Genomic DNA, 139,516 nt, shown 5'->3' with positions numbered 1-139,516 from the left:
TGGTCACTGAGAGGTCAAGGAGCCCACATCCATCACCCCCAGAAAAGAGAAGAGCATCTCAACGCCCTGGCTCCTCCCCTTCCTGTGCCTGTGAAGCGATGGCGGCCTTGTTTCAGATAAGGGCCGATCCATTGGTCTGATTTGTGGCTCGAGGAGCAATTTCAATACCCGTCTTTGCCCTGATAGATGAGGGCCCTGTTTGTTAAAGGGCCAATTTGCCACAGGGGCAATAGGGATGGAATTGCAGCGGTCGCCTTTATTTGGTCCGCTCCTCAATCCACAGGAAAACAAGTCTGGGTGAAGATGAAACAAAGGCAATCCATGCCGACATGGTAAAATGGAAGTTTCGATTGCAAGACAAAGACTTTGATCAACTTATGGCCTTTTTCCCCTCCCAAGCTTTTTTACTTCAACATGTGAAAATCAAGGGAATATATTATGTTGCTGTAGTCGTGGACTGGTATCTTTATTTTTACATTTTCGAAATTCCAGTTGATACAAGAGTTCTGTATCATTATAATTTGGTTTTATATAATTATCATCAAGCCATACGACACAGCTCTACAATTATATAATAACAGCATCTAACAATAAGATCATTATAAACCCTCTTGAAAGATCATCAACCCCACAATTTCTCTCTCTCCCTCCTTCCCTCTCTCCCTCCCTCCCTCTCCCCCCCCCTCTCTCTCTCTCTCTCTCTCCATCTTTCCCTCCCCCTCTCCCTCCCTCTCTCCCCCTCTCTCTTCCTCTCCCTCCCTCCCTCCCTCCCTCCCACCCTCCCTCCCTCCCTCCCTCCCTCCCTCCCTCCCTCCCTCCCTCCCTCCCTCCCTCCCTCCCTCCCTCCCTCCCTCCCTCTCTCCCCCTCTCCCTCTCTCTCTCTCCCCTTCACCTCCCTCCCTCCCTCCCTCCCTCTCTCTCTCTCTCCCCTCTTCCTCTCCCCCTCTCTCTCCCTTCCTCTCTGAGTGTACATGTGTGCATGCGCAAATTTGCCTTGTTGCCTCGGTTCACAAAAAACACATAATCTTTTTTAATGTCCAATGACTTCAAACCTCTGGTATTGGAGCATCAGGTTGCTCTGATGCGACTGACGCACGTGGGTGTTATGGATCAACCACCTTTTAATTCGTATTAAAGAAGGCCCTCTGAGACTAAACCTTTGTGCATTTGAAAACCGTTCATGTTAGTCATATGTATGTACACCATGTCTAGGGGGTCTCTCTTCTATGTGTCTTTCATTGCTGATTCAAGCGCTGCCTCACGTAAAAGCAATTAGCATTTATCTTCACATCCAGAGAAGGCTATTTGGTTTCCAGGCTCTCAGAAATGGAGATGGGGTTGAGGGGATAGGTGGGTCTTTGTCTGTCCTCTCTGTCGCTTAGGAACATGGTTTGAATTAGTATATTAACACAGAACGCCAAGCGAGAGGCGTACAAAGGACAACAGCAGTGATAACCTTCTTGGTTTACTTAACGAATGCTGTATGAATGATCATGTCATTAAAAACAAGGCCTGCATGTTTTGACTATCTGCGATGTTCTGCCGACATTATCTTGGTTCAGGAGTTTCAACTTTCAGACTGATGAAAGACTGGATGTGTGCTGTCTGTAAATGAGTGTTGTCATGGCAAATGTCATAGCACAGCTCTTAACTCACATATCCATGACTTCATCGGATACTGTATAAAACTAATAAAGTACCGATAAATTATGCTGAGAAATACCCTGTCCAGGTCAAAAATATTCTCCAAGGAAAATCTGCTCACTTCAAGTGCTATTGAAAATGTTGCATGCTTGTTTTTTGGTAATCAGGAAATATAAATGAATGGTTTCTAGAGTACAGAGTGACATCTTGTGGATTGAATGGCAAATGCACTTACTGTGCCATTAACGTATTCAATTCCCTTCATTGATCCTGAAGGAACATCATGAATTATCTGGAATGATTAGATTGCCTCTTGACATTACAACAGCCAATCAAGACTTGAATCTCTTTGTTTGGCCCTCGCACAACACCACATCATTGGTCGCCTGCACATAATAGTTCAAAGTTCAAAGTTCAAACGAGCCCTACGCTTGTGAAATCGGATCGTTTGACAAGCAGTGCCAACCTGTGTGTGTGATGAAATCGTTTCACTAGCCTGAACTCACCCGACTCCGGAACGTTCCTTGCAAGCAATCACACACAGAACAACCAGCCAGGAGCCGAGCGAATGAATTGACCTTTGAAATGAACTGAAACTGCCATATTCTCAAGAGCTTGCACACAGCGCCTGAAAGCATCAGCATATAAAACAGTTAACAGGAAAACAAACGGGTGCGGGTTTATAGGTCATTTATGTCACTGATAAAGTGTGCTGACTAGCATGCTTTTTCAAATGAACTCATGCTGCAGGTCATTACAGAAAGTAAACATTATTTGGCGAACTAAATGTTTAAATTATGTCCTAAAATACTTGATCTTAAAAAGCAATTGGAGTAGTTCTTGTCTATGCCGTTTTGAATTCAAATGTGTCGACAGTAGGTTCAAACTTCCAAGATCAGCCTCAAACCTTGCATGGGTTCAACAAGCACAAAGCTGTCTTTTGATTAAGTCTCTGGATCATATTGATGTGGACAGGCAAATCATCTAGCCTGTCTCTAGAGTAGATTGGTGTTTTTACACATCAAAGCATTTGACATCTGTTGACAGAAACTGATCAACAAGTCGAATCAGTACCTTGAGAACCTTATCTTGTATCTTTGAACTTTGCCTCCTCACCCTGCTCAGCCAGATGTGTTGTCACCCACACACCCTCCCGGCGAAACGAGAGCCGTGATTGGTCGGGGCGGCATCACACCCCCTTTCCTTCCCCTCCGCCTGTGCTCCCTCCTCTCTGTTAACTGTGAAGACGCTCTCAGCTCCGGTAAACCTGTCTCACCTGACTGCAGGAGGAAGCCGTCGCCATGTCTGATCGTTCTGCCTTCGACACCAACGTGGTGACCCTCACCCGCTTCGTGCTGGAGGAGGGGAGGAAAGCCAAGGGGACCGGGGAGCTGACCACTCTGCTCAACTCCATCTGCACTGCCGTCAAAGCCATCTCCACAGCTGTCCGGAAGGCCGGGTTAGCTAACCTGTGAGTTCCATGGCGGTCCCCCTAGCAAACAGGTTCATTGAACAGGAACAATGGGCCTTTGTGTTTGGCTGTAGTGTGCGGGAAATTGACAGTGAGACTTCTTCCTTGTGTCGTTTTAATCTCAATCTGATTCTGAACAGAGTGCCTGATTTTCGGGCACATTGTCTTAAGGCACTGTTTTTGCGCAAGCTTTTGCAGTGCACTTTCACGTACCTTTGGTGGATGATTCACAAAAAGGTAGAGAAAGTTTCTACGAGGCCGTGTTCCATGTCAGAGAGATCAAATATTGACTTGGTCCTAAAATCGTCTTAATCACTAATCCTGTCCTACAACTGTCAAACTGAACCCAGATCAATGTAGACATAACCTCATTCCATTTTCTCAGGGCAGGTAAAAAGGATATATGTCTGCTTGTTTTCTTCTCAAATCAAAAAGGAATAACCAAGCAATGTTTTATTAAACACTCGATTAGGGGTGAAAAAAACAATATTGTCAGGGATTAACAATTTTTTTATAACTGATAATCATATCTAATGTTGTTATCAGCCCATTCCAAATGTATGGAATTATTATGCCTGATTTATGATAATAGGCAGCTGCTACTCTGCAGACCAGATTAAATTCATGATGACACTTTGAACAGCCCTGTTTCCTGTTTACTGGCCCAAAACACAGCAACACAAAAATAGACTTGTTTCAGCCCAATTACAGCTATGGAGAAAAGAGTCTGAATTCTGCCATGAACCTATTTCTTTCCACCTGTTTACTAGTTTGTCTTCCACCCCTCATGTGCTGTACAGATATGGCATAGCTGGGAACATCAACGTGACAGGTGACCAGGTGAAGAAGCTGGATGTGCTCTCCAACGATCTGGTCATCAACATGATCAAGTCTTCATTCACCTCCTGCGTCTTGGTGTCAGAGGAGAACGAGAAGGCCATCATCGTCGAGCCCGAGAAACAGGTTTGTGTCCGTGAGTTTGTGCGTGCATGTGTGTTTGACGATATTCATATGAAGCTGGAGTCATTGTGTTTCTCTCTTTTGACAGGGTAAATATATTGTGTGTTTTGACCCCCTGGATGGCTCATCTAATATTGACTGTCTAGTATCAATCGGCACCATTTTTGCCGTCTACAAAAAGGTTGGTGTCCTGAAATCCTCTCTCACTTTTCACTTACCTAAACAGAGAGTAGCCTCTCCCAAAGCTGTGTCCAATAGACTGACCGAGGTGACGTTTTTTTAATATAAAACTCTTTTGGTACAATCACTGTTGACAGTAAGTCTTATTTATCTCTCAGACAACAGATGGCGATCCTGAGGAGAAGGATGCTTTGCAGTCTGGGAGAAACATAGTTGCAGCTGGTTATGCACTCTATGGCAGCGCCACTATGGTGGTGCTGTCTACAGGGCAAGGGGTCAACTGCTTCATGCTTGACCCAGTAGGTCCCTGAAAAAACACACACACACACACACACACTTTCTCTCTTTCGCCATGAACAAAACATAGTGGCGTGCTTCATTGGATCTCCTTGCCTCCTCAGTCCATCGGAGAGTTCATCCTGGTGGAGAAGGATGTGAAAATCAAGAGAAAGGGGAAGATCTACAGCCTGAACGAGGGCTACGCCCAGCACTTCTACCCCGACGTCACAGAGTACCTGAAGAAGAAGAAATACCCGGAGGTAGGGAGCCTCCAGCATCCAGACCACCATCGTAGGTTCGAACTTTGAAATCGTCTGTCGATGAACTCTCTGACCTTCTCCCCTCCCGCCCCTCGTCTCCAGGATGGCAGCGCCCCCTATGGCGGGCGATATGTGGGCTCCATGGTAGCCGATGTTCACCGCACCCTTGTCTACGGCGGAATCTTTTTATATCCTGCAAACGTCAAAAGCCCCAAGGGAAAGGTGAGTGAAGGAGAGTTGTTTTGTGCGTGAAATGGACTGTAAACGTTCCATAGAAGTTAACCTGTGACTTTAGGGTAGATTGCTACATTTACATGTATTCATTTAACAGACGCTTTTATCCAAAGCGACTTCCAAGAGAGAGCTTTACAAAGTGCATAGGTCACTGATAATAACAACAAGATAGCCCCAAAAACATTGCGGGTAGCCAAAACATGAAGCACATATTGTGAACAACCAAAATGAGTGCCAAAGGGAAGAACCATAAGAGCATGTAGTTAAACAAGTTACAAATAAACAACATGAATCGCTATAAGTACAAGTGTACCTGTAGAAAAGCAAGCAACAGTAAAAAAAAATATTTCACAGCGAGTACAACTATTTAAATCAGTTACCACTAACCAACAAGAGCAACAAGTCTCTAAGCAAGAGTCATTGTGATCCTTGAGGAAACTAACATTGGGATCAGCAAACCATTCCTAAGTACTGTTGTACTCCCGGAGCAAGTGCGTCTTGAGCCTTTATTGCTGCAGCCGTCCACAGTCTCTCTGTCTAGGGAGTCAGGTGGCTTAGTGGTTAGGGAACCGGGCTAGTAATCTGAAGATTGCCAGATTGTTTCCCGGCCGTGCCAAATGATGTTGTATCCTTGGGCAAGGCATTTCACCCTACTTGCCTCGGGGGAATGTCCCTGTACTTACTGTAAGTCGCTCTGGATAAGAGTGTCTGCTAAATGTCAAAGTGTCTAGATTACATCCTCTGATTTGTTTTTAAGATACCCCCTGCAGACTAGAACCCATCTTCGTCAGAGAGGAATAATATGTTTCACGTGGTACTATCTGACCCTCCATGTCTTCCCCCCGTAGCTGAGGCTGCTGTACGAGTGCAACCCCATGGCGTTCATCGTGGAGCAGGCAGGCGGCCTCGCTACCACGGGCACCATGAATGTCCTGGACATCCAGCCCGACAACATCCACCAGAGGGTGCCAGTGGTTCTGGGTTCCCCTGACGACGTCAACGAGTACCTCGCCGTGTTCAAGAAGCACAACAAGTGAGCCGCGGACCGAGGCCGAGCTAGGCGTCATCTCCAGGTCTGGGTAGGATGTGCTGGGGGAAAAAGGGATTTCACGTGAAGGATGATTCAGTTTTGTTTTTCGAAAAACGTTCTCTGAGGTCTGGTCTCCTGACCTGACTTAGTACAAAGACATCGCAGGAGGTGAGGAGTCAGACAAATCGAATCTCTTTTCAGTCGTCAGCACTGATCTGACAACACAGGATTTGTGAAGGATGGAAAAACAGCGGACTGAATGATATAATACGTAACAATGTAGTTGCATAAGTTGTTACGGACCATTTGCACAAATGAAATTTAGGAATGTTTTGAATAAATGAAACTCATCACAGAGACTTGTGTTGGTGTGTATTTATGGGGAGCACCTGTTTGTGTTGTTGATGGAAAGTTTAATTACGGTTAGTACTACATACCACCACCTGGGGGTGCACTTATCCTTTCAAACCCTATTAGTTCCCATTCTCCATGTTCTATGGTTCAAAGATGACCGAGGCAAATCGCTAAGAGAATATTTAAGCTGTCTTGAACCAAAACTGGAAGTCATCATGACATGCACATGATGTACATTTTCCCAAACAAACACACACACACACACACACACACTGAGTCTGCAGCTTGCTTCATGCTCCATCAACTGAGCAGCGTCATGAGGCTCACGGTGCAAGAATCCACCGCCTGGTTCTTGGATTGAGTAACGTCGAAAAGTTGAACCGAAACGCTGGAAACATTCAGTCAGCAGCACGCAAAGCACATGTTGGGATCTCGATGAGTCAAACAATATCTACGAAGTAGCAAAACTGGGCACGCCCGGTCAGCAGAAATACTATGACCGGTAAGACATTAATTATAGATAGGGGAATATGCCATGTACTCAATAGGCTACGTTGTTGTTGGACTGCTGAGTTATCAGAAGCATGACCCTGAGAAGGAGGACACTTTGGTCCAAAAAGGAAGACAAAGGGTCCAAAAGGAGGACAATCCCAAAACGTTGTTGACCGGGGGATGGGGGACATCAGTATGAAATTAAGACAATAACAATTAGTCATTTTAGTAAGTCAACATTTGTCATTTGAATATAAATTCAATACTTCAATACACGTGCACTGATTTTCTGTTGTCTTTGGTGAGACAAGTTTAGTCAAAAGATAAATGTGAAAATAAGGACGTAAGACCATTCCCCAAACTATTTCAATTGTAATAGAAATTAAAAATGCAAAATTGTGCACAGATTTTCTGCTGTCTCTGGTATGCATGGTCTTCCAACAGATGTTTAGTTTGTTTATTCAAAACAGAAAAGAAGACAATAACATTACTCATTAACATACAGGGGGGAAGGCCCAGTGTCTGTGTCTCTGCTGAGAAGGGGTGTGGGGCCACTTAAGCCTTGGCTGCTTCCCTGCTGGTCCTCTTAACAGTGATTCATCTAGCATCTATTGATTCCTGCAAGGACCACACCAAACAAGACACCCAACAAAAACAAGACATTAAAATGTATCAACCCACACTTCCCACTTTACATTTAGTCATTTAGCAGACGCTCTTATCCAGAGCGACTTACAGTAAGTACAGGGACATTCCCCCAGAGGCAAGTAGGGCAAAGTGCCTTGCCCAAAGACACAACGTCATCTGCCATGGCCAGGAATCAATCCAGCAAGAAATCCATAACAACTCACCAAATATGTTGTAGTTTATGTTTCAGACTCCTCTTAGCTGCTTCCATGAGTTTCCTACTAGACAGGAACCTATGGTACATCTCTGTGCATCCCTCTGAAAGGTTGATACAGACCTGTCAGTCCTACAGTTACAATGCTTACTTGAATGTAGACAGCTGTTGACAAAAAAAATGATATGATAACTATTTAAACTTTGTCAGTTGCGTCGCAACTGGTGGGAGGATAAGGAAAGGGAATATTGTTGCCATCCAAATAGCAGTCTGCTGTTTTCCCCAAAGCCATTTCCTTCTGCATGACTAATCAATGTGCCATACACTGTATCAAAACCAGATCACGCCAGTTCTCGCATTAGAATCAGAATCTGTTTTATTCGCCATTTAAGTTCACACAAACATTTACTGTGGCAGGAAGGTGCATACTATAAACATATACAGATCTTAAATACAAAAGCAGAATGTACAAGTCTAACTAATATTCCAAAGTATCATTCCAACCACCCAAGCACATGACAGACACATGTAATATTAGATATTATGTGATAACCATTCATTCCTGTCTGCTTTGTTATATCTTACAGGAGTGCCCGTGAGGTACGCCTGTATTGTTTCTTTAGCATGCCATATCTTGTATTTATTCGATCTAGATTCCTGAGAAGTCTGGGAAAAAAACGGACTCGTGAGCTGTTAAGCTGAGTCATTTGTGTTGTGAGAGGAATGATCAAGTGACTCGTTGAATAGGAAACAGCTGTGACTTCCTCCAACCATACAGACGGTCTACCTTTGGAGGTAGAGGAGAGAGACAGAGGGAGAAGGATGTTTGCGTGCGTGAGAAAGACGAGACAAAGACAGGGTCAGCTGGGAGTGTGTTCAAGAACGAGATTAACCGCTTCATCCATTGAAGACCAAGGTTTGAAGCGTTTAGCCAGTGAGAGCTCTGTAGTATGAATGTAGGCCATAGGTTTCAAATTACAGCTGCTGAGCTGGCCTACAGCCATACATGAGCTCCCTTTGGAGCTGTTGTGAAACACCACAGAGTACACAGTGACGCCGCAAAACAACACCAGACACTTCTCCTTGTGACGGGGTAGCACAGTCTGTTCTTGTTGTTGTGTCGGGGTGAGCTGTGGCATTGGTTAACCAGTAACTGGGCACTCCACAACTTTTATCTGGGCCTTGAAGGGAGAGGCTGAACTTATCTTCCCTCACGCAAATACACAACGCCTTGTAGGAGTACGCAAACGTCTGCACTTGCAATATGTATTGGCCAAATGGAGATTTGTGTACTGACTAAATATGTACACAGTTCTTAAACCACAATCATTGTACAGTATGTAATCAACATCAGAAAGTCACACAGAGGAAATGTGTATTGTACAACATTTATTTCGCTCATGTGCCAGTTAATATGGTTTAACAGAACATGTCAAGCAGACAAGACTGGGAATGTGCACCACAGAGGTCCAACGGGTTTCGATCAATTAACGTGAAAAGAAAAAAAAACAGTATATTTACAATTTTCATACACAAGTAAAATCAAGTATAAAACAAACAGTTGAATTGGATAAACATTCTAAAATTATGTTTCATTCCCAACTGTTTATGTCTCTCCTACCCTTTAGCAACATTAAGGCAGCTCTGTGTTCAGTGCCCCCTTCTTTAAAAATGCCTAACTAACAACACACCCAAAGCATGTTGACAACGGACCCCACTCTACACAAGAGGGTAGCTGGCAGCTGTAGCGATTCCACAGTGGTTCTTTCTGTCCTTTGCCATCAAGATGTAACCTTTGTCTCCCCACTTCTCACTCCAGCTGTGAACATAACGAAAGTCAACATTAGTCGATTAAAAAAAAAAGTAAAGGAAGTTCAATTACCAGTCAGCAAAAACATCTTAGCAATGCCTGCCAAGAAGGGGTCAGTTTGTTAAACACAAATGCGTACCTGTTCTTCACAATCCAGTACTTCTTCCCATCCACGTCCTCTCCCTCGAACCCATATCCAACGGCAAGTACTCCATGATCCAGCTCTTCGCTGCTGCACTCCTTCTCATAGTAGATGCCTGCAGGGAGAACAAAACACGCTCCTAAGTATGCCGTTCTCATGATATAGTTCAGTTTGGAAGCATGTCTGAAGCATGCGACATGGATCCCCTCAGCCTTAGAGAAGCTCATGACGGCTCACCAGACTGGTAGAACTGGAAGGACTCGTGGCCAGCGTCGATGGCGACAGAGACGGGACCCACGGAGGCGATGGCCTTCATCAGAGCGCGTTCCTTTCCGCTGGGGATGTCCATGAAGCCTGTGTCGTTGGCAGCGCTGAACTCAGCCTTGTAGTTGCAGGGTTGATCATCCTGCAGGAACATTACATTGATCAGACATTTGAGATTAAGGGGAGGGGGGGGGGGTCTGAAGTTTTTTGGATTACTTTGAGGCAATCTTGCTCATGGAATACTGCCATGTGCCAGGTCTTTAATACAACAAAGGGGAGTACAACTAGCGAGGAGACTCGATCCATGTTTATTGTGTTTTTTTTTTTTGTTTAGTTTTTTAACGACACCAACACGTTAAAACCTTCAACCGTGAACCAGAAAGTGGGTCCTCACCGTGCCCAAATATGGGTAGGCTTCCTCTGAGTCCAGACCGTTGTTGTCCTGGATGTACTGGAAGGCCTGGTCCATCAGCCCACCATTGCAGCCCTCGTTTCCCTCGGGCCGCGAGCAGTCCACCAGGTTCTGCTCGCTCAGAGACACCAGCTTCTGGGTCTTCCTGAACATCTGACCCTCCATGGCGCCGGTGGTGCTGAAGGCCCAGCAAGACCCGCACTGGCCCTGGAAGGATGGCATAGAAAGTCCTGTTTTTAAAAACATGTGGTTATGCATGTGTTGCTTTATGGCTTTGACTGATACTCTGACTGTACAGCACTTGGTCAACAGTTGCGTTTTTGAACATGCTCTATGAAATACAACTCTACTCCAGAGACAGGTTACCAACGCGAACAACATCAACAGCATTATAACCAGCCAGTCGGCCTGCTTTCCGAAGCGGTTTGTGGTCAAGATAAACATGTCTGAACTACTGAAAGTACGGTCTGCAGTTCTCACCTGGTCTTTGACAGGAGTCACATAACCCTCCTCTCTCCAGTCCACCTGCTTGGGGGCTTCCATGTTGTTGGGTTCCAAGAACAGAGAGCCCTTGAACTTCCTCTGCTGCAGTTTATAGCCATTCATCACCTGCCTGAACTCCTCATTGGTCTGCAAAGACAATCATCACGCAAACTAAGGTTTCTGTACCATCTTAAGCATACGCAGTCATCACCACGTGAACATGTTAAGAGACAGTTTCGGTTCTCTTCTCAGTGCAAACCTTTTTTTAAACTGGAACCAGAAATTTGTGATTTCAACACCTGAACCTGTGACAGGTGCACCTGGTCCTAGATGTCTTACCATGTCTCCAAAATGATTCATGCCGAGACGGTAGGAGTGCTTCCCAAGGGAGTGCTCCAAGTTGTGCATCTCGATCTTCTTCAAGTTCTTCTCCCACACCATCCTCCTCCAGCCTTCTTCCTTCTAGATGGAGAGAAAGGTAGTCAGGAAGATCTGCCTGAATAACTACCAGTAGCAATGCTTGAATCAGTCTAGCATTATGTAGGTTACCACGTTAATTTATAAACTTTACTAATGTATTTGCGGTCAAAGCCCAACGATAGGTCAGCCATGAATTCATAACTGTTTTAATCGGTCAGTGACATCAACACCCACCTCGTGTTGGTAGCTTTTGCTGTGCCAGCTCTTCCATAAGTCCCAGTGTTCATCAAACTGTGCGTCGAACCTAGGCGCGGCTAAAGCGGCTCCAATGCAGAGCACCAACACTACCAAGTACAGATTCATGGCCGAACAGCTGGGGAAAAAGATACAGAAACCCTTCCTTCAGAGTGTGCACACGTTATATATAGACTGAAATGCTATCGACATCTGAACCCGCCCTCGCTCGCCAAAAACAACAACATTAAGATACAGTTAGGCCTACTCTTGTTTGGATCAACTGTTTGCATTCCTCAAGCGTCTTTTTCGAAATAAATAAGTATATGGGAGTGAAACTGTGCAAACTGCCACAATTTGTGCTTGTTTCAGCGATATGGTTTTACTAGTTGAGCCCAATCGTGATACGCAGGCCTAACCATAAAGCAGCCAAGTCATTCCGAGAACACGGAGGAAAAGCACAGGAATTCGAATCTTTGGAAGAGAATGCGTTTTCCTAAAATGTCTACGTAGAAGGGGTCATAAATTGAGCTAGTACACAAATGACTGAAAAAGTGTTTTTTTTTTTTTTTTTTTTTTTTACACGAAGAAAAACAATGCTGGACAGAATGTTCCTCACGGGAGAAACAAAACAAAGGAATCATAGCGACGAGGAAAACAGTAGAAGAAAATCCAACCCTACTGTTCATGCAGGAACCTAATTCTTTACTTGTAATTATAAACAAAAGTAACTTTCATCTATAACTGAAGTTAATGAAAAAGTATTATTTGTTGAATAGGCTAAATCTAGCGCGGCCTATGCGACAAAGCGTAGATAACCCCGATAAAGCACTATAAAGCATTACAATGTACAGAACCAAACTTACAATTAAAGAAGAATACAAATGTACTTACAGTTACGCCAAAAAGCGTGAAGACTTTTAAAGTGTTTTCCAAATGTAATGTTAAAGCGCCTCCCTTGCTTTATATTGCCAGCTACCGTACTTATTCTGCGAGGGCATAGAATCTGCGAGTGGTGATTGGCTAACAGGAGACTATATCACGTAGTCCCGCCCCGTGTAAACATCAGAGCATGTGACTCCAACGTGATCATTTCAACTTCAGATGGCTTGATGTAACTTGTACGGGAATTACTGACGCGGAAACAAAGCAACCCCACGCAGACTTTTTGCTTGCTTATCAGAAACAAAAATAGTAATTTAAACTAAATTACGAAACACTAGCACTATAGAAAACGAAAATGTGCATAGACTAGCCTACAGCCTGAAACGCAAAAGACCTAGGCTACTGAACATACACTTTTAAGATGTAAATAACCTTGCATATAAACAATGCATTTGTACTCACCAGGCAATGGAATGATGACCCTTGAGTAAATCAATTAGCCTATACATAATGCAGCTGTTTTTTGTATAATTATATCCCTCACTGACCTAATTATCTAAATGAATAGCAATTTTGTAATATGCTAACTATGCCTATCACCAACAATTGTAGGCTACTTCTAGAGGTATTGAGGATATTGACTTATCATAATTTCGAAACTAATCATGTCAACTCCTGTAGCAAAGAGTTTTGTGTCAGCGCTTAACATGCATCTTCAAACTTCCCTTTATTTTATCCTATAGATTATCAGTCAGGTTTAGAAGCCAATTTACGCCAGTAATAACAACAACTGACAAATTAAGTCATAATTATGAGATACTAAATCGAAATTATGATGAGATAACAGTGCGCGTACGCCAAAGCCATAGAAAAATATCGCTCTTGTGTCCACTACAGTGGAGCGGAACGGGCGTTCCTGTTTAGAACAAAGTTTCATAGTGTAACGAGCCTGAATTTAAACATTACATTAAAATAATAATGCATGGTGCAGGGTTGCTGATGTTACCAGTGTCCCTGGTGTGTTTTTACACTTTTAAATTCACTACTTGACTGTTCTGTGCCACTGCTAGCTCGCTATGTAGCCCAGCCGCCACACGACTGGTTGAGTGACCAGTGGCGTAACATGTAGTCTACTGTAATCTTGCACTTATAAATATTGTGTATTTTTACACAAATGTTGTGTAAAAGTAGTATTTTCATCTATATTGTGAGTACATGAACCAAAGTTTGCACGCGTGGCCATGACTAGGCCTAATACAGTAGGCCTAACATGACCACAGTGACCTTAGAAGCGACAACCTCCGAGCGTGGTGAACTTTGGGAAGGTAAGCAGTGCAGGGCGTTAAAAAACGGAAATAGGCTTCTAGGGTCTAAGGCAATTTATTGGTAGCCTATTTTATTCCCAGTTTAGGTTATGCATAGGCCTACTATCCATAGTCTGACAATACATAGACCAGATTACACTATTGTAATGCTGTCAGTGTTCCCCCTGTCCCAGGCAATTACTCATAGGCATATAGCCTACAAATCGCCTTAGACATCGTACAGAGCTTTCTTACTTGTGGCTTGTTCTAAAATCAACAAAGTGTGTGCTTTTTCATTCATATACAACGCCACACATAGCATACACGCTGCATATTTGGCGTAAAAATTGAACAATTACACTTGTAGCCTATTGAAATTATGCATGGATTGTCTGTCTTGAAGAATGGCCTAAAAGTAGGCTGTATCATACTTTTTGTTAATGAAGCATTCAGACAAAATGTATCAACAACCTGCATTTACTTTGAAGAGGAGAAGTTCTGATTTCACAACACGCCCATAGATTACAGAAATTGAGTCAATGCTGCTTCTGGTCTTAAAGCTAACAGACAACCTTGTCTACAATGACGTAGGCTACGAGTCACCGGTCACATCGACCTAAAACACTTGTCAGGGACGTTTTTGTTGACAAGAGTGATTGCTTAAAAAACAAAAAAAATAGCAAGCTCAGCCTATTGTATTTTAAATGCAATCTTATTATTTATTAACTAGTAGGCATTTTTTACTCAACATTTGGCCTTTTATGTTGTTTGATATTTCTTTCATTCGATGAAAAACTACCGATTTTGCCCAGAAATTAGGCTAACTGAATTGTATAACCTTAACAATCGTTTTGTGTCAGCATTTGCATGGCCTATGAAAAATAATTGCATTCTATTTTAATCATGAAAAATCAAGCCCTCATGTTAGGATTACAATGCGATTTGTTTTGAAAAGGGCTAAAGTCCAAGTGACCACTCGATTAGCATATGCAACAGCTTTTCACGTGGTCCTCGAAAACATTTGATCAATACAATAATGACAACAAGTAGGCTAATGGTGAGTTTCTATTAGATAAATAGTAAGGAAGACAGATACGATGAAATTGATTGGGGCCTCGTGTCAAAGATTAAGCTAATCATGCAAATATTTTTCAAACACAAAATAGATGCGATAAAGAGTTTTTCCAATGACGTACGTCCCACCTAGCAGTAAGCATTTCTGGACGATAGCAGGTTACACTTCTGTGATTATGTAAATACAATTATAAACCTATAGCCTACGTTTCAAACTCCCTGGCCAAAACGAACACGACCATGCCAAATTTTATCAGTGAAACAAATCAGAATCAGGTTTATTTGCCAACGTTTACACAAACAATGAATTTACAGTAGCAGGAAGCTGCATAAGATAAATGCAAACTTCCCAGCACAGGTGACGAACACCATGCGAACTAAATGCGTTATTACAACATTTTAAAAGATCGCTCCCTATTTTATACCAACGCTGTCTGACCAAACCCTGATAAATGCCTCCATCTGTCAGGAATCTTGGGTACAGCAATTATTTTCTCTTTTTGACTTGGATATTCATTCTCCAGCAGATGGCGGCATAGGATAGTCAGAGACGAACTGAGACCCAACACTCGTTATTGTTACGGATGACAGTAGGCCTAAAGTGTTTTCACAAATAATTATTCGAGTGGATACAAATAGCCTGTACAACTGAATGACTAACCAATCCTAAGTTCGTGTCCTTGCCTGGCCTCTTGGTAGAGATGGTGTGATAAATGGCCATAAAACATGGCCAAATTATGTTACTCTAACTTGATGACAGTTCTCTGTAACGTCTGAATTTCACGACTTCCCACTCTCTTGTCATTTCAAATTAACACAAGCAGAAACACTACCATAGACGTACGCATCAATTACAAACATGAAACTGAGAGTCTCCAGACTATTGATACAGCTCTGAAACTAGATAGCCTAACAACACAACGTCATTGCTTTGGGAAGGGAGCTAAATTAATGAGAAAAACGCATGCTTTTGGGTATCCTACCAGAGGAACGCTATGTGTGCACGCTATCTAACACAAAGGTCTCCAAAGGTCTCTTGTTGCCTTTTTTCGAATTTTACCAAATGTGTAGATTAATCAGACAGTCCTATCTTCATCATAGTGTATGAATGAAATCAGCCATTAAATCAGAATGCATAACCCATAGCTGGTCACGTCTGTTCACCCATTGTCATATTTCACGTTCAAAACAGAAGTTCCATAGGTGTTGAAGGCCTTCGCTACGCAGGAACGATAAGCTACACGGAGAGAATGGCCTCTGTTGTTTCATTGTTTGTTTTGCCTAATGTCCGATAATCAGCACAACACAGAGAATCTCAGCCTGAAAGGACATGCGCTCAGTATTGAGAGGGTTCTCTGTTCGTCTGGTCATCTGTTCACGCTCACTGGCCTCGCCTTCATCCCCTGCCAGACGGTTCGCTCTCTTCCCACCCGACTGATGTCTCCAGCTTCGGCAGCTCGCCATAGCAGGCCTTGTGTAGCTGAGCCAGAAATGTTTTAGCATAGCCACGGCACTAATGGGCCATAAAGACTCTCGCAGGGGAAAAAAAAGAGTCACTAATGCTAGTTCAACGGGCGCATTCAATGGCAGTTTATTTGGGTAAGCAATCATTATGGTCCTCAAAAACAACAGACCCTTTTTAAGCCAGTGCACTTATGTCGCTTAAGGGTGGAGTGCAACTGGGTACCAGCCGAGAGGAACAATGCAAGTGTAAACCGATCTGGATTCACAGCCTGATATGAGCATTTGTGTGAGTGTGTGTGTGTGTGTGTGCGCGCGTGCATGATCGATGGCTGTTATTATGACGTCATATGAGTTCAGTACAGTGGAAACTTGGCATAACATGATGAAAGTTCCTCTGAGAACATATTGGAGTTTTTATTGCTTCTTTTATTTTTGTCTTGGCCATTGATAAAAGTCCCTTGATGTCAGATTTTGGTATGTGATTCATATGAAACTAGAATGATGTGGATTAACAGCAGATGCCTGTGTGCAGACTGTAAGCTAGCAAGGCCGTTCCAACACTGTAGTCCTTTGTGTGGAGAGAAAATGGCAATATCATCCAAAGCAGCCACGTTGACTGAATTAAAATGTCTTACAGTAAATCAAACATCTCTATATTCCTGTAATTTGATTCCAAACCTGCTGTGAAATATGTGAAATAAATGGTTGCTGCATGAACTATAAACACACACACACATTTGTTTATTTCTATTCTGTTCAGAGTGATTACAGGTTACAGAGTCAATATTTAGATTTTGTGGGTAAAACTCAGCTTAGCTTGTATATTTTTCCTCTGCTACTGTGTGTGTGCATGTATGTGTGAGTGTGTGTTTGAGTGTGTGTTTGAGTGTGTGTTTTTGTGCGAAAGCGGGATGCTGGGTCTCGTCAGTGGGCTGTCAGAGGTAAACCTCACGAACCAGCTAACACCTTTAGCCTTATCATCTGTTTGAAGACATGCATGCATGCATTCAATTCTACACACAAATGCGGCGCTGAAGACTATAGCTATTGGCTTGTTTGTTTTAACTCCCCAGGGGTGGTCTTCTGTCCCCCCCCCCCCCCCACATGTTAACACATCCCCCTCTGATGGGATAGGTGTTACCAGGTGGTCTTGTGTCCCAGTGTAAACAGCTGAGATGAGACAGTGTCTCTTGTCACTTCTGCTGTAAACACACTGGAAAGAGGGGGGGGCTGGGATGGGGGGCTGGTTTGGAGGAGCATGACACTGGCTTTTTAATCTTCGCATTTATTTGTCCCGTCCCAGATCACCGAACATGATTTCGATACGCCGTCATTTCCTTTGTCTTTGTATAGAGTCGATCCCATTCAGTTGAATGAGATTGAAAGCGATTCTGGAAGGAAAGCGACTGTGGTTGGATGTTTCTGGACATATGATTTGAGTTACCGACGTTGCTTTAGTATGAGTGAGTGAGTCAGAACCCTTTCTGACCAATCAGGTAACTTTTATACGTTGTGAGCGCCTGAGCCTTAGGGCACAGCCTGCACAAAACATGTTTACACTTATAGCTTCTCTGCAGGGTTAGATGCAGATTTTTTTTTTTTTTTTACCTTTGAGCTTGCCTTCTAGACTGTGACCTGGTCCGAGGTTTTCAGCTCGCCTGGAGGAAGTGGGAGTTTTCAAGAGGTGCGACGTTGGCTGGCTCGACAGTCTACATGTGTGTGTTATCTAGATGTATTCTCCATTTTCTCATAGCTGTGGGAATATATGTTACATCTTACTCTCTTACTTGGCAGTCTGGCTGGTGATTAAATGAAGTTCAATCGTGCTTTGTTTGCCAGGAAAAACAGAGAAATGGCAGATTGAGGTTGTATCTCAAGGGAGAGAAACAACAGACATGGCTAGAACGAAAGTTTTCCTGACCCTGGAAAAGTATTTTTTCCACCCATCATTTAACTGTCCACATACCAAATAAAACTCACTGCGTGAATATGTATTTATTTATGTGCGGTTCATGAAAACAATCGTTTTCCAAAATGTGCGTCCATCAGTATGTTCAGATTTTCACTTCACACACGCGCGGCTGGATGACGTCACCGTGACGAGTTCCGATTGTGGGTGTTCCACACTGAGCTGCACCCAGTGTTCATCTAGGGGACCGCAGGGAACAGGGCGATCCACCTCTGTCCAGGTTGTGTTCCACTCTGAAACAAACCCTCCGGTCTCAGCCAGGGATGCTATTGCTACGGCCACGGCTTCCTACGTGACCAAAGTCTCCCCTCGTCCCCCCCCGCCCCTACTCCTGGGAGAAGGGGGTATTGAGGGCGTGGGGGGGGCATGGGGGAGGGAGGGAGGGGACGGGATGGGACAATAGGTCATTCACACACGGTTCAGCTCTGTCAATGCCGATTGGCCGCAGAGGAGGTGGTTGCCTGCGTGGGAACATCCCCTCCCATGATTACCGGGTCCACAAGAGACAAGCCAAGGCCCTCATTGACGTCTGTTAAGAGAGAGAGAGAGACAGAGAGAGAGAGAGAGAGAGAGAGAGACAGAGAGAGAGATAGAGAGAGAGAGAGAGAGAGAGACAGAGAGAGAGACAGAGAGAGAGACAGAGAGAGAGAGGGAGAGACAGAGTGAGTGACAGAGAGAGAGAGACAGAGAGGGAGAGAGAGAGAGCGACAGAGAGAGGGAGAGACAGAGAGAGAGAGACAGAGAGGGAGAAAGAGAGAGAGACAGAGAGAGAGAGAGAGAGAGAGAGCGACAGAGAGAGAGAGAGAGAGAGACAGAGAGAGAGAGAGAGAGAGAGAGAGAGAGAAAGAGAGAAATGACAACAACAACACAATCTGCTGCAGGGCGTCGAGCACGTTCTCGCGGAGGTTCTCTCCGTATGAGGGATGAGCCGTCATGCGTTCACCCTTTCTGCTCTGCTGCTTGCTGAGAGGGTGCTACTGTACAGGCTTGTCAGAAAACCAAATGCAGCTATCAGACGCCCTGATGAAGCAGTGGGCCGCGTTTGTGTTGCTGCTTTCTCAATACTTTTATCGGAGGTGTTGTGCTTTTGTGGGTGACCAGATCCCTTAACATGTGGAGAGAACTTTACCATCCATCTCTGCGACAGTAAACGAAGACGGCTGACCTGGATGATCTTTTATTTGTGTTAATGGCCTCCTCTTTTCTCATCTCCTCTCCCCTCCTCTCCTCTCTTCTACTTCATCCTTTTACTAGTGACAGTAAGCAGAGCAGGAGGATCTGGAGAGGGGTAGCTAGCTGTGTTTAAGCCAAACATAAACCCAGCATCACAGACCACCCTGACTGGAGTTAAACACGAATCCAGATTCCCTTCAAAACCTCCTCCATCCCCTGATGGCCTGATGGAGTGTGACTGAGCTAAGACAGCGACCTGAGATGTCGTAGAAGCAAATCATTGGTTCGTGCTTGCGGGCACAAAGAGATGCACTGTGCTCTCCAACATGAATATACCCCCGTCTCCTAAGGCCCTTTATTCCCTCATTCAGGAAGTGACACAACGGTGTATTTAAGAGCAATCGCCTCATTGCCTCAGTCAGCATTTCATTTCTCCACACCCAGCTTTTTAAATTCATACTGACATCTCAATGGGTCACTTAAATTAGTCCCAGCATGCTTTGCTCTTTAATAACCTTCCCTCAACACTCCGATTACCTCAATCAGGAAACTTTTTGGCTTTTCAGGGGAAAACCCTAGCCCTGTAAATCAAAGCTGTGGAATGAAACAAATGTGCCCATTTGGAAGCCAATTTGAATCTAGAAGTCAGAACAGCCGTCTAAGGGGCATGGGGTAACCAGTTAAAAATGTCTAAAGAGCTTTTGCAAGCGCGATGTTTTGTCCAAAGTTGTGGCGGTAACTAAGCAACACCGACGGCCGCTGCCTCAAGAACAATCTAAATGTTCCTCTCGTTTACCTTTGACAGCAGTGATCTCTCAGGAGATCTCCATCTGTCCTTAACATCTGATGTTTGTCGTCTCCTCAGGAAAATTAGGAATGAACTGCCATGGACGATGACCAGGTGTTTAGAAGCAGAAGTCCAACCCAATGCATGTTGATGGCACACTGAATCTACTGTAACGTATCGCCGGCGCAACATTTTCTTTGTACTTGGTGAGGATGAAAGAGTTTCTGATCCGATCTAGAATCCTCCCTTCTTCTACTCGGAGTGATGTCGCAGTGATGTTGCAAACACGTAAAAGTGATTACTTTGCACAATGGGATTTATTGAGAGGCACCTTTCTGATTATGAGTGAGGTAATCCCCGAGCATAACAGTCTCGGCATGAATCAATGTTTAACACTTGGCGCACATTCGTCGTATCCATCAGTGAATCCCTGCCTTAACTGCTGCAGTGCCACTACCCCCACCCCCCCCCCCCCACACACACACACCTCCACATCCCCTGCAGCCCACCCCCTCAGCCACACACACCTCCACATCCCCTGCAGCCCACCCCCTCAGCCACACACACCTCCACATCCCCTGCAGCCCACCCCCTCAGCCACACACACCTCCACATCCCCTGCAGCCCACCCCCTCAGCCACACACACCTCCACATCCCCTGCAGCCCACCCCCTCAGCCACACACACCTCCACATCCCCTGCAGCCCACCCCCTCAGCCACACACACACACCTCCACATCCCCTGCAGCCCACCCCCTCAGCCACACACACCTCCACATCCCCTGCAGCCCACCCCCTCAGCCACACACACCTCCACATCCCCTGCAGCCCACCCCCTCAGCCACACACACCTCCACATCCCCTGCAGCCCACCCCCTCAGCCACACATACACCCACACACACTTCGTAGAAACAGCAGAGCGGGGGATGTAGCCCTCCTCCTTCAGACCACCCCTGTGGCTGCGAGCTGTGATCATCAAACACCCGGTGAGCAGGAGAGATCAGAACTACCCAGGGGAGCTTCAACAGGTTCTCAACACGAGATTCCTGACTGCTGCGGCAAAGGATGATTTTTGGACGTGTTTGTTTTTTTGTTGGGGGGGGGGGGGGGTCATTTCTTTTGGTTGTAAAAACGCCATTGTGGTGCCCTCGCAAAGGGAGGAACCCGAGACGGTGAACTTCAGGATGGTCCTGAGTTATTATATGGAGTCGAGAGAGAAAGAGAGAGAGAGAAAGAGAGAGAGAAAGAGAGAGAGAGATGACTGGTGGTGGACCACCATTGCTGCCGTTTCTCGAGGAGGGGGGAGTGTTTACACTAGAAGTGTGTGTGTGGTAACTGTCTCCGCAGACCGGCTCGTCGGGAATACACAGTTTTCTGAGTAGTGTGTGAGTGTTTTTCCTTGCCCGTTGAAGGCCCATTACTAGTGGGTCGCATACATCCCTGAGTAAAACATCGTTCTAAACAAAGACGCGTTATATCCAGGCAGGCAGTACTGTGTAATTAGTTCAAACGGTTGGTGACTTCACTGCCAACGCAATTTCTTCCACTGCATGGGACTGTGTGGGCTTCTGGTGTGAAGCACACAGTGTGTAGCATCCTCACACCTGAACTGTTGACAGTTCAGCATGAGATAACAGTCCAGACAATTCTGACACTCAAAGTCAAACGAACCAGGCCACCCTTATGACCTGCAAGAATAACAGGGTATACAGACTGAGTGTCAACAACAGAATCGACACTGTACATAAGGCCACTTGACTGGGACTCCAAGTGGAGAGGAGAGACACACACCAAAAAACGGCATATATCAGCACAAACCCATTTCCTGTCCCGTCTGGACTGAAGTAGGGCTGTCGCTCGCCAGCGCTCGCAGGCTTTATTATTTGGGGAACAACGCTCTGTGTTATTCCGAGTGCGTTGTCGTCAGTGCCTCTCCCGGCGCTTGCGATTACTCAGGCGGATGTCAGGAAAGGCCTGGGTCACATCTCATTTTCGCTGTCTCTTGAAACAACGGCTACGCCTTAAAGACCCGGCTTAGCATGAGGCCCGGCTTGGCAGCCCGCCAGGCCCTGAGGAGACTGCTCCAACCGGGGGATTGAGTTACAGAACGCACCCTGGAAATGAGCTCCCATCCCTCCAGCGTCCTGCTCCCACTCTCTCGCTCTCTCTCTCTCTCTCTCTCTCTCTCTCTCGCTCTCTCTCTTTACCCGGTCCTCTGGGTACTGGCTAATCAAGAGTTTTTGTGTGTGTGTGTGTTATTGTGAGGGCAGGATGATTGGAGGGGATTGGTCAAATGCATGTGTGCAGAGTTCCTCGGCCATGCTCTTGAGAAAAGAATTTTCGCAAACATAAATTAATAAATCAAAAAAGACGAAGAAGGTTTCTGTGGCAATATACTGTAAGATAAATACGTGCAGCTGTGTCAAAGATTAGATGAAGTAAATCGTCCAAATAGCCTTAAGGTTGCCGGATGTCGATGAACAGCTGTACAATAAGACCAATTAAAAGGATTGTCGTGACTATGAATGGACTTCACTTCCTGTCCGTGTAAGTTTGTGTGCTTTTCCCAGCTTCTCCCAGACATTTCAGAACACATCCCATACCATGGTTCAAATCCATAGCGGAGTATGTGGCTTTGACATCCAAAACCATTTCCTTTGGCAGCATCCATGGCGATCCCCAACTCTAAACTCTGTGGTTAGCATAAACAGTCATTACACTCTCATCTAAAGAGCCAGCGGGCCACACTGAAAATGAATGTGTGTGATCAGGACGGCTGTATTTACGCTCATTGAGAATACAGTAGTCCTGATCAAAGCCCTAGTGCTATTACAAATGACTCCTGTGATGTCAGAGAGTTTTCAGTCTGCTTTTCTTGAAATCCCCTTTCAGCTTGCCGGCATTTTACAATGGCCAACCCTCAAGTTTTTGGGGGACATTGAAGCCAGGTATTGTCCTCTGTGACAGTCACAGTCATTCAATGCACAAGATTTCTCCCTCTCATTCTCTCTTGGCTCAGATCGGATCTTGGAGGTACTAGGCTGTGATTTGCTCCCCTTCTCGTTGCCCTCTGTGACCTTGGTCGGAGGAACAATATCTTCCTTGTGCTTGCCTCCTGTTGGACTGTCAGTCCCTGGGCAGGTATTTCCTTACGCTGAGATACACGGTCACAATGGAAGGGAGAGAGGGAAGGTCACGTTTCTCGCTAATATCTAAACCCTTTGCTGTCTCCTTGTTCTTCCCTTGAAAAAGATACTTCTCTGAGAGACATATAAGACCACTCAGTGACATGTCCAAAGGGCATAATGAATTTTGAGTAGTTCTTCTTTGGTTGGGGCTATAATTTTTCTTTTTTATGCTGACCGTGGGTTGACGAGGGAGAGGGTCAAATCAAAGATGAGTTGGTTTTTGGCTTTCTTTTCAAACATGCTTATGTTCCTACTGTTCCTTTAAAACAGAGTTGGTCCAACTTGCCGTCAGGTTTTTCCAGCCCGCTTTCCCCTGCTCCTCCAGTCAACTCTCCCCTGCCTCCTCCACCTCCCTCCTCTCCTGCCTCCTCCACCCCTCTCCCCTGCCTCCTCCACCTCCCTCCTCTCCTGTCTCCTCCACCCCTCTCCCCTGCCTCCTCCACCTCCCTCCTCTCCTGCCTCCTCCACCTCCCTCCTCTCCTGTCTCCTCCACCCCTCTCCCCTGCCTCCTCCACCTACCTCCTCTCCTGCCTCCTCCACCTCCCTCCTCTCCTGTCTCCTCCACCCCTCTCCCCTGCCTCCTCCACCTCCCTCCTCCCCTGTCTCCTTCAGCCCTCTCTCGCCTGTCACCTCCAAGGGTAATAGCATTAGCAGGACTTGGCGAGTCGCTCGTTCTGGAAAGAAACTCCTCTCTCCAACCTGTTCCACAGCCCCCAGGCTTCTCTGAAAAGTCGGGCCCAAATTCCAGTGTGAGCCTACCAGTCAAGGCCAAGAACTATCATTCTTGCTTTTCCAAAAGGTATCCTGCTGAATTAAGTGTTTGGGGAACTAAAGGGACATTCGATTTCTGGTATGTTCTACAGAAAGACAGAAAGTTATATGCTGTGAAAGTTCAGAATCTCATCCAATTTTGAGGACACACATTTTCGTTTGGGCTAAACATGTTAGTAACCGGTTGAACTTCAGAAATGTTCTGTAAAAAGCAACTCCCTGATTCCCCCTCCCCCTTTTGATTAGAAAATGCAGACAGGCCTGTGGTAACTAAGGCAACAGCTCTCCCAGCATAAGCTGCGGCTTGTCGTGTTGACGCTTCTGGCTAAAGACGGGATTGGAGATGACCGATGCTTGAACTTGTGGCTCCTCTGTGCAATGCGAGTTCAAAGTGAGATTCCTCTTGGTGCTTCCTTTCCCCAGAGGAGTGCATTCTATCTGGGAGCATGTGGTGCCGCCCCCAGAAAATCTCCCAAGCGATAAGACCTGAAGGGCCTGCTGGAATCCAGAAGGTAATGGTAGACACGCCATGGACACTGTCCAGAACTTGCTATCTGGTGGAGCGGCCCATGCCTTTAACCCAACCTTGAGCCAGGAGAAGAGTTGTAATTCTCTCAGACTCTCGAGGCTCATTCCGTTTCTCTTTCTCTCTCTCTCTCTCTCTCTCTCTCTCTCTCTCTCTCTCTCTCTCTCTCTCTGTCTCTCTCTCTCTCTTTCTCTCTCTCTCTCTCTCTCTCTCTCTCTCTCTCTCTCTCTCTTTAGTAGGCATGTCTTTTTATTAATTAGGAGACAGGGTACAATGTATTTGCTCATGTGTTTGATGTTATCTGTTTAGATTCTACTTCTGTTGAAGGGGAAAGCATATCGGCAAGATGTTTTTCTTAAGTGGTTTCCAATAGCAACAAGAAGATAAATAGAAGCCCGGGAAGAAAACATTTGGCAACTTTAATATTGGTCCTCCTCTCCCCCACCCCACTCCCCTCTCCCCGCTCTCTCTCTCTCTCTGTCTCTCTCTCTGTCTCTCTCTCTCTATCTGGGGGTGGAGGCACTTGAATGCAAAGTTCAGTGAATTATTCTGGCACAGCGGCTTGTGTGTAATGACTTCTGACAGCAGTGGAGACACACTGAAGAGCATGTCTGTCTTTGCATGAGTATTTGTGCGTCTATTCTTGAGAACCACATTCCAATTCTGGAACCATTATTATATGTGAGTCGCCACGAGCAACCGCATGTACAGGAGGCTGAACTGAAGAAACTTAAACTAGAAACAAATGCAAGAAACCAAACTTTACCAGTGGAGCCAAAACCTGGCTCATATTATCTTCAGTCTCCTAGGTATACCCCCTTAAAGGAACCTGAAAATAGAGTTAGGAAAGCAGTAAAGAATGTCAGTGAAGTATTAGAGTAATTTGGGGGCTCTAGTAAGGGGAAGAGCAGCTGCCTGCTCAATCACACAGACATACTGGCTGGAGAGAATCTGGCCCTTGTTCCTGTCTGGCTGCAGGCCAACACTGATGGGATTTCTTTTTCCTTTTTTTTTTTCTTTCTTTCTTCTTCTTCTTTTTTTCTTCTCCTCTGCTCTGCAATGTATTAAGTTTTTCTTTTCCGAAATGAAAAATGCACGGAAGAAAACAGGTTACCTTTTATTTGTCGAAATCATTTACAACAACATGGAAGCAATTCGGTTTGGGGACTTCACTGTGTGTGCTGTGTTGTGGCTTTCTGTATTATATCGTATTTGCACACCCTGAAAACTTTACCTCGACACTTGCAAACAATTTGCGCGGGGGGGGGGGGGCTCAACAATCTTGTGTACTTTCACAGGGAAACATTAAATGTAGTACATGTGCCAAAGGAATTCAGTAATAGTATCATTTGGTAGGAAGTAGTCTTGCTCAGATTTGCCGGATAACACAAGAAGGCGCTCGATAACACAGAGCAGGCTGTGTAACCAGAGGGCTTCATACCCCAGTCATGAACTAGCCCAGTCCCAGCAAGTCCACAACGTAACACCAAGAAACAAGTCTTTGTTGTCTAAGGCACAGGAAACACTGGGCTCACAAGTGGCATTTCTAGACGATCTCGGCTTCACCTTAACCAGTGTTGGGGTTAGGAATACCGTTGCCGTTTAAGCTATTACCAGGATGGTCAGGGTAGACAGGCTGGGCCACTGTGATATCTCTTTCCTGGTGTCTGGTTGACACAGGACACCCTTGAGTGATTCGCCAGTTGGAGGATGTCACGTGTTTCAGATGACCTCCACTTTGATGTGGTTGTAAACCGAGCCTCCAGAGGACCTATTGCCGTGGTATGCCAGCTGGGCTGATATGGGGGTAATTTGTGGAGAGTGTGGAGGGGTGGAGGGGTGGAGGGGTGCGGGTGGGGGCGGGGGCGGGGGTGGGGGAGTTGGCTGGAGTCGAGAGGGTGGGATGTCTTTTACACCGGGCTTGAATCCTCTCTAATCTCTCTAATTGGGATAGGGGGTCCCAGGGACCCCCCCACCCCCCACCCCCACCCCCCGACAGCTGCCAGATCTTCGTGACCCCGAGGGGAGCGAAGTGACAGGGTCAGAGGAGCATGGCTATCAGAATGACTGACTGAGTATCTCCCTCTGCTGCCTGCTAGCCTCCAGGCCCCCTCTCAAAGCCTGCATGGGCTTGCTGGTGATGACTACTGAGGGAGGACCAGGGCACCCAGATCTTCTCCTGCGCTCCGACTGAGAAACCCCGCCTCTTCGGCCCGACATTCCTCTGCATCTGTGTGTGTGTGGGTGTTGTGTCATGCCATTAAAACCTGTTGCTTGTTTTCACACTCCGGACGTGTGACGATTTCTTGTTGTTGTTGTTGTTGTTGTTGTTGTGTGTGTGTCAATAGGAGACGCTGTAACCAAAAGGCAGAGTGATTGTGTCCCAAGGAGCTAGCACTATGTTGATTACCCCCGCACAGCTGAGTAGACCATACAAGGCAACTGAGGTGTTTTACGGGGCTTGGAGTTTGGAGGATAATAGCTCCTGGACCTACGAGCTGTCATGTCTTTATTGGCATGTGCATGTGTGGCTGGTGGTATTCACGCGTGTGCAGTTACATCGCAAGGCCCTCAAGGCTTGTGTAAATACTAACTTGTGTTTCATGGTGGAAGGGGTGAGACAGGGAGAGAGCATGTGTTGGAACAGCTGTCATTTTCTCTCCCAATGAGATGTCCGACCCCTCCAGTGTTATCTGAGTAAGCTTCACCACCTTCAGAAAATGACAAACCAATTGAACGTGATTACGAGTCAATATCTAATGTTTCTTATACGTTTAAAGTTTATCTATATAAATGATAGAGAGAGTTTTGTGCAGTATTCTACATGTCTTAGTCAAAAAAAAATATTACAGGTTACAGATATGTATTTTAATCAATTTAATTATTTGTTGGGTCATTGCATGAACCACTGGTAAGTTAAATCTTCATGACAAGGGATAAAAATTGATCGGTTTGCATTAAAACGTATGCAGATGAATACTCTTCATTCATTGGTCACGTTTCCATCTTTGCGTCACTGCCCCTGAACGACGTAGAGAATCATAACATGACCATTAGGGCACGATAGCACAAGTCTAGTGATGCGATTGCGAGGGAATGCACTCAGAGGACGTGAGAATCTTCCCTTTTGAAAAAGCACGCCTATCGCATTCCAACTTTTAGTTCTTTCAAGTCAGAAGCTCTGAATTTGAATTCTTCAGGAAGGAATTGCAGCGCGTGGAGTTAACGTTAACTTTCTTTAACTTTAAAGGACACGGTGTTGTTCAAAATCCGTACTACTTCGGAAAGGGCATGCGATGGTTTGTGGGAATTTCCTATTAAAACCGTGAGAACATGCATTGTTTCATATGGAGATCCGCAACAGTGTATAAAATCTTTGTGGAAAGAATGCAAAGACCAGCAACCACATTTCCTTGATTTGTGGTGTTTTCACTACGGTCATCCTAAAGGAATTCCGGGTGTGCTTTTCTAAACCTTAACACTTGGACAAGATCTTGAATCTGAGGCAGTGGATACGGATTTTTTGGACTCTGATTCAATGAAGTAACTGAAATCCCTATGCTGAAGTGTGGTGACTTTTATCCGTCTCTTTCGAAATGGCGAGTTTGGCCGGGTTTAAAAAGTGGACAAGGAAATTTGTTTTGTTTCTGTACTCCGTGTCGATCATTTTCAGCGGCCTCAGTGTCGGGTCCCCTACCCATAGTCGTCGGCTGGTCTGTTGGCAAGCCATAATGAAATGCCATGGAGAGCCGGAGTGTCATTACGCGTACGACCAATACGTTTATGCATGCGCTCCAATTATTAACGGGAATCGGAAGAAATGTCCCAGTCACTGTATATCATCCCTCATCCAGCTTAATTTAACCGAAAGTGGACCCACATTGGAGGATTGTGATTGCGCTTCGGATCTGGTCTGTAGGAACACCAAACGTGCCATAGAACCATGCCTGCCCCGGACCAGTAGCATGGGCTGCACCGAAGCACGGCGACAGTGCGAGAGAGATTCTCAGTGCAGCTCGGCAATGCAGGACTACTTATTCCATTGCCGCAAACTTTTTGGAGGTGAAAGATGTTCTGATGAGTGTAGAAGAGTTATAGCCAATATGCGCTCCATACCAAAAGCACAACAGTTAGACACTTGCATATGTGACGGTACAGAGAGAACAATATGCGAGTATGTAAAAGTAAGTATGAAAAACTTTTGCTTTGATGCAGATGAAAGGTATGCAGGTAGTGGATATTCAGACTCCGAGGAGGATTTCGAGTACACTGATGAACCGGAGGACTATCCGTATGAGGAGAACTCGAGTAACTCTTTCGCTTGTCAGAGTGCAATTACCGCTGTGGCTACCATTTTGGTTTTACCCCATTTTATCTAATGGACTTCTTACATTGTTGCAGAGATTTTCAAAACAGTTCGGCCTCTCGAGTTTGTCACAGTCAAATGAATAGCATCGTAAACGTTTTACGGATACTTTTATTAGAAACACACCTGCTTTAGGCTGCTTCCAGACCTGGCACATAGTGTCATATCAGGAGCCTGCTATGTAGATACGTGGGCCTATTTGGTTAACTAGGTCCAATGAGCTGAGCTGTAAGAGTCAACCATTTTTATTAGACACATTGTAACCCAGTAGTGTATATGGTGTCACACAACTATAAGAGCTCCATTTCTATTTTCTCTGATCACGCACATACAATAGTTACGTTATAGTCATTTTGTGGAACACAGAAAAAAATATTGTGTTGTAGTTTCAGTCAAATCTCAAATTCATATTTCACAATAGTGTCAAAATGAAAAAGTAAAGATTATTTTTATATGTAAAATGTGTAAAGGTAAATTGTACAGTATATTGTATGATATAAATTTGTTTGCAGAGCTATTTGTCTATAAATGCTAAGATATTTGCACTGTATTGAAATGTCGAAGCTTCACTTTGATTTGATTGCATTATGTGCCCACAGTGGGAAGAAATATATCTTTCTTAAAGTGCCGTTGACTCCTGATATTTGTCTAAGTTTACCTTCTGTGGCCAGATCCGCAATTGGCAGTTTCAGTACTGCGGTTGTCTTTCGACAGCTGCACCACGACATTCCCACCAACCCTCTCATTAAAAACCAAAGTTGATTTGAGCTACTGAATGTTGTCTAAATCCCAGTACAAATAATGAGAGTGAAAAGAAAAAAAGGTCCGACTTGGATCGATACACTTGACCCTGTAAACATCAATGTTTGCAGAAGGCATAAACTGTTAATGCTTAAAAGTCTGTTAAAACACCAGAGAGAGTGAGACTTTTCCCTGGGGGATAGCTGAACAAATGGAGCTAAGAAGGGCCTGACTAGTTTATTTATCTTCACCCCATGTGTTTGTTAGAACTCTTCACACAGACACACAGAGGGGGAGGGGGGGGGGAGCTGTATTCGGGTGAATGGAGACTTAAGTAGCCATTACAAGTACTCCAAATGCTGTGTATATTAGCCCACATTGCTAAGCCTAAGATGTTTACTTTTACTTTTCAAACTTCATAAAAAAAAAAAATGTGACCGAGCTAATTGTGGGGATTGTTACATCCGCCACAAACATGGGTGTGGCAGTCAATATAAGTATTCTCTCTTTACACTTTTAATAAAGAGAGGAAGTTCTCTCCTTTACTTTTCATAAGAGGACTTGAAACCAATGATGGCAGCCATGTTGTTTTTCTAGAGGGAGACAAGGGCCCTACTGCCTGCTGAATGGTGGAGAAGTCGAGTGGCACTTCTGTCATGGAAATGTAAAACACACAATGTTGGAGCAGCACAATGTGCTGGCACTTCATTCACTCTGCTTCTCTTGACACCTTTGGGGACGCAGTGGGGGTGAAGGGCTAGTCATTTACCACTGAACAGCGGGAGTGCAACAGAAAGCCCCCTTTTTCTCTACTTTGCCGTTCCAAGTACGAAATAGCTCTGTACTCCATGCTGGTAAAGAATTTGATATGGCTCTGCATGTGAACTCTTTATGAAGCGGTGTATATACCATTTGTACATTTGGCATCTTTTTGTTGAATACTTTATAAACATTTTGTTTATTTACCAAACTTAATTTGGGCATTCTTTTGATTGATTCTAAGTTGAGGAACTCTGACAGTTGCTAAATAAGTATGTCGTAAACACAAACTGGGCAGCAATTATTTTTTATTCTTGTGAAAGAGACTAACGTCATAACTACTTAATTCTATAGTAACAATACATGGTTCTGTAGCTAAACAACAAAATATTTTCAGCACTTTGGGTTGTTAAGACATTTAAATTGACTGTCCTAAAAGAACCCAGTGATATATAGTGTTCCAACGGCTTCCTGTGTTTCTGAAACGAAAAAATATGCAAACCTTGGAAGCTCTTTTAGCTTGTCAAACTGATGTGGCGAATGCATTTATGGGCCTTTGTTATAAGCCACAATAGAGGGTACTGCCGCTTTAAGAAATGAGGCCTCTGCTCAGACCATTAATAATTGTAATGCCTCTTTATTATTGCTTGGGATAATGAAGGAATGAAAGTCATACGGGGCCCCCAAAACCATACTTTCCCCAGAAATGTTTTCAATTAACTTTTGGCACCAGTGGCAAATAGGCAAGTTGTTTTTTCCCATGCTGAAACAGGATAGAGTCAATAGGGGCTTTCGCTGCAGGGACCAGAACTTCATTAAAATAGCCTCATCATAACTCACAGGCCTTCCCCTCCTTCCCCCCTCACCCCCTTCACACACACACATGCATGCACACACAAACCACTCCTATATTATCTGAGTAAGTTGAAGCGGAGGCTGACCACTAGACTTACTTTATGTGAAGTTAGCATTCAGTGAATAGAGTGTTACTCACTGCTGTCGAGATGTTTTTTTTTTCAAGCTGAAAGCTTTGACCACATCTTCTACGTCGACAGACAATATTTTTGTCCCATTGTGTAATGAAGATAAGTTGGTGACAGTTTGGTTTAGTGCAAGTTTGGCATGCAAATAGAGGTTATAAAACTGCATTGGCTTCACATGCCTCCTGTTATAAAAGTACATTCCTCAGTGTTCCTCTGACAAAAGATTTGTCTACATTTTGAGATAAGAGTTTGGGTTGCCTTCTCCCTTCTTGACTAACGGTGGTCACTAATGCATGTAGGTGACTCCCTTTCTCTTCTAAGCCCCAGTCCCACTTCCCAGAAAGGTTTTTCAAATTCCAAACTGCCACATTGATTCTGTCACGTCAAGCCTTCTCCTGAGATCAGCCAGCCTTACAGCCTCCCAATCCAGATCGCTTTCCTCCCCGTGCCTCCAAGGAACCATGTGAGATGGAGAAAAAGACACGGGGGAAGAAAACGCGCTTGGATTTCCCAGTCGCAAACCTTTAGCCTGTTTTCAAATCGTAATGAAAGCTAAGTTCACTCTCTCTTCAGGTGTGTTTGCTCATGAGTGAAAGTACTACTTTACTCTGGTACGTTTTCACCGGCAACCTGCTGTCCATCAACTATACCAATAGACTTGAGTCTCTCAGAATTCGACCGAAGAATAAACAAACTCACCCACAAAATGGTTGAGTGGTCAGTAAACCTCAGCGACTAAATCAGATAGGTGTGTGTGTGTGTTTATGTATGTTTTTGTGTGTGTGTGTGAAAGAGAGAGAGGGGAAGGGAGGGGGATCAGTTCCCCCCGGGGCTTCTGGAAAGGTGAGAGGGGGTCGTAGCGGGGGAGGGGTTGATTTATCATGGTTAAGGGCCTTGGGGGAAGGGTTTGGGGATAGGGGTCGGGAGGGGGAGGGGGGTAGAATGTTGTTCAGTTCAGTCCTCCCTGAGTGATGAGGCAGACGCAGAGCACCCCAGCCAATCAGATAACTACTCCCTATCTGGGAAGGCTGGATGGGAGCCCAGCTGTGGGCGGCTCTGATTGGCTCCTGCCGTTCCCTACAGCCGCCCAGCCGAAGGGGACTGGAAGGGGGAGGGGGGGGGGGGTAACTTTTGAAAGGAGTGAGGGAAGCGTAGGTTTGGAGAAGAGGAGAAGGAGGAAGAAAACACAAAACATTGCTGACACGGAGCATAACTTCATTTCCACGGTGCTGGGACAGCTGTGTGGAGTAATCTGCCGTAGCAGCCCTGGAAAACATCAATGGCTTCCCTGACCCCAGGGGGGGGGGGCACTCCAACTGTGTCCAGCCGTTTAGAAGAGTGAGGGGGCTCCTTTCACACCATTGAGGGACTTGTCTTAAAGAAATATCCCCCTTACCTCTCCTCCACCGATACTACAGGCTGTGTGTTTAGGTCCAATGAGACAACAATGGCTCACTTTCTGAGAGCAAACGAAAGAATGAGTGGCCCTTTCTACTTAATCAGTGAGCTGCAATGGTAGAGTGGGTTCAATAGAAGATATAATACTCAAATACCAGATTCAAATAAGGTTAGAAACTTTGAATTTGGTTCTGGACAATCTGCAATAATATATATTGAATATATTATTCCTATAAAAACTTGTTCAGTGTTGTTTCTGTTTGAAAATGTTTTAAATGTGTGCCTTCTGTTACGTAGGCAATGAAACTTAATTCTGGAAACTTCCGAGCACCTTTTTGAACGGTTCACATGTATTTATCTAAAAGATCCTTCACATCCAGGAAAAAATCTGAAAAACACTCGGAAAAAAACCTTGCAAAATCCTCAAACCCTTTCCTCACTTTCAGTTGAACATCTCAAAGACAAACAGTTCTGTCCTCTGCCACCCTCAAACGAAAGATAAACAACACAAGTAAACAGAGAACCAGGCAGTCTATTGACGGCGAGAGGTTCATTATTTTGAGCTAACCGTTTTGTTGTAAGGTGAAGCGAGAACAAAACATTTTAGCCTAAGATAATGGGGTGGAGGCTGAAGCGCGGGCCAGAGTGAAAGGCCTCTCCCTGGAGCTCAATAGAGACCCAAAGCTTTACTTCATTATCCTGACATCCTGAAGGCTAGAGGCCACCACCCCTAGCGGCTGGCTCTTAGGTATTCATCCATCACACATTCCTCCCCCCCCTCCAATCTTGCTCTCGGCTCTCTGCGCCCTCTCTCAGAGGGGGAAAAACGGGGGTGTGGGGGGATGTTGGTCTGCCGTCCAGGGGTAGAGAAAAGCAGAAAATGTCAGCGTGTCAGAAGGGGAGCGCATCGCGACCGAGAGTCCGTGCAGGCTTTTCCCTGAGCGTGCGTGGTCTTGGTCGTTTTCGAACTGCGTCGACGCTCACGGCGGTTACGAGATGTGTGTGCAAACGCATCTCCGCACACGTGCGCGCGTGCATACAGTGCACGTACACTTGGGACTGTTTTTACGAGCTTCGTCCAGGCACAGATCAAACATGCAGTGTTGATGGTAAATGACTAAATGAACCTACTTTAAATCTAAGCGCAAACACGCAAATCAAAGCCAGCTGAGCTGAGCAAACATCAGTTCTTCCACAACTCTTCCCCCCTTTGTCAGTGCAGGTTTCAGGGTATTAGCCCTGTGGTAACAGATTAAAACGGGGAACTGTAGTACTTCAGACACAAGTTTGTCTGAACAGAGTCAGATAAACGTACAGGGGTTTTTTAAACTCTTGGATCTACACATATACAAACTCCAGACTGTGTCAAATGATCTGACGAACATTACACAAGACATGAGCAAAATGTTACCCAAGCCTGATTTTCCATGAAGAGAAAAAAGTCTGGTTGAACTCTATCCAGTGAAGAGTTCTAAGATATCTTCTTTAAATTTTTCTTTTACTTGATCACCGCAGATAAAGCCAAGCTGTATGTCACCTCCAAATCTTATAACACCTACACTTTCTCCTCAAACTCTCTACATTCTCTCTTTCACACACATGCACGCACACGCACACACACACAAGCACGCACTCTTTTCCTCCACCACCATCATTCTGTCTCTGCCTATTGTGTCAGGTCTTCCTCTATCCAGCCCTCAAGACAAGCTTCAGCTCATCTGGTTCTTATTTTCCTGTGTAGATTGCAGGAATGTGTCCGTGTTTCAAAGATGAGTTATTAGCCCGTCAGTGCAAACTTTACCCAACACTGCTTTAGGTGGACTGGAGAGTGGATGGACTGACAATGAAAGGAGGCAAATACTTTTTTATTAAGACTGTATAGTTCATTATCTTATACAGTGACACATCTTGACGGATACAGATTCTCCACTACAGGTAAGGGACTTGACCCCGTTGAAAAGTACTGGTTCATCTGTGTGGCTCTTTCATACTTTTTCAGTTGAATGAAAAGTTCCGACTTCCAAATCACTTCATTTTACCACAGCAATGATATTTTAGCCACAGTCCCTCCAAAAAGCACACCATTTTGATGTATGGAATGTTAAGTTGTTTCAGGAAATGTAACGCTTTACGCGTGTCCAAAGTCCAAAAAGTGAAATCTCAAACCGTGTCGTGTTTGTGTGTACTCAGGTTTAGCAGTAATCTTCAGAACTTGGACTTCCCAGGCAGGTGGCGCCAGAGAGTTTGCCTGTCTTGCAGAGGCGGGTCCTTTGCCTTTTACCTCCACTGCAACTGGACCAGGCTGACCAACAAGCCCAGTTCCCCTTCTCAGTCACAGATGACGGCCGTCCTTCACATGGAAAAGAAGCTTATTACCATTCCCACGCATTATGATCAACAAGGCCAAGGTCAAATGAAACTTTTTGAATCCAAAGTAAAATGGTTCTAAAAGGAAGAGACCCCTGTTCTTCCCGGCTGCTCTCACATAAAGTACTTCTTCACTAAATGCGCGCATCTTTTGAAAATGCGGAACGTTGTCCGAAAGCAACGGTACTACTCACTCTTCTCAGACTTGAGTGTCTGGCATGCCATTCCTTCGAACTCAGAGGTGCACAGGCACGAGCAGCTGCCGTCTATGAGAATCACGCTGCCCCCGTTGTGACAGGGCAGGCACTTGCAGACGTTGTACTCAGCCACGTACTCTTCTATGGCCTGCTTTAGGTTGGTCCTGAACGTGTTGACGTTAGGAAAACTGACAGGAATGATGTTGTAGATGGGTTCTGGCTGCCAAGGAGAAACAGGAGAGTGGCCGCTATGACTCATCTTTTTACAGTCTTTACTGGCTCGCAGAACTTCGAACGAGCCTCAGTCTCATTGACGAGACTCAGATGATAACGGCCGGGTTTCCCAGATTTGTTAAGAAGCTCGTAACGCTAAGAGCTTCTTAAGAAGGTTCGAAAAGCGCTAGAAGGTTCTAGAACGCTCTTAGAACATTCTTAAGAAGCTCTTAGCGTTAAGAGCTTCTTAACGAATCTGGGAAACCCGGCCAATGTCCTGTGAATTGTCATAATAACAATCATAACGACCAACCGGGCCATCAGTGCACTCGTTTCATGACAGGATGACAGAGCTCGGTAGATTGTCTCCCACCTCACTCTTGAGGAGAGCAGGGTTGTCGGCAATTGAGCGGGCCCATTGTCGAATAGTGTCCAGGTCCATTATTCCGTCTTTGTCGAGCTTGGCCCTCATGATGGCTACGGTCTCGGTGGTGCCGCCCCTGACGAAAGTCAACACCTTATCCACAGTGGCTTTTCCTTCCTTTGTGTCTAAACACAGCAAAGTAGCAGGTGTGAGCACACAAAGACATCTCAGTGGTTGAAGTGGATAGAAACATTGATACAATAACCCCGGTAGCACACCTGTATTTTTGGGGGTGACTTTCTTGCAGTAATCCGGTTTGATGTGGGCTTCTCCTTCGATTCCGGAGCTGATGGAGAAGTCGCCACTGAGGCCAACTTTGACGCAGTCCTGGACCTCTCTTTCCGTAATTTCTACAAAGGCAAGATGATGCGAACAGGTGTATCAAATTGGAAACACAATGTAAAACAGCTGTGACAAAGAGACTGTCCTCAGTTGTGAATTCTGAATAAAGGAAACGAATGCTGTGACATACTTTGCTCCTTGATGGCATCTTGATTCAGAACGTATACAAGTTCGTACTCTCCTCCAGAAACTCCATTCTTAGTGTAGTGAGTCCCGTAGTCCTCTATGAAGGCAAAGTACATGCCCTTCTCGTACCCTAAAGGAAGCCTCATTACATCCTTAAGGAAGCGATCTGTGACCTCTAGGTCATGGGAGACCAACCTGTATTTACTCAACACCACTCTTCCCTTCACACGTATAAAGCTCCTTTTCTGATTGGACAGAAACAAAAAAAGGATGAGAGTGAATACACATGAATAACGATGTGCACGTGTCACCAGACATGATTCTATCTTGTAGACCAGTGGTTCTCAAACGTTTGTCGCCCCACGCCACCTCAGAAAATACTTGACTTTCCAAGTACCACCGTGATGACCGGCGTTAAAAACAGTAGCGTAAGCCTACCCCATTGAGCTACACACAGTTCACGCAGTAACTATCGTGGATGTTTGCGTGCGCCGCTACCCGGGAACAATCAGGTAGTAGCTTGTTCCAGCATCAATTTTAAATCACATTTCAATGATATCATGGTTAAGGTATTTAAATATTTCGGAGATTCCTCTGCGTACCAGTAGAAAGTGCCACCAGTGGTACGCGTACCATAGTTTGAGAACCACTGTTGTAGACATTTTTGACGTCGAATCTGAAGTGATAAATGTCCACCAGTTCTCCATCTTTATCTTATGAAGTCCTTTGTTTCCCCCGTCTGTTTACCTTGACCGTGCTGTACTCCGTAATCTCCTTGAGCAGGTTTTTTTTGGAGTAGTCCACATCAGCACTCACGCCTCCTGACACCGTTGTGTTTGACTTCGATTGGGATGTCTCCGAAGGGCTGAATTTCAGAGACCCACCGACTCCGATAGAAAAGGTTGTCTCTGTTGTGATTTCATTGATCAGGGAGTGTGTATCCTCATAGATCTCCCGAGATGTAAGGTCTTCTGCACGAGTCTTGATAAGAATTCAAAAGACCATTAACTCAGGCATGGATCATCTCTTTCAACCTTAACTCACAGGGCCTCGCGTTGTCACAGAGAAAATGGATTAGACTGAAGTCAAAAAGGTTTACCCGAACAATCTGCACCAACGCATCCACCAAGAATACAGCTTAACCCTGAGTCCATTTAAGTAAATGAGTAAGTAGTGACTGACCTCGTAGTTGAGAGAGGCAATATTCCATGGAAGCCTGTCCATTTTCTTAGTCGTAGGGTTCATCACTTTCATGCATTTCCCGTTAAAAAAATCGTTATTGAAAGGGTTGCTGCGAGGATCTACTCCAAGGATGTTGATTCTGTCAGAAAGATCAACCAGGGTTTAAGCACTGTCTCTCCCTGTCTCCCTGTCTCCCTGTCTCCCTGTCTCCCTGTCTCCCTCTCTCCCTCTCTCCCTTTCTCATTCTCTCCCGCCTGCACGTGGAAGACAATGATCAATGGACGGAGTTGAAACATCTCTCTCTCTCTCTCTCTCTCTCTCTCTCTCTCTCTCTCTCTCTCTCTCTCTCTCTCTCTCTCTCTCTCTCTCTCTCTCTCTCTCTCTCTCTCTCTCTCTCTCTCTCTCTCTCTCTCTCTCTCTCTCTCTCTCTCTCTCTGTCTCTCTCTCTCTCTCTCTCTCTCTCTCTCTCTCTCTCTCTCTCTCTCTATCTATGGCCTTCTTATTGGAGCTTGGAGGGTAGAAGAAGACAATTTGTCTAACAGTACAACACAAGAGTGCAGGGAAACACACACACACAACCACACACACACACACACAGAAGGTGTCGGATGTATAAATGTGTTCTCTTTTTCCCAACCTGCCGTCCTTCCTGCATGTGATCAGCCACTTCATCTGTTCTGCTCGTTTTTAAGTGGGGGATCTTTGCGCTACAGCGCCCCAAGAGGGAATCGAACCCAGGACCTTGTTGTTGTGAGACACTGTGCCGCCTATCAAATAACAGTTAGAGGTCCTCACCCATATCCTGCCGTCCTGCCCTGCTCGTTGTTATCAAGAGGCGTCGCGCCACAGGGGAGACGCACGGGATTGTCGCAAGTCTCATCAGACATGTCGTCACAATCCAAGTCTCCATTACATACCAGAGCCTTCATGACACAATAACCTTCACAGAGAGAGAGAGAGAGAGAGAGAGAGAGACAGAGAGAGAGAGAGAGAGCGAGAGAGAGAGAGAGAGAGAGAGCGAGAGAGCGAGAGAGCGAGAGAGCGAGAGAGAGAGAGAGCGAGAGAGCGAGAGAGCGAGAGAGCGAGAGAGCGAGAGAGCGAGAGAGAGAGAGAGCGAGAGAGAGAGAGAGAGAGAGGGAGAGACAGTTAGTGCACGCAGAGACAGAGAGACAGAGTTGGAAACGCATTTGGCTGATCGGATATTTGTTGGTCTGTGTGAAATGGGCGTTTTTTGCGGGATGCGATGTTTTTGGCATTACGTTGTGGGTATTTGTACCTGAATCACACTGAAATTGACTTTGCGAACACGGTTTGAGAGGTGGTGGTTCACAGGCTCCAGCGGGGGTGCATTGCCTGTCTTCACCCAAGGACCCCTGGCAGGACATTCCTTTAAACTGGCCAAACACCTCCACTCCTCGGGAACGACGCTATAATAACAATTGGTAAATAAACACTGGTTGGCTCACACACGCACACACACACACACAAACGTTTGTTGTCTTTATGTTACGTTACTTAACAAACAGGAAAGTACAGTCCGGGGTGGACTCGATTAGGGATGATGAGAGGGTTAGGGAGTCAGGCTAATAATCAGAAGGTTGTGGTTCGATTACCCGCCGTGCCCAATTACGTTGTGTCCTTGGGCAAGGTACTTCACCTTACTTGCCTCAGAGAGAATGTCCCTGTACATACCGTAAGTCGCTCATAAGAGCGTCTGCTCAATGACTAAATGTAATTGTAAGATCTTTCCTCCAAGATGACAGTGTGTTTGAAATAGAACCCCTTCTCTCTGAGCTGTCGGGGTGGTAATACCCTTTATCCTAAACAGCTGAGCTCTGGAGAAGTGCCTACCTGTGATGAGGTGCAGGGGTTGCACGTTGTCCATTCAGTCCAGGCAGTCCATTTACAGTCAATTTCAGGAGGTTCTGCATCCCTTGTCATCCGCTTGGGCCTGGAGGGGACAAACACACAAAGACACACACAGACACATTGTCACATACATGCAGATACACAAACAGACAAATGTATTTCGTGCAAATTGTGTCTTTGGGCAAGACACTTCGCCCTACTTGCATCGGGGGGAATGTCCCTGTACTTACCGGGAGTCGCTCTGGATAAGAGCGTCTGCTAAATGACTAAATGTATATGTGGGCTGGGGCCTCGCCGCGGTGGCCTGGGTTCGAATTCAGCACAGGTCCTCAACCCCATGTCATCCCCACTCTCTTTCACCCATACATTTCCCCCTCTACACTACCTCTATCACAAAATAACAAAGGCAGAAATGCTACTTAAAATATATCTTTTAGGTAGCAAAAAAAGCATATTTCAAATGAAAAGCATGTGTGCGTTTGTCTGTATTGAGCTTGTTTTAGGTGAACTCGTTGGTCCCGTTGCAAACAAGAGGAGTGGGAGTCAGATGGCTGAGCGGTGAGGGATTCGGACTAGTAATCAGAAGGTTGCCGGATCGATTCCCCGCCATGCCAAAATGACAACGTGTCCTTGGGCAAGGCACTTCACCCTACTTACCTCGGGGGGAATATCCCTGTACTTACTGTAAGTCGCTCTGGATAAGAGCGTCTATTAAATGTAAGTGTAAGGAAGACGATGTGCAGCACTTACGTGACGTGTTCCTCCTCTCCGAGCACAGCCCCGGTCACACACAGAACGCAGACGCTGACAAGCACAGCAGAGAAGGTCCACATCGTGAACATCCTGCTCAGAGATGGATGAGCTATCCAGAGTCCACCTCTGCTTATGTAGCCCCGCGCACACACACTGTTAATCATTTCAAACCCTGCGGAGACGTTGTGGACCCATACTCGGAACGTTCCCAGCAAAATGCGCAATCAAAATCTGAGAACTCAAAAGCCACTGAAAGTGCATTTTACTCTCCACAGGTGGTGAACATACGTTCATATTTCCACACAGTACAAACTGTAGTGATCAAAATAAGAATAATAAAAGATAACAGAAATGTTGATAAAATACATGTTTTTATTGGACACAAACTTTTAATTTGCATTCAAATTATTACACTTTATACCACCCAGCCCTTATTTGATCATTTTTGGGAAAGAACTGGCTGGTTTGCGCACCAGTAAAACCAGAAGAAAAACTTGTGACACTTCCAACAAGGTTACAAGACTATTACCTTGACTCAGAGTACTGAAGTCAGAACTTAGTACTGGCATAGAGAAGCGATGCAAGTGTGCAGGCCTTAAGGTAGGTTCCTGATTACAAGGTATCTCTTTACTACACCACTAAAGTGGATTTGTACATGACAGGTGTCTGAATCTTTGCCACACCACAGCCAAGATTGTTACTGATTACATGTGTCTGAGTTTGTTGGAGGGCGGAATGGCAGGATAGAAATTTAAAAAAATATATATCTGAAAGCAATATTATTACAATACTAACATCATTTACATCATATAAATCATTTTACATAAATAAGGGATTGATTTAAAACTTCATAAACACATACCTGTTACAACAGTTAACGGGAAAAACTAAATAAATATTGATAGAGGTAGTGTAGTTTGAGTTGCAACATCATGTTGTTTACTAATCTGAAGTCCATTGAAAATGATGAGGGCTGTTTGTCTACCACCCAGGGAGGAAGAGAGCAGTGATAACTATCAGAAGGAACAATTCTTAGTTAGATTACATTTACATTTTATTCATTTAGCAGACACTTTTATACAGTGACGTAGAAATAGTGCATGTAGACAGTGCAGCAGAAGATGAAGGATCAGAAGTGTATAGTTCTAACCGGGCAGTCAAGGAACGACCGTTTACTAGCCACATCGCAGAGTACAGTCATCCAATTTCAAAAATTCACAACAGTGCAACAACCTCCTAATTACTTAACAACACTACTACATCTCAATGATATAGTGTTAAATACAGTGTAAGAAAGCCAACAACATATGAGCGTTTAGTTCATAGCACATCTTCATTTCTGAAGATGAACTATGAACATATGCATTCATGTTTTATTTATTTCATATTGTATACCAGCACCCACATTACTCTTGTAATCAAGGTGTGCACTCATTGTCTTTCAGGCTCCTTGAATCTGTTAACTACATGGTGTATCATAGATGTCCACTGTGGTCCACATCTGGACTAGAACACGTCGGTGACTATCAGTTTATTGTCATAATTATAGGCATATTAGACATTGGGTCACACCTCAACACAAAACAAGACCTGTTCAGACACAGTAGTCAAATTCTCTCAGAGGCATGAGGGTTTGACGATGCAGTTTATAAAGCAAAGATAACATCCAGCCAGGATATTCAGGTTTTTGTTATTCAGTCAGGTGGACTCTACATCATAGACCCAACAGTCACTGTATTTTAAGAAAGCCATCAGGACTCCTACAAGCGAGCCTCCAAGGAGGCTTTGGATCCCTTGCGCCCAGGACTAATCTCCTGCCAAGGAGCCCGACTACTGGCGTTGTTCGATACAGGACTGTCACCAATTCACAATATGGATTACAGTAAGAATATGAATGAGTAAAAAGATGACATCAACGGATAATAAGCTCATGCAAAAATCCTTGATTTATCCCGCAACACACAGGGACAGACAGACACATGAGCGCGCACACACATGTACACACAAACTCACTGTTTGTTTAACAAGCTTGGCACAGCTACAAGGATCTCCAGTCATGCCTGCAGTGTTGACGGTAAATGAGTCCATTTAAATCTGAGAGCAAACACGCTAATCAAAGCCAGCTGAGCTAGGCAAACACCACAGTTCAGCCTCAGATCTTCCCCCCTTTGTCAGGGCAAATCTCTGAGCATTAGCTCTGTGGTAATCGCTTTGCTCACAGTAGTCAATCGGAAAGAGTCTGAAAGTGTGGATCTGGTGCACCTCAGGTACCATCTCAAGTAGTCTTCAAGTTCGATCTCAAGTATGGTGTCAAATGATGAACATCGCACCAAAAGGCCCAAATAATGTAGAGCAAAAACATTAGCCATATACTGATTGTGCCTCCATCTCTTTCTCCCGCTTTTGTTGACCACCATCTTTCAGTTTCTGCTTATTTTGTTTGTTTGTTTATTCACATTTATACGATGATTAAAACAATATAAACATACAAAAGAAGATTAAAAAAAACATGCAAGTGGGGCCAGAAACCTATTGGTTTTTTGTGGGCCCCACCCCAGAAACTTAAGTCAATATTATACATTAATCAACTAAACAACATTTTCCAAGATTAACAAATGAAAAGTCGAACTGTTACCATAAATTATCTAGATGAATTGTAAGTTAATTACACGTGTGAAACAAAAGAGAATCGTTGAAATTGTTATCAGAAAATGTCAGTTCTTTCTCTATCCAGCCCTCAAGACAAGCTTCAGCTCATCTGGTTCTTATTGTCCATGTGTAGATTGCAGGAATGTGTCCGTGTTTCAAAGATGAGTTAGTTGCCTGTCAGTGCAAACTTTACCCAACACTGCTTTAGGTGGACTGGAGAGTGGATAGACTGGGGCAGGGCTGTGTTGGAGCCCCTAACTTTGACTAGGAAAGTCCCACATGCCTGAAACCTGCTCTGGTTACTCATACTAGTCTCTGTAATATACAGTAAGAACCATTTGATGCTGGGATATACAGAACAGAAATTACAGGGGGTGCATTTCAGGGCTGGGCTGTTTTGGGGTTTATCTGGGGGTAAAACACCAGTTACTCAAGCTAATCCATAGCCCTTATTGTGAACAGTTTCATGTAGGAACAATTTTTTTCCTTCTCAACTACAACCACTAATCATATCAAGAACACGAGTCTCCATGAGTATAGTCCATGAGAAGTTTACTTTTGCGAGGATTGCTTTGGTGTTACAGGGAAAGAAGAAAAATATGGAACTTTGATCATTGGGTAAATTGTCCTTCTTAAATTAAACGACTGCGGTACGAACTGTTTAAAATTAAATAATGATCCATGTCCTTGCCTGCTCGGGGAGCATAACTTTTACCAAGAATGTGAGTTAGTAAAATAGAGACGTAATCGAGGACAGCTGTCCTCGACTGCCTTATGTTTTTAAAAACAGGCTTGATATTCTGCCATGAAATTGTTTGGTGCTGTGCCTTCTACTAAATTTACGACATATGCGAAACAAACACATACCAAACACTATAAATGGGTCTGTTTACATGAACCCATATAGATATTTTGACTGAATTGTTTAATCTGCTTTCACTATAGCCTACAATGCAAAGTGAAGTGGCCGACAAAAATCGAGTCATTGCGAACTTCTCATTGTAAACCACGGGGACTACTTTCCTCAACGTACAACATCACATCTCATTAATCCATTGTAAGGCATCCTTATTTTAAACTGTCCCATTGTCTTCACGGGGAAATGTATAGTTTAAACATATGTAGGTAGTAGCATGTGTGTCCTCAGGTATATCAGATGTAATGGTTCGCTAAGAGTTATAGGCCCACTAAACTAAGGATCTGGAATGGGGCTTCAGTGAACAACCGGTCGACTTCCCAAGTTATCAAAAAGAATAGTTAATTTACAGAAACATATGGCCGGTATTCAAGGCTGGTGCACACTGAAATAGGATGCCTAGCTAACAACACTATAAAATAGGCACTGCAATACACAAACCATCAACACGATGCAAAAGTGAGCGCACACTAAAAACGGAAGAGAGGTTTCACGGCAATTAATCCTTACAGCCTAAACATAGCTGGGCATACATACAACCTGTCCAGTTAAGGCCCTCACCGTACACCCGCAATTAAGACAGACAATATATAGGCAAAAAACATACAACAAAAACAGTGATCGCTGTATAACCAGTTCGTATTACCCTTACGTCACACTATTCGCACAGCTTCGTGATATACCACCAATGTCCTCCCTCTGCTCTGCCAACATGCCCCTTTTAAGGGGCGTGTCGTTAATTGCCATTGATTGTCTTATGAGAAGCAACTGGAGGCACGTCCATCTACTGGAGGAGCTGGAGGCTTGGCAGCATGCATTACGTCAGACATATTTAACGTCAGCAGGTGGCGCCAGAGTTGATTCAGCAGTGTCCTAGTCAGTGTGCGTGCCTCCACAACAGCTGGACCAGATTGACCAACAGACATCAGTTCCCCTGCTGGATCACAGATGCTACCGCTGGGATTTGGGTTTTACCTCCTTTATCTCCTTTACTTGTAATGATTACAAGTACCATTGCTGCATATAATGATCGTCATGGTTAAGGTCAAGATTAACCTTTGATTCCAACATCTAAAACTGAGACAATGCAGTCTCTGTGATTTCTGAAGATCCTTGCAGATTCAACTTGGTTATAACAGACCATACTTAGAACACTGTAATGGTTGCCATTATGTGAAACAGCTGTGACCACTGTAGTGTCATAGATGGTTTGAGACAAAAAAAATGGAAGCATACAGCTCTAAAAGTAATTGAGAGACCACTGCACCTTTTTCTTTCATCGAAAAAAAAGTTGAGGAGGACAATTTTGAGGGAGGAACAGAAGGGAAAATTGGCTTCTTAAATTTGACCCTTTTTTCCAGACCTGTATATTGTCCACATGATAGTATCTTGATCATCTTGTCGATCAGTTTGTAATATCCATCTACTGGCTGCTTCATGTCAAAATCAGTCCCCTTTGAATCCCAAGAGGAAGTGCAGTCTTCTTGTTGTCTCGAAGAAATCCCTGCACATCCACAAAGGATTCATCTGCCACCTGGAGGTCTTTGGACCTGATGCTCTGTTTTCTCAGCTGTACTTTGCCCTGCACACACATGACGATCTTCTGCTGACCAAAACACAAACACAAATATAACTGCAAGCAGTAATGGCGGATTCCTCCAAACACTGCGAACCATTGAAAAATGTTTATTTTTGACAAATTGTAACTGTATAGAAAAATGTATGCTGCAGAATTACCAATGGCATACCAAATCTGAAATGCAATACCATCAAGATCCACAAGGGCCTTTATTTCAAGCCAGTAAGTGAAGGAAGGGGGCTTGGTGAGCTTATCCATTCCAGAAAGCCTTGTATCTTTATGCATTAAGGCGTGGCCTGTAGCGCCACCTATGGGTAATGGTGGGCCATTTGTGGTGTGGTAGTTACTCTTGGCCTATACTATTAATGTTTCAGGATTTTAAAAACTTTTTACCATTGCATATAAAATCGGAAATGCAATACCAACAGGATCCACATGGGCTTTGGGTAAAGTGTGGTAGTTACTCTTGGCCTGTACTGTCAATGTGTCAGGATTTGGAGACCTTTTTACTATTGCATACAAAGTAGGAAATGCAATGACACCAAGGTCCTCAAGGGCCTATGCTGATATTCAAGGAATGAGTGGGGGCTTGGTCAGCCCACACAGTCCTGATATGTTGCGTGTGTGTCTTGCCAAGCCCGCGCGTGTCAAGGGAAGAATGAGTGTCTGAGAATTTGGAGCATGCGCGGGGAGGAGCAGGGGACACATTTCATTGTAAATTTCCCTAGAAATTAGCCAAGCATGCATGTTTCAAAGATTCACCAAAAATCGACCTTTCATCTTAGAGTCAACTTTTTCTCAGATTTGTGTACTAAACATTCTCAAGAGTCTTCATATGAACTTGTTTGACTGGCTTACGTGTAAAGCATTGCGAACCATTGAAAAATGTATATTCTTGACAAATTGTAACTGTATAGAAAAATCAATGCTGCAGAATTTCCAATGGGATACCAAATCTGAAATGCAATAACATCAAGATCCACAAGGGCCTTTATTTCAAGCCAAGAAGTGAAGCGCTTTAATCTTCACAAGAAGTGAAGTGCTTTGTGCTTTAGGGCGTGGCCTGTAGCGACACCTATTGGTAATGGTGGGCCATTTGTGGTGTGGTAGTTACTCTTGGCCTATACTATCAATGTTTCAGGATGTTTTTAACTTTTTACCATTGCATACAAAATCGGAAATGCAATACCAACAAGATCCACATGGGCTTTTGTTAAAGTGTTGTTGTTACTCTTGGCCTTTACTATCAATGTTTCAGGATTTGGAGAACTTTTTACCATGGCAAACAAAATCTGAAATGCAATACCATCAAGATCCACATGGCCTTTGCAAAAGACCAAGGAACACTCTCCTGAAATGTTGCGTGTGCATCTTGCCAAGCCCGCGCGTGTGTCAAGGGAAGACCTATGGGTAATAGTGGGCCATTTGTGGTGTGGTAGTTACTCTTGGTCTATACTATCAATGTTTCAGGATTTTTATAACTTTTTACCATTGTATACAAAATCGGAAAAGCAATACCAACAAGATCCACATGGGCTTTTTGTTAAAGTGTTTCTTTGCCTATACTATCTATGTTTCAGGATTTTGAGACCTTTTTACCATTGCATACAAAATCGGAAATGCAATACCATCAAGAGCCACATGGGCCTTTTTTTCAAGCCAATAAGTGAAGGGAGGGGGCTTGGTGAGCCTATCCATTCCAGAAAGCCTTGTATATTTGTGCTTTTTGGCGTGGCCTGTAGCGCCACCTATGGGTAATGGTGGGCCATTTGTGGTGTGGTAGTTACTCTTGGTCTATACTATCAATGTTTCAGGATTTTTATAACTTTTTACCATTGCATACAAAATCGGAAATGCAATACCAACAAGATCCACATGGGCTTTTGTTAAAGTGTTTCTCGGCCTACACTATCAATGTTTCAGGATTTGAGACCTTTTTACCATTGCATACAAAATCGGAAATGCAATACCATCAAGAGCCACATGGGCCTTTGCTAAAGACCAAGGAATGAGTGGGGGCTTGGTCAGCCCACACTCTCCTGAAATGTTGCGTGTGCGTCTTGGCCGCGCGTGTGTCAAGGGAAGGCTGAGTGTGTGTGAGATTTTGGAGCACGCGCGGGGAGGAGCAAGGGAGACATTCATTGGAAATTTGCCTAGAAATTAGCCAAGCAAGCATGTTTCAAATATTCACCAAAAATCGACCTTTCATCTTACAGTCAACTTTTTCACAGATTTGTGTTATGAACATTCTCAAGAGTTTTCATATGAACTTGTGATTGAATCAGAGTATCAGTTTTTGAATGGCTGATGTGTAAAGCATAATTTTAGCGTTAGCGATAAGTTCAATTTGCTTTATATCAATCATTTTTTGAGATATGAATTTGCCTTTGCACATGGTAACATGTTGTAGTGTCTTCCTCCGATCTACCAAGTTTAGTGTTGATATCTCAAAGATTTGCTGAGACATGACTTCACATCCTGTTTGGCGGCTTTTCTGATGAATTTGATTGGCTGTACCGGACAGACGGTTATGAGGATCAAAATTCCTTTGATAACTTTTGTGAGGCTTGGTCTGAAGATCATCTCTGGTGATTTTGAAGAAGATATGACAAAAATTGTAGGAGGAGTAGGCTTTCAAAGGTTTTTGATAAAACCGGAAATGGCGGGAAATGTATATAACCGGAAATTAACGCCATGGTGTGCGTTGAACTCGGCTTGATCCAGGGAATCCAATGGTTGAAAATGAGTCATACGGTTCAAAAGTTGCGTGTGTAAACACAAGTCCAACTTTGACCCATTGGTGGCGCTAGAGTGGTCTAATGGGAGACATGAAACTTGGTGTAGGTATAGAAGAAACTGTCCTTAATGAGTGTGCCAAATTTCACAAAAAGTTGTCGATGGGGTCTAGGGGCTGCCATTGACTCCCATGGTACAAGAATTACAAATAATAAAACCACCAATAACAATAGGTTTCCTCCTTACGGAGGAATCCTAATAACTTGAGTTTCCTCTGTTGTGGGATAGCCGGGATCATTTGAAACATGAAAAAGACTAATCTAAAGTCAAATGAAATGAAAATGAAAGAATGAAATGAAAGATGATGAACTGTCGGTTCAGTTCAAGTTCTCGAACACTTTCGTCTTTGCAGTTTTGACTTATTTATGCAGTTTAATGTGTGCATGAAATAAAAGCGTACCTCAAATGATCAAATTACAATCTTTTCATGGGGCCCAAAAGTTTTAACGCTGCCCCTGACTTCCACAGACACCGTTAATTATTTAAAACACAGTGAAGACGATATGAATCCGAAATATGTAACAAAGCCCAAAGCACACATAGGGGATCTGGAACAGATAATCACTGCATAAGTAACATGAGTTTCTTTAATCAGCTTAGAAACCCTTTTTGAAATCAATACTTGATCATATATTGCAACACAGATTGTCAGTGTAACACATACGTCCACAAGAGGGCAGCACCAAACCAATTTGAGATTTGTTCAGATTGGCTCTCCAATGGAAATAGAAAAAAAGATTGCATTTTAATTTGACTGTTTTATTTAACACAATTCGGAAATCAATGCAAATGATCCAACACCGTTACATGAATGTGTATATTGAGGCTATATTGCATAAAATTAAAGTGAAGCTTCACACAGAAAGCCTTTCTGTGTTGAGTTTGAGGTTTTCCTGTTCTTCCCAGTCTCAAGAGAAAGACAAATGAGTCTCATGCACATTTCTACTCCTCACAAGAAACCATTATCCTTTTTAAAAATTATTTGGTCTGACTTAGCAAAATTACATCTCCTTTTCCCCCGTAACACCCCTCTTGTCAATCTGGGGTCTGCCCTTGCTTGACCCCTCCCCTGCTTGTGAGAAGGGGCTTCCAGCAGGACTGAGGTAGGGCCATCTGGTCAGGTCTCGCCTGGGACACACAAATATGTGCTGAAGTCACAGCTTTTACAAGCATTTGCTGTTTCCTTCCAGCCCACTCAGGAAACGAGGGGAGGCAAGGTGCTTGGTCAAAGATTCTTTTGCTCTCCCGACTAGAAAGACTTCCTGTTTTTTGGGAACGTCGGAGCTAGGAAAAAGGATACACTCACTGTCTGCATTTATGTGCAGTGGATCTGTTTGAATCTGTAACCATTGTAATCCTCTCATGACCTACCATTTGCATGTATTTCCCTGTCAGGCATCGAGAGCCCAATAATAGAACGTTCTTCCTGATAAGGAAAATAAAATATATAGATATTTCTTGCGTTGTTGTGACGTTCTTCTTTTCCTGTATCTTCAGTGTCATTGAGCATTGCCTTATCTGGCCCAGGAACAGAAAGATAACCTGAGGAGGCAACAGTAAGAAACTCCAAACTCAGGACTCTCCCCCAAAAAGATTCTCTTTTTAAGCCTATCTATTGATTCTACTCTCTGGAACAGTCAAGGGTACGAGGACAACTCTCTCTGCTAGGAAATAAGGTTGTCTCTAGTGTGGAGCCTATGCCAGGACTCACACCCCATAATGGTTCCCTTTGGGATTTGGGGTTTCCGGTCATAGAGACACCCGTAACTATCCTAGGCAGTGCTTTTAGTTTCCATGGGTGTCAAGTATAAGTGCTTAGAATCCGTGAAGCACATTTGTTCTGGCCATGATGTTGTGGACTTTGATAGTGACGTAGTGGCAACCTCCACTGACAGTGTAGTGATGTCTTATGTCTGTCGTTTGTGACCTTCCGCTTTAGGTGGTACACGACTCTCCGTTGCATTCAAGAGCCTAATGGTAAATGAGGTATTCACATAAAAAAATTGCGGTAAAATAGGGAAACTTATTTAGAAATTGGGAGTATCTATCTCTATGTGAATTTTGACATTGCGTCTTGTTTACAGACAAATTACCCTGTTATGTTCCATCAAGCAAAGCTATAGAGACGTTCACCGACACAAAGAGATGAGGCCTGAATTCCATGAGTCAGAAGACAGAGAAAAAGGAAAAAGAGGCCCTTCCTCAGCTTGTCTGTGGTCCGATTTCAGGGCTCATCTCCAGCTTTTCTCCGAAATAACACTCTCTGTCAGCAGAACACAGGATGCAGAGCCAGGAAGGACAAGCTTTCCTCTGTCCGATGCTATCCTATGGCTAAGCTCAGATCCAGACCAGTCCAGCTATACTGAAGCAACGTGCCAGTTATTGTATGTCTCATGTAGGCACATTTGGTCCTTAAAAATACACTGTATACCCTGCTTCCAGCACCTCACCCCAAACACGCACACAACACACACACACACACATTCCGTAACAGAAAAACACCACGTCGACAACTTCTTTTTTTCCTGCTGTCGTGGTGCCCTTAAAGGACAATAGCAGGACATGAGTTTAAACAGGGGCCATGAACTGAACCTCGTTTTTCTTATGAGAAATGCTGGCCTAAGCAGTCTTCGTGTGGCAGTTGAACTTCATTTTCTTCCATAAAATTTGTGCATGTTGCTAAATAGATGTGGAAAAAATTGATGATAATCATTTTCGTCAAAAAATTATAAAAATTGTATTATAATTTAAATGTATAAAAAAATTGTGCTCTTTTTATGACTAACAAAAGTTTGATCTTAGTCCAAATATATTAGCGCTTCCAGTGTAACGTTATGGTTTGTCGAAGGTTCAGAACAACAACAAACTTGACTGAACTGTAATGTAGAATCGACAAGTCATTTTTCCACATACTAGGAAACATTGGTTGTTGGTCTCTCAGTCAGGGCCTCCCACAGTCAAGGCCTTCCTGCTACACCTCCTGCAACCCAGGGGAGTGAGGGGTTAAATTTGGGAGGCAGCATTTGGACCTCTGTGCGGTGGGGGAGTCTCCTGTCCACGAAATCGCGGCACGCTCCGGGGCAAATCGTAGCGAAAACATTCCACATGATTCCATAACGAATTTAAATGCAAGATTTAAAGTTAAATTGTTATTGTGCCAGAACTAGTGCCAGCATTAGTGCAAACCCGAGAGACATTGAGCTGCTTCAAGACAACGTTTAAATATGAGGTATGCAGTCAAGAGCGCTTTATAACGGTAAGTAGCCGATTGCAAATTCCTTTACATCCAAACCATTGACCAAAATAATCGGTATAGTTTAGGCACTTTGTCATCGAATTAGTCACTTTGTCATCGAATGTGTTTATTGTTTGTTCAATAAATTAGGCATTTCACTTCTTCTAAGTTATTCACCCAAACCAATTCAAGCTACTGATTTTTCCACCAATTCCAGCTGTGCGCACGTCACTTAGGTAATTGTGGGAGGCCGCTATGTTTCTCAAGTGTTCTCACCGAGAAGCCTTTTTGTGAAAGTTAAACTTGGACCTAATTAAGTAGGCCATGGTGATCTACATATTTAGATAGCCTTTTATTGTGTAGGCTTTGTTTTAAAATGATATTTGCCCCTTAAGTTAAATGGTATTGGTGTAGCCTATACTCTGTAAAAAAAAATATATATTGACGAAAATGCTTATGTTGATCAATAGTTCAAGCCTTGCGCACCAGGGGGAATTAAGCTCGGTTTACACGTAAAAAAACTGCTTTCGAATCCACAGTTTCTGTAAAAATATTTCACCATGTAACAAACACTGACTTGAGTCATCCGTTGATTTCCTCCAGATGTGCTGAAGTTAACTTTTCCTGACCATGCACCGCCCAGTATTGTAACATTCTGTGTTTGCAGTTATTCTGCTGATACAGCATATATCACGATACTTTTCACAAATTGTTTGCAATGGGCTTCATTCATAGTGTCACTTACGACACGGGATGTGTCAAATTGCCGGTGAAATATGACCCGTCGAAAATGGATAGTTTACCCACAGTCTGTAACTCACCTAGTGGTCATTTGAAATCTTTTATTTTTCATATAGGCCTACCTCTACATTTCTATTCCTCTGCGGTATATAGAGCATTCTCTTCTGTTGAGAGGTTGGTTAACATGTAATCCTTATTAACAGGAATGGCCGATGGACTGTTTACTACATTTGCTTACACAACTTTTCAATAGGGAAGTTCTTGGGGCACTTTTTTGGTTTCATTGCTAGTTACTGAACAACCAGGATCATGTGTTACTGCATATGACCCACCTGCTTTTTTTTTTCTTTCTTCTTCTCCCTTCACTATCGCTAATGGCTATGCCCTTTCTCACCTACTGCACAACACGCACAAACACAGGATGTGATTCGATCAGTCTAGATGCTGTTGACAAGCCATTGCTTTGTTTTATTTGGCTATAATTCAGATACTATGAGCTTTAATGGTTTCCTGTGTGTTGACCACCGTACAAGACAGGCAGAATAACCAAGAGGAGATCTTATAAAAAAGAAATGCTCTAGGGACTGTTGGCTGCCTGTCCACACTCGCCTTTGACCATTTTACCATCCAACTGCCGTTGCTAATGCTGGGGACACACTATACGATTTTTAAAAATCTTATAAGATTTTCAATCTGTGAGAGACCACAAACATGAGGACAAAAAAATCCTAGATTTAGCCATTTTGCTCAGACAGTGTGTGGTCACTCTTAACACACCTCACACCAAGGGAACATCTGATCAAATCTGCGGAACCATCAAGATAATCGGGACATATGTTACCTTGGATTGTCGGAAGGGCCAAAATCGGCCCGATTATCCTGTGGTGTGTCCCCAGCATTATATCTTAATATACACCAGATATGTTATTTCTAGCAATAAAGCTGCAGTGTGTGTTGTTATGAACCAACGTAGTTTAATTAGACTACATTTTGCCAGTCATGGAAACCTGTTAACCAACATGGTTTCAGAGTGTAGGTTACTTCCCCCCCAAAAAAAGTGCAGTTGCACAATCAGTAATCCATAGAGATCTTCGTGCTGGCACAACCCTGATAAACTGTCTGGCCTCTAACTCTGTCATCTGTTATCTTGTGTTCTGCCACTGTTTGTCTTAATGGATGGTCCAATGGCGCGGTTCAGAGACTGAGTGTTTGTATAGGCAGAACGAAACGATGTGTGATTAGACAACCCTGGATGAGATATTTGATGGTGGACAGTATATTACCTGACCTGAGAGAACCAGCATATTCTCCACAGTTGACATGATTGTGTACTGCCTGTTTTGAGTGACCCCCCCCCCCCCCCCCCTTAGTGTTTCCTGTTATAGCTCAATTTGAATGTGATTAACAGTCATCAGAGGGCACAGAGTTGAACTGTGTGTTTAGTTTACCAGGTTGCCGTCCCCGGACAATTGTGCCGGTCGCCAGTTGTTTTGATATTCATCGTATGTGCTGTTTCGTTGATCTTTGTTTTTTGAGTTTTTCGAGGCCACAGCTGTGGTCCTGCTGGGTTCGCTTGCGTGATGTGGCCATGTTTTGTCCTATATGTTGAACTGGATGCTCATCACGGGATCTCCAGGTGCTTAGGGACAACTGGCTAGGGTAAGATTAACTTTGTTTAATAGCTTAACCTTTGGCCGCTCCCAACCTTGGTTCTGCTGTGTCGTGGATTCCTGCCACTTTCCACGGAGACTGGCGGAGCATCGAGAGTGTCCCTGAAGGTACTGTTTCTGTTCTTTTGGAGAATGAATGGCTCGGTTGTTTTCGTCGTTGGGTTGACCGAATGGCAGACTTGACTTTTTTGGGGGGTCATATGTGAGGTCAGATGTTATTGGTTCCATGGTGTTTACCGAGTTACTTTGGGTTGTGGCCCCACTGCCTGTTCGACGTAGACACGACTCGAAACTGCAGTCTTTTTTTTGTGGAAAAGGTTTTGTTGTAGCCTGTATAGCTCCTGTCAGTGTGAAATCCATGTGTTCCTGTGGCACAGCTGAGAAGATTGTCTCAGGAGACATTCATTCACAGGGCTACTCCTATCACAGAGGACTGTGTGGTCTCCTGAGCATGAACTTTGAGAGATGGATCAGTGTTCAATAACAATTATCTGTCATTTACTGGAAGGACACTGGGCAGCTGGGTGGTCTGAAGTTATCCCCCCCCTCCCTCCCTCCTTCAGATGTAGAGATGGCATATGTGACTGGGAGGGTCACATGACTGAGACAGCCTGGTTAGAAACAGGCAGTTCCCGTATAGGGTTGGTAAAACAGTTGGTTGAACAGCCCCCCCCCCCCCCTCAGGTGTTCTCTAAAGTAATATTCAAATGAAATATTTTTAAATGGTTTGAACATCCCATCTCCTACGTGGACCTAAAGACTGCAAGAGGACTGTGTGTGTGTCGGAGTCTGAGAACATTGAATCCACACGGCGAGGTCTTTTAGCCGTGTGTGCTGGTACGGACTGGGGTCCTAATCCTATGTTTCTGCAACGTTCACAAAAATCTCTCCAAGCTGCCGTTTGCAGGGCCGTCATGAGCTGGGTGGACGAGTGCCTTGGAGGTGGTGCGAACCCTTTCCGCGACGTTTCCGTGGCGGAGGCAACTTTTGAAGATGAATTGGTGCTCGATTCTAACGCCGTTTCTCCCCGTCATCTCTTTCTCCTCTCCTGTCACCGTTTCAGACCCGGAACCGAGCATGTGCGAGTGCTAATCCTCTCCGCTGAGTTGACCCCCCCCCCCCTGCTGCCTGTCACGTGAGACTGCCCCCTGCCCCCCTCCCCCTTGCAGCCCCTCCCCCTCCACCATGTCTGCAGAAGTGGAAAACGGCGTGTCCGTCCCGGCAGAGGGCGGAAGCCCCCCTGCGCCTGCCGGCACCCCGCCCCCGACCGGCACCCCCACCTCGCCTGCCACGGGGGGCACCAAAACCCCCTTCAAGAAGGAGAAGAAGAAAGGTAAGACCGCGCGGGCGTCACACTCCACGCGCACAGGCCGCCGCCGTTTTTGGAATCCTTCGCGCGGGCGCAACGCGTACATTTCAAGTCACACGACGAATGACAAACCCCTCAACCTCAGACAAAGTGCCTCGGCTCAGCCACTCGGTTACACCCATGCCTCCCCTTTCAAACCCAAAGTGAATAAAAGCACTCTGACCCACCACCTCTTCCCTACCCGTGTCTCCTGTCCAGCACCGGAGAAAAACGACGAGTACCTGCTGGCCAGGTTTCAGGGGGACGGTGTGAGGTACAAGGCCAAGCTGATCGGCATCGATGACGTCCCGGAAGCCAGAGGGGACAAGATGAGCCAGGACTCCATGATGAAACTCAAGGTACGTGTCGTTGGCGGGTTGGCCCGTGAGTGACTGCTTTAACACACGTGGTGTTGACTGCGCTCTCCTGCGCTCGCGCTCATCCACATCGCTCGGGTCGTTCCTCTTGGTCAGGGGTGTCCAAATCCGGTCCTCGAGGGCCGCTGTCCCGCATGTCTTAGATGTTTCCCTGATCCTGCAAACCTGATAGGAATAGGCGACATAGGCAGCCGCCTAGGGCGGCATGAAGAGGGGGGGCGGCAAATTCCCAAGTGCATCCATTAATTAACCCTCCTGCACCACCAGCAGAGGGCGCCGAGTCATGTATCCGTGGGGGGGGGGGGGGGGGTATGGGTGCTGGTGATAAATCTTGCCTCGGGCGCCAAATGCTAGGACGGCACTGAGCTGATGTGTGTGTGTGTGTGTGTGTGTGTGTGATTCTCTCCAGGGCATGGCAGTAGCTGCTCGTTCCCAGGGCAAGCACAAGCAGAGGATCTGGGTCAACATTTCCATGTCGGGCATAAAGATCATCGATGAGAAAACAGGAGTAAGCCTTTTTCTGGCCAAATGGGTCGGAGAATTATATAGCCTTTAGCAACACGGGTTAAAGATGCAGTCCTGAGGTCTTCAACTATCCTTTTTTTTTCTGGATGCCATGAAATCGGAACATGTGTCCTTCCTCCACCAGGTGATAGAACACGAGCACGTGGTGAATAAGATCTCCTTCATCGCTCGAGACGTCACCGACAACAGGGCGTTTGGATACGTTTGCGGTGCCGAAGGACAGCACCAGTTCTTCGCCATCAAGACGGGCCAACAGGTAAACGCCCACGTGCACAGGAAGCCGCACGGTGGGGGACCAGAAGACCCTCGCAGGACTAACCGCTGCCCACTTCTGTTCTCTGTCCTAGGCCGAGCCCCTGGTCATTGACCTGAAGGACCTCTTCCAGGTCATCTTCAACACCAGGAAGAAGGAGGCGGAAGCCACACAGAAGGTGATTTGGGAAGTGGTGGGGGCCAGCTGTGTGTTGCTAAGCCTCTATTGCTCCTTGTAGTGCTCAGGACAATAATACCCATTGTAACTTGTGTGAGCTGGAGTGTGGAAGACAGTACGTCTTTATATTATGAAATGGGCCTCGAGGTCGCCCCCTGGTGCTCCTCAGTGGTAGTGCACCTGAAGCTGAGCCTTCAAGGCGACTGCTACATTATGCATTGTTCAGGATAGCATGTGAAATGCTGTTCACCAGTCAAAATTTCCGTTTCAACAGGGTGAAGGCAATAATGCAGTAGTTGAGGTAAGTATTTGTAGACACTTTACAAAAACGGTTTTGGTCATGGTTAAACTTTATTTGACCCCTTGGCTATAATGTTTTCAGAACGGCAGTGGTTCCTTGCTCAGTACTGACAGCCAGACGAACGCAGCCAAAGTAAGTGTTCCTGATCACTAAAGTATATCATATGGATATGAAAAGTCTTAGCACGACTCTAATATCAAACCTAGAAGTTGAACGTGAACTTTGTTGACCACCTCGTCTCGAGAGAAACGTGTCCACAAACATGGGCGTTCCGATCCCAGGCGATGCATGATTGGTGCTCTCAAACCTGTCCAGTATATGGGCACGGTCGCACTGTCACACAATCGAAAGACGACTTAAAGATCATCGGATTGATATCAACACACCAAACAGTCATGGACATGGTCATTTCAGTGTCTTCTTCGTTTTTGACTATGACCTCTCTCTCTCTCTCTCTCTGTCTCTCTGTCTCTCTCTCTGTGTCTCTCTCTGTCTCTCTCTCTCTCTCTCTGTGTCTCTGTCTCTCTCTCTCTCTCTCTGTCTCTGTCTTTCTGTCTCTCTCTCTCTCTCTCTCTGTCTCTCTCTCTCTGTCTGTCTCTCTGTCTCTCTCTCTCTCTCTGTCTCTCGTTCAGCCGGTGGAGCAGCTGGACTTGTTCGGGGACATGTCCACCCCTCCGGACCTGCACTCCCCCACAGTAAGTGTCCAGCTGAGCGTCTCTGTCGGCTTCCTCTGTCTCAGGAGGCAGGACGTGCGACACACAGAGGAGCGTTGTGACCCATGAGGTGGCGATCCGGTAGAACAGGGTTTTGGTTCGAAACAGGGATTTTCGGATTGTTTTATCTGTGGCGGTGAGAACTCTCAGGTGTGGATCTTGACACTCCTTGGTGTCAGGTGTGCCATTGTTCCAAGAAAAGCTGGCAGGGTGTAGCCTATTGTCAAGGAAGCCTTGCATTAGGGTATAAAGTCTCTTTTTTTAAACCACTGTTATGACTTCCCTTCCTGCATCACTTCACCGGCTCATTACATGTGTCAATCATTGCACACGTCATTTAATAGGAATCTCAAACTCAACTCAACTAAATTGTACAATGATAGTATCGTTACAATCACTTTTTTGGATTTGAACGCTCTAAATTTGAGTTTGGGAATCCTGGTTCAATGTCCTGTGTTCAATGATCCATCCTGTTTCCTCATAAATCATGACTTTTCTCCCATGTCAAATGATTCATTGTGTTCCATTTTGAACAGAACTGATTATTGTATCTCTCCTCTTCTTCTCCACCTCCTCCTCTCTTGGTAACCAGGAGACTAATGACATTCTGTTGCTGGATTTGTCTGCTGAATTTGACAGCAATCAGAACTGTATCAAGGGGAATCCCTTTGTCAGTGGTCCTAACCCTTGGGCCGCCCCCCAGACAGAAAACCCCTTCTCCTCCACGTTTGGCTTCTTTCCAACCCCAGACACTGACCCTTTCAGAGATGATCCTCTTTCCAACCCCCCCACCCAATCAGCACCGCTCGATTCTCTGATCTCACCCAAACCCTCCAATCACAGCCAAGAAACCCTCTCTCACCTCGTTAACAAGCAGCTGGTGAAGGGCGGTCTGAACGGAGACTCTGACCAGTTCGGTCAGCAGTTGAATTGCCTGTCCAACAAGACCTTGATCCTAGCGCTCAGTAACGGCCAGTGGCCACTAGGGGGCATGAGGCCACAGGAGGACAGGATTGCTGTGGAGGAAAACTGCAATTTTGGACTGGTCCCCTCAACCCAAAACCCTTTCCTCGGGGGGGCTGTGAAAAGCACAGACCCGCCTAACGATGCGACCCCGCCGCCCCCCGGGTCTCGCGGCAAGGATTCGGTTGTTATCAGCCCGCCTCCACAGAGCAATAAGGCCGGACGAGGTCGAAGAAGCACCAAGGTGAACACTCCAGACGAGCCTTGTGATGTTGCATGCCTGGGAATGAGTGGATTCCGTTTGCACAGCATCCCCCCCAAGCCTTGATTGGTTTGCTTAACCGTCTCCCTTTCCTCGCACTGGGATCTTTTGTAGTGTGGTTTTGACTGGGTTGCCACTGACCAGTCATAGGCTCGTATTTGAGGAAGATTGACGCTTGCAGGATGACTGTGTGTGTGTGTGTGTGTGGTGGTTATTTTCACAAACTAGTCTGGATTTCTATACAGCATAACTACACTGGTGCACTTCCGCCTGTCTAACCCTGCTTGTCATCAGTTTATCACCCCTATCTAACTTTGTTCTGTTTGCCATCACAATGATGCATTTTTTATCTAACATTCATGCTTCAGTAAATAAGGTAAGTAATCCCATTGAGTCTTTGTCAGACGTACAAGATTTGTGTATGTATATATATATATATATATATATATATACTAAGATATCTAGGATCTATTTAAATGTTTTATCGCTATCCTCTCCCTTCCTTTTGAATAATAGGAAGGGAGCTCTAATAGTATCTAATAGATTATAGCAGAGGTATAATATGATCCATGCTTAAATTTGACCCTTCATGAACAGTCTCCTGCCAACAACCTTTTTGGGACGGACCTTTTTGCCTCTCCCAGTCAGCCTGAAACCCCAGGTGACCCGTCGGATCTCTTCAACAGCCCCCCAGTCAACGCCAACACCAGCAACTCCATAGCAGCACTAGGCGAGACCAAACCCATTGCTACATATAATGAGCCTGCCGCGTCCAACCCATTGGGTAACATTCTAACTCATTCTAATATACTGTCTTGTAGGCAATCTGAACCTGGGTCAACCTACAGCCCCATCACCTTGGGGGGCCCCTGCCCCTATGTTCTCAATGCCAGGAGGGATGCCTCAAGTACCACTCCCAGGTCCCCAGGCCCGCTTCCCCCAGCCATCAGCCTTTGGGGCCCTGCCTATACCACCTCAAGCCTGGGGCCAGCCTGGGCAAGCCTGTTTTGGAGCTCCCCCTGTCACCCAGCCCCAAGCCTGGGGCCAGCCTCCACCTGCAGTCCACATGGGTGCTCCAGGTTGGGGCCAGCCCCCTATGGTCAACCCCTTCCAGCCCGGCCCTTTCCCCATGATGGGCGGGCAGCAGGGGCCCCCGAGGCCCCCGCCCCGGCCCCCTGTCAAGGAAGCTCCCCCCAAGGTGGAGAACAGTGCCTTCACAGCCCTGGACCCCCTTGGAGAGAGGGAAAAGAAGAGCGGGAAGGACATGTTCAAGGACTTCCAGCTGGCCAAGCCCCCCGCCATCCCCGCCCGGAAGGGGGAGGCCCCGGGGCCGACGCCGAGCACCAATGGGGACGGAGCATTCGCCCAGTACTTTTCAAGCAAGGTGGGGCTGCCTCAGGACGTCGCGGATCACGACGACTTTGACATCAACCAACTGTCACCTGCCAGCAACGGTAAAGTCCCAACGACACAACAACAAAAAAATTAAATAAAAGTATTTGAGTAAATATCAGTGGGGGTTGTAAAGTTCAGCTGTTTTTTTTTTTTTTTTTACTTGTGGTGAGATATTATTGGGATCCTGTAATGTAATCATTCCGTCCTCCATTTTGTTCCTCCCACTTAAGATGCTCCAAAGCCTGCCCCACGGCAGGCTGCTCCCATGGCTCCCTCTGCTGCCCCTGTTCCAACCACCAACCTGGGCCTCCTGGATTCAGCATTCTCCCCAACTCCAGCCTCAGGGAACAATAACTTTGATGATGCATTCGGGCCTCCCAACCTCTTTGGAGCACCTCCTCTGACTATGGTATGCACACACCAAACCACATATCGGAGTGCTCCACGTTCTGAATCTTTTTTTGAAGTAAATATTTTCTTAAAACCCTCCCTTTCTGTTCTTGAAACTAACAGGCGGCTCCTGTGAGCCAAATGTCTGGCACTTCAGATCCCTTTGCGGACCCCTTTGGAAACCCTTTTGCCTAAATGTAGCCATACCACGTGAGTCGTGGACTTCCAAATGCCTTCTGATTCACAGTTATGAGGAGACACATGTTCAATGTTGGTCTGAGGGATGAGATATTTAAAAATAAATCTGTCTCTCAACAGATTTAGTGTGCACCCAAGAAGAAGCCGAGATCTAAAACAGCTAATGGTCACAATCACCTGCAAGGGGCTCCTACAACCAGCACAAGACAATCCAGATGATCTAAAACTTTCAACCCTCATCTGTCAACTTCTCAACTGCCTTCTAATGTTAACCTACTTAGGAGAACATACTTTATTCTATTGCTTCCCTGCCTTCACTCATTCTTGATATTTTGTGTTCTACCCAATCAATACTTTCCAGACTTTTTTTGTAAATCCAAATTAAATGTAAAGAGGGGGAAAATAAATGTAAAAAAACAAAAAAATGTTAACACTTTTCTAAGAAATGTATGTCCTCCTGATTTAGCTTAATAAATTTAAAAGGGATCAAATTGGAATTGATGAAATGTTGGAGATATTGACACTTGTATTAAACGGAAAATAATGAAATTATTCCAATGTTGTTCTGGTTTTCTCTAAATATTGCACTTCGAAGGAAAATCGTTTGGGTCTCGATGGAGCCATTTCATCCACAAAGACGCTTCATTAATGTGATCACCCGTGAATTCGTTCATGTCCCTCTCTTTCATGGATGTACGAAAGTTAACTCGTTAAAAGGACACTTGTGAGAGATTGTTTTAATAATCAGAAATAATGACGCACCAATTATGCTATGACTCTTGGCGGCAGATGGGTGTTCACCAACATAGCCGCTACCAAACTATCAGTTTATGGAAGTGTGTGTGTAGCCTACTTAGCCCTGAGGAAAATAAGCACAGACGAAATGCCAAATTAGGCTACCATGCTTGAATTACACTTGTCAATATCATTGTTATGAAACAGTTTAAATGCATGTTTTATTCACTGAAATCTATTGCCAGTTTAGATAGGTTGTTTCCCCTACCTTACAAAGACCTAACCAAACTATTATCCCGTCACCGGCCTGTCCATAAGCGACTTTATCGAAAATGTTAGTTCACCTGATAGACTTATTTGTTACAAAAACTATTTTATCTGCTACAAATCTACTATGAACAGAATCGTGTTTATTAGTAAGCCTATGTGCATTTTTGCAAACCGAGAAGGGCTGGGAACAACGTAAGCAAAGAAATCTGCCCATATTCCTCCTCTCATGTGGCTCTGACGTCACCAAAACTATCATGGTGGGGTAGTGTGAGCATGGAGAGGCAGGCGAAATAAATTAAAGTCGACTATGGATTAGCTTAATTTTCGACAGATGATTTAAAGAAGAGGTATGCCATATTTCGTCCTATCAATCTATTTAGTGTTGAAATGCATTATTTGGGTTAAAGCGTGTGCTTGCGCGCTACTACTAGCTAGCTAGGCTAGCAGTGTCCACAATAGTACTGACTTTGCTGAAGTACCGGACAGCTAGCGACGTAGCTAGCTATTATGATAGCAAGCGATTGGAGAATTATTACATCTGTCGGTAGAGCTACATGGAATAGTAAAAACGTTTAAAGCTACGACGCAGTCTCCCCTAGCTAATTAACCAGCGAACTATTGTGCTCATAATTATTGTACAGGCAAGCCTGTCATCTAAGCTTCTAACAAAAGCTAATGCTATAACTTTGACATAAGTGACACAATAGATAGCCAGTTGCCTGCGGCTGCTCGTTGCTACTAGTAGGTTCACAAAAACATAGCGTTTCATGACATATTTGTGGTATATTAGTATTAATATGTTTTATGAACGCAAGCTTCTCAATATAATTATGGGCACTTGACAATAATTACTGCCAAGTAGATCGATAGGCGGTATTATAATGTAACGATCACTATATGCATGTGTCATCTTGCAGAACAACATGCTCCGCAGATCAAGGATAAGTGTTCGGCCGAATGTCAGGCCGGTAGGGAGAGGCCCTGCCCCAGGGTCTTCACAGGAACCCAGCCAAGAGGCTCCTGCCACGGACCCCCAGGACACAGGTGATCCGGCCAAGGCAGGGTCACAGGAGGGGAAAGACCCTCCTACCCCTGAAGGAACTGGGAATCCTTCCGAACCGCCCACACTTGGAGAGTAAGTTGACTTAAACGACCAGAATGAGTTCTGGCATGGGACTGCTTGTTGTTCTGTGTCTTTAACCGTCCTGTCCTCAAATGCAGTGATGGGAAGGAAAAGAATGGCGAGGCTTCCTCCAGCGCCCCCCCCTGCTCTGCAGGATCTCAGAGGAGGAAGCGTTACTCAGTCATGCCCAACCTCGCCAAGCCCCGGGTGACCCCTGCCCTCACCCGCTCCACCAACCGGACCTCCAGGTCCCCAGTGAAAGCTACCTCGGAGACCCGAGTTCCAGCCTCGGCCCCGGACTCGGGGGTTCCAGGGCCCTCTGACCAGACTCTCACCACGGTCCCGCGGGGAGTCCGTTCCCCGCGCAGGCGCAGGCCCTCTGGCGGGGCCAGACAGCCCATCCAGGCCAAGCCCACCTCCCCGGGCTCCCCAGACCCTTCTCCGGCGGACCAGTCCGAGCAGGAGGAAGGCGGGCCGCAGCAAGGCCCGCCCTCCGAACATCCGGAAGAACGCCAGCTCGCCAACAGCCAATCAGACGTTGCGTCCACAAGTCAGACCAAGGACGCTCCTCCCCCCGTTCTGGAGAAGGCCACGCCTTCCCTGCCGAGCAGAGAAGCCTCGGAGCTGTCCGAGAGAGCCGAGGCCCTGGTGTCCAGGTCTGTGAAATGCGGCCTGTCTCTAGCACCGGGCAAGTCCAGGCTGAGCAGACTGCTGAACGACCCGACTGACCTGCAGAGGCTGGCCAAGGCTCGCAAGCTCCGTGAGCTGCTCAAACAGGAGATGAACAAAGAGAGGGTGAGCTCGCAAATTCTTCACACACACACACACGGGGGGGGGGGCGGGGGGTTAGGATGGGGGACGGGGGGTTGGGGTATTTGCTGAGGTGAATTTCTACGAGATGTAGTGTTGGGATGACTGTTCGCATCGCCACGCGGGCCTGTTGGATTCAACTCTGGGGTTTCCAGTGGCTGAGCGGTTAGGGAATCGGGCTGGTAATCAGAAGGTTGCCGGATCGTGCCAAATGACGTTGTGTCCTTGGGCAAGGCACTTCACCCTACTTGCCTCAGGGGGGGGGAATATCCCTGTACTGATTGTAAGTTGCTCTGGATAAGAGCGTCTGCTAAATGACTAAATGTAAATGTAAACTCTGGGCAAATACCTTTTCACTGCTTCCAAGCTTTTTCGCCGAGTGTGTGTGTGTGTGAGGCTTACTGTGAGTTTGATGTCTCGACATGCAGAAATCAAAGAAGGCCAAGGTGTGCGCGAAGGAGTACACAGTGGATCCTTCCAAGATGACCATGAGAGATCTTATCTACTACCTGCCGGATTCAAACCCAATGACGTAAGAGAGCTGTCTTGTCTGTTCCCGTGTAGATCCGTTTCCACATCGTGTCCTGTATTCTTTGCCTGGATTGCCTTCGACATCCAGTTTGCCATCGCTCTTCCTTATGGGTGCCATGTTATTTTGTCCAGGTCCTTTGTAGAAGATAAACGTGCGGAGTCCGAGATCGTGATCCCGAACTCTCCATCGAGGGAAGAGTAAGACTTCCTGTTGTGTCTGTTTGAGATGGTGCACGGCTGATGCAATAAGGTGTTGAGACGAAGCCATGGCGACTCAATTGCATTGTGTCCGTAGAGAGTTGATATAGGACTACTAGTTGGGCTGGATTGTGGCATGCTGCTCTTGTTGTTATCCATCACTTAATTTCACTGCTTTATTGGCATGGTTGTGTGAGCATTGTTGCCAAAGCCACGAGAGATTGAAGAAAAAAAAAAAATACACGAATGACGAAACACTTAGATTCGTAAAAAGACACAAAGTAACAATAATAGTTACGATCATAATGATACAAGTCATGACAACAGGAAAGAAAACGAACGTGATGCTGATTCCCGCCTCGTCGTGCAACTTTCCTGGAGAGTTGCTCTCACACGCCACTGTCACCTTCCCTCTCCAGATCTCCAGAGAGACTTCCGGAACGGGAGAAGCTTCCGGAACCGGCCAGCCAGAGAGAGGAAGAGGAGGGCGACGCCGATGAAGACGAGGGGGACTCGGACGCAGGGCAGGACGACCAGCTGATGGTGCCCAGGGTGAAGGTGGCGGAAGACGGCTCGCTCATCATCGACGAGGAAAGGTTGGTGTCGTTCTGTCATGGGGGGAAAAAAGTCAGTCGTGCGACCAGTAGATTCGAGTTTTGACGTCACGTGAGCTACGAACGCGATACAGGAATATGACAGTGAACGCAGTGCGTTTAGCCACCGTTTCGTGTCTGGTATCTTGCTGAGCTGAATCTCGGGGTCACCTGGTCCGTTTTGAGAACGCATTCTGTGTCTGTGTTCCAGTTTGACAGTGGAGGTCCTCAGGGCTAAAGGGCCTAACCCCATGGAGGACAGAGACCCTATCTTTGAGCGCGGTTCCACCACCACCTACTCCAGCTTCAGGAAGCCCACCTACTCCAAGCCTTGGTCCAGCCAAGGTCTGAGCAAGTCAACTGCCACCCAAACGGTTGCTATAGTTTTGGAAAACCTGAAAAAGTCAGGGGATTTAAAGCGTGGTCATTTTCCAGACTAAATAAGCCAGTGGTCATTAACACAATCCTAAAAGTCTTGGAAATGTGGACATTTGTGAAAATACTTAGGCTGACAAATGTGAACACTGAGTAACATGTCCTAAGAATGTGCATCTATAAAGTAATGGAAGTGAACATGGTCAAGGGAGTTAGGTTGCAAGTTCTGGAAATCCATTGGTGAGACATGTCTATTTAGCACCCTGGGGTGTATGAAAAGCACAAACTTGCTCCAAGTACTCGAGGAATATTTTGGTTGAACGTCTGTTTGTTCCTCCAGAGACCGACATGTTTTACCTGGCCATCAGCATGGTGGGCACTGACTTCTCCATGATCGGCCAACTGTTTCCTCATCGAGCTCGAATAGAGATCAAGGTGAGAGGAAGCACGGGGGGGGGGGGGGGGGTGAAGACCAACCTCCTTTTGATGGGCCGTACGTTCGCCTGGATCGGGCCACCCTAACCTTTGACCTTTACCCGACACAGAATAAGTTCAAGAGGGAGGAGCGAGAAAACGGCTGGAGGATAGACAAAGCTTTCAGTAAGTGTCTCTGTGTGTGTCTCTTTGTGTGTGTCTGTGTGTGTCTCTGTGTGTGTGTGTGTGCGCGCTTTAAGAGCCGGTCTGTGGGAATCAAACCGTGCCTGATTTTGCCCTTCCGTAGAAGAGCGACGCAAGATGGACGTGGAGTTCTTCAGCAACCTCCTGGAAAAGATCCTGGCCATCGGGAAGAAGAAGAAGAAAGCGAAGTCTCCGACAGAGAAGAAAGTCAGGAACGCCCGCAAGAGCAAACCGAAAGGTAAACGGAGCGGCTTCGTACGCAGCCGACGACGGACGGGATCGCTTTGACACCCGTTTAGAAAAACGCGACGCGAGCTCACTTCCTCTCGAACTCATTCTTCGCCACTCCTGGCGTGTCTTTTTCCTCGAACGTAGCCAAGAAGCTGAGCGACGTGGAGGAGGAGGACGAGGAGGGCGCGGAGCTGGAAGGAGAGAAGGAGAACGAGGCCGTCCTGAACGAGGACGGGACGGCCGGCGCCACGCCGAAGAAGAAACGCAGAAGAAGCGCCGACGACGGAGCGTCTTCCCCCGCAAAATCCAAGAAGAACAAAAAGGACAAATCGCTCAGTGAAGGTTTGTCAGAACACAAAACATCCACTGTGGAAACGACCCAACAGTTGTTAACGAATGCAAGAGCGGATAAAGAAGCGTGTCTGTGTATATAGGTTTCCGACGAGACACTATTTCTTTTTCCTTCTCCCTTCTATCCAGATGAGGCTGGTGTCCCTGAAGATTCCGAAGCTGCTTTGCCTGAGGACCAGTCACCTCTGGAGAGGTAGTTATGTCTCTCTGTCTCTGTGTGTGTGTGTTGTCTGGTGTGGTTTCATCAGCCACCCTCCTGATTGGTTCTTGTGTTCAGCTCTCAGAAGGCAGACGAGGCCGTTCCAGCATCCAAGGGCCCTGTGATCAAGCCGGCCCAGCTTTCCCGGGGCCGTGCCCCCAGACCCATCCCTACCCTGGGCCGGAGGTGGGGTCAGAAGAGCCCAGCTCCCAGTACCGGGCCCAGGGGAGCCACGTCCACAGCAGCGGACAAGAGCACGGAGGACTCAACCCCTCAAGAACAGGTGGGTCTTTAAACTGTCGATATCCTTGTGACTAAAAAGGGCTTAACACATTTTTTATTTTTTTTTTAAAGACAAACAAACTCAAGTTTGATTTCATTTGATATGCAACTGTTTAGAGATGTGACTCGTGTAATCCCCCTCAGAAGGTTGCGTCTCCTTCTGAGGCGCAGGGTCGGAGGCAGGACGCCAGGCAGAGCGAGGAGGTTCATTCCTCTGACGAAGAGGAGGAGACCACGGTGGCCCCTGCCAGACCTACACGGTATACCGCGTTCAGACACATACAAATGCCCCCCCCATCTGCACACAACCAAACCGCCTTCAGTCACTCACGTATTGGCTTCAATCTGATTGGATCAGACCTTTCGCCTGGGAACAACTGCCCGGCTGACACTGTGGATGTTGATTGGCTGGGTTTTAGGTACGGCAGGACACCCAAACCCACGCAGCATTTGAATTACCCTGCCAAGGACGATGGCCCCGCCCCCGCCTGCGACGCTGCTTCTGAGGGACCCAGCGGCTCCCCCTCCTCCTCCAAAGCCAAACCCACCGCGAGGAGGGGCAAAGTCCGACCTGGCCCCTCCCTGCCCCGGCGTAAGGGGAACGCCAGTCCCAGGAAGCCCAAGCTGGTGACCCTCCGGGCGTCCCAGTCAGAGGAGAGTGAGGAGGAGGGAGAGGGGGCGCCGGGGGAGGGGCTTTTCCAGGAGGAAGATCTGCACCTTCCCACCAGCCCTGCGATGGAGAGCCAAGCGCCCGTGTTCGTCCCCTACGCTCTCCGCTCTCCGCAGCCGGTGGTCTCAGAGCTCGAAGAGACCATGGAGGAGGTGTGTGTGTGTATGTGGGGAAGTGCATTTTCCATTGAGACCATCGTCCCATCACGTCCCCCCGTGTCTTTCCAGTTTCACTCGTGTGTCGGTGACCATTCCGTTTGTTTTCCCATGCCAACCGTCGACCCACAACGTTTCCAAACGCTTCCCTTTTTTCCGTGCAGCGCTTTTTTGTTGTTGTCCAGAAACTTGTCCCGTGTTGTTTCTTTCGTGTCCTAATTTGCTTTGGCGTCTGTTTTTGTTCGACATGTTCCATCTCCCCCATCTCCACCTCCATCCTCCCCCTGCCCTCGTGCCCTCAGCTCGACATCTCCATCAACATGCCCGACGTCCTGGGCATCCCCGACGGCGCCCTCTGCCCCGACGCCTCGTGCCAGCGGGGGGAGGGGGGGGCGGGGGGCGAGGTGCCCTGCGAACATCAGCTGGACCTGCTGGTTGTAAGTCGCCCTCCGGGGGGGGGGGGGGGGGGGGCGGGGCTGGGCTGGGTCCACACTGGTGTGTCTTGCGTGGCAGCCTGGTGTGTTCGGACCGCGGGAAGCTCACATCTGGTGTCCTCTTCTTCTTTTTCCAGGATGTCATCGACTTCCTGTCTCCAGAGCCCATGGAAGGTAGGTCGATCACGGCACTTGGGCACCTCGAAGAGGACGACTGTTTTGAGTCACTTTTTCTTCTTCTTCTCGGTTTCAGAATCAGAGGAGAGCTACAACGAGGCAGCCCGTACCCTGCTGACGATAAGCAACCAGACGCTTCTGTCCCAGGACACCCAGGACTGCTGCACAGGTAACCCCCCTCAGCATGGGCACATTCATTACACCTCCAGGCTGCCCCTCCCCCTCAAACTCCTATTTCCGCGTGTCGGAACGGCCTGATTTCCCATTGCAGAAACCAGTGTTCTCATCGAGGACGAACCCCAACATCAATCACCCACCGACCAATCACAAAGCGACACAGGTGCGCCCGCGACCCCTGACCCCGTAGTCGCTGTGGCGCCGCGGCTGTCCCCCGATCCGTCTGCGACGACGGCGGATTCTGTCGCCGTGCGACAGGGCAGCGACGCCCCGCCCACGCAGGGGGCATCGACCAATGAGAGCAAACCCGAACCCCCCTCCCGGGCAGAGACGGACTCGGAGGGTTCGGAACTCGCCGCCTCCCAGACCCGGAGGACCCGCCTCCCCAAGCCCAAACCCAACCTGGGCCGAACGTCCAGAAGCGCCCCGTCGAAACCACGGCCGGCTGACGAGACGCTCGCTCGTCTGAAGCCTGTGGAGAGGCCCTCGACCCCGACCGCGCCTTCAGAAGCGCAGCCTGGCGAGGGCATCGCCCTCCCCTCACCTCAGACCACCGCCCCCCCCTCACCTCAGACCACCGCCCCCCCCTCACCTCAGACCACCGCCCCCCCCTCACGTCAGACCACCGCACCCCCCTCACCTCAGATCACCGCCCCCCCCTCACCTCAAACCACCGCCCCCCCCTCACCTCAGACCACCGCCACGCCACATCCGAATTGTCTGCCTTCATGCGCTCCACCCTCCCCCAAATCGACCTTCCCTGCGGTTCCGGAAGGAGCGACCCCTTCTATGGAGAGCCTGGCGTCTCAGTCTGTAGTTACCGAAACGTCGAAGGCCGCTGAAGCCTCGGAAACCATCGCAAGACCAGACTCAGTCCCACCGACGCCAGAGACCAGTGACGGACCCCCTGCTGATTTCCAACCCACCGCCGTGGTATCCACCAATCAGGGGACGGGATGCAAAGTGGTACCTGCCCCTCCTGAGGAGTCGGGCTCAGAGAGTTCAGAGCAGATCGCCTCCCAGGCCAAAAGAAGCCGTTTCCCCAAACTCAAACCCAAACCCAACTTGGGCAGGGCCTCCAGGACAAGCCAGCCTAAACCGCAGCTCGCGGCAGAAACGTCCGTTCAGCTGAAGCCTGTTGAGAGTTCCTCGACCGTGGCTGCGTCTTCGGAAGCGCGGCCCGACCAGAAAGACGCCGGAGGTCTTCCCGGCAGCATCCCAGTCTCCAAACCACTCCCTGCTGAGGACAAACCGTCTCTAGTCCCGCCCACAGACACCAGCATGCACTCCGCACATCCCGACAAGGAGCAGGAAGGCCAAATTGGACCGTCCCTTCTGGTGAAGCCGGGCTCACAACCCGCTGTTCAGGAGACGGCGGGTGCCAATGGGTCCGTCTCCAGAGCCGAGTCGGGCTCCGACAGTTCTGATCCGTCTGTCCCCCAGCCCAGAAGGACCCGCTTCCCCAAGCCCAAACCCAACCTGGGCCGGGCCTCCAGAACCGCCCAGTCTAAACCACAGCCTGCCGAGGAGACGTCGACCTCAACCTCGAAATCCCTACCCGCCGAGGTCTTTAGCGCTCCCTCGGAACCGCAACCCAGCAGCGACACGCCCGGCAACACCATCTCCTCGACAGGGTCTTCTCCGTGCCTCGGACCCTCTGAAGACCAGCCCGGAGGAGATCTCCGGCGGTCTGGGCCACCAGACACCTCCGCTCCTGTCCTCATGCCGCACACGTCGCCCCCCGGCGAGGCGGAGGAGGGTGTCAAGCAGCCGTCGTGCGCGGAGAGGGAGACGTCCAGCGTGGAGGCGCGGAGACTTCCTGTTGTAGACCCGGCCCACAACCCACCGAAGGGATTGGGCACAGCCCGCTTACCCAAGCTCAAACCCAGCCTGGCCTGTGGTGGCCAAGCCACGCTCTCCCACTCCAGTTGGTGCGCTACGCCATCAAAACCAGGTGAGAATATCAAGACCATGACTACGGGTGTACTCCCAAACCCGATTCAGATATTTACTTCTATTCTTTGTCTAATTTGGTGGCATTAATAAGGTTACTTAATTCCCCAGGCCCCAGTGTTAAAAAGTCTACTCTTGGGCAGCTGGCCGCCCAGATCTTAGACATCAGCAAACCCCCAAGCCGAAGGAAAGCCAAGAGACCACTAGGGGGCGATCCTTGCCCTGAAACAACAGCACAGACTCGCTGGCAGATCCCTGCCGAAGACGGCGGCGCTTCTGTCTTCTCGACTGCAGCTACTGTGGATGTCATCCAGGTGAGAACACTGTCGACATCATGACATGATGGGGAGTCAGATGGCCTAGCAGTTAGAGAATCGGGCTAGTAAAAATGAAGTTGTGCTCTTAGGCAAGGCACTTCACCCTACTTGCCCTGGGGGAATTGTCCCTGTACTTACTGTAAGTCGCTCTGGATGAGAGCGTCTGCTAAATGACTAAATGTAAATGACGCGCTTCGAGTTCCTTTACCAGCACCAACTTTCTGCTCCAGCACCTCCCATCTGCCCCTTTAGTACCGCCCTCTGTTGTCTGGCTATGCTAACAGGATTGCGGGCCTGTCCGGCTTAGCCCGAAGGGGTCAAGCTACCTCAGTTCCACTCCTACATGAAGCTATGGTACATTCATATGGGAGGGTCAAATGGCTGAGCAGTGAGGGAATCAGGCTATTAATCAGAAGGTTGCTGGTTCGACAACGTGCCAAATGACATTGTGTCCTTGGGCAAGGCACTTCACCCTACTTGCCTCGGGGGGAATGTCCCTGTACTTGCTGTAAGTCGCTCTGGATAAGAGCGTCTGCTAAGTGACTAAATGTAATGTCTTAACCAGTCAGAGTCTGCAGCCAACATGTAGAGGTAGCCCCAAGCCAAAGCACCTACGCATTCAGACCTCACCTCTATTGTGGCTTTTAGTTTGAAATGATGAGCAGGGTGACTCATTCGAGACAGAAACCGAAACCACATGATGCATTGCAATGTCTAAGTAAGTCCCAAAAAAATGCATGCATTTAACAAGAAGGCGAAGACAGACTGCACTTTCCCAACAGTGTTATTTCAGATCAGTTTGTAAGAGGTGGTCTTTGCCGGCCTGTGTTTCTTCCCAGACTCCATGTGTCGAGGATCAAAGCTCTCCGGTCACCAGGACAAACTCGGAAGGTATTTTACTCCACCCAGACATCACCGTACGCTCGTCACAGTTCGTGTTTGTCACAGTTTTCAGTTTATATAATCCCTCCCTCCCTCCCTCCCTCCCTCCCTCCCTCCCTCCCTCCCTCCCTCCCTCCCTCCCTCCCTCCCTCCCTCCCTCCCTCCCTCCCTCCCTCCCTCCCTCCCTCCCTCCCTCCCTCCCTCCCTCCCTCCCTCCCTCCCTCCCTCCCTCCCTCCCTCCCTCCCTCCCTCCCTCCCTCCCTCCCTCCCTCCCTCCATCCCTCCCTCCCTCCCTCCCTCCCTCCCTCCCTCCCTCCCTCCCTCCCTCCCACAGCAGGGCCAGTGGACCTGGCCCCCTCAGACCCAGAGGAGCCCTTCTTCATCCTGTCTCTGACCGAGATCCCAGTCTTCCTCTCAGGGGAGGAGATGGCTCCAGCACCCCTGCCCTTCCTCCAGGGCCCGGAGCCAGCCTGCCTTCAAGCACACAGGTCAGTGTGGCTGGCTGCGCTCTGTCCAAACCAAACGCTGCTGCTCCATGCATAACCTTTAGGTCATTGTGAGGGGGCGGGGCATTAAACGACCTGTTCTCGCTCTCGCCTGTGCTCTCTCCTTCCTCACGCTTGTCTCTCTCACTCGGAGCAGTACGACGGCTGTCCCTGGGGAAGAGGTGACCTCGGGAAGTGATGGAGTGCTGCAGAATGTTCCGGAGCCCACAGTCGAGCCGGAGGGCATGGTGAGGAGCGAGGAGGCCAGGACCGATGCGTGCGAAGAGCCGGCAGTGAACGAGGAGGAGGCGGCGGCGGCGGCGGCGGCGGACCCTCCCCGTAAAAAACGCAAACTCCCAGACAAGAGCGGGAGAGGTATGGCACACATCCAATCAGAATTAGTGGGTGGGACGAGATCAACATTTCTCGCTGCGGTTTTGTGCAAATAGAAAATATCTATTCACAGGTAAAGACGCCTTACAGAAACACCACGCCTCTTGTCTGAAATCAATCGTGCCTGTTAAAAAAACAATGAAAAGCCACCCTTCCCTAGATCGTGTCCCACAATCTCAGGCACCTTGGCAGCCCTAGCAGTCTGACAACTATTTAATAATCGTCTTTCTTGTTCCTCCGTGTGCGTGTTTTTCCCGGCAGCCAAACCGGAGGTGAAATCAACCGCCACCAGGAAGGAACAAGTTGATCTCGCCACCTCCGCACGCCCGTCGTCATCCGCCTCTTCGTCAGCCCAGCCGCGGGAACTGCCCCCCTCGGAACCAGACCTCGCCCCCGTCCCCTCCCCCGCGTCCCCTTGGACCCAGGCCTCCCCAGTTACCGCGGGCCCCGCAACATCACAGGAGAGGGCCCCCACGGAGACACGGGGAGGAGCTGTGGGACCAACGGAAAGCTCTGGAAGGGCGGGAGTGGCGGAGGACGGCGGTTTGACTTTGGAGTCTCGGGATGTTCACGGTATCACGCCGTTGGCCGCGAGTAGTCCTCTCAACAGGTACGGGAGAGAGGTCTCACCCCAGACCTGTAATAACCCGGCATCGGCCTCGACTCTAAATACGACTCGGGGTCTGTGAAAGGATCTAGTCTTTAATAAACTGCACATTCTTAGAGAGGCCCTAGTCTGTATTGATTTAAAAGGCCCTGAGTCTTTATTAAAGTGTTATTGTCAGTGAACTGTGGTGTTCTTCACTTCACTGCTGTGATATTTGTTTTCTCCAGACCTGGTAGGCGACCCAGGGGATTTCTGTCCTTCATGGCTGACAAGAGCAGCCCAAGCCCCACCGGAGGCCCCCGAGGTACCAAAGCTGCCTCCCGGAAGCCCCAGCTCGGCACTTCACGACCGGGGAAGAAAGTGGGCGCCCCTGCCCTCACATCAAGCGCCCCTTCCCTCACATCAAGCATCCAAACCCTCACATCAAGCGCCCCTGCCCTCACATCAAGTGCCCCTGCCCTCACATCAAGCGCCCCTGCCCTCACATCAAGCATCCAAACCCTCACATCAAGCGCCCCTGACCTCACATCAAGCGCCCCTGCCCTCACATCAAGCGCCCCTGCCCTCACATCAAGCGCCCCTGCCCTCACATCAAGCGCCCCTGCCCTCACATCAAGCGCCCCTGCCCTCACATCAAGCGCCCCTGCCCTCACACCACCAGCAGAGGTCGAGGCCTCAGGGCCCCCTGATGTCAGCTGTGCGTGGGCCCACCTGGCCCGCCCTGAACCTCGAGTCTCCAGCCAATCAGGACCGAGCACCTTCCAGTGTTCCTCCACCGCTGAGGTAAAGAGAAGGAAATACCACTGTGTCCATCTCTCTCTGTCTCTGTCTCTGTCTCTGTCTCTTTCTCTCCTAGTTAAGTGTGTGTGCGTGTGTTCTGGTCCTAGGTGGAAGGCTGGCAGCAGAGCGAGGTGTCCCCAGCAGCAGCAGAAGAAGAGGAGGACATCAGCGTGTCGCAGTACTTCTTCAGTGACATCTTCACCGAAGTGGAGAACGAGGGATGACGGTAGAACCGGACGGGGTTACGGGGGGAGAACAAGACGGCACTCGCGCTGACGCCGTGGTGATGCCTGCAAGAGTGATGTCACAGGTCAAGGCTTCGGGAAGCACTTCAGTGACAGCTGTCTTACTGATTGAGTTGCTCACATTTTTTGCGTGACACTAATGTGACATTTCCAGTTACAGTCATACTATTGAGGGATCCGATAATATATTTCACCCAAGCTTGCCAACCGCTTAAGTAATATATATATATATATATATATATATATATTTTTTTTTTTTGGCTCGTACTTTTTATGAAATATGTTTGGTATTTGTACAGACATTTAGTTCATGCTTTCAAATTGAATCATTTGAGGTGCCACTTCATGTGGATGTTGCTTTAACTCCCCCCCCCCCCCCCCCCCCCTGTGGAGCCTCAGTCAGTGACTGAATAGGATATAGTGAAAACCTACGACATCAAGCTGAAAAACATTTCCTGTTATTTTTGTCAGTATTACGTATTTATTTTGTTTTATAAACCCCCATATGGGATCTTGGAGTTGTAATGTGACATATGAAGCACTTAACCATGAGTTTTGTTTGCTCTCAATGTTAAATGTTATCAGAATACTTGAAATAATTATAAAATAATGCAACAGTACAATGCTTGCAGTTGTCAGTGCTCAGGGTGATATAATGACCTTTTCTGCCTCTTAACTAACACAGGTTTATCTGGTTCATCATCACTGAGTGTTGATTTTAAGAGTTGTCGATGGTCACGTTTATAGTGGAAACCGGTGTTTATAAACTCAATATACAAAGATTTCCATTAGTCTTATTAACACACTCAACACCTAAATACTTTAATGTTATTGCCTAAACAAGCCTTGCTCTCCCATTGGTTTGTGTTGAGAATGTTCATGTCTTATTTTAGTCTTTGGAATGTCGCCTCCAGGAAGTTCTTTCAAAATAGTTTTTTATTGAAAAGGCAGTTATGTTATGTGTATATAGATTTGTGTTGCAGGGCAAGTGTACATATCATGATTTGAGATTCAGTTTGTTCTCACCCACAACCTTGGAAGGTGATTTTAAAATAAAATAAAATACACAAATAAAGTTTTAAAAGATTGTGTCATGGAAATGTCAAATGAAAAAAATGCTTCAATACAAGTAACGGTGTGGTAATTTAGTTAACACTTTAGTTGAAGTGTGTCTTCACAACACTTGACAAGCGCATTTTAAGCACTTCATAATGTGTCACAGTTGATGGCAAATTTATATTTTTCTTACGACCTATGTATTTATTTTTTATTCATTGCAAGTGGATCAAGGAATTGAAATAACAGATTTCATTTAATCCGACTGGTAATCCACACAGTTAATCCCTTACACCACGTCCCTATTATGGGATTTAGAACTATTTTGATCTTTTGTTGGGGAGGCACCATGAGACAGCGACCATGCCTGGAGTTCACGGTGACCGGAGCAGTAACCCATTCAATAGTCGGACTATACTGTCTGTTAAATCGATACGAAAGCATTTTAGAAACCGTCACCCTTCAGAGTGACCGGACTTGAGAAGGGCGTAGAGAATCATGAACATGTGGGAAAATGAGCTGGTGAGTGTTCATTTGTACGTTCAACCATCAATGGCCGGGTTTCCCAGATTTGTTAAGAAGCTCTTAACGCTAAGAGTGTCTTAAGAACGTTCTAAGAGCGCTCTAGAATGCTCTTAGAACGCTCATAAGAAGATCTTTGCGCTAAGAGCTTCTTAACGAATCTGGGAAACCCGGCCAATGTCATTATGGAGGTTGCTTTACGGTTGTGTCATCGCTGTACTGATGTCAGTTGAGTCGAGAGATGTCGGGAACCTGTCCTTGGATTTCAACGATTCAGAATGTGGTTTTGGAACTATCTTCAGGTTTCATCAGTGTGTTATTTTCCATTGACTTTATCATGAAACCAAACGTTTATCATAGAGGTCTGAATGGTTTGTGTGTCTGTGTGTTTTATTGCAGAAATTGCCAATATTTGTATTAGCTAAGTGTATTGTCTATGTATTAGCTAAGCTAAATCTTTTGTAGGACCTTGATTCATGCTTTCACAAGCACAGCTATGCATTCCTGAGAAGCTTATGAATCAGGAGACTTCAGTGACCTAACAGAAGCACTACAAATAATTAATCAAAGAGCTCATATCATTCATTCTTATCCTTTACCTTCACTTAAACTTGTAGTCGATCTATGGATGTTAAGCCCGTTATACAATACATCAAATTATAAATAAAAGGTCTTCAGTGAAAAAAAGAAAACTGTCACCAGCCATTTACTTGACAGTAAAACATTCCTCTGTTGTTTAGCATGATGCATATCCCAAAACCCCATGGCTGCATGGGTACCGCCCCAATCAAACATACCAATCTGGATCTGTGTGTGAAGCCAGGTTTGTCAGAGTTAAGGATCAGCGACATGACTGTGCAGTCTGACAAAGGCTGATGATTGACGGAACCTGGCAGCCATGATCCAACATGACAAAGCTAACATAGCCTAGCCCTTGTAACCAAACAACAGATTATCTTAAATCGCTTTTGTCTTTTCAGTTGAAGTGCCAGAAGACTGCAGATGGCAACACATAGATTAGGTCTCTCACCTGGTTGACACAGGATATGACACGTTAGGTTCACAGAAACCTGAGTTCCAAGGCCCTACTGCGAATGTGATCAAGCCCCTGCGCTACGTTTGTCTGAGGCATCTCCTCTCTCTCTCTCCCCTCTGCCCTTCCTTCGGTCTCAGGACGGCGAGGTGCAGAGGCAGATTGACCGGGAGGTGCGCATGCGTGAGGGGGCCAGTAAGCTTCTGGCAGCCTGCTCCCAGAGGGAACAGGCCCTGGAGGCCTCCAAGAGCCTGCTAACCTGCAACGCCCGCATCCTGGGCCTCCTCAGCCAGCTTCAGAGAGTGAAGGAGGCGCAGGTCCTCCAGAGAGCTGGACGCAGGTGAGGGGGGCGGGAGGGGGGAGAGAAAGAGAGGGAGGCAGGCAGGGGGAAGGAAGAGAGTTGGAGAGAAGGAGGGAAGAGAGAGAGGGAGAGAGGGAGAGAGGGAGAGGGAGAGAGAGAGAGAGAGAGAGAGAGGGGGAGAGAGAGAGAGAGGGAAGAGGGTACTGTACCCTCTTCCCTGTAACAGGGAGTGGGCAGATGGATTGGATGATGGGTGGATGAAGGAATAGACGCCGGGAAGCTAGGAGGAAGGAAGAGATGAACTAAACCTTAATTTTTTGTTTTTTTCCACAAGGCCATCAGATGGTAGGTCACTGGATTCCAGGCTGCCTTGTACAGGCCGAGTATCGATCTCAGGTGAGTGAACACACCCATAAGCACAACATTCCCGTGCATAGCATGTCTCATATCTGCCATCTGACAACCTGGACTGATGGAACATTGCTTTTTTACAGACTTGCGAATTCCGCTCATGTGGAAAGATTCAGAGTATTTCAAGAATAAAGGCGGTGAGTTTAGATCCAAGCACATATCACTACGGGTGACATGAGTGAGCATTTTCAATAAAATGTCAAATAGAAGTATTACAAAAATAATATTACAATAACTTATATTTTATTATTTTGAATCAAGTCACATTGAAAGTGAATCTTGGGCAGGGAGGGTGTGATGGTTTGTTGATTCTGAATAGTCTCGGCTCTGCCATCTCTTCTGCTATCTCCTTATCTCAGAGTTGCATCGCTGTGCAGTTTTCTGCCTCCTGCAATGTGGCAGAGAGATTTACGACACAGACTTGGTGATGGTGGACAGGACACTGACAGACATCTGCTTTGAGGACGCCATCTTGTTGTAGGTTTTGTTTCTCATTACTTCACAATCCTTTTCCTTCACCTACATACGTAGATGTACAGAATGACTTCCGTTAATTGACTTCCTTGAAGGAAGTCTCATTTGACGGACGTCATTCTGGAAACAAAAAATTGTTGTCCTCTGTCTGTCTGCCTGTCTGCCTGCTTGCCTATCTGTCTCTCTCTCTGTCTCTCTCTCTCTGTCTGTCTCTCTGTTTGTCTGCCTGCCTGCCTGCCTGCCTGTCTTTCTGTCTGTCTGTCTGTCTGTCTGTCTGTCTGTCTGTCTGTCTGTCTGTCTGCCTGTCTGTCCGCCTGTGTTTCGTGAGGCCAGTAGCGAGGTGGGCCCGGAGTTTGAACTGCGAGTGGAGCTATACAGCAGCTGTGTGGAGGAGGACTTTGCCCCCGGGGCAGCAGGACCCAGGAGACTGAGCCGTCTGGGCCTCAGCGGGTCACTGGGACGCTCCTCCGGAAGGAAACTGCGGGCCGCCCTGGAGACTGCTGCAAGCTGTGGGGCCAATGGAGGAGGGCCGGGGGGAGAAGGAGGAGCAGGAGGAGGGTCCACGCCCCAGGTGCCTGTTCTTAATCCGCAGTAAGTGTGGTAACATGCGACCAGAGAATGTACAGCTATGCAAAACATACATAACGTACACAACATTCCAGACTGAAAATACACAGTTGTGTTTTTTTCTGATTTGTGAACCCCAAAATCGTCTTTTGACTGTATGTTGTCATCCTTAGAGGGCCCAAGTACCACCTGTTGGCCCACACTACACTAAAGCTGGCCCATGTACAGGACAGCTTCAGAACACATGATTTGTCCATTTCAACGACAGGTGAGTGTCCTCTCCTCCACCTCTCCTTTCTACTCCCCTCCTCTCCTCACCCCCTCTCCTCCACCTCTCCTCCTTTACTCTCCTCACCCCCTCTCCTCCACCTCTCCTTTCTACTCCCCTCCTCTCCTCACCCCCTCTCCTCCACCTCTCCTTTCTACTCCCCTCCTCTCCTCACCCCCTCTCCTCCACCTCTCCTCCTTTACTCTCCTCACCCCCTCTCCTCCACCTCTCCTTTCTACTCCCCTCCTCTCCTCACCCCATCTCCTCCACCTCTCCTCCTTTACTCTCCTCACCCCCTCTCCTCCACCTCTCCTTTCTACTCCCCTCCTCTCCTCACCCCCTCTCCTCCACCTCTCCTTTCCACCCCTCTCCTCTCCTCACCCCCTCTTCTCCACCTCTCCTCCTTTACTTTCCTCAACCCCTCTCCTCCACCTCTCCTTTCCACTCCCCTCCTCTCCTCTTCTCCTCCTTCCTTCTCCTCTCCTCTCATCATCGCCCCCTTGTTTGGTGTTCCAGAGGACAGCTCTTACTGGCTGCCTCTCTACGGCAGTATGTGCTGTCGCCTGGTCGGCCAACCTCGCTGTATGACCAAGCAGGTCATCTGCGGCCCTCTGAAAGTTAAGGTGAGGCGTTAACTTCACCTCCTTTTCCCCCTCATCCTACTTCTTATCATTGTCACTGTCATCATCACTATCATCATTGCATTCGTTCCTATTCCAGCTTGAAAATGAGCCCGAATGCTGGACCGATGTCTACGGTGTCCTCAAAGGAACGCATCTCGTGCTTTTCCAAAGTCAAGAGGATATGGAGGCTGGGGAGAAAGTGTTATTCACCATCACCATCAACAAGGTTGACAACCGGTGCAGACATGCAAAGACACTGACACAAGACTTCCTCATAGCCAAATGGGAAGGACGCTGCAGACGCATGCTTGTTCCACTAGGGGGACACTTTGCTGCTGTTATTTTCCACAAGGGAAATAGGTGTTAAATAGGTGGCGATAAACCGTGAGAGGAATCCAGTTTGACTGCCTTTCAACGTTTTTTAACGCACGTTCTCAAATATTTCCCACGTGAGATATCAGATGTCTTTGTTGTCAGTATCGGCTCAGCACATCAGCATTGTGGACCCATGCACCAACCGACTGCCCTCCTTCCCACTCTCACAATTCAAATTGACATTTACAATTAGTCATTTAGCAGACACTCTTATCCAGAGCGACTTACAGTAAGTACAGGGACATTCCCCCGAGGCAAGTAGGGTGAAGTGCCTTGCCCAAGGACACAAAGTCATTTTTGCACGGCCAGGAATCGAACTGGCCACCTTCTGGTTAATATCCCTATTCCCTAACCGCTCAGCCATCTGACTACCCATCTGACCTGTTACGCTTATGACAAGATATTATGGTTCCTAGGTATAGGTTTTGCTGAATCACGCTCATTCAAAAAACATGAAAGCAACACGTGTGTGTGTGTGTGTGTGTGTGCGCGTTTTTTGTGTCTTCATCAGGATACCAGCATATGCGTGTCAGAGAGAGGCTCACAACATCACACACAGAACATCTGCATCAACACAAACCAGCGTGGAGAGGGGAGGACTCACACCCTGGCCACTCACACACCCCAGGGCACGCAGCAGTGGATGGAGGCCTTTGGGCAGCATTTCTATGACATGAGTGAGTTCCGAGGACCATAGAACACACACACACACACACACACACACACCCCAGGGCACGCAGCAGTGGATGGAGGCCTTTGGGCAGCATTTCTATGACATGAGTGAGTTCCGAGGACCATAGAACACACACACACACACACACACTCCAGGGCACGCAGCAGTGGATGGAGGCCTTTGGGCAGCATTTCTATGACATGAGTGAGTTCCGAGGACCATAGAACACACACACACACACACACACACTCCAGGGCACGCAGCAGTGGATGGAGGCCTTTGGGCAGCATTTCTATGACATGAGTGAGTTCCGAGGACCATAGAACACACACACACACACACACACACTCCAGGGCACGCAGCAGTGGATGGAGGCCTTTGGGCAGCATTTCTATGACATGAGTGAGTTCCGAGGACCATAGAACACACACACACACACACACTCCAGGGCACGCAGCAGTGGATGGAGGCCTTTGGGCAGCATTTCTATGACATGAGTGAGTTCCGAGGACCACAGAACACACACACACACACACACACACACAACCCTAAGTTGAGAGCATGCTTCACGCACATTTGTTCTTCTTCGTAAATTCAGATGGCCCATCCACCTTCACTGACCGTATCGACTGTATAACTGAAAAAGCATACACCACAGATTTACACCACAACATAAAAGATCAAATGTTTACACGTCACAATTGTGTTTCTTTTGGCTGTGCAGGTAATTACAGCTGGTTTCAAATGGCTGGATGCCTCATGTATTGGTATTTATCCTAGTTGTCAAGCAAGCAACAATGGCTGGTTGACAATGTTAACATCATGACTGAAGCATTGAAATGTAAAACAGACCTGACACACTACATAAACAAGGCATGATGATATAACACCCACCAGATGTCAATCCACAGAGAGTACATTGAAGTTTCGGGGGAGATTTCCTCTTGTACACAAAAAACCCAAAGTTGAACTGCAGATGTTTGTGCTGTCTGTTACTTTATGTGTAACTTTGTGTGCAAACAATTGGAGACAGAGGCTTCTGTCATTCCTGCCTGGGCCTTCTGTTTTGAGTAATTACTGTCCTTTTCAAAGTATGTCAACAGTACGCCACAGGATTTTCAGAGAGAGAAAGGGAGAGGGAGAAAGAGAGAGAGAGAGAGAGAGAGAGAGAGAGAGAGAGAGAGAGAGAGAGAGAGGGAGGGAGAGAGGTAGAGGGAGAAAGAGAGACAGAGAGAGAGAGAGAGAGAGAGAGAGAGAGAGAGTGAGAGAGAAAGAGAGAGAGACAAAGAGAGAGACAAAGAGAGAGACAAAGAGAGAGACAAAGAGAGAGACAAAGAGAGAGACAAAGAGAGAGACAAAGAGAGAGACAAAGAGAGAGATGGAGGAGCAAGCAAGAGGAAGACAAAGAGACAGACATGGCAGGCGGGCATGCATGAACAAAGACACCGACGTATGCTTGCCCTGTAATGTAACAGTTTTCATGCTGGCACATTAATCTTCAGAATGACTGTGAGGGCACAGCCTGAGACTTGTTGTTCGAATCTTTTGTACGCTGCTTATTTAAGCTACTGCGTCTTAAGCGTAAAGAAACACACTTTCTCTTTGAACTGAAGTCAGTCTCCGTGTCAGCCGACCAAGCCAGCTCAGCAGGCAAATCTGGTCCTGCTATAACAAGCCGGTCTCCAGCAACCACTCCAAATGGAACACCATGGCACCATTGTTAAAATAAAAGGTGACATCATGGAGGTTTGCCATGTTCGGTACAGTGAAATAATACAATACAGTATTATGTTTTTTATCCGATTTTCAACATTGTTTTAAATGAATTCTTCAAATACTGGACTGGTTCTTGATTATGTTAAAATATTCAATGAGTGGGTGCATAGTATACAGTGATTTACTTAACTCAACCTAATATGTAGTGTTTTTGACTTAGTTATGTGAATGTTTTTTCAATCGTTTGACAGGAAATACATTTCTCAGAAATAATCCTTTCAATTCAATCTAAGTTCCTGCTATTTTGTGAAGGTCTGTGTATATGTTTGCTCTGTGTCATGAAGAGCCATCTCATAATAGATTCTTTGAAAGCAAAGCTTCAATCTTTCCAATAACCTCTTCCTAATTTGTTTGATAACCTCTTCCTAGTTTCATTTGATCAAAAATCTAAACAACAATTTAAGCGCAATGCGGTCGTTGAAAGCTCTTAATGCCATTGTACGTTTGACAACTTCAACGCAAGTTGGTTGTATCCTATGAAAATAAACTGTCAGCGAGATTGACAGACAATGTTTGACAAGAAGGAAATAGTTCTTCAGATTTTTCTAGGGAATACAATGCTATGAAGTGCCAACTATTGTGACTTGGCAGGGGAGTCAGATGTCTGAGCAGGTAGGGAATCGGGCTATTAATCAGAAGGTTGCTGGATCGATTCCCTGTTGTGTCAAATACTCATCTAGGGTTGGTTTAAAACAAAGTTTTCACCCCTTTTGGTATTGTTACTCATTTAATAGCTAAAACAGCTCATTTATTTAGTCAAAATAAATTGAATTTCCTCACAACCTGAACTTTACCCAAACCAGCCATTTTGTGATGTGATGTTTGAAGGGCACTTTGACAGGTGGACTAATTGTGTGTTTGAGAACAGGCCTTCACTTTGTCAGTGCACTGGTCGGGGCACGGTTGATGGTACTGTGGTTGCAGTTTTAACGTTAAACTAATTCCAATTTCCCAGAATCGCTCATTAAAAACCCGTTTGTCAAGATTATCCCAGCATAGTTCAAATAGAAAATTATTTCTTTAAGTCTGTAGAGATTCATTTAAAATTCTGGGAAATAATTCAAGAATAAAATAACATACATACTTTAGTATAGTAAATACATATTTTACTATACTGAAGGATAGTTTAATTTAAGTTCCAGTCTTTCTCGAGATACATCTGGGTGTGAAATGAAATCATCCGTCTCATGACTTAAGTGTTAGAGCATAATCGTCATCATCAGTGCAATAAGCACGAGCATATTATTGTGGTGATGTCTGAGATAGTAATTGCAGATAGGTGTGTGAGCCAAAGAGGTAAACAGACAGCAGACATTCCAAACAGCACGCCTTTTATGACCTTGTTTCAAATATCTGTCTGTCTGCTAGTTGTTTGTCATATTGCAATTTGCTATTTGATTTACTAGGTTATGTCACCATACACACACAAACACACACACACACACACACACAAGTACACGCACAAAGTAATGATGTGCAGATCATTGGTAAGGAGTGTTCTGGTTGGTGCTGGATGGCATCATGTTTGGTCCAGTCCGTTGGCCCAGCAGTTTGTTTGGCTGAAAAGAACTTCCCGAGGAAAGTTAAAGTAAACTCTCATCAAAGAAATGTGTTTGTTGTTTTTGTTTGTTTTCTGGCAGGTCAGTGGCAGCAGTGCTGCGATGACCTCATGAAGATAGAGCCTCCAAGTCCCAGAAAACCCCTCCTGGTGGCCACTAAGCAGGGCTCCCTCTACCATGAAATAGGTACCTGGTCACTGCCACGGGGAGCGATTTGTCTTATTGTTGACTGAAATTGCAGGTTGTAAAAAACACGACCTAAATCGGTATGCAGGTTTAGATACTCCTCCGCACCGTGTAGAGTTGTGTCCACGAGAGACAAAAGTCAGCAAAAATGATAACGTATGAGTGAATAAAGTGATTCAATTCCTGATAAATGACATAAAACCACAAGACGGATCACAGGCAAGGGGGGGGGGGGCGTGGACGGTTTGGGCATTTCAGACACCTGATCTCTGCACCTGCTGTGTGTAACACAATCTCTGAATAAAGGGGGAAATGGAATACAACAGCGCCCATTATGTAGGTGTGTTTGGTGGCAAGTCGTCTGAAGACAGAAAACATACCAAGACTGAGCTGAATGATGAGAACATGGTTATGTTAAGACATCAATCAATCAATCAATGAAAGACTTTACTGTCCCATACACCAAATTGCTTCAGTGCAGCGAAAGTCTTAGGACGTGGCCAGCAACATCTACGCAGTAGACAGCAGACAGTAGATACAGATAACACAGTAACATAGTAACATGTACCAAAATTAACACTATAGCCCTATAACATATAACACTATAACATATAACATTAACAAGTAACAACAACACATTTTAGATGCGATAACAGTCAGATGAGAGATATGGAGGAGAAGGCAAGACAATGATCTAAAAAAGTTGTATTGTAGCGAATGTACACCAAATTGAAAGTACTTCTGCATGTGTCCATGATGTTCTACTTCCACAACTCTCTACTTCCCTGTAAGATGTCAAATGTTCTGCCATTCACAAAATGTTGTTTGTACTTCATAGCCTTCCTATAGTTAATCTCTCCTCTTCACCTCCCATCCCTCCTCTCGCCATCTCTCCGTGTTTGACAGTGACATCACCGTCTCACTGTGAGGGACATGTGACTCCGGATGTGTCTGCTGAGATGCGTTCTCTGTTGTCGTCCTATTACAACGACAACAGGTGAGAGTATCAGCATCAACACAGGTAAACATACACACCTACATATCCAGTCAGTGACCTCACTCACTGCCTATCCGCCTAGGTCTTCTTCGACTACCGATCCATAAAGTGAATCTCCCTGCAATTATGGGTGTGTTGACATGCCAGCGACCTTACAGCCTTCCTCTGCTGCCCTTGAGGTGATCAATCAGTCAATCAGGAATAGAGGCTGGGATGTAAACAACACATACTTTTGAGTCTCACCTTCCAGGTGTAAATGTTATGTTTACATGGGTCACCTACCCATCTATTTAACTAGAGTTTCAGACCGACAGTAATCCTTGAATGCAATATCCTGTCGATGCAGTCTAGGAAAATGGAAGTTTAACAAAAAAATCTGTGTATCAAGATACATGACCTGTTTTGATTCAAGTGCCATGGTTTTAGGCATGACAAATAGGTCCCCAAACACCAAAGTGACCTAACAGGACCAGGAGTGCTCTCACAGGTAGATGAATTAGCTCTGCACTAGGTTGATTACTCACGAATCTCCCTTTGGGAACATGATAGATAGTTTGTAGTCAATAGATGCTAAGGCACACTGCGGTTTTAAGATGTTGTTTCAGTTTGTGTCGCATTCACAGAATAGTCCATGTCTTTGTGACAAATGCTAGACATAACTGGCGGATCAGTTGAATGTAAAAAACAGCCCAAACAAAGTATCAGCATGGATATGTTACAGCAGAGACGTAGCCAGGTACCCAGGGAGTTGATGGCTAGGGAGTCAGGTGGCTGAGCGGTGAGGGAATCGGGCAAGTAATCTGAAGGTCGCCAGTTCTATTCCCGGCCGTGCCAAATGATGTTGTGTCCTTGGGCAAGGCACTTCACCCTACTTGCCTCTGGGGAATGTCCCTGTACTTACTGTAAGTCGCTCTGGATAAGAGCGTCTGCTAAATGACTAAATGTCAATTTGATGCCTATTAATATTTTTCTAGGCTACGCCCCTGTGTTACAGTAGAGATTATGTTTCTTAGGCACCTAGTGCTGTACATGCTTCAATGCAATGCAATGCAATAGGTTCAGTTATTAGAGCTCATGTAAATTCACTTGTAGGAGATTTCATATTGCCCAACTCAATACTATAATGTCATGGATGGCATAGTGAATTCCTCAAAGAATTATTGGGAAAGGATCCATATCATTACCTCCATTTATCAATCCCGATTAATAATTTAAGAATGTATAGACCTATACATCATCAATCATTGGTGAACATGTTTAGCTTGGGGATATTTGCCAAGAGAAATTGCTGATTATGAGATGCAGTCAGTAGGTTTTCAGGGGCAAGACAACATGGAGGGTAGACCAGAGAACACAACACTAGGTGGAAAATTCTGACCGTTTAAGGCTAATTATTTGCGCATGATCAGAAAAATATGTTCCTTCTGCTTAAGCCGCTGTGGCTTGGAAGTTTGGCAGCCTCTAAAGTTCAGTAATCACAACCCGTAGCAAAAATTATGCCATGGTTGAATGACAGTTGCGGAATGTTGCTTGTCTGTAATTCTAGACAGACGCACCATTGTTGCTGCCTCAGGTGGTAAAACCTGTAGAAAGAGTGTTTGCGTGTATGTGTGCAAGTGAATTATATGGTGATATGCAGGTGTGTAATTATTGTCTTTGAGCTAAGCAGGATTTGTGTGTTGACAGGGGAAATTAGTTGGGACCTCAATCAACTCAATTTTCTATAATCCAACAGGTTGCATAAACCAGTGGCATGTTTGCTGTGGAATTCTCATAACAGAGGTGAACATTCACATGATGAACTAAATATTGGGTTATGTTTGTGGGCTACTTTGTGGCACATTGTCAGTAATTGTTAAACATAGACACCCCGACGTCTACATCCGCCAGTCGTGGACCAAGGTTTGAAGCCTGGTGCTTGAAAATGCATTCCACCTGTCTGTGTTATTTTGGTGACGGACTATAGTTCATACTCTTTTCTCTTTTTCTCCGTCTGGTTACTAATTGCTGGTCTGGTGGCACAGTGACAAGGACTACTCCCTGGCTCAGAATGGTGGTTTCATCATCCAAACAGTTCCGCCATGATGCCTCCTATAACATCCATGCCATGAGCAACTCAGAAGCTGGAGGTGACTTTGGTAATGCCTTGCTGGCCAAGTCTATATTGGATTTATAACCTCCTATTCCTAATAATGGTTGTGCTGGAGCCATAAGATGGATTTTGTCTTTCAGATCGACTTACTCCCATTGTGCCATTTTCTAAATTAATTCCCAGAGTGACAAAAGAGAGGTAGAAAGACTGCATTCAAAGAAAGCTTCATTTTTTTAATGTCGGTGTGAATCTCACATACATGGGCTTGGGGCCTTTTTTAGAAGAACCACCAAACGGATCCAAATGACTTAGGGATTTTCTGATCTTTCTAGACATAGTTAGGGTAGTGAGGAACTATACATTTGTTTACTTGCACACAGTTTACTGTATAATCTAATCAGTAGTGTAATGACAATTTACTATTTCATTACATATTTTTCCCCTGTTATTGTATTATTTTTTGATAGGTGGATATTTTGCCTAAATGAACATTTAGAACACTTTCATAAGCAACCTGTAAGACCTGGAATGTCAATATAAACGTACGTAGTTTTGTGACCGTAGCTTTGTACATGAAGGTGAAAGATTGTGGATTTACACAGTGACGCAAATGTTTGCACAAATCTGTTTTCTATTAGGTAAGTGCATTATCTTCAAAGTTTGGGTCTCAATAGGAGATAATCCTTCAATAAATCCATCAAACAATACTACACTTGTGAGGTGTGTCCTAGTGATAGGCTAGTCCTCTCTCCAGGAGGACATGTACATTTGCTATAGAACCCAATACACTTTCAGAAACAAAATGTTAAGTATTCACTGTATGAAAAGTAAACTCAAAGTATAGTTTTCCCCCAAAATATATGCTGGAACTTGAAATGGCATAGATTGGAATCATAATTGAGTGTGAAATACTTTCACATTACAAAAATAAAATCCATAAATATGTGGGGATTTGGGATCCACTGTTCTGTCATGTTGCAAGACTATAAATAATAAATGTGTCCTTATAATCTGTATTGGGAAACAAAAATGGCATATACTGTATGTCAGGTGAAATACTTTATTTTGTAAACAAAATTGTTTTGCTTTATTCCTACTTTTCCCTTACCTTTTGGGTTTGCATGGATAACTTTCCAACTTGCGAAAACATGTCTGAGGAAGTTGTCAACAATATACCAGATATTGTGTGTGGAATCAACTGGGAAAAAACTGGATTAAAATATTAGGCAGGTGGCATGTTGTAATTGTTAGTACTGTGTACACAGTCTCCAGAGTTACACTAAATACACATTTACTTAACTTAGAAAGTTCTTTATGCAAATCCATCTGTGGAACATTATCTAAATATTCAGCACAAAATCACAAACAACAATCCAGTACCTGCTATATGCATACACATTTTAGAATTAGTTTGAATCACAATGTCTCCTACCTTCCTGGTAAATTGCCACAGTTGATTACATAAAAATGTGATCTTAAAAGATTAGTGTCGTACTCTGGATTTACTGTCAACTTATCTGGCATAAATGCTTATTGTGTATGAACTAATCAAGGCATCATGCAGACTGTCCTACTTTATGACAAATTATACGTGTGGTATTACTTCAAGAAATGGTCTGTCCTTATATTTTTGCCCCTTCACCCATTCCCAATAAGGAAGCATCAGTACATTATGCATCAATGAGCTGATGATTTGAAGAGGGCTCATCAACACGGCTCGGAATACGCCCATGGAACAAGGAAGCAAAAAGCCTTTTTTCCTCAAACCTCAGTGTCTAAAATATCCTAAATTATTTCCTTCACACCGCAGGTATCTTTGTAGGTTAACACACGTGGATTTAAAGACAACAAAACCAACAGGTGGATAAACAATTATCTTCCTGGTGGCATGCTTTCAATTGTACCCACCAGTTCAAAAGACATTCCTTCCTGCAAACTGTAGGGCAACAGAATGTTTGACGAGCCTAATGATGTCAGTCATGCGATGGTGTTCTGCACATCCTAAAGATAGCCCTCACATCTTGACACAACAAAACAAACTTATAGTATCTTGTCTCTAAAGAAAGGTTCAGAATGGATTCCTGATTAACAAGGAAATAATCTTATTAACATGAGGTCTTTCCACTGGTTTGTGACTGCATGTTTCTATGAGTGATCTTCAAACAATGGTCTGGTGATGTTTGCTGTAATGACATGCCTGATACTGTCTTTTCATCCATAATTTTTTGGAATATATTCCCAAAACTTTAATTAACGATGGATCATTACATTGTAAAAAGTATCAAAAAAATTGTATTGTTCATATTTACAAACTTGCCACAATATGTTGCTGACAATTACAATAGAAAAGCCATTCACAATATGAATCTTGAATCACAATTTAACTTTTACAGTTTCTTTCAGTTCAAGAATGTAAAAGCTGATCCTGGTCCTTGTGAAACCAAATACATAACCTGTTTTCCAAAAACATGCTTATTAGTTGTACAAATATAGCTTAAAAGGTCGCTGTATGAACCCCAATATATTTATCACAATATTTACAATACTCAATAGACTAGAGACTTTCTCATCCATCTTTCCTATAGTATGTAAATGCTACCAGTTTTAACATTTTACTGCTTCACATGTTTAGAACCCTGAGAATAATAATAAAGATTTTACCTTCAATTTAGAAACAACAATTTCCTCTCAATACCTAAAAATAGACAGGCCATACTTGAGGGTTGAGGTTGGTTTAGGTGCAGTCCTATGTGAAGCACTCCTTGACATTGTTTGTAAAAAAAAAAAAAAGGAGCCATACAAATTCATCTGATTTGATACTCTGATACGTGTCAGAAGTAGATTTTAACAAGACCGGTTTCCGGTTTCCAGTATCAACATTTAAGATATTCCGTAAGGGTGTATACTTGTCATCTTTTGGTAAGCTGCGGATAGTGCCGGTCCTTACTACAGGCGACATAGACAGCCTAGGGCGGCATGAAGAGGGGGCGGCAAATTCCCGAGTGCATATAATGAAATTAATCTTCCCGCTGTTTCAAACGCACTACTAGCAGTGAGGTAGGGCTGTGGGAGAGACAAACCTTGCCTAGGGCGCCAAATGTGCTAGGGCTGCAGAGTTGCTGGTCTTCTTCTGGTCGAGACGCAGAGTTACTTGTCTTCTTCTGGTGAGCTGCAGAGTTGCTTGTCTTCTTCTGGTGAGCTGCAGAGTTGCTTGTCTTCTTCTGGTGAGCTGCAGAGTTGCTTGTCTTCTTCTGGTGAGCTGCAGAGTTGCTTGTCTTCTTCTGGTGAGCTGCAGAGTTGCAGTATTGCTTGCTCGTCACTCAAGAGCTGGAGATGAGTCTCTTCAGCTTCACAAACTCTTCAGGAGTTAGAGTTCCCAGAGAGCAAGAGGACACCGGGGATCTTGGGCCTTGGTCATCCTGCTCCAGAGGTTGGGGACTAGAGTGACTCTTAGACTGGTCTTCTCTGGGATTTCTGTCTTGTGGAGTCTGGTGCTGCATGGTCTTGGCGTGGTAAGGCCTTCTGGCCTCCTGCTCCTCCCAGGCATATACATCCCGGCTGCGAACGTCCCAAGTGCCCTGGGATGGGATTGGCTTGTAGCTGTGGGAACTGTAGGTGGGTGTTTGTTGGGCGACATAAGGGTGGTGAAAGGGCGGGTTGGTGGGGTCAGATCTAGAGGAGGGGATGTCTGGCTTGGCCAGTGCCCACTCCCCATGCTTTGGGCCTGGAGTGCGAGAAGAGGTTGGGCCTGTGGATGTTTGAAAGGACAGATTGGCAACCCTAGCGGCCGTGGGACCACACAGCAGGCCTTCCTTAATCCAGTCCTGGAGTAACGCAAGAGGGATCTGGATCTCCATCCTACCTCCAGACTCTCTGGAGGGGCTGGTTTGAGAACGGCTGAGATTGAGAGGCCCTGAACTGGTTTGGGCGTTCTCGTCTTTCACCTGTGTTCGCAATTCTGGACGCACCTGGGTTTTGAGAGGCTTCAGCGGGTGAACCATAGAGGGATCGCAGGGCCCGTCTCTGACCTGGGGGATGGGGCTCCCAGATTGGGCTGGGGTGTTGGGGGCAGGGGGTGGGCTTCGGGAAGACCAGTTGGAGGTGAGGTCAATGACGCAGCCATCACTGCTTATCGGCGGGTACGTGAAAGAGACCGGAGAGCTCTTGCCCGCCTCTGTCTTGGGCCTCTCGCAGCCCTCCTCTGTCTTGGGCCTCTCGCAGCCCTCCTCTCGAGCCAGAACCTTGGCCTGATAGAGAGGCACGACTTTGTTTAGAAACTTTGGAGGCTTCATGGCGGAGGTCGGGGTGAAGGACGAGGCTGGATGGTTGCAGGGATCTGGACTGGAGTCCTTGCGCCTCAGGTCAAGGGGCTGGGAGATATGTCGGTTGTATCTTTCTGCCAGGTAGCGTAGGTGTTCCAGGGGCTGTTGAACCATCTCTGTGGGGCTCAGAGGGGATCGAGGGGGTGGGTAGGGCAGTGGAGCCTGAGGGGCACTTTGGAGCACTGAATGGGAGACATTGGGTGGCAGCAAGGGCACATAGGAAGGCAGAGTTAGATGGCTGGAGGGATAGTATTGCTGGTAGCTTACAGGCATGACCCTCACAGTGGACTCCATCGGGTAGGTCTGCAAAGGAAAGACCAAGAGTTAGCGGCAAGAATTGGTGTTTGTGTGAATGTAGGTGTGCATGTGTGCATGCTTGTCAGTGCACCTGCTGCAAGAGGGGTGTATGATTCGTCTTCATCTTGACCCTGGGACACTCCTCATCCGCACTCTGGCTGTTGTAGTAGAAACGCTTGTTGGGACGGGGTGGTAAGACTTCCATGTAGTCCTTGCCTTTTACATGACATTCGTATGGCAGGATGAGCCTGGAGCGACACAAAGCACAGTTGTGAGTGAAACCCATCCTCACCGTGCAAAGGAATATGCATCAAGGCTCATCGAGTCACAACAGAACGTTGTTCGGCTGCCATCCCTCGACACCCCCTTCCGTGTCTCTCTCTCCTTCTTTGACCCCAAACGCGGGGTCGTAGCAAGAGCCATTCGTCTTGTGTCAGTGTGTGTTGGAATGTCGGTGCGTGGCCTGACTCACTTCTCGTAGTGTCTGCGGGTGCAGGTGGCTGCGCTGGTGCTGCGAGGGTTCCCTCCCAGGGTGCTGTACACCTGTTTCCACAGCTGCTGGGAAGTCACCTGGAGAGGACGGAACACTGTCAAATGCTGCTCTCAAACCGTTTATTGGAATGGAGTTAGTTTTACAGGTGAAGTCCTTTCTGTTGTTCAAACGATTCACCTTTTTTTCTAACTTTACAGTCCGACTAGCAAAAAAAAAAAAAAATTAACATAAATAATAAGTCCACTTAAAACCTAGAATTGTTTTGAATTAGCAGTTGATATGCTTTACAGGTATACCATACAGTATATACCCACATATACCCACACATAATTGTGATATATCTGTCACTTTCCACTTCCTTGTATTCCCTTGAAAGTGGGAATAATAACAAATAATAACTGAAGCATTTAGCAAACAGATATGGCAACTTCTTTAGAAATGCAAATAATTCGGTTGGTAACAGTCCACCGTTTCTGAGTAAATCATTAAATTACGTTAACACTGAATGTGGCAACATTTTCTAAGAAGTTGCCATATCGGTTTGCCAAATGTTTCAGAAGAAGTATTACTTGTAATGATTCCACTTGGTAATTTTGGTAGCTTGTTTTGACAATGAAATATAAAGTTGGGAATTTTGGGACATAACCATGCATTTTTACCTTGTGGTAGCCACCCATTTTTGCCACAGTCTTGTACATCAAAAACAGGTCAACTACAAACACAAAACACAAATCAGAATGTTTTAGAGTTTTCTTACATCAATATATGCTATTTATGTGTGGTGTGTGTGTGTGTGTGTTGGAGATTAAGATACTAACTTTGCTTGAAGCCGAGGTGGGGAATTCTTTCTATAGGTGAATCTCTCTTCATCATGAACTGGTAGAGGTCTTTGAGAAACGTCTCTTCCCTCATCTCCTCCGGGTCAACAGTCATCTCTTCTTCTGTCTCCCTGAAGGACATGGTGGCTGCTGTAGCTAACAACGCGCACATACGTGTCACTTCACTGCATTACTAAAGCTCCAATATTTACATCATGTTTCAGCCATGTTCTGTAGTGTAGACAAAATTGTATATTGCACATGTTTTTATTAATAATTAAAATAGGGATGCACGACATGTACACCATGTTCAAGCCATGTTCGCAATCTCAACTCTTGCCTTGCCGATTGTAACAAATAGACTCTTTCATCATGATCCTAATTTGTCAGACCCTAATGTTCCCCAAATAGAACCAGCATAGACCTTTCTGACAAGATAGGCCTGTGTTCTCCATCCAGGGTGACGGATCGGTGTTAAACATGGCAACCTGATTGGCTATTGATGGAAGTTCATGTTTGATCTCAGTCCGTGTTTGATGTTTGTCCACTAGTGTCAACCATGCTCGTCACACCGGCAAACATGCCACTGAAATGATTGTTTCATAGGACGGACTGTTTTCTAAGTCTGTAGTCCATTTCAAAGCTTACACTACACTCTTTGTTCCATTTGGGACAGGGACATTTTGAACAGTCAAACCAAGCATCAATCAAGTTATTTACAGTCCATACCGAATTACAGTGTAGGTTGTACAGCCAGTAGAGCCCACAATGTGGTCTCTGTCTGGGTTGACATTTAGAGTCATGCAAATCAAAATCTCTCTGCAATGTTTGACAGATTTATTATGTACTTACATGAAATATAAGTATGTTTCCTGATGTTGATGACCGATATTGTTTTATGTTTACTCTATATGCCAGTGCATTTAGTTTTCTATACAGTGTGTGTATCAATTTAAAAAATCAGTGCTAGTTTAAAAAGCAGATAAACCAAACTTTGTATTTCACAACTGACCATCTGGTTTCAGTCATTTCATCTGTAACATAAAATGTGTAATTCTCACCACCAGCAGAGAAAATAAATCTGCTTAATAAAACTCCACATCCCTTCCATACCCCGGTGTGCGTGTAGGGACGGCTTACCTGTGCACCCACACTGACAAGCGGAACCAATCTCAGGCTTCCAGGTACTCCACAGGTGTGCTTCTCCAGACTGGCTCAAATACTTCTCAAGGCTCTTCTTCACCCTACACCTTATGGTCCCACAACGAGACTGCTGTCATCTCGGTCTCGTACGTACACAAACATCTACATCACAGGTATGTCAAAAGAGGTGTAAACCCTGAGGATTGCTGCCGGGATGTTGAAGTCAGACCAGTCCAACCAGCTTGTGGCTGCATGCCAAAAGCTATGTTGTTCTATATAATATCAGATTCAGACATATACTTAATGACTAATGAATTTCTTGCTTCCTGTGGATTACATTTATTCATTTACCTTAGCATAGGATTACAAAAAATGGTTTACTTTTGCATTAGAAACGTGCTAAAACCTTCCACCTATCATGAATATTCAGTAACAGATTTAAGTGTACTGTACAGTAACCATATCAAATCAAATAACAATGTATTTGTATAGCCCTTTTTACACGCAAGCATGTCACAAAAAGCTTCCAATACGCCCATAGAAAACCCCTCAACCAGCCTAAACCCTCAAGGAAGACAAGGAAAAACTCCCAGAAAAACTAATGAGGAGAACAAATCTCAGCCAGTGATCTGCTCCTCCAGAGACGGTTGGTATATATATTGCTTCTGCTGCAAATCACTCATTTGCAGTGACATAGAATTACAAAATATCTAGTGTAATAGTGCCCGTGATGCAGTCGGTGAATAATATATGTCAATGAGATCATACAGAAATACAAATTCCTTGAACTATAGATAGTGCACAGTGCCTGTGATAAAACTGGTGACACACACCGATTCCTGGGATTATATAGGGCACAGTGCCTGTGATGATGATCAGAGTGAAGGGGCTGGGAGGATTTCCCATGATGCCCGTGGAGGCTCATAAAAGATGGGGAATGTCGAAATGCTCATTCGAACAACGTCAATCGTGGCGAAACACTCCACTGGATTATAAAGAGGACACCTGCGATATTTTGAATTTGGTGGCCAGTTCTTCAGATAATTGTAGAAAATTAATGAGGGACACACAAACACACACACACATTCCTGCTGTTATTGGAGAGATACCCAGACAGGGCTTTTTTTAAGTGTCAAAATCTTAAATATTTGCCGTTCAGACGCTTAAGTTCCTTCTGTAGTCAGGACAAAGAAAAGGTTCCACTCGGCCAGTTGTTATCATTGTGGATTAGGATGTCTGTGTCAACAGGTTTTTCCTCTTACACTGTTGATGCGTCTGAATTTGAACTCATCTAATATAGCTCTCTGACTTCTCAATTTAGCAAATTTAAAATTCATACAAATGTCATTTTGAAATAGAACCATTGTGTTGCTGTCAGAATGGAATGATGATTGTACTTTTTAAAAAGTCAAGTCAGTTGGATAATATAAAGTTAAAAAAAAGAAGACATTTTATAATGTAATTATGAAATAAAATACAAGCTAAGAAGGGGACCATGCCATTGAGCTACTGATATACTCAATCAGAATCAGAGCCAGAATGATAATGACGGTCTTCATATCGCAGTCTGATATTCTGAAATGTTCCTAAGGGTAATCTGCTCATTAGTGCACATGCTGACATTCAAGAAACTTTGGTTCCTCTGACAGCCTTTGTGTGCAGACCAATACCATGTTTTCATTGCATGGCAGGTTGTTGAGTGACAGATGGATAGTGTCTTACAGACAGTGCTGTTTCAGATGTCCTCGTGTAACCATGGTGGTTTCCTATGAGCCATGACAGTTAAAATAAACCGACATGGTTCCTTGATGGAATCACATTCCAATCAGTATTACTAATTTGTGGTTCAGGACAGCATTAAGGCTCAATACTTCCTGGTAGTGACAGTACTCCAACGGCTGTATGTTTATCATTCAGTCACTGTTTAAACAAATAGGCTGCATTTAGTTGACAGACTGAAACTCAGCTTTTCTTAGCTGTATCTCCTTTTGTGTAATATTCCAATTATTTGGAATAAAAACTGTGTGTTTTACCCTGTGTTTATTTGTCTTTTGTACTGGGCTAGTTCTGGCATGGGCACTCGGGCATGTGACATCATCAGCAGATGGTACTCACTCAATAAACTGAAGGTGTGTGCTAATTGAAGGTCCATGCCTTCCCCTTCAGAGGACTGGAATACTGCAAGCATTCAAAGACCCGGACACACAAGTTTTTTAGGCAACCTTCATTCGTGAGAAATTACTACGTTTAAATAATTTCATAAAACATGTGTGATGATACAGTCTTACGTCACATAAATCACTCATGAGGTATGATGCAAATTTGTTTCAATTCAATGTCTAAACTCAATGTTCAGATGCTTAATAAGATTAACGTGCTTGAAAGGTTTTTCTTTTTAGACTGACATGGACCAATACAAAACAAAAAAGGGCATACAATAGTGGTATCTTCTGTAACGTCTTGTTACAATCCACTACCTTCAATGGACATTTAGTCCTGCAATCTACAGTATTTAACACAGGCTGTCCATGACACCTTGATAGCCTTCGGTGACAAACATTAAAGGTGGTTCATTCCTGATTTGTCACAATGACACAAACTAGTTCAAGTTAGTCTCTGGGTTCTGGCTAGTTACTGTGCTAAACAGGGATTGACAAACTGAACACATTTGGACTCAGTACTGAAAATACATTGTGAGTACAGTACATCGTCATTAGGGCTGTAGACATGGCCATTAACCCTCTCTCTGGTCACGTTATTTAACAGAAAACGCATGATCTACATTTAAAAATCAATCACTTAATTCCATTTATTTATTGAGCACATCTAAAAAAACGGTGTCAATCAAAGTTCTGACGCCTCCTAATACCATATATGATAGGTGAACAAGTTTCCCTGTACTATCTGGTTTTCAGGAGAACCAGGGACTCACTTCTGTCACAATTTTAGTATTCTGCTGTCAGTTGGACATCACTATGATGCTAGGCTTGTTGCTCAAGATAATAACATTCCTAGCTTTATGCTGGTCGTGACAGAAGACTTTGGAGGACATTGTGTGCCGTTAACCTAAATGCACTTGGTGTTCTATAACCTGTTATTATCTGAGGTGTAGTGTTTGTTTTCACCATTTAAATATGCTTTTTCTTATAGAGTGATGGTAACCTGTCATTATCTGTGCTGACTTATGATATGAATCACACAACACATTTGTTCAATTTCACAGTGCGTGGGTGGGTTAAGTAACAGGAATGCTTAGCAAATCTAAACAGAAAAAGACAATAGGCCTACCATATTGGCTTGTCTTTTTGAGTTTGCACAACACATGGACATTAGCTCCAAAAACTAATGTTGGCAGCATAACTTTAATTGCCTCACATTGTCAGTTAAGATTAGCTTGATCAATTTAACTTAAACCAAGGCTTCTTGTCGCCAGTTCAACTTCCCAACCTCCACGTTATCCAACACAATTCAACAATATATACCCAACTGTACACCGTAGGAGGTGTATTAGCAGAGTGGCGCAGCGGAAGCGTGCTGGGCCCATAACCCAGAGGTCGATGGATCGAAACCATCCTCTGCTAGAATTTTTTTTTCATTGTAATTGTCAGTCATTGTTTTGGGGTGATGACCCTTTGGTAACTGTTTCTATGTATAGCATTCCACTATTGCTTGTACAATTAGACCAAACTGTCTTAATCCTTTCGTCACTCGAAACACACCGTACCCAAGCAATTTTGGCGCCATCATCTGGTTGGTTAACCATGTCACAGCTATTTATGCTCCGGTTGCTGAGCAACAGTAAGATACACTTACTTACGGCAAAAGTGGAGTTACGTTGGCGTTCTAGAACATTACAACTACGGTTACACAATATTTCTTGCGCGCCGGTAAGTATGCTACTCTTTATTGCAAACGTTTGTATATGACAAAAATGGTTTGTGATTCACAAAATTCTGAAAATAAAGATCTATACAGTCAGTTATCCTAAACATAATCGAGCTCACTTATATTTTCCGTTAGTCATCTCTCTATTATCTTTGAGCACTTTTCGTGCCTTTTCGAGTTTTGAGTAGCAACGTACAGTAGTGGATAAAGTATAATCATAGGCACATGGAAGTACACTTGCATTGATATAAACGGACATTGATAAAAAATAAAAAACCCTGCAGGTGTCGTATTCGTGCGAGCATGTCCCGCTCGGCAGCCAAGTCACGAGGGGAAAAGCCTAGGGCAGGCTCGGTACCCGTGCCCCCTCCTCCGCCCCCTTCGGCGGTGGAAGCAGTGGACATAATTCCCGGTCGCCTCACAGAGAACGCCTGGGTTGCTATGACGACACAGGAGGAGGGGGAAGAAGTGGTGGCAGAGATCATAGCAGATCTGAAGTCTACCGTCTTGGACAAATGCTATGAACAGTACATCGAAAAACAGGTACGTGACTTAATGAAGATGATAGACTACCATCCCGTTTAAACGCTGTCTCATAAAAATGTTTGACTTGCTCTCATTCTCTTCTCCATCTCTGGCAAGCTGGTACCATACACTGCCTTCTGGGCTTGCAGCAGCCTGGTTGAAACAGTGGACTGGCTGTTCCTGGCGAGGGATGAGGGGGAGGTGGCAGAGAGCGCCCCCTTGTGGGTGGAGGACTCCGAGGCTGTCGCTTCACCCTGTGACTCATGGGCTGAAGGCTGTGTGCCAGTGCACTACTCCCGGGTCAGCTCACACACACCTCTACTCCAGGTAGCTCCATAGAGATGACATACACGTACAGACACACACACACACACACATACACACACACGCGAACACCTCCTCACATGCTGTCTATGCCCCCTGCAGAAGCTACTCGATTTCAATTCAGTTGAATCGACAGATTTGCGGGATTTACAGCGCAAGCCTCGGCCGCCGATGAGACAAGAACTCAACAGGTTCCGGCGGGTTCCGACCCCGACAACGCCTCGGGGCACCGCGGAACCTGCCGCGACAGAGGAGAGTGACCCAGAGAGGCCTCCGGTCCACGCAGCATCATCTGAAACCACACAGAGGAGGACACGGCAGGGCCGGCAGCCGCGCGCTCCCACAAACGTGAGCCGAAGCCCAGGCATCTCAAAAGACAACCTGCTCACCTGGATAACCCAACCACCTCAGCGCAGAAGGAGAACCGGCTCCCTTCATAAGAAACTCGATCCGTCCCTTCTCCCTGCGAGCTGTTACTGGCCCGAGGTGGAAGTCCTGGAGCCTTGCCCCTCGCTGCGGAGAAACCAGCCCAACCAGCAGCACTGCAACAGGGGCACATCGGCCTCCGTACCCCCTCGTGTCCACCACCAAGGGTTACCCCGTGTCCGGAGGAGGAGTGTCATCCATCAGCCTCAGCGGCCGATCCTCCATGCTGGTGCCCAGCAGAACAGCTTCACACCGGGCTTCACCCCTCTGTTCGCCGGGCTCTCTCTGGACACCATGGAGCTCGGCCCTGGAGTGAGCTTTAGGGACCCGACCGTGGGCCTGTCAGGCCCTGGGAGGGAGGAGCCAGCCTGCCTGCCCCCGATGCCTGAGTTGAAGCCAATCAGAAGCATTCTGCCATCTTTGTTGTGGTTCCTGGATGAGGTAGTGACAGGGTACTCACCAGGGGTCACCCCTCCCTCTAGCTGAAGGACTGGCTGCAACACACTGCCACCCACTGCAAGGTCTATCGCTGAAATACAGCACATGAACCAGTATGCTTTAAAATGACGTTTGCTCATTTTGAAGATATGTTCCCTTGTGACCTTGCGTTGCAATTTAATAACAATCCTTTTGCGTTTGTAAAAAAGGTCACCATCTGATCAGTATATGACACATGTGAGCTGTTTACATAATTGCTTTGACGCAAAAGCAATCTTCAATTCCGGGGAAGATTGTAACATGCTGCCGTAGTGATTCTGTGGGTTGTCGGTGAATATTGATGTTCAGTACGTGACCACATAGCTGTGCTGTGGATCCTATTTTCTGGTTTTCCCACCATGACAACCTGAGTCAGAAGACGAAGATGCTGCATGCTGAGGTAAACCAACTCATGCTTTGACCACAGGAAGTGACATGACGATGCAGAACGAAATCTGTATTATTTAACGTTTGTCTATTGCAACTGAGCCAGAAGGTGGAACGCCTTTGTCATAGCTTACATCCTAGTCACTGGCATGTGACTGCAACTGTGTTGTTGGTAAATAATGTTTCGTTCACCCTGTGTTTTATTGTACCAGACCCAGTGATCTGGATGTAAATATTTGATTTAATACAGAAAGTAAATATGAACCTTCAAGCATCAGACAAAGTCCTTAATTAAAGATGAAGATATTGACTGATTTATAATTTATGTACTGACATATCGGGAACAGTGTATTTGTAGATACATAACCTATTAGGTCAAACTTTTTTGTTATTTTCTTCTTAAAGCCATGGACGGGTGTACAGATAAAACAGGTAATTTCAGAGGCAATGATTGACACCAGATGTGTGTGTTGATCTCCCAACAGCAAAGGTCACACCACAGAGTGATTCCAAATGTCACCCAGCCCTTTCTGAAGCTTAGAGGATTCAGACTGCTCTGGGGCCAGATCTCTGCCATTGATATTCGTTCCAAAGCTGAACATTTCACAGATGACATTTAGTGTCCCACAGAAATTTCCTTTCTTCCCCCCCCCTCCATTTTCTCAGCAGACAACAATCCAGCATTTAGTGGTTTTCGGAATTTAAATGACTCAGGAAACGAGACGCACCTCGGTTTCAGGCTCTGTAAACAGCGTTTCAAAATGGCCGCCGAGATGTTTTTGCCATCTTACACGTCTGTCTATCTCACCAAGGCCAGATAATGGAGCGGGCCAGTGCCCCGGGCCTCGGGCTACAAGGGGGCCTCAGAGTCTCGGGTCTAAGACCTCAGGTCAATTTCCTCTGAGGAAATTGAACGCCAAGGAGCGCTTTGTGCTCACGGCACAAGCTGACCATTTGCAGATGAGAGCTCGGAGCCAGGTGTGACTCTTGAGGGGAAGGAGAAGTTTAATATTGATGGCCGTACCCGAGCTGAAATCAAACCCTTTCAATTGAGTCAGACCTTGTCTGACAGCTACCCAGACGAGGAAGGCAAGAAAGACACCAATTTAGGAAAGCGTGGGGGGCTTTCAAAAATATATTTGCCCAGGGGCCTCACAGGACCATAAATCGGTCCCACCCCTCACTCTCTATCATGTAGAATTGTTGAAGAAAAGTTCAGATAAACACGATACACATTAGTCCGAGATTAGTGCTATATCATTTTATTGTTTTTATACATAAAATAGGAAAGAGTTGTACATGAAAGAAAGACTGTAACAAGTCTGCAACAATTAACCTGAGGCCCAGACACCCTTTGACGGACCACCGCTGTTTGCTCTGAGCTGTTACATTTAGTCTCTCTCTCGCTTTCATTCTGAACAGTACATTGTTAATGCGTGTATGGTTTCATGTGTGATCCTTCAACCACCCAGGTTGTGAGGCGTTGACATAGAACTTGAATCGTTAACCTTATTTGGGGTGGGTTGTTTTCTGACATGCATGTTTTATTAGGTTACTGTAGGTTTATCTTCCTGGTACCGTTGTGTTGCTCACGTTGCACAGCATGTGGTCCACAGCTACGTTTGGCTCCTTTCCCAAACCCACAAGCACATATGCTCCACATCTGGTGAAACTTATCGGGTGGAAAAAACTATCCTTGCACAACAACACCTGTGCTGTTGCCAGTACCAGATCCTACAGATTTATAAGTAGTCGGTGCAAATTCACGTCTAGCAACAGCTCTCTGGGTTTATCATAGATCACCTGTACTTCTATTATTATATTTTTGTTATCCTTGATTCTGATGGACTTTGGTGCAGCTGAATATAACTCATGAGTGCATACCACCATCTACATAATATATCATCTGACATATCTGCTTGACCTGCCCAGCAGCAAAAATGTAAATGTCATGGAAAAAATAGGGAATCCCTCAAAAGGAGTCATAAAATGCCTTTAGATGGCTTGATCTCAGCCCCTCTACTCTCTGGAATCCAGACATGAATTCAACAGCAAACAACAGATTTCAAATACTTGTAAGGAGATCCTTTATCTTTTGAATCTGTTGTTTGTTGGTTCTTGTGCTAAAGCAGGGTTGTGATAGTTGTATCAGATAGAAAGCATGAAGGTGGAACATTTCGGGTTCTTTGCCTGGTTTGAAGGAGTTGCTGACACTGTAACTGAAACAAAAGCTTCATAGTCAATTGAAAATCAAGGGACGTGTAAATACTGCTGGCAAATCCTCCATACCCCTTATGTATGTGTTCATATACATGAATCGGGTTCCTCATGCTCGTAAATGTGGAGAGAACATACTGTTCTAGACAGGCATTCGTACCATGATCTGAATGTTTTGAGTGTGGTATGATCTTATCATTATCTGATGGATTTTAATGAGTCACACTTTATACCAAAAGAGAGGTTCAACTGTATCAAAGGCAGGATATAAAACACGATATAACTGGGAAATGAATATAACTGAATTGTAAAATGCCCACATGTGGATAACAGCCGACAGGTCAACATATGGACCTGGGGAAAGATGAAAAACTCATGCACACTCCTTGGCGGTGAGGCTGGATAGTTTAAGCCTCTCCTCTCTCTCACCCTTCTCCTCCTCCTCCATCTTCTCCCGGGCTTCTCCTTCCACGTGGTAGCCCACCATCAGCTGGTACACCATCACCCCCACCACAGCACCCAGGAAGGGTGCAAAGATAGGCACGAAGAACCAATAGCTGCAGGCTCTGTGGATTTTGGAGCAGACAAAGCTAGTCCTTCAGACAACAGACGCTTGTGTAAATGTGGACTCCTTTTGCTCATATCTCCTGTCATAGACCATTAGTACAGGAAATGGTCCGTGCGTCACAACAATTTTACATGAAGGACGAAGTGTGGCCTTAGAGACAAATGCAGCTGTGTGCAGACGCAAACAAACACAGCAAAATAAGAAGAGGGAGGGAGAGAAACAGTTAAAGAGAAAAAGGTAGAAGGGAATCAGATGGTGAGGGAGTAGGGCTAGTAATCAGAAGGTTGCCAGATCGATTCCCCACCTTGCCAAATGACGTTGTGTCCTTGGGCAAGGCACCCTACTTGCCTCGGGGGGGGGGAATGTACCCTGTACTTACTGTAAGTCGCTCTGGTTAAGAGCGTCTGCTAAATGACTAAATGTAAACGTAAAGGCACTCACGTGAATACCTCACCCCCCCACCCTGCCAGCGCGGTGAAGAGGCGCGGGCCAAAGTCCCTGGCCGGGTTCACAGCATAGCCCGAGTTGAAGCCCATCGATAGGCCGATGACCAGCACCACAAAACCCACAGTGAAGGCCTCAAGTCCTCTGGGGATAGGGTTGTTATAGGGATCCACTATGGCCAGGATGCACACAATCAGAGCTGCGGTGCCAATCATCTGCAACGCATGGTCTGGATCAGTGTGGTCAGCGGTGCGCTGTTGGGATTCCACGACTTCAAGTATCAGGGTTAAATGTGGAACTGGGTTTTCAGATAGGGGCTACTGTCAGCATGCTAAGTTAACACAGAGAACCATTGGGCTTGTCTGACCGTTTAGCCTTACCTGATCAAAGAATCCGTTCAGAAGGGTGAGATGTTTTGAGGGGTAGGTGGCAAAAATGCCGGCTGTCGCGTTAGTCCCCACCACGATAAGTGTGCCTTGGGCGTAGTCCCACAATGCATCTGTAGAAAACGAGGGCATCACACGGTGTGGTGTGTCGAAAGACGTAAACGTCACAACATCTTTGAAGATCGACATCGCTTTGGTCAAGCTCTTGGCCGTCGGATGTTTTGTGTGGTTTTGTGTTTTGACTCTGGTAGATCACTCACCAAAATACATGCCAAATATGATGCCCGATCCTAAAAAGGCACCCAGAGTCTGGAAGAAGAAGAACACTGGGAACTTCCTCCAAGGCTCTCTCCCCAGCAAACACAGGGCAAAGGTCACTGTTGGATTTAGGTGGCCGCCTGGGAAAAGAAGAAGAAGAGAAGAAAAAGCCCATTATGTGTTGAACTGCAGCCCGCTTACACTCAATTTAAAGAGAGACCGAAGCCAATATGAAACTCGCCTCTAAAAATCACTTTCTTTTCTTAGAGAGAGAGAGAGAGAGAGAGAGAGAGAGAGGAACAGGCCCCAAGACTATCCTTAGTAATGGGAGTAAAACGCCTGTCAGTATGGGTTGTCTCTGTGACACCGTAAACAGAAGGGAGTGAAAAGACTCAGCAATGTTCTTCCATAAAGCTTGTGTTTTTTTCTCTCTACTGTATACTTTGAAGGGGGGGGGGAATCTGACGAAGTGCTCGGATGACACATTCATGTGGGTGGGTGTCTCCACCTCGTACGTTGAGCTTTTTTCTGTCGTGGTAGGAGGGAACCTAATTATAAGATTAGTATTTCTCCGCCACACATGTATTAGTGGGTGACAGTCTCATTATGAAACCACTGAAACTGCAGCATTCTCCCTCCCTTCTTTGACAGTGGATACGAGTGATGAAAATGTTCAAAGTCAAACCAACTCGCTTTGCAAAGAGAACGAGAAAGCGTCTTCCTCCCTCCATTTGTAATTGGTGTCTTGCTGAATCCTCGCTGTTGATTAACCTTTTAATTCATCCAACTGTAAATGTCTAATACTCACAGAATGCCGGTGAAGGTGCGCGCTCTCACCTGAAACCTGGCCACTCACAAGGATGCCGAGAGTGGCGGCGAATCCAAACGCAAAGTTGACAGTGAGGAACATGCCATGAGAACCCCCGCTCAACACCAGCTGTGCAACGGCTCCACAGCCAAACATCTACAGAGAAGAGACCAACACAAGTCAGGGACCATCCATCACACACAGCTGTTAAGGATCAGATGAGCGGTTAGGGAGTCGGACTGCTAATCGGAAGGTTGTTGGTTCGATTCCCGGCTGTGCTAAATGACGTTGTGTCCTTGGGCAAGGCACTTCACCCTATTTGCCTCGGGGGGAATGTCCCTGTACTTACTGTAAGTCGCTCTGGATAAGAGCGTCTGCTAAATGTAAACAGTTACAATGTGCAGTCTCAAAAAACCCACTCCTGAATCTCCTCTACAGAGCTTTCATTTTTCTTCCTTCTAAAGGACTGAAACGAACCGAGTGAGTAAAGACTAAACAAGAAGCCTGTTGCTATGCGCAGACAAACCCAACGGGTTCAAAAAAGCAGACCACCCACGATAGCACCGTCAGCAGCTCCACCCCAGGGGTCTGGCCTCGCACCGTGCCTGTAGCCTTCACCCAGGGCGTGGCTGCCTCGGACCTGGGAAATCACGCCCTGTGTTATGGGTGGTAATGCGGAGCTTATTGACGGTCTGAGTTTCCTGGCTGTTCCTCTGGAGCTTTTGGTGGACAGCTGGCTCAAGCCCACCAGAGAGACTGTGTGCCAGTGGGCTATGAGGTTTCACTCAGTAGCGTAGCCAAACACGGTCTGAGGCACCTAGACCTCTGACTGCGCTCCAGGAGAATAACAGCTGGCCCAGCCCCTCTCAGCTGGTCGAGCCGCAGATACTGTTTGTTGAGTTACCGTACCGTGGAAAACAGAGAAACCCAGGTAGCTGTGTCTGGTTGAACTTCACATGGCTTTTATTTCAAAGACGATGCATGCCAGGGAGGGCCGAGCGGAGTTGTTGATTGCGTTTTGACTCCTCCATTTTTTGGGGGAGTGTGCAGGTGAATGTACTGGATGAATTACACCCGACCATATCCGGGCTTCTTATGTTACAGATGAGGAAAAAAATCTTAAAGTACAATCTGTGACTCTAGAGGCTAGAGATAACTGTTTTCTCTCTTTATCAAAATAAATGTATTGCTGTGTGGGGAATAATTACATAGACCTAGATTTTTTTGTGTGTAAAAAAAAAAAATATTTATGTTCTCATATACAACACAATAAAGCGTAAACACTTTTGTTGAACACATTCACACTTGTGTTGTAGCTTCACAACATGAGAAAATGTGTCAATGTAGAGCTGAAGGCCTGTTTGGACACCAGACAGACAACAATAACGTCATTGTTTACAATGTACAATGTACAATCATTCAGAAAAAAAGGTTTCCCATACAAATTCACATCTCCCACTCATGTCAATAACAGTTGATACTGGGGAATCCACATGATGTCTCTCTGGAATTCCAGTCCAGGCCAAACCTCGGCTTCTACTCACCACCAGGATCAGGGTTCCCAAACATTCAGCCAAGGCCTGTCGGAGAAGCATGTGACGAATCTGGAAGCTCCGCGCCAGCTTGTCCAAAATAGTCTTCTGTCTTCCCATGATGCAGCTGTGTCAGGGTCGTCCAGTCCAGCGTCTAATTCAGGGAGGACTGTGCATCCTCTCTTAAAGCATAGCGTGGTTCCCTCCCACATCGAGAAAAAAAACGAGTACACAGTCCTCCTGGATATTCTTCCCCTCCCTCTACACCTCCACCCATATCTCTTTCCCACACTCTCCTGTCTCAAGACCCCAGTCGTTCCATTGGTTTTACCTGACCGCCCTGCTTTGTTTTCAGCTTGCTGCTCGGATTTGGTGCGACTGCTCTGTGGCAGTTCAGGGCAGCATTGTATTAAAGTGAACTGTTGTCACAGAAAAAGGTAGTACAAATCCTGTTCCAAAGTATTTAAACACGTGTCAGTTGTCTTGTAAGTTTGCTGACTATTAAAAGTAGGACATGTCAAACACGACAGAATCGTTACCTATTCCACATGTGAAACCATTTTCTGAGAAGTTACCAAGTGAATTCTTCTCACTGGTAACTGGACATTTTTCAGGCAACAGCAATCACCAGTTTGACTAAAACCACACAGATTCAGAATAATAGGAAACTGTGTTTTAGAGCCAGATGAGACCACTGTGGGATTCCTGGAGATCTTGAGTCAGATATTGGACTTGATGGATGGACACGGTGGTCTACTAGTGCGATTAGCTAAACAGCTTGTTCCCTGTCCTTACTGCGGCTGTTCTAAATATGCTGGCTGTTCTAAATCCCGCCTCGGGTAAATGTGATAGAACAGGTTGTAACTGATATGGCTTGGCTGAGTTTGTACCCGGATCAATGGCCTCACTTTTGTCCTTTTCTTCAAAAGGAACACAGCGAATTGTCGAGGAAGCAGGAATTAAGGGCTTTTGTCCCAGCAGAAAAGTAGCACACCGCCCCATGTCAAAGGGAGTCTTTTGTCTATGGGCCATACCTGCAGTATGACAAGGCAAGCTGAGCAAGATGGCTGGGTTCAAGTACAAAAGTGTCTTGAAAACCGCTGTCGGGAATTTGGGGGAAAAGTTTGACATAATTCCAGAAACACAACAGGAGCCATTTATGAAGAAAAATCCTTTATTCATCTCACAAACGTGGAAGATAAACACACACAAACACATACACACCACGTGCAAGGAACACAAACACACACACACGCTTGCCCCCGGGGGGAGTGTCACCGGAGAAATGAGTCTCTGCATCTGTCCCATCTTGCCGTTCTTTCTCCCTGGGCTGCCAAGAGCAGTGGGCAGCCACAACAGCACCGCTCAGGCACCAGGTCCAAGTGCTCACCCATGTTCTGGCCAGGCACACCAGCCGGAGAGCAATCATCTATATTGGGATTGTTTTTAACGGAGGAAACCCCAGGTGAGCGCGGGGAGAACATGCAAACTCTCCATGCAAACATCCGTCTGCATGTTTAGGAAGACATTCATACATTTCATACTGAAGGGGAACCCTTCCTTCACTGGTGACCTGTCAATAAAGAGCTGACTGAACAATATCCTACACTTGGTTTGCTGCTGACTGACCCCATCTGTATCAGTGTCCTGGCAGCCTGTCCAAGTTTTGAGACCTGGTTAGTTCAATTTTCCTTTAGCTTTTATCCAGGCATTCCAGCTTGTCAGACGGTAGCCCAGAATGAAAGAAACGGTCTCATTCCCTTATCACTACCGCCTAACTGATGCCGGCTTGACATTCGAAGCGGGATTCTTCATGCAGCCTGTCAGGTTTTACCTTTCAAATTGTCCGTGCTGCTAAAGGGTCCTCACCCCTCTTATACATACAAGAACCTGTCTAATGCATAAGAAAAAGGATCTCTCACTGCCTCTCTACATCTCTCCCACAAACACACACACGCACACACAAACACACACACACGCACAGCTCAAATGAGACATTACAACAGAAGATCTCGGAATATTTAGACAAAGCTAAATGGCATGTTGGACACATTTGTTGGAGGCAACTTAAATAATTCAGTAGCACAGGGTAGCACCGCAGAGTGCCTTTGTGCAGGTGAGGAATGAGGTCCCTGTCTGACGCAGAGGAGGAGTAGCTAATGGGCTCAGAGAGTGATAGGGCAAAAGCTCATTGGCGTAACCATAAAATGTTTCCCCTGCCTGTATGCTAATGGGCTTATGAATGATGTGGCATTCTGCTTGATTCCACTGTGAATCCCAGACTCTGGGTTTCACTCACTGACTGTCCGCCGACAGAACCAGCTTCTCATAAAAATGTCACCATCACTTGTCTTGAGATTTTGCTTTTGGGTGAAAAGAGCCTTCGGATACAAGCATTTACTTCAGATAGGATGGGAAATCATGTAACAACTGAGGTGAATATGTTCTCATTGTCAGACTTAGTCAATTTCTCGATGTCACGGTATCATGCTTGTGCAGGCTTTGTGTCACGGCTATGGCCGTGCCCGTTAGATGTTTTGATTAGGTTCTTGGTTTTCCCTGCCCAAGTGTGTCTAGTTTTCTGATTAGTTCTGAGGGTTGTCACCTGTGTCAATTTGCTCATTTGTTCTGAGTGTTGTCACCTGTGTCTTGTTTGGTTTGATACTTAAGGTTACGTTTTGTGTCCAGTCTTTGTTGGTTGTTGCGTCTGTACAGATGGGTTTCTGTGCGTATCCCTGTTGTGTTCTTGTTTTGACCAGTAAGGGCTGTCTCTCCCTGTCTCTCCCTGTCTCTCCCTGTCTCTCCCTGTCTCTCCCTGTCTCTCCCTGTCTCTCCCTGTCTCTCCCTGTCTCTCCCTGTCTCTCCCTGTCTCTCCCTGTCTCTCTGCACTTGAGTTCATCCCCCTCACACACTGTGATACACGACTCATCATTGCAAAAAAAAATCAGAAGAGTTGAGTTGTGTTCATAGGTTCTACAATTTCTTTGCAATCATACACAGTGCACGTACACACATTTCAACAGTGAAGCAAACCCGTCTCGAACACTCATGCACACACCTTCTAGAACATTCCCGAGCGTGCCAGGTTCCTTCTCTATATGAAATAAAATACAGACCAGAGGCCAACTAATAAATACAAAACAGGGAGACGAATCGGGTGCCGTGATGGAAGGCGATGCAGAACAAAACACACTGAAAATGTACTTGCTCACACCTGTATGCTGTGACTTCCTGTCCTGTCCTGGCAAAGCCAAGCAGACAGACCCTGTTCAGACCTGATCGTCATTCAAGCACTGCCTCTAAGCCCCCTGGGAGCCGCAGTAGTTATAGGATATCAGCTTTCCAATCTCAGTCTATTCTCTCTGTTGGTTATGGAAGGTGTGATCCTGAATATGAGCCCCACTCTGACTGGATTACCATCATAAAAAGAAAACACACACACCAACAGTCACAAACCCACACACACACACACACACACACACCCACACACAAGGGCACAACACATTTTCTTGAATTCTATTTTAATCTGTCATTTTGTGATCCTGTATGGCTGTAGAAAAGCCATTTAAAATAGCTTGCTTTTGTACAGAAAGCTTCAGATTCAGGCCATGCTCCTGTAGTGTGCCAGTGTTTTAGCAGCATTACCGTATCCCATAGCACCTACTGATTAGCCCTACAGCAGGCTACTTTGAATCTTTGCAATTTATTGCAATTCTAGTCCTGGTCACTAACAAAGTACAAGGTGGACAACATCTAACTGAGTTATCTACTGGTAGCTGAACTGCTATAATTGTCATATATTATTATCGTTATTATTATGTATTATATTATATAATAGTTTGTGGGTTTAAAAAAAAATTCTCTCATCCTTAGCTTTGCTCTGGCTGGTGGTGACCAGTAGAAGGCAGTATTTGACCACAGCTTCTCTCATCGTCTGCCTGAAGCAATCCAGCGACTGGGGCTTTTGAACGCAGGCATGGCAAGCTGTCCCTAGGGAGTGTCGCGCCGGGCAGGTGATGCGTGAGGACCCTGCCTGTGGTTCTGAGGTAAGCCATCTGGTCACACACGGGTCCCACTCTCCACCCTGAGCACGGCCGCGTCGCTCACCGCTGAGACGAGGAAGAGACCCGCTCTCCTTGAGACTCACACATTGAAATTCATCATCGTCAACCCTGACAGCCTTAGTTAAGTTGAGAAACAATTCCCTCATTGAATTAACTCAGTGCTGCTGTTTGTTTCCGCGAATTGTCTGACGTTTTCATTGCCAGTTCCTGTAACTACACAAAAATAGGTGGTACAGCACATGCTTTGGTCAACTTTAGGAAGGGGCTTGCTGCATGATGTTGAGGAGAAAGACATAATATAAAAGACCATAGCAAAATGGAAGGAAACAATTACCATGAATTCACAATTACTAACTATGAAACTTGTATTCAGTCATAAACCATGTGCGTTTTCCTCAAGACCTTTGAGAGCCACTGGTACCGTTGATGAAAGCATTAGTGACTCCTCAGAGATAACATGTTACCTTTACTTTCTTTGAAAATTCTGGCTTTAGAGATAATTGGAAAGGGGCTCATGAAGGGGGAAAAAAAATCCTATCGATCTTTCTTTTCTGTTTTCTGAATTCTCCATCTAGAACACAGAATGTGTCGCCCTTGTCACGTTGTTCAGAATAAAGAGTATCCTAATACATGGAAACACAAAAGGTCAGCTCCCCATCTCCCCTCCTCCTCTTCTCTGTTTGTCTGACTCCCAGCACTCAAACGTGAGTTTATGTGCACTGCTGTCAATCGCAATATGAAACTGAACTCTGTGCCTTGCAGTGTCACGCAGTGAGGCAACACAGCTGTGTCAGACTGTGGTGAGAAGGCGTGAACTCTGTGTTGGGATTTTTCTAGAATAGTTTGCTTATAGTCAATCTGTTATTTCAGTGCTAATTGGAGTACATAGATTTTCACTTATCACTTGTATTCTCAGGTGACAAAGAAGGCTTTTAATCATGTGGAGTTATGACACTTATTTCTCTGTTAATTTCATGAAATGCTTGTAATAGTTTTTATTGAATTACAAGTTTGTATGTATGTACTTTCTGTACTTTTATGAACTTTGTATTTATGACTTTCTTGAGTCATAATCAGAGAGTATCTTGTGGAGTACCTAATCTGTTTTCCATGTGCAATAGTTATTCCTCGCATTAGTAGCCAGTGAATAACCCTGTAATGATGTATTGTCATATTCTTAAATGATTTTTTTAATTTTATTTTATTATAAACTTTATTTCGAACACTTACTAGGTCCATAGATTACAAAACAACATAGACATAATAAAAACACGAGGTAAATCATTTTCTGAGGTGGCTCAGACGCCAGTGAGTCCACATATTTGAAAAGTAACGCTTTGAGCTTAGTGCTGGATTGGTCAGCACCAGGATGATACTGTTCATGGGGGTCGTAAGTCTGCACATGCAGCTGTACATGAGTCTGTGCAGCACTGCAGGGCAGGTGGGCACATCCGCATTGACTAACATTTGGCTTGCACTGCTCCAACGGGGTATCCTTAGCAGCATCCGCAAGCCATCATTATGGGCAACATTCAGTTTGTGCATACTACTCTTTCTGTAGTGCCTCCACAGGTGGGCAGTATACATGGGGGTACAGTATGCTTTGAACAGTTTGGTCTTAACGGGTGGTGAGCATGCACCAAACTTTCGGATCAGCATATTGGCTTGTCCATAGAGCACTCAACGCTGTTTATTTATGTCTCTGTCATCAGACAGGTCAGCACATATGTAATGTTCCAGATATTTACAATCGTCAATGACATTTAGTTTGTTTCCAGACAAGAAGAAGTCGGGGGAAGAGAGTTTAGAGTCCCCCCTGCTCCAGACAATCATGATGTTACTTTTCTTCGCATTGTATTGGACATCAAAATCTGATCCATTTTGGGAGCACACCCGTAACATCTCTTGTAGACCAGCACTATATGGACAGATAATTACTAAATCATCAGCATACATTAGATGACTGATGATTCTATTACCAACCCCACAGCCCGGTCTACAATCATCTAATAGTATTGACAAATCGTCCATATAAACATTAAACAGAGATGGAGACAATATACCGCCCTGCCTTACTCTATTAGAGACGTGAAATGGGGCAGATATAGAGTTTCCTCATTTCACACACATACTTTGTTGTATATACATGTGTCTAGACATAATACTGACAACTCGACCACTATAACCTTTTCGTTAGGGAATTCTTGTTGGTTTGCATTTCTTATGGCCAATACCCACACATCAATATCTACGTAAAGGAGAGTCTACTCTCGGTTATTTGATTGCATGGCAAATCATCTTGTGATACTAGCTCATGTGCAAGTTCTAGTGGAAGAGGTGGTAGGTCGCTGAATATTGACCATCCTTCGAACTCCGTGTGTGCCTAACATGCACTGGTGCTTTCGCTCGTACGTTATTGACACAGTGTAGCACTTCTTCTGTGGTATGGGTCCCAGGACGATATCAGAATTCAATGGCAGATGACATGAAGTAAGGTCGGTGGGTTGATAACCCCATCGTCAATCATGATAGGCAGTTATTTCGACATTGTTTGGAAATGCTAGAGGGTGCAGTTCTGCTCAGGTTTAAGCATGCACTATTACATCCCCAGAATGCTGCACAGCAACTTGTGTAGCACATCTATACAGTGTGCTATATTTCGTGTATATATATGTATATATACATATATACACACACACACACACACACACACACACACACACACACACACACACACACACACACACAGACACACACACACACACACGAAATATAGCATATATATATATATATATATATATATGCACAGCATGCATACAGGTGTATATATAAACAGTGTTTGTATTGTGTAGATTGTGACAGGATTCCTCTTCTGGACCCCAAGACTCCAAGAAAGTTGGTGTTTGTTTTCTGCAGATCCTCCTCAGATAGTTGAGCCAACAACGGAAGCTATGCCTCTACTATAATGACTGTTGCTGACTCCCATAGCATAAAGACACACAATAAGCATTATCACAAGTACTTCAGAACAATCTTGGCTTTGCTCATCCTGACTGGGACAAATGCTGCTAAAAGGTTGATGTGGAAAAGAATAGATATCTGTCCTTACCACTAATACCAGCAGTGTTGTCTGGTGAATGACCACTAACTTCGCAGTTCTAGATGATCTTGAATTTAGTTATTGTAATAAATACACTCCCAGCTAAGGGTCTATGTAGCCTTGCTTGTCAAGAGCAATCCTGCTGGTGAAAGGCTAAGTGTCTGAATGTTTATGGCCATTGTGCAGTTTAAGTGATGGGGCACTGCGCCCATATTTAAGCCCTACTGTAATTGTTTATTTGCTTGGTGGTTGTCACGTATCCAAGCCTGCTTGTGCACCCTGTTTTTACCCTTTGCATCATCATTAGATTTTCCCATTTGGTCGAGAAGGTATTAAGAGCTGCGGTAATTTACTGAAGATAAATGTAGGCTTAGTAGCGCCCGAGTTTAGGACTCAAGCATAGCGTACAGAAGACGACTAATACGGCACGTAGCCTACATTTGATTTGTTTTAACTCCACTTAGGGTAATAGTTTTGGTTGAACACCACTTCATACGAGACAGAATCAATTCAAGTCTTTGTATTTCTTGGTTAAGTGGATTTTAGGTTATGCACAGCTTAAATAAAAAAACGGTGGGTAGAAAGTAAACAAAAGTATCGAGAATATGGTTTTGTCTAACCTGTGTTCCATAGGGCGACGGATACGCCTATAGGACGGCAATACTGGGGTCCAGTCCTGTTTTCACCATAGTCTATACTTAGTGTTCAGATGTACAGGGGCTACTTGCTGTTTTAGCTGTATTGGTTTTAATAACGAATCGCATCATTATCAACGTTGGGCAGAACAGTCTCTGATCCCTCTCTTAACCCCTCCTTGAGGTCAAGTGTGCTTCAGCTAATTAACGTCTCCAAGCGCAGCTCTTCAGCAAAACAACAGCAAGTAGCCTCTTCATCTGCGGGTGCCCAGACACCCGAGTCTCATTATGGATGCAGGAATTAAAGTTTTCTATTGACCTGCTGCGTGTCGGAGCTCCTTTCTTTAATCCGGTGAGGGACGAGCCGTCCGCTGGACGTTGTGTTGACAGATACTCCCTTGTTACGCTTCATTGATCGGTAAGGGCCAACATCTGAAGCAAAACCATCCTTTCGTGCTCGCCGTCCTCTCCACTACTCAATACTATGTTCCTGGCTTACGATTCACTTTTAATTAACCTGCGAACCCAGCCCTCAATCGATATGTAGATCAAGGAAGCGAGGGAAACCAACATAGTAGACTGTCCCTGTTTGATAGTGTTTTTGTTTGCACTAGGCTACTCCACAACCACTGTTTATGACAACTCTGTAACCAATACCTTGGTGGTGATCGTGAAAGAGATGAATAGGTGCCACAGGCTTTCAGACATAATTTTCTCATCAAGGGACCAATAATGATACTGTCAGTAGACTAGCCAACAGGGCCTATGCCTGACTCTGCCTGACTCCCCCCCCCCCACCCCCCCTCCTCAAGGTACTGGCATGATTGCAGGTGATGAGATGTGAATTTGAAAAGAGTGCTTGTGCTTTCGTAGCTCCAGGACAAGTATGGGTTGTCCATTGGCCTCGATGAAGTCAAATGTGGGAGTGCAAAAACGCATATCTGCGATGTTAGCCTAAGGTACCGTATATGGGACTTCCCCCCATGTCTAATAACCTGACAGTCGTTATGCACACAATGACCTACACATGCACATTCACCACAGGACCAGTTTTTTGCCAAATTGCTAACTCTTGTAATATGCAAGAAACGGGAAACGGCTCCAAGCGTGAAATGCAGGATGCTCCTTTTCACTAGACCGTGCCACAGTTTTGCATTCGACACCAATATACTGTCGGAATGAAATTCCACGTTATGTTTAATGACACGTTCATAATATGTATGTAGTTATTGATCAGAGGTCAGGGGAATTCATGCATCGGTGGGGAACAGAAAGTGACAGTTGGTCCTAATGGATATTGGACTATGTCTTATTTTCTTTGCAATTGACTCGAGGGAGGCAACAAGAGGCGGGATTTCATTATTTTGTTTATCAGTCATTCTTCTGAAATTATCTTGGAATAGCTTGCTGCTACTCGACTGATTTTCCAAGTCCTTACCTAACCTGACTTAACATGCCATTATTTCACTACTGTGTATGTCACTGAAAACAATGACTTATTTGATCTTGCATGCTGTGGACTGGCTCCTTATGCTCAATGACTGAACGTAATTGTTTTTTAACTTGTGAACTGAGGCACCAACTGTGACTTTCTCTTTATGGGAACGTTCAGCAATGGAACTGGCTGTGGTTTCTTAGGCAACAAGCAGCCCATGAAGTGCTACAGCTGTTTATTTATTTATTTTCCCAACAGTGATACTGATATTGAACGTCTATAGAAAACAGGGAATTGCACTTTAGGTCAACCTTGATATAACATGAAAAAATACAATAATAATAATAAGAAACATTATGGAACTGCTTTCTCTTTGTGAACATAATAATGCAAGGCTACATTGCACTGGACTTTAGGTTCTGAGAGGATTGCAAAGATTTCTCAAAAAACTCCCCACCAGGTTTTTTCAGTATTTATCAAGTCTGTTAAGATATATCTTGCATGTTTATTGCTGCTTTCTTCCATTTTGAAAGAAAAACAAGCTCCTTTTGACTTGACTTGGATGCAAGTGCTATGGGAAGTGAGGAATCCCCCCGGGCACAGTAAGGTAACGGCTCCCATAGTCCTGACAGGAAGTGTTTTTATCCCACTGTCCAATCAGGCGCTGTGTAGGACATGACATGTTTTATGAAGGAAGGACCATCAACACTTTGACTTCTGAAAGAATATTTTGAGGGGCAAAACATCGCTCTGTGGCTAAATGATTGAACTTAGCCCTTAATGTTGTACTTGTACTCCAACCAGTACTACTTTGGAAAGGGCCTGTGCTGAACATACTACAATACAGACATAGAGTTTATGGTGAGATATGCATACTCACTCAAATGGGACCAACTGACCCAGAGGTCAGCTGTAGGGCTGGCTCAGGGAAGAGGACGCCCCTGCCTTGCATAGTCCCGTGGGAAATCTTAATTGGGCATGGGACACAAGCCAAGGCTTGATCACCCTTTAGCTGGCTAGCTTTGATGAGGGTGTTTAGTGATTCAAGGCCGAAACACCCACTGATTGGAAGGCACACTACTGAGGATGTGTCCAAAAATTGACATCTTAACCCAGTCTAAGATAGAAACCTCCCATGCCACTCTGTCGACATCATGGCAAATGTCATGTGAGTGCATACCATCTATTGGCACAACGGACAGTTTTAACATCTCGTTCTGTGTTTTATGATTCTGAACGTTTTACTTGTCTCCCAACTCGTAGTACTTTGGAAAGGTCCTGTGCTGTGCATACTACAATACACACAGAGTTCACGGGGAGGGAGATATGCATACTCACTCAAATACACAGACTGACCCAGCACAGATGACCCTTCAGCTCCACATGTCCTCGGGGACAGAATATTGATGGTGAAAATGAAAACAGCGTGTCACTTCAGGGTTGCTTTTGCCATCAGACAGCTCTGGCGCCAGCTGGACTTTCTCCTGACTGGAGATAAACAATGCCAATGCTGAAAAAAAACAAGTGCAGACCAGCTCATCTTTCATCCCCTTGTGGGAATATCTGACGTTAAGGAAAATAATGCTTAAAAAAAAAAAAAAGAATAGTTGTTTACTTTAGACAACAGATTTCCAATAGTATCTGGACGTGATTTCTGCAAAGGTTCATGAAAATGAAAGGTCTCCTACTGTATAATAGTCATTATTATATACTTACACAATACCGTTTTGTCAACTTGACAATCAACACTGTGTACTCAATGTATTTACTTAGTGAGTTGCCTGATAAAAATACTTTCAAAACAACTAGACTTAGTGTTACAGTATGAAAGTGTTAACCCGGCAAGTTATCTTATCAAACAATATATATTTTTAGTTTTCCCATTTTCCCAGCTCATAATCTGCCTTTAAACAACCCCCCAAAACAATAGATCATATCAGAGTTTTCACTGCAGAGGAGAAAAGTAATCCAGTAAAGATGTTGGTCATTCTGAGGGGATTTCGAGCCCTGACCTGCATACAGGATCACAAGACCCTGACTCACTCTAATATAGCAGAGCCGTGTGTAATGGGATTCCTAGATAGCTGGGCCACAGGCAGGTGCACCAGATATGAGAGCCAGTGCAATTCATTACAGATCAGAGGGAGCGAAACAGAGAGAGAAGGGTGAGGGGGGTGGGGCAGGGGGATAAGAGAGGGAGGGGGCAGGTGGCTATTGAAGGCCTTTGTCGGCATTCAAATGGAGGTCGACGGTTAACAGTGAGGGGATATGGTCGGTCGTCAAAAAATCTGCCTCACCATCAACAACTCTTCTCCGGCTGTACCTCCTCTGGTATGATACAGTGCGGACAGACTTGTAAACAGGCCTTAAATGCTTATTATTTTGACATGATTTCGACATTCAAATAACTTGTACGTGATGTTGCACTGACGCTGTATAAACAACCTGCATAAGTTTTGGAGGAGTGGCTTGGGGGGAGTGGCTTGGGGGGAGTGGCTTGACTCGTTGCAGACTCGAGCTACAATCCTGCTTTATAAATCTTGCTCATAATCTCACTCCATAAAGGGAAAGTCACAGTGGGTGCCTCAATTCACCAGTTAGAGAACAGTATGTTCAGTCAAGTCTTATGTTTCACCTTCGATTTACACATTTGAATTTTTGCACATTTGAGTTTTTCCTGACAGTTTTTCCTTGTCTTCTACAAGGGTCTTGGGCCGGTCTGGTAATGCATTTCTATGAGCATGTGTGACGCCCTCTGTGACATTGCTTGTAACAAGGGTCATGTAAATAACAATTGATTTGATAATCTCACTCATCACACCGATGGTCATGTCTCGTTGGCTGCAGACACAGGACTGTGATTGGCCTCAGTCGTAGAGAACTCCTCTCTGATTGGCCTCAGTCGTAGAGAACTCATCTGTGATTGGCCTCAGTCGTAGAGAACTCCTCTCTGATTGGCCTCAGTCGTAGAGAACTCCTCTCTGATTGGCCTCAGTCGTAGAGAACTCCTCTGTGATTGGCCTCAGTCGTAGAGAACTCATCTGTGATTGGCCTCAGTCGTAGAGAACTCTTCTGTGATTGGCCTCAGTCGTAGAGAACTCCTCTGTGATTGGCCTCAGTCGTAGAGAACTCATCTGTGATTGGCCTCAGTCGTAGAGAACTCATCTGTGATTGGCCTCAGTCGTAGAGAACTCATCTGTGATTGGCCTCAGTCGTAAACTTGGCTTTACCGTGTACAGCAGACCTCTGGAAACACCCACTGTAATGACTTTGCCCTTTGCACACCAAACACAGTAAAAACACATCGCAAACCATAACTGATGTGGTTTTGAAAGCGAGTTGCTTATTGTCTTTGTGTTGCCATTGTCATAGTGTACGTTTTCAACATGGAGAATAGTCATTTTCCTATCAACATTTCCTGAAAACAAAGTTTATGTTTAAGAAACTCCTGATAATTACTGCAACTTTGTTTAAAAAACACTTACTGTAAACAGACCAACATTATCCTGTAATGATGGTCCTTTCTCACTTTCAGTGCAAGCTTACTGTAGTCACACGTTGGATCTGAATGTAGCCTTACTGTACAGCTGGGCATTTCCCTCTACATGAACCTATTGCAGGGCTCCTCCATGCGTATTCATACCTTTCTGAAACACACTTGAGTCTGAATGAAAACAGAAAACCATCACTGGTCCCTGCTGAATTTTATAGGATATATAGAATTTTACATAATAGATCTCTTATCTATTTATTATGCAGGAAGTAGATATGTTTAAAGGAGAAACAAGTCAAGGACATCCTTTTTTCTTGTGGCAGGAATTCAGTGTGCATATGTGAGCAGAGCTCAAATCAAATCAGCCACCAGACAGGAAGTTGATTTTGTGTATAAAAAGAAAGTTTGACCCATCTGATGTGCCCCAGATAGTATCAGAATATCATTTCATTGGTTGGAGCTGAGGTACCAGTGTAAATGCAGCCTGTCAAGTCAGGTGGTAATCTGAAGGTTGCTAGTTCGAATCCCGGGCCATGCCAAATGACGTTGTGTCCTTGGGCAAGGCACTTCACCCTACTTGTCTCGGGGGAATGGCCCTGTACTTACTGTTAGTCGCTCTGGATAAGAGTGTCTGCTAAGTGACTAAATGTAATGTAAAGCCATAACCTTCGTAGTGTTAACAGTAACAATCCCATTTACTGCATCTTGCATCCTCATCAAGCCATCGTAGGTACTGCCCTGTGTGTTCCTTTCTCCAACCCTGTCCAGAATTGTTTTGAAGTGATATGCTACTAGACAGTGATTTTTTACTTGCCTGTATTTGTGGAAGAGTTGTTGTGTAGTGGTCAGTACAGCAAGCTCTACCTCATCATGCCAACATGACCTTCTCCAACATGTGGGATATCTAAAAACGAATGCTTTCTGGGTTCTCTCCTCAAATACCACCACTCAATCATCTCTCTCGATTGTCTCTTTGAAAAGGATCAGACGACAGCGTGAAGCCTTTCTGTCTGATTCCTTCCTCAAATCACATATCCCTCATGCAGCAATGCACACAGTGTTCCAATGCCATATTACAGTTGTCATACATAGCATGATATCAAACGATCATATCACCCCCGAATCTCAGCCTTGTTATTATGTTACATAAATCAAAATCGTTCGCGATTTAGAACTTTGTCCCCAATGTCCTATCTTTTTTCAGGAATTCTCTGGACCGGGAGATGTCCTCATCTCTCGGTTGGATTACATCAAATGTCTTATCACGTGCCACATGACACGCTTGTTCCTCACACTTTCTCGTCTGCACACAAAGCCAAGGTCGATGGAAAGAGCTTGTGTTGTCATTTTATCTCCGAGTCCTCCTCACTGAAATCTGCATCATTCGATCTGCCTCTTATAGATCTGGGGGCCCCTATCTCTCCGGATTAGAACGACTGATGGCTCCAGCAAACGGGAGTTATTGGTAGAGCTTTTGAGATGGTCGGGGGGGAGGGGGGAGGAAATAGGAAGTGTGGGGTGGGGTGGCCGCTGCCACTTGGGCTTGGCGACAGGAGGGAAGATATAGTTTTTGGAGGAGGATGTCCTGCTACTTTGGAGCATTGATCTCGTGAAATAAGAGGGTGCATTTTCGAAAGGGATTTTTCAAGGAGGATGTGTGTGTGGTGTAGGTGAGTGGTGGTGTAGGTGTGTGTGTAGGTGTGTGTGTGTGTGGAGGGGTGGGGGGGGGGGTGAATGGAGGATAATTCTGCAGTTGTAATGGAGCCACCAGGGCGATGTGCCAGCCAGAGCTAAGCTGCTGAGACAGACCGAGCTAAGCTCCCACAGGGGGCTCTGCCCAGCCCGGTGGTCTGGCCCAGCCCGGGGGTCTGGCCCCGCCTGGTGGTGGTCTGGCCCAGCCTGGTGGTCTGGCCCGGCCTGGTGGTGGTCTGGCCCAGCCTGGTGGTCTGGCCCGGCCTGGTGGTGGTCTGGCCCAGCCTGGTGGTCTGGCCCGGCCTGGTGGTGGTCTGGCCCAGCCTGGGGGTGGTCTGGCCCCGCCTGGTGGTGGTCTGGCCCAGCCTGGTGGTCTGGCCCGGCCTGGTGGTGGTCTGGCCCAGCCTGGTGGTCTGGCCCGGCCTGGTGGTGGTCTGGCCCAGCCTGGTGGTCTGGCCCGGCCTGGTGGTGGTCTGGCCCAGCCTGGTGGTCTGGCCCCGCCTGGTGGTGGTCTGGCCCGGCCTGGTGGTGGTCTGGCCCAGCCTGGTGGTCTGGCCCGGCCTGGTGGTGGTCTGGCCCAGCCTGGTGGTCTGGCCCGGCCTGGTGGTGGTCTGGCCCGGCCTGGTGGTGGTCTAGCCCAGCCTGGTGGTGGTCTGGCCCAGCCTGGGGGTCTGGCCCAGCCTGGTGGTGGTCTGGCCCAGCCTGGTGGTCTGGCCCGGCCTGGTGGTGGTCTGGCCCAGCCTGGGGGTCTGGCCCGGCCTGGTGGTGGTCTGGCCCGGCCTGGGGGTCTGGCCCAGCCTGGTGGTGGTCTGGCCCAGCCTGGTGGTGGTCTAGCCCAGCCTGGGGGTCTGGCCCGGCCTGGTGGTGGTCTGGCCCAGCCTGGGGGTCTGGCCCGGCCTGGTGGTGGTCTGGCCCGGCTTGGTGGTGGTCTGGCCCAGCCTGGTGGCTGTCTGGGGGTTTCTGAGGCAGGCTGGAGGGTGGAACCATAGGGGGAGATTGAACTGTCCCTCAGGTGTCTCACCAGGCTGTCCCTCCTGCATGTGGGGGCTCCTGACTAGGTTCACCCTCTCCACTTCCACCGGTCCACAGCAGCCAATCACTCAGGTGATCTAGCTCAGACCTGTCACATAGATATTTTTTTAATAATGGCTCCATGTTATCAAATACATGATCCTCCCTCTCTCTTTCACCTCTCTCTCTTTCACCTCGCTCTCTCTCTCTTTCACCTCTCTCACCTCGCTCTCTCTTTCACCTCGCGCTCTCTCGCGCTCTCTCTTTCACCTCGCTCTCTCTTTCTCTCTTCCCATCCCCACCCACAGCGAGTCCTGCAGGTTGCTAATCCCAGCCAAGAAGGCTTTAGTGTCACTCCATGGCCCTGTTAAGTAATGACTGTCCTCCACGGAGAAGGTGGCGGTGGGTGGTGTGGTGATGTAGCTGGTGCGGGGGAGACTGGGGAACAGCTCACTGAGGAGGCATCCATCTCTTAAACGGGGCCCCACGGACACTAATTGGGCTCCTGCACTCTGGGCACACATTCATTCTCAGGCTAAAGGAGCCCTATTCAAGCTGACAGCATGACTGAACCGCCCGCACTGAAAGAGAGGCCCTATAGCTTCATATCTGCAGGGCCTTGGAATCCTTTCAGCTCCTCTGAAGGACATCTGCTCTCTGGGGGCTGTGTTTGCTACAGGGATGGAACCCCTCTGGAGAAGGAGGCATGTTGCTTTCCCACATGACCGCTTTCATGTGGATGGTGTGGAGGTGGGTTGAAACTGAGCTCTCGAGATGAAGTAACCATGCTTGACACAAACGCAGCCATTATTTCTCGATGAGGTCAGCTTGGCGTAACTGTAAATGTTAGAGCCATGAGCAGAAATACGGTTCAAGGCCTGCTGAGAAAATAAATACATTTAAAAAAACAATCAGTTTCCATCCATAGGCGATGTTTACTTCACTTGCCTATCAGGGCATGTTCATAGATATATAATGGGCTGTCTCAGAAAGCTTACTGGTATTGCAAATGCAGTCTTGATGACTGTGGCTTGGGGTAATGAGTATTATTATGACTAGGCAAGAATTTACCAGACATGGTAGACAGTAATTACAGATCTATGAAGTTGGTCCAGGTGGGTGTAAATTGCTGTGAACATTCCCGGTCCATTACTGCTCTTGCCATGTAAGATACATTTAAATGAACTTTTTGGCACCCAAACCATTAGTGTCACTGTTGATGTATGTCATAAAAAAAACGTAACTTTTTTTTGAGTTGACCAAATAGTTTTTTTTTCTCTCTGCAGTATATCTGATGCCTCATTATCTGCGTCATAGACGATAGCGTCTATTTTTGTTTCTTGATAATGAGTGTTGTTCTCATGTAGCCTGCACTGCCCTCCTTGCAGCTGCTCAGGTCTGAATCACCCTGGCCTCAGAATATCCACTGGAGTCCTCAACATTTCCACAATACATAGGTCAAGGAAAAGAAAGATTTTCGGGAAACCGGAATAAATACTTGAAGATACCTTCGCCTTTGGAGGATGGGTAGAACAGGTGTGACACCAGACTCTGCGTTATGTGTACCGAACAGACACTTCAGCTGCTTCCACCAGAAGAACAAGGTGATGATTAGCGAGGGATCATCAAACGGATGTAGACACAATATCGGTGTATCTAACTGTATTTTCGGAAGTTACGACTACGCAGAGGCGCAGTTTATCATCTAGAAAGTCCATCAAGAAACGATTTACGAAGGATACCGTGTGTTGTGAGTGTGATTTGCTGTTTGTTTTGTGTAGAAAGCCTCCCTCTTCTCATGTGTAACACATAACAGAAGCTGCCATGAGCCATTCTGTGGCATCTGACCCTAAAACACTGAAAAAACCATGAGCGAGAGAAACAGAACCTTGTTGCATACTTCCCCCCCCCCACAAGGATGCCCAGGAGGACCTATCCACCCACCGCTCCGAGTTAGTTTAGAATTGTATAAGATCTGCCCTCACAATCCTCTATTGTAAATGCATCTAAAGTAACATAACAATAAAACTCTTCTTGCTTTGACCATGAACACCATATCACACACAGACATATTTTTAAGATGAAACTGATATGAATACTTCAGTTTGAAGTATTCACATTTGAACACAAATTTGAACACATAAATTGACAGTGTTGGCGGGATGTTTACTGTACTAAATAATAACTAACTTGAGAGGGTACAATTTATGGGGGAATTGTGAGGGGTGCTTGTGGCCACTGCATCTCTAGCTGCACTTATAGCTAAAACTTCCAGAAATACAGGGAGCTGTTATCACAGGAAAGCATATCAAGCAATGGTAGTTACATATTATCACACTGGCTTGTGCCTGTGGCCTTTTTGGTTGTGTAGCTAGCCTAGACATTTAGCAGTTCTACCAGCTAGCTAGGCAACTAGCAGCTATTTAACAAAAACTAAGCTTTTTGGGGGGGCCTAGTTCATGATAAATATATATGTGCGATAACAACAGGGTGCCTTACAAGAGTACCTTGTAAGGCAACACCTTATTAATATGTGAAATAACAGGCTCTATAAATGGCTTTAATTTCAGTTCTTTTGTAAAAAATGATTCCCTTGCGGTTTCTTGACACATTTTATAGCAGATAGACAGCGTGCACATACTTTCCATTTGATCCTCTCTCTGTCTTTCCATCTTTCAGTTCTGCAGTAGTACACAGGCGGTTTATCTCTCCTTCATCTGCCCTATGGGGGCACACAGTGAGAGATCGACATGGACACATTCAGCGCTCATACAGTCAAACCCTCTCTCTTTATTTCTCCCCCCTCTCTCTCTTTCTGTCTCTCTCTCTCTCTCTCTCTCTCTCTCTGTCTCTCTCTCTCTCTCTCTCTCTCTCTCTCTCTCTCTCTCTCTCTCTCTCTCTCTCTCTCTCTCTCTCTCTCTGAAAGTGCACCTCTTTGAAGTGTTCAACGAGGATGTCTGTACAGACTCGACAGGTAGGACAGACTCGAACCCTCTTAGTGACTTCACTTAGCTCATGCGGGGCGCGTTGCCAGCCCCTGTTTTGATCATGCCCCACCAGACAGTGCCCTGACACACAAAGCCTTACAGTGCACTTAAATCACTTGGATGTGGTTTAGTGAGAGGTGAAACCGAGGCCTCCGTCCCTGGCTGAACTGACTGCAGGCTCCAGCCACAGACCGAGGCAGCTCCAGAGTACTCACAAACAGGAACATGAGCTTAAGTAGATGGATATACAGCTAGAGAGATGAGTTCTACTGTATTTGTATTTTAATGATAGGATGCGACTGTGGAAATAACGGTTGTCGGGTAAACATGAACAGACAACAGGATAATTGCCGCCTAAAGTCTCGAGGTTCCAACTCGGTGAAAAGTTCTTGATTGAAATCACAGTAATTGGAAGATGAAGATCTTGTTAAAACCGCAACTTCCCCTTGACGGATGATGTGTTACTATGACAACAATCCCACCGCGGAAAAAGTATCTCTCTAACAAGGCTGAACGGTTGTTACAACCACCTGGCCCAGGTCCTGTGTTGACACTATTTCCTCAAAAAAATTCCATAATATTCTTGCAACTGTGACGTTTTAACTCTGTATTCTTTAAAACCCGTAGCACATAATTAAAATTTAAATATAGATGTTCTATATGTCGCTGTCAATGTGGAATATTATGAATTTTTTCTTTCTCCCTTGGTATACGTTCAACCTATTTCCCATTTGTCACAACAACGTTTAGAATCTGAGATGATCCAAACATGATCTTTTCTCAAAACAGCAAAGATTCCGATTCCGCCATTTTTCCTTACTGCCATGTAAAAACATTTTGACACACTGCTCCAGGAAATACTTTAGAAATGTTGACTCTTTCCGTTGCCCTGACACTCTCCCTCAGTGGACGGGGGGGGAACACGCGGCACCACATGTTGCTTTCCGACCTTGATGCCCAAACTGCGGCAGAAAAGTCTGTTTTCCTCACCTCGCGCTCAACTCGCAGGCGGTGGTGCATGTGGTGCTAGTCAGAGGCTCTCTGTTGTCGTGGGAGATCTCATACGGTTACTTCCACACCTCTCTCCCACACTTCCCTCCCCTGCCTCCCTCCCCTGCCTCGCTCCCCTGCCTCGTGTCGCTGCTGTACTGGGGCAGCCGTGTTCCAGCCTCTGTTCCGGAACCTCCTCCACCTGCACGAGGTAGACACACGCTGTGCCTCTCTCCCGCCCCTCGCAAACTCACCGCTTTTATTCTCAACCGTTTTCACTCCTTCTGTGTGGTCAAAGGAAAACGCTTGCTGTTCAGGTACCTCTTTTTTTATAACATCGTCTGGGTGAATACTCGATTCGGATTGGTCTGAATGGACTCTGTCTACATTTAACTGTAACACGCTGGACTATGATGTTTATACTAAACCTGTAATCTTCCTGCCTCACCATTGGGTTTAATTCCAAATTTCAATCAATTCAGGAAGGCGAGGAGGCCATAAATCAAGCAAGGGGCTGTGTGGGGAAGGAGGGTGGATGGTCAGACCCGCGCCACGCTGTGATTTATGTGTCTCTGGTCAGGGAAGCATGGCTACATATGTCCCACCATGAATCCACCATCATCAACATACATTAGAAACCCCCCCCCCCCCCCCGCGGTTTCTCCCCCGTTCTCTCGCGCAGCGAAAGCGGGCGCACCCCTGCACATCGGCGATTGTTCATTCACAGCCACGGTGAGGGCGCGGCACAATCATCCCACCATATGTTCTCTCGTGTTCTATTATGCCAAGACAAGGAAGGGCTTTCTGAGGTGTTTACATACGAGTGTTCGAAGGGGGCTCACAAAACCCTGAGGACACAGCAGGCGCAGTAAAACTATTAAGAACGACTTTAACCAAACTCGTAAAATGTCCCTTTGACAAACGGTCAGGCCGGGCAGAAAGAGAGTTGTCGAGCAGAAAGTATCAAGTCGGCAATAAAGTAAAGCTGAGTGAAATATCCTGGCCCTCTTTAGAGGCCAATGCTCGGTCCTCTGCACCGTTCGAGTTTTATGATCCATTTTGGAGCTCAGGCTGATTTTATAGGCCTGTATAGACACTGACTGTGTTCAGACAGAGCAGCAGCCTTGTTGGTGCATATGAAATGGCTTGGAATAGCGAATTGCTGGATCTGGTCGAGACTGCGTTCTGCTGTCTCGGTAGTATGAAGCTCATATATTGTTTTGAAGCCATTTCCAACATCAACGTTTGGAAAAATGAAACAGACGGAAGTGTCTTTTGTAGAGTTATCACATGGAAGCACACTGCTTGCAATTCAAACAACAGCGCATTTCAACTTGCTCCAAACCATTTCGGTGACATTGTGTTGAAGTTGAGTTTCTTTCCGCGAACAGAGAACTTTGTAATTAAAAAAGGGATCTTAACAATGTGAGTCACACTTTTTCTCAAGGAAAGTAAAAATTGCGTCTTTTCACAATGCCATCACTGCGCAGAAGAAACTATGCACAGTCACAGGACAATACGATCCAGCACCCCAACCAGACTTTATCAAGGTGTAGCTGCGCATCCACAACCTTCAATCTCATGTCATTTCTACCCGAACAATAATGTTGTTCTTGTCTATTCCATTCACAGACACAACGATAGCACCATCAAAATTCTCAGGCATGACACACACACACACACACACACACACACACACAGACGTGTGCGATTTGATGTACTGACGGGCGAGTGTACCCGCAACTGTACATTTGGGATTCAGAGTGGGGAGAGTAAAACAGTGGGAATACTGATTAGCTGCACTTATGAATGGGAGCCTGACAGTGATGTTATGCTAATGCCATGTCACTCTCATGACTGTATCCACACTCTGAGTGGCTCTACTCTCCCCCTGCGTCAGCCACGACTCCACGCAGCACCAACCGATAATGGAAACTCATTTTATTCGTAGGCGGCGGTGGAGGAGCCCAAGTGTAATCATGGATATGTAAATTATAACTCTACTGGTAGATTATACCAATTCATCTCTGTCTTGGCTTTTTGTCTCTCCTCCCTCAACCTCATAAACATGCATGGGTTCCTCCGTAACACCCTACACACATTTTATCATATGTAATATAGGAGGCCTATGATTCTCTTTGCACCATTCATAGCATAATGCATTATAGGTCCTCCTTATAAAATATACAGTGTGCGAGTTGTGCATTTGTTCACCGGACCGGGTGAGACTCCTCTGTATCCTCGACCTGGAAAGTTTCAGTTGAAGAGCAGCATCTGAATAACTTTGCTGCATGATGTCTGGTTTCATAAAATATGTCTCTATTCGGGCATCTAACATCAGCAGCATGTCGATGACAGATTCATTGATGCATTTGCATCGATGCGCTACGTAGACTTAAGAAAGAGGTCTCGAACTCCTATCTGTGATAGGACTATTCTCGAACTATTAACTGTGAGATGCAGGAATTCCCTTGAAAGCCAATTAGCTTTTCCCCTTCAAATAAAATGTACCAATCTGTCTAACAACATGACAGAATTAAAATACTGAAAAATGCAACTTTCTTTTGTCTGATTTGTTACTTTTTCATTTACTGTGGAAAAAAAACCCTTGAGAGTACACTAAACATTGTTAAATAACTGCCGTAATTACTCTGTCAGAAACCTCTTGAGATGGACAATGACAACCTGTCATTCAGAATAAACGTTTCATTTGATTCTTTTTTTTGCATTCACATTTACAGAATAAACGCAAAGTTTGGCTTTCCATAAGTCACTGACACTATTAAACTTTCATCCAAAGCGGGATGAAAGATTGGTGTCCTATATTTCACCCTGCCCTATATGCAGTACTCTTCTGATGTATAGAGGAAACTCGCTGAAGACCCCATATGTGGGCTTGCATAAGCTGATGCAAGCCCAGGGTTTAAAGATCTGCCTGCCAAGAACCAATTAAATGCCCCTTATAACTGGAGAGATGATGACCAAAGTCCAGTATATGTTGAAAAAAAATCTAAGGAGTTGGGATTCATGTGGGTTTTCATTTCACTCGGCAGCATTGCCTCTTGTCTCAAAAATGTCACAAGTGAAGAATTTCAAGTCTGGTCACATGAAAGTCTGCTGGCCCTCGGTTTTGCCTTTGAGGTTCCCTATGGTTATGTATGAAATGCTCATTCTTATCTGTCCGCTGTTTCCATACCGTTGGTACCTAGACACTTCCGTTAGAAATAACTGGGACTAGGCAAACACAAAGTCTTGACTCCCAAAAGCGTTGAAAAACTCTTGAAATGAAGCTAATAACTTTGGTTACCTTGTAGTCTGGGGACCCCAACTTCCCCTCTGCCCCTGCTTCCCTCCGGGTTGCCAGGGAAGTATTTTATGCTGTGTTGGGAGAGTCAGAGAAGCCGTGGGGCTGAGACAAACAAGAAGATGGGGGGGAAAAGTATAAAATATGCCTGGTTTTTAATTAGCTCCTGTGATAAACCATCAGAGTCCTCTCTCCGTCAGCCGTTTTCATCCGGTTAATTCGCTGAGCTGAGCAGGAGATATTAACGTCTTAATTACGCTGCACTAAGATAACGATAACACTCGCCTTGGTCTGCTTCAAGGGCCTAAGATAAAGCCCCAACACGCGCACACACAGACACGCGCACACACACAAACGACACGGGGCAATGTTACAGCAAGGTGAAAGTAAATATAGTACATAAACATCTACAAGCATTTTCATGTCTATTACCCTCCTCTACTGTAGTAGAACATAACGAGCAGGCTGAGAACACTTGACTAAAGACGCAGGGAGAATCATTTATTTTGTCCAAGCATATTTCTGAAATGTAAACAGACCCAAGAGAGAAAATGAGGGAGAGATGAAAGTGTTTATCAATGACGGTGTCTCATGCCAATAATCTTAGCAATCTTTGTCATTCACACCAATGACAAGAATGAGGACATTATGTCTACTGTATATATTGATGGCATATCAATATGCCGAGCACACACACTACAGTGAAGGGTCTGCAAGTGCAACTGTCAGTGTTCAAGGTATCTGAGGAAGTCCTGTATTGGCTCCAAGCATAAATGTCAAACAGCTAGTTAAAGCTTTGAAGATAATTTAATTTCGGTTTGAATGATTTTTTTTCTTCAGTGGCCATAATACATTATGCGTCAATCATCCTGGCAGGCCATTACAATGTCAGAGGAATGTGGAGAAAAAAAGCTTGTGATGGTGTGATGTGTTTAGCAAAGTGCCACATTTTTAGGAACATTTCCTGTCCTCTCCTCTTCGCTTTTTAGGGAGGAAAGTCATTTGAAAGTGAATGGCATTTTGAAGCTGCAGTTTTCTCCCCGTGATGGATACCGTTGGCATTGGCGACATAAATCTGTTCAATGCCACTGCATTTGGCTGCAGACCGTTCGCGGTAATAAATGTCACATTCTGAGTCCGGGTTTCTAAAATGCAATATGACAGTGAATACCAAGTGTGTCTTAAATGGGTTTCGATTCATTTTTTGCCTTGTGTGAGCTGGAGACTTGCCAAACTGTAGCGGAAGGAGAAAGGTCCTGACTGAAACGTGACCTTAAAGGCGTCGGTTCAGTGCAATTTCGAATGCATGCGAAAGCTACACGTGCGTCATTGTTCACAAACTCCACTGCGTTCTTTATGTCAACATTGATGTTTAGAAGTTATGTCCACTAGGAAGAAGGTCAGCAACTATCACATGTTGTGATTAAATACATTGACAACGAATTGAGATTATGTAGCCTACAATAGGCTACGTCATATCGCCCAGACCTATTTGGATCCCCAGATCTTTGATGATGCCCCAGCTGGAAAAGTAAACCTCCACAGGTCGACTTTTGTGAATATTGTGTTTTCCATACATCATAAAACTACTAGCTTATGTTACATGTCCTGTTCCTAGTTGTAGACCTAAACTGCACAATATCTTCGTGCCCCAGTGTCTTAGACGCATCTGATGAGCTTGCGTAAAAGTGAATATGTAAGTCATCATGCCCGACGATGTGTAAAAAAAAAAAAAAAAAGTTTTTGCTCTGTCAATCTCCTCAAATCACGGAAATTGGCACAGGGGTCTGCGTCTGGCCAAGCTGTGTTTAAAAGGGGGCTTGAGATGTGGATCGTTATGTTTTCATTACATGCTCTGCGCAAAAGAGCTCTGCTGCGAGGGGAATGGCTCCATGTTCGTAATGGTGGAAGAGGACAGGCTGTGCAAATCACACGAGGAAGGACGAATTAGAATACAAAGGGAGAGTCTGTGCCATGCTTGGGGCATCTTCGGTGGAGGGGAGGAGGGGTGGGGGTGAGGGGGGGGGGGGTGAGGAGGGGTGGGGGTGAGGGGGGGAGGGGCTATGTATGTCCAATAGGGAGTCAATATTCAATGAAAATGTTGAATATTAAGCGATCAAAAAAAGGTGAGAAATATGATGAAGACAAAGATAACCCAACTTATCTAATAGGATGTGCAGGCTGAGTGACACATCTACGTCGCAAGCATGGGTGGTTGTGGTTCTGCGAAGGAACCCGTTTGATGTTGAATGGCTGACTTTCCATACCGAGAAAAAAAAAAACATGAATTCAGAATTGTTCCTAAGCACCTCTTAAGGGCCTCCAATCAAGAAAGAGTGTACCTTGGAATTTTCTTCCCAAGCTTGAATGCACCTCATTGTCAATGATTGTCACATGTCAAAGTACCATCGATTTTCAATTATAAACATTATGCGTCCTTTGTATTCCAGTCACCTCTGTGGCAGCGCAGTTGAGTTCAGAGGGGGAAGGGTAATTGTAATTGACGGTAGTTAGGTTTGTCAGAGAAATGTGTTTATTGGTCTGGCCTGTTCCTCTACTCCTGAATGCAACAGCACTAACAGTGTTTCAAGACTTTCCCTGATTGTTTGACTTGCCAAAGTGCTTATAGATCAAACGTTGTTGTAAGTGGGGGTTAAATTTGTAAAATATTATGGACGTATTGGAAGTCAGATGGCTGAGCGGTTAGGGAATCGGGCTAGTAATCAGAAGGTCGCTGATTCGATTCCCGGCTGTGCAAAATGACGTTGTGTCCATGGGCAAGGCACTTTACCCTATTTGCCTCGGGGGGGGGGAATGTCCCTGTCCTTACTGTAAGTCGCTCTGGATAAGCGCATCTGCTAAATGACTAAAATGTATACTGTCCATACTGTACAGTAAACAGTGTTGCCACTCTTGACAGTTTATTCAATCTATCCCCAAGCTGGTTTCATTGGGAGGGATGGGCTGCTGAATGAAGTCGAACTTTGTCAGCCTCCATCTTTAAATCAATCAGGTGACCTGCCACTGGGCAGCAGTTTGTGTTGCTGCATTAAAATAAGAGGTTTACGATAAAGGAAGGATTGTACGATTATGTATTCTGTATGTTTGTTTGTTTTTGTGGACGTGTGTGTGTGAGAGTGGTTTCTCAGGGACAGTGCAAAGGTGAAGTCTGAAGAGAGAGGGAGAGGTATATTGTGTTTTTTTTTCTGACTGCAGGGGATAACAAGACAATAACCTGGGGAGAAATCACAGACCTGGCCAGAGTTCTGTCACTGCCCGCAATCCAGAGTACTTTATTAGAAGGGAAGAGTCTGCCATCCCTTAGCTCAAAGTTCCACTTTAAATACAATCTTCAGTTACAGGATGTAATATTCTCATGGGTTTATAGTAATCCACTTAGATGATGGTATGAACACGTTTCACTGGACTTCAACAATACATCAGCATACACACATCTGCCGCTCCGGGACTAACTTCCTAGTTTACGTGTTACACTGAGTCATGTGACTTCTAGAACCAATCACAATAGTTTACTCTCAAAATGAGAAACCCAGAAAATTACACAGGACAAACTACAGGGAGCTGGGGGAACGATGGGAGTGGTAAAGAGATACAGATTTACTGTAAGTCGCTCTGGATATGAGTGTCTGCTAAATGACTAAAATGTAAGATTGTAAATGTAAATAAGTCAAATAGCTGCCCTGTGCTGACTTTAATGTGTTTCATGTTTTTCACATAGGACAACTAAATCTCTCTCTCTTACCTTTCTCTATCTCTCACTCACCTCTTTCTCTCACCTGTCTCTTTCTCTCTCGCTCTCTTTTGTGTGTCCTAACCCTCCTCGTCTCTTCATACTCTACTCTTATGAAAGATTCTCATCAGAAAAAAATACATTGTTAGCGTAAAGTGGGTGTTTGCAACTTGATCGTCGTGTTCAGCACTTAATCTGTGAACTCGATGGAACAGAGTTTGTGCGTTCCGGAATCTACAATTCCATCATTGAGAACATCCTCACATGACTGTATTCTGTTTTCTTCCCCCATTGACTAACACCCACAGGCCAGACATAAAACATTGGCCCTGTGTTATGAGACAACACGAGCACTTCCACTATATAATTATCTTCATGTACAGTAGTTATTACATATCAACAAGCTTAGTCTTATGACGGCGTAACAGTTTCAAGGGATGGCTTGTCACAATGCCTTTTTTTTTTTGTCATTACACTGTCTATTATGTACCGAATGTACAATTACTCTAGAAGATAACTGAATAGATGAATGAATGATTACGGGAGAGACAATTAGTACCAGAGCATTTTTGTGCACTCACCCTGAGTGCGTAATTGCTGGGTGAGATACCAACAGTTCGTCCAGCAGATGTTTTGTTTAGGAAAGGCAAGCCTGGCAGTGGCCTGTTCACGGCTGGAAAATGAGAAGGAAAAAAATAATAATACAAAATCATCTTTTCTAAAAGGTAGACGGCGTCCTCCAGTTGCTGTGATGGGATTATACATGCCTGTTAGCACGGCTAGATTACCCCGGTGAAATGATTCAGTACGGGAGCGATTACTGTCATGCCCAAAAGGAGACAGGTGTTCACCGACACCAGAGAGGGACTAAGACCTTGTAGGGTTTTCACTGACTGAACATGACATCAGCTGCTTCTGTCATGCTTGTGTCTTTCATCTCATCCCAGCCCCAATGACGATGCTTCTATGGACGCCAGCGACTGTGTGCTGTAATGTCAGTTGGAGTCACATTTAGCAGAAGAGAGCATCACGAATGGTTCAATGAAGACGTCAAAGTGATGCGACCCTGGTTCTACACGTTTTGTGTCTTGAACATCAACCAGTGCATACTGGGTAAAATAGTCGTTACTCAACATAGTTGTAATGGTTGTCCAGCCATCCTATGGTTTTCTTGGCTATGTAAATAGCCATATAAACCAACGTAAACAATAATACCTAAAATCCATTATTCTGACAAACACACAACACGAGCTAGCCGTAACCTTTTCAAAGCATTCAATTCCGTGGCAATTGTGTAAAAAAAAAAAAAAAAAAAAAAAATGTAGTTTAACACAGGTGTCAGATAAGAGAGTTACAATATAACTGATGTGAGATATCACGGCACACAAGCAGAATGATCATGTAAGCGTTCGTTCTGCAACGGTACTGCAACTAGAGTTGCAAGTGCAGAGTAAAAAATAACTATTTTGCTGAGGTTTGAGAGGAGGGGATGGAGCCAACTGTCAAGATTTCTATCATTTTCCCCTGAGTGAACTGCATTCAGTAAAGCACGTCACAGTTTGACACCTAGTCTCTACAACAAACACATTCTAGATGCAGGGAAAATTCATCTCTTTCACATAAAACCTTTAGACCAGAGCATCAGGAAAGAGCTACTTGACAGCACAAAAAGAGAAAGGGTTTGAGTAACACGATCGGTTTCCCCTGCAGTGTTTGAAAAAAAACTTTCCGACAGCAAAGCCCTGTTTTTGCATCTCTCTTTTATTTGAGGTACAGTAGGTCACAGTGCCTGACCTCTGGTTTGAAATCTGGGCTCTCGACGGTGCCTCTATGAGTGGGAAAGAGATGCTGTTATTTTGAACCACAGGTTATGAGAAATTAAACTGGATAACAGACAGCTGGAATCCTCTGACTGGACAGCCCTGACCTTTCTCTTCTTCCTGCTCTCTTTTCCAAAAATACAGATGCACACTTTTACAGACACCCATGCAAACACATGCACACACACTGTCTTAGACACCCATGCAAACTCACAAACACACACACGCACGCAAAAAGCACCCATCTCTCCTTCTCGATCACTCTCTATCCATCTTTCTCACACACACACACACACACACACAAGCAGCAGGCATTCGCCCTCATCCTTTTATGAAAGGTGCAACACAAAAAAATAAAATGAAGGTTACACCGTAGAGCCAGCTAGCTTTGCTATGCGGTTCAGAATCTGAGTCATCCACTTGCAGACAGAACAGTTCACTGTAAGCGGGGCCTGGAGGGCTTGTGACAGTGACAAACACTAGGCCAGACAATTGCCCTGAGACATCGCCTGGGGTGTCATTGGTGGAGTTGTAAGGACAAAGGCATCCTTCTTTACATAAGATGCATCCACCAAGCCTTGTTTGTTTGGTTACGGTGAACACAGCTCTGTGGCTGCTCTTAGACGAGACTGTGTGCATGTGTATTCAGAAAGTATGAAATGCATATCGGATTCATGAAGGTCTCACTCTGACTTCGCCTCCAAATTCAACTTGGCTGCTCGGGAAGAATAATGACCATTAGAAGTGGGAGCCAGGTGGCTGAGCGGTTAGGGAACCGGGCTAGTAATCCAAAGGTTGGCAGTTCGATTCCCGGTCGTGCCAATTGACGTTGTCCTTGGGCAAGGCTCTTCACCCTACTTGCCTCGGGGGAATGTCCCTGTACTTCCTGTAAGTTGCTCTGGATAAGAGTGTCTGCTAAAACGACTAAATGTAAATGGCAAATGTAAGATGTAGAAGCCCTGAATTGGCTTACTCTCCCTAGAGAACATTCGTCTAACACGTCATCCGGATCCTAATTCAAAGAGCGCTTGATTCGAGAGGGGGAGCTGACCTCATGGAGAGAAGTTCAAAATGGCGGAGCTGAGAAAAGAGAATGTGCAGTGCGAGAAGAAGAGAATGTGTGAAATGAACAGTAATTAATGTTGAATACGGAAGCCCCAAAGAAAAGGGCATGCCGTTCTATTTCCATCGTGCCTGGCGTTAATAGGAATATGATTGCATTTTCCCTTTTCTTCCTGATGAAAGTTCTTTGTCTAATTCAATCAATATGTCAGCGCGGACAATGCTCCATTAATGGATGCTTTGAATGAGGCGAATCAAAGCGAAGCTATTGGGACTGAAACCGATGTCAGCTTGACCTGCATGCCAATCAAGCGACACACTGGAAGTCTTTTCTCATTACTCTAAACGGTACATTTTTACAAGGCGAATACAAGTTCCTGTGCCAGGCCGGAGTTTCGTAGCCTAAAGTGTTAAATATTTATGAACCGGCTCACCTGTGGACTGTCAGACAGCTCCCCCCCCCCCCCTCAGAATCACAGGAACCAATATTAAGGGGCCCATCCTGGTCTCCCTAGTTTGACACGCTAGACACATCAAAGTGATATCCTGCTTTACCAACAATACAGTTACCCAGTGGGTTGCGACCAAAGATGACATTTTCGAGGATGATTTCGGTATCCCCTCTCCCTCCTAGGGCTCTGTAACATGATCCAGTCAGGTCAGAAAATGTCAACACCCTACAGTCTTCATCAGTGACCTTTCTCCATTCTTGCCTGGCTCCAGTTAAGGCCCAGAGTGCTGGGACTCTCTGAATGTTCACAGGGATAAATGCCATCCCATGAACATCCAAACAAAGACCTTATCACCCAGGAGGTGAGGCCCACAGAATCTGATAGAACGATTAATCGCCAATACTAAGCTGTTTACTTTTGAAATCAAGAGACTGTTACTGTTTAAGGTTACAATAGGTGAGATTATATCAGTAAAGCTAGTTTTTCCACTCCATAAAGATTTGTGTTATTTTGTGAAATTAAATCAGTTAAACTTGAGCTGGAGGAAAGTGTTGAAGTTCAGACAAGAATTGATGGCTTATATTTGAATTCTGTTTTATGTTATGTTACCCAATACAACTTTACACTTCCAGTGGTGTTTTTTACATTTAGAGCCTGATTTTAGATGAATCAAGGCCATGAAAAATAAAAATACATTCATTTCCTATATGTAATCTTTATTTCTCCCGAGCAATTATTAATTAAATAAATCAACATATTCATTCATTATAGAATCTAATACATTATGTATCATGTTGACATTTGCACATCTGAGGCCTGATTGGCCAGACTTAAGTATTGCATCTGTATATCCGATGATGAGTCACTACTTAAAAACGTTGTGCTTTGAATCACACAAACCAAATACCGTACTGTATCCAGGGCAAATATTTCTGAATAGGAAAGACTTGAGAGCAAATGGTCTGTTCAAAAGATGTGAGGTTTCCTTGAGTGAGATCCCTTAGGAATATCCTCTCCTTCCTTCTATTATTGACTTTTCGTTTTTCGACATGGCTTTTCTTTATCATTATTGAGTGTGTGTTTGTGTGCATGTGTTTCTTGGAAGGTGGTGTGTGTGCCAAGTTCACGGGTATAATTTACAGCAAAACGGGGCAGACGTTTGTACTTTGATTTATGGTTGACCTGGGATGCGCACACGCGCGCACACACACACACACACACACACACACACACACACTAGGTGCAAACCCACAGATTAATCTCCCCCTTACTTCATTCCATACTCCAAGATTTTTCTCTCAAGTGGTCATTCCTCTTCAATTTCTCCGTGTCAGTCCTGAACTTTGCTTAAGCACGGGTGGAAAAGTTATCATTTCATAGCGTGGATATGAGAACCTTTTGAGGAAGTGTGCGGTTCATGCTGAATATTTAGTCCAGTTAGGGTGATATATGACTGACCTTGCAGGACTCTTTCTTCAACCCAAACCATCAGACTGACAAGGTTGACCACTGAGAACAAATCGATTCGGAGTACCTTTCCGAAAAAGGTGCTGTTCTGCTCCGACAGTCAGGGCGACAATGCAGAGCTATGGAGAGCAGGAGGGGGAGTAGGAGAAAGGAGAGAGGAGACGTGAGAGTGAGGGGGAGGGGGAGGTGCATGGTGTGTTACCAGGGGCGGACGCCCCCCCCCTCCCGCCTGTGCCGCCTGCTTGATACCAGTCAGAGCGAACAATCAAAGTCCACCAATCACTGAGCTGCTTCTTACTCATGCATCTGATTACCAACCTGCGATTTTCCCTCTGTTGCTTCCCCCTGCCCCTCCAGTAATTGTGTTTTCCTTCACACTCCAGCAACATGGATTGCTCCCCCCCCCCTCCCTTACCCCCTTCCCCCTGGCGCCGTGGTGCTCCCTTACGCTCCTACGCCCCCCTGGTTTCACAGCTCCAGATGTTTTGCGATTAATCAAAGTTAGCGCGGTTTCCCCTCCTCTCCCTGGCCCGGGGAGTTTATGCAGGCCTGCAGGGAGAGTTTACGGAGTTATGCCTCAGACAGAAGGAAAACAGTGACGAAGGACAGCCTTAAACCCTAGGTGCCTAGACAAGCTGTCCACCCTTCAGTTCACTGACAGGGAGCGTCGAGCGTGTTCCAATTCTGTGGCCTGATGTTTTCTCGTTTTGTGGCCGTGCACCGCCCCCTATAGCCATCCAGAGTTGCGCTCGTTGGCGCGAATTAGAGAGGGTCCGATCACGACGGTACCGCGTTGTGTACAGGTTCGACCACTTGCTGCGGCGTTTTCTAAAGTTCAGGCGTCGGCCTTACCGCGACGTAGATCGACCGCCTGCTCATATCGCTCTCTCGCTCGCTCTGCTTTTCCTCTCTCTCGCCCTCCCTCCTTTCCTCTCCCTCTTTTTCACGCATTGACTGATGATCCAGCATATCCCATTTATTATCCTCAACAATGGCTGAGAAGGATCAATGGCCGATGTAGTATCCCCTCCCTCCCTCCCTCCCTCCCGCCCTCCCTCCCTCCCTCCCGCCCTTCCGCCCTCCCTCCCGCCCTCCCTCCCTCCCGCCCTCCCTCCCTCCCTCCCTCCCTCCCTCCCTCCCTCCCTCCCTCCCTCCCTCCCTCCCGCCCTCCCCTCCCTCCCTCCCTCCCTCCCTCCCTCCCTCCCTCCCTCCCTCCCTCCCTCCCTCCCTCCCTCCCTCCCTCCCTCCCTCCCTCCCTCCCTCCCGCCCTCCCCTCCCCTCCCTCCCCTCCCTCCCCTCCCTCCCCTCCCTCCCTCCCTCCCTCCCTCCCTCCCTCCCTCCCTCCCTCCCTCCCTCCCTCCCTCCCTCCCTCCCTCCCCTCCCTCCCTCCCTCCCTCCACCTGGGCTGGGCGCACACGTGCTGTGACAGCCCTGGTAGGGAGACAGCCCTGGCCCGCGATCCACCCTGCTGATCCCGTCTGCGCTAATCAGCCCAGGTCCACTGTACTCCTCCGTATGCAAGCCTCGCATGAACGCCTAACGAGACAGTGAGCCGTTACCGTGTATCGGGGGGGGGGGG

General features: G+C 45.8%; 10 protein-coding genes and 1 long non-coding RNA gene across 17 annotated transcripts; 7 read left to right on the top strand and 4 right to left on the bottom strand.

The window, feature by feature from the left end:
- Positions 1-2,883: 2,883 nt before the first annotated feature.
- LOC146220492 (fructose-1,6-bisphosphatase 1-like) lies at positions 2,884-6,417 on the top strand. Its single transcript, XM_084693965.1, has 7 exons — positions 2,884-3,115; positions 3,916-4,078; positions 4,164-4,256; positions 4,414-4,554; positions 4,657-4,794; positions 4,897-5,016; positions 5,877-6,417. The coding sequence occupies exons 1-7, from the start codon at positions 2,946-2,948 to the stop codon at positions 6,063-6,065; spliced, it is 1,014 nt and encodes a 337-aa protein (XP_084550091.1). The 5' UTR covers positions 2,884-2,945; the 3' UTR covers positions 6,066-6,417.
- Positions 6,418-9,119: 2,702 nt separating this feature from the next.
- On the bottom strand, positions 9,120-12,545 carry ctsla (cathepsin La). Of its 2 annotated transcripts, none has more exons than XM_084693963.1 (8): positions 12,405-12,545; positions 11,511-11,649; positions 11,196-11,318; positions 10,854-11,003; positions 10,356-10,580; positions 9,935-10,103; positions 9,695-9,812; positions 9,120-9,564 (listed from the first exon to the last, which is right to left on the bottom strand). In XM_084693963.1, exons 2-8 carry the CDS (start codon positions 11,637-11,639, stop codon positions 9,465-9,467), a joined length of 1,014 nt encoding a protein of 337 aa, XP_084550089.1. In that variant the 5' UTR covers positions 11,640-11,649; positions 12,405-12,545; the 3' UTR covers positions 9,120-9,464. The 2 variants fall into 2 exon arrangements, with proteins under 2 accessions (XP_084550089.1, XP_084550090.1); XM_084693964.1 differs by having other exon boundaries at positions 11,196-11,315.
- Positions 12,546-27,695: 15,150 nt separating this feature from the next.
- gas1b (growth arrest-specific 1b) lies at positions 27,696-29,785 on the top strand. The gene has a single exon (XM_084694226.1). The coding sequence runs from the start codon at positions 28,249-28,251 to the stop codon at positions 29,029-29,031; it is 783 nt and encodes a 260-aa protein (XP_084550352.1). The 5' UTR covers positions 27,696-28,248; the 3' UTR covers positions 29,032-29,785.
- Positions 29,786-34,748: 4,963 nt separating this feature from the next.
- On the bottom strand, positions 34,749-40,498 carry c9 (complement component 9). Its single transcript, XM_084693791.1, has 11 exons — positions 40,370-40,498; positions 39,602-39,701; positions 39,027-39,177; positions 38,546-38,690; positions 37,751-37,889; positions 37,316-37,549; positions 36,573-36,813; positions 36,319-36,450; positions 36,050-36,225; positions 35,461-35,683; positions 34,749-35,249 (listed from the first exon to the last, which is right to left on the bottom strand). The coding sequence occupies exons 1-11, from the start codon at positions 40,459-40,461 to the stop codon at positions 35,092-35,094; spliced, it is 1,791 nt and encodes a 596-aa protein (XP_084549917.1). The 5' UTR covers positions 40,462-40,498; the 3' UTR covers positions 34,749-35,091.
- A 10,819-nt stretch (positions 40,499-51,317) lies between these two features.
- LOC146220488 (disabled homolog 2-like) lies at positions 51,318-61,412 on the top strand. Of its 3 annotated transcripts, none has more exons than XM_084694142.1 (14): positions 51,318-51,568; positions 55,526-55,665; positions 56,093-56,191; positions 56,333-56,464; positions 56,556-56,639; positions 56,913-56,939; positions 57,021-57,071; positions 57,572-57,634; positions 58,245-58,859; positions 59,475-59,607; positions 59,699-60,331; positions 60,503-60,681; positions 60,786-60,872; positions 60,981-61,412. In XM_084694142.1, the coding sequence occupies exons 1-13, from the start codon at positions 51,544-51,546 to the stop codon at positions 60,855-60,857; spliced, it is 2,253 nt and encodes a 750-aa protein (XP_084550268.1). In that variant the 5' UTR covers positions 51,318-51,543; the 3' UTR covers positions 60,858-60,872; positions 60,981-61,412. The 3 variants fall into 3 exon arrangements, with proteins under 3 accessions (XP_084550268.1, XP_084550266.1, XP_084550267.1); XM_084694140.1 differs by lacking the exon at positions 51,318-51,568 and adding an exon at positions 55,125-55,291; XM_084694141.1 differs by lacking the exons at positions 51,318-51,568; positions 56,913-56,939 and adding an exon at positions 55,125-55,291.
- A 685-nt stretch (positions 61,413-62,097) lies between these two features.
- LOC146220487 (uncharacterized) lies at positions 62,098-75,535 on the top strand. 3 transcript variants are annotated; one of them, XM_084693919.1, is made up of 26 exons: positions 62,098-62,212; positions 62,783-63,000; positions 63,087-63,783; positions 64,227-64,330; positions 64,462-64,527; positions 64,947-65,123; positions 65,332-65,465; positions 65,836-65,930; positions 66,041-66,095; positions 66,217-66,351; positions 66,489-66,686; positions 66,825-66,888; positions 66,973-67,177; positions 67,324-67,436; positions 67,596-67,998; positions 68,304-68,438; positions 68,573-68,609; positions 68,689-68,781; positions 68,884-70,743; positions 70,854-71,056; positions 71,899-71,950; positions 72,276-72,429; positions 72,584-72,801; positions 73,081-73,429; positions 73,654-74,209; positions 74,314-75,535. In XM_084693919.1, exons 2-26 carry the CDS (start codon positions 62,789-62,791, stop codon positions 74,428-74,430), a joined length of 6,432 nt encoding a protein of 2,143 aa, XP_084550045.1. In that variant the 5' UTR covers positions 62,098-62,212; positions 62,783-62,788; the 3' UTR covers positions 74,431-75,535. The 3 variants fall into 3 exon arrangements, with proteins under 3 accessions (XP_084550045.1, XP_084550044.1, XP_084550043.1); XM_084693918.1 differs by having other exon boundaries at positions 67,321-67,436; XM_084693917.1 differs by having other exon boundaries at positions 67,294-67,436.
- A 366-nt stretch (positions 75,536-75,901) lies between these two features.
- Positions 75,902-80,868, top strand: LOC146220486 (rhotekin-like). Of its 2 annotated transcripts, XM_084693912.1 has the most exons (10): positions 75,902-76,029; positions 77,203-77,402; positions 77,698-77,759; positions 77,858-77,911; positions 78,134-78,251; positions 78,582-78,839; positions 78,989-79,083; positions 79,600-79,706; positions 79,804-79,932; positions 80,593-80,868. In XM_084693912.1, the coding sequence occupies exons 1-10, from the start codon at positions 76,006-76,008 to the stop codon at positions 80,776-80,778; spliced, it is 1,233 nt and encodes a 410-aa protein (XP_084550038.1). In that variant the 5' UTR covers positions 75,902-76,005; the 3' UTR covers positions 80,779-80,868. The 2 variants fall into 2 exon arrangements, with proteins under 2 accessions (XP_084550038.1, XP_084550039.1); XM_084693913.1 differs by lacking the exons at positions 79,804-79,932; positions 80,593-80,868 and having other exon boundaries at positions 79,600-79,718.
- A 212-nt stretch (positions 80,869-81,080) lies between these two features.
- LOC146220485 (uncharacterized) lies at positions 81,081-85,211 on the top strand. Its single transcript, XR_014750895.1, has 3 exons — positions 81,081-81,251; positions 84,171-84,275; positions 85,182-85,211. It is a non-coding gene; the product is annotated as an uncharacterized LOC146220485 (long non-coding RNA).
- A 4,372-nt stretch (positions 85,212-89,583) lies between these two features.
- On the bottom strand, positions 89,584-93,517 carry arid6 (AT-rich interaction domain 6). The gene is made up of 5 exons (XM_084693966.1): positions 93,295-93,517; positions 93,136-93,188; positions 92,456-92,553; positions 92,075-92,231; positions 89,584-91,989 (listed from the first exon to the last, which is right to left on the bottom strand). The coding sequence occupies exons 1-5, from the start codon at positions 93,464-93,466 to the stop codon at positions 90,685-90,687; spliced, it is 1,785 nt and encodes a 594-aa protein (XP_084550092.1). The 5' UTR covers positions 93,467-93,517; the 3' UTR covers positions 89,584-90,684.
- Positions 93,518-98,260: 4,743 nt separating this feature from the next.
- LOC146220483 (uncharacterized) lies at positions 98,261-100,752 on the top strand. The gene is made up of 4 exons (XM_084693987.1): positions 98,261-98,324; positions 98,607-98,865; positions 98,965-99,174; positions 99,274-100,752. Exons 2-4 carry the CDS (start codon positions 98,626-98,628, stop codon positions 100,081-100,083), a joined length of 1,260 nt encoding a protein of 419 aa, XP_084550113.1. The 5' UTR covers positions 98,261-98,324; positions 98,607-98,625; the 3' UTR covers positions 100,084-100,752.
- A 948-nt stretch (positions 100,753-101,700) lies between these two features.
- aqp3b (aquaporin 3b) lies at positions 101,701-106,821 on the bottom strand. Its single transcript, XM_084693675.1, has 6 exons — positions 106,687-106,821; positions 105,172-105,298; positions 104,337-104,474; positions 104,071-104,189; positions 103,688-103,905; positions 101,701-103,244 (listed from the first exon to the last, which is right to left on the bottom strand). The coding sequence occupies exons 1-6, from the start codon at positions 106,792-106,794 to the stop codon at positions 103,052-103,054; spliced, it is 903 nt and encodes a 300-aa protein (XP_084549801.1). The 5' UTR covers positions 106,795-106,821; the 3' UTR covers positions 101,701-103,051.
- Positions 106,822-139,516: the final 32,695 nt, after the last annotated feature.

This window comes from Hypomesus nipponensis, chromosome 27, assembly GCF_054491055.1.
Source record: "Hypomesus nipponensis isolate SF chromosome 27, ASM5449105v1, whole genome shotgun sequence".
Classification (NCBI taxonomy): domain Eukaryota; kingdom Metazoa; phylum Chordata; class Actinopteri; order Osmeriformes; family Osmeridae; genus Hypomesus; species Hypomesus nipponensis.
This window is presented reverse-complemented; position numbering and strand designations above follow the sequence as displayed.

Excerpts from the sequence above, each read along its gene's own strand:
- LOC146220492 (XM_084693965.1), top strand. The coding sequence starts at position 2,946 with ATGTCTGATCGTTCTGCCTTCGACACCAACGTGGTGACCCTCACCCGC. Across the intron at positions 4,257-4,413 it reads TTTTTGCCGTCTACAAAAAG|ACAACAGATGGCGATCCTGA; the intron begins GTTGGTGTCCTG and ends TTTATCTCTCAG. Across the intron at positions 4,555-4,656 it reads ACTGCTTCATGCTTGACCCA|TCCATCGGAGAGTTCATCCT; the intron begins GTAGGTCCCTGA and ends TTGCCTCCTCAG.
- ctsla (XM_084693963.1), bottom strand. The coding sequence starts at position 11,639 with ATGAATCTGTACTTGGTAGTGTTGGTGCTCTGCATTGGAGCCGCTTTA. Across the intron at positions 10,581-10,853 it reads TGACTCCTGTCAAAGACCAG|GGCCAGTGCGGGTCTTGCTG; the intron begins GTGAGAACTGCA and ends CCATCCTTCCAG. Across the intron at positions 9,565-9,694 it reads TACTGGATTGTGAAGAACAG|CTGGAGTGAGAAGTGGGGAG; the intron begins GTACGCATTTGT and ends TTATGTTCACAG.
- gas1b (XM_084694226.1), top strand. The coding sequence starts at position 28,249 with ATGGCGAGTTTGGCCGGGTTTAAAAAGTGGACAAGGAAATTTGTTTTG.
- c9 (XM_084693791.1), bottom strand. The coding sequence starts at position 40,461 with ATGTTCACGATGTGGACCTTCTCTGCTGTGCTTGTCAGCGTCTGCGTT. Across the intron at positions 37,550-37,750 it reads TTGCCTCTCTCAACTACGAG|ACTCGTGCAGAAGACCTTAC; the intron begins GTCAGTCACTAC and ends ATTCTTATCAAG. Across the intron at positions 35,684-36,049 it reads CTGCTCTCCTCAAGAGTGAG|CCAGAACCCATCTACAACAT; the intron begins GTGGGAGACAAT and ends TCTCCTTGGCAG.
- LOC146220488 (XM_084694140.1), top strand. The coding sequence starts at position 55,144 with ATGTCTGCAGAAGTGGAAAACGGCGTGTCCGTCCCGGCAGAGGGCGGA. Across the intron at positions 57,072-57,571 it reads GCCAGACGAACGCAGCCAAA|CCGGTGGAGCAGCTGGACTT; the intron begins GTAAGTGTTCCT and ends TCTCTCGTTCAG. Across the intron at positions 57,635-58,244 it reads CGGACCTGCACTCCCCCACA|GAGACTAATGACATTCTGTT; the intron begins GTAAGTGTCCAG and ends CTTGGTAACCAG.
- LOC146220487 (XM_084693917.1), top strand. The coding sequence starts at position 62,789 with ATGCTCCGCAGATCAAGGATAAGTGTTCGGCCGAATGTCAGGCCGGTA. Across the intron at positions 66,687-66,824 it reads GGACAAATCGCTCAGTGAAG|ATGAGGCTGGTGTCCCTGAA; the intron begins GTTTGTCAGAAC and ends CCTTCTATCCAG. Across the intron at positions 74,210-74,313 it reads AGTGTTCCTCCACCGCTGAG|GTGGAAGGCTGGCAGCAGAG; the intron begins GTAAAGAGAAGG and ends TTCTGGTCCTAG.
- LOC146220486 (XM_084693912.1), top strand. The coding sequence starts at position 76,006 with ATGAACATGTGGGAAAATGAGCTG. Across the intron at positions 77,403-77,697 it reads CTCCAGAGAGCTGGACGCAG|GCCATCAGATGGTAGGTCAC; the intron begins GTGAGGGGGGCG and ends TTTTTCCACAAG. Across the intron at positions 79,933-80,592 it reads TCACCATCACCATCAACAAG|GATACCAGCATATGCGTGTC; the intron begins GTTGACAACCGG and ends TGTCTTCATCAG.
- arid6 (XM_084693966.1), bottom strand. The coding sequence starts at position 93,466 with ATGTGCGCGTTGTTAGCTACAGCAGCCACCATGTCCTTCAGGGAGACA. Across the intron at positions 93,189-93,294 it reads CCACCTCGGCTTCAAGCAAA|TTGACCTGTTTTTGATGTAC; the intron begins GTTAGTATCTTA and ends TTGTGTTTGTAG. Across the intron at positions 91,990-92,074 it reads ATACACCCCTCTTGCAGCAG|ACCTACCCGATGGAGTCCAC; the intron begins GTGCACTGACAA and ends TTTCCTTTGCAG.
- LOC146220483 (XM_084693987.1), top strand. The coding sequence starts at position 98,626 with ATGTCCCGCTCGGCAGCCAAGTCACGAGGGGAAAAGCCTAGGGCAGGC. Across the intron at positions 98,866-98,964 it reads AACAGTACATCGAAAAACAG|CTGGTACCATACACTGCCTT; the intron begins GTACGTGACTTA and ends ATCTCTGGCAAG. Across the intron at positions 99,175-99,273 it reads CACACACACCTCTACTCCAG|AAGCTACTCGATTTCAATTC; the intron begins GTAGCTCCATAG and ends TGCCCCCTGCAG.
- aqp3b (XM_084693675.1), bottom strand. The coding sequence starts at position 106,794 with ATGGGAAGACAGAAGACTATTTTGGACAAGCTGGCGCGGAGCTTCCAG. Across the intron at positions 105,299-106,686 it reads TGGGAACCCTGATCCTGGTG|ATGTTTGGCTGTGGAGCCGT; the intron begins GTGAGTAGAAGC and ends TCTTCTCTGTAG. Across the intron at positions 104,475-105,171 it reads TGTGAGTGGCCAGGTTTCAG|GCGGCCACCTAAATCCAACA; the intron begins GTGAGAGCGCGC and ends TTCTTTTCCCAG.